We start from the raw sequence: 119,866 nt of genomic DNA on the forward strand, positions 1-119,866 counted from the left end.
TTGTTTGAAGATACCTATCATGACTTTTTGAGCTTGCAAACAAGTGTAAGTAGCATGTGCTGTCCAAGATAAACAGTTGCTGAAGAACATTCCCAAATATTTGTATGAACTGGTGCATTCTATTTCTTTACCTTTATATAACCATTTGTCGCTTTTTGTTAAACCTTTTTTTAAAAAAACCCTACTACTTTAGTTTTATTTCTGTTTACAGTTAATTTGTATTTGTCACAACAAGTCTCAAGTTCATGTATACGTCTCTGTATACCGTACTTGAGAATAGCACGATGTCGTCTGCAAAAAGCAGAAGAAAAATATGTACTGGGTCTGGGTGTAACTGTATTCAATGCTCACAATTCCTTTCCATTTGGTTTGCTATGAAAAATGAGAATACAAATGGGCTTAGTTGTACAGCCTTTCTTACGCCGAGTTGTAGTTGAGAGGAATCTGTGAATTCGTGGTTATTCTTAACACAAGCTTTAACATTTTGATACATATTATGAATCATTGGTTTTCAGTTTAGGACTTTGACCATGGGTATTAAGAATAGCTTTTGTCTGTATAAAATATAATCAACGAAAAGTGTATAGAGTTTACCCGCTTTGGTGTTGCCCCCTTGAGGTATCTCTGTATAATGATTTGTAATATAAAAATATTATCTGTAGTCGTATATCCACGTCTAAATCCTGCCTGGGATTCATTTTTTTATTCAGTGCCTCTCCCCAGTTATTAATCTTCTATTAATGATAGAAGTGAAAACCTTGCTAAAACTACTCAAAAGAGTTTGGGTTATCGATATAGTTTGGGTTATCGATATAGTTTGGGTTGTCGATATAGTTTGGGTTGTCGATATAGTTTGGGTTATCGATATAGTTTGGGTTGTCGATATAGTTTGGGTTATCGATATAGTTTGGGTTGTCGATATAGTTTGGGTTATTGATATAGTTTGGGTTATCGATATAGTTTGGGTAATAGTTTGGGTTGTCGATATAGTTTGGGTTATCGATACTGCCTTGTTTATGGAGTGGGACAGTAATACCGATTGTCCAGCCAGTTGGAAAAATACCATTTTCGAAAATTATATTGAACAATAATTCTACATACGGTGCTAAAATATCTGACGAATTCTTAATGGACTCGGGTATTATGTCATCAATACCTGGTGCTTTATTCGGTTTTAAATATTTAATGCTGTCCAAAATCTCATCTCTACTGATGTGAGAATCCAGCATATCCTCTGTTAGCGCAAAGTTCGAGTCAGGAGATGTTGGTAGGTCTGCGTCCCCAAAAGGCTATCCGTATTATTATCCGTATTATTATCCGTATCCGTGTTGAAAAGATTACTAAAGTGTCGATGCCACTAATTCATACTAATATTGTGTTTTGTTACGCTAGAACTTTAAAAAGTTTTCAACTTAAGTCAAAACCTTTTTGAGTCCGATATGCTATTTTCGATGTCTAACCGGTTTTCTTTAAAGTAATCAAGTCGCTTTGTTTACATACTGTATTATATTTACTTCTAATTTGACAACATTCTTCAAATGACCTCTTATCTCTCGATTTTCTAAACTTATTTAATAGCTTACAACGTTTAGTTTTAAGTTTCTCACATGCACTGTCATACCATTTGTTTGAAATTTTCTTTGGTGTACCATTTTTTTCTTTTCAGATTCTCCGTAGCTAAACAAAGAGCATTAGTGACATGTTTAATACTGTCATCAATATTTGTGAATGCGTTATCAACTGATTTATCAAGCAATGTTTGAACATGATCGGAAAACAGATTCTCTCTAAATTGTTCAGCTTTATCGTTTTCCCAGAAATATTTATAAGCACTATTTGTATTTGTGTAACATCCGTCAGCATATCGAACATGATCGGTCCTTACTGATAGTGTTATTGGCAAATGGTCTGATTCGATGCGAGTTTGAATACTAAAGGTCGACTAATACGAATGATGAGATAATGCAATCTATCAACCTTGTACCATCACTGCCTATATACGTCAAATCCCCAGTTTCTAGGTCGCTGCCGCATCGCCCGTTCATAATATGGATATTCAAGGTAGAACATAGATCTAGTACGGTTTTACCAAAATTGTTTAGAATTCTGTCGGTGGAAAAACGTTTTAGATTTATAAAGTCTGTTAAAAAGTCCCAGTGGGATTCTTTTCGATTTTCTGTATATTCTAATAAAATCATCCTCTACAAAGTCCGGGTTTGTGCCAGTTCGAGCATACAAATCTCCACCACATAGAATATAGACATCTGGTAGATGAGATACAACTTCTAATAATGATTCTTGAAATAAAATTATTCCATTTTTACAATGTGGATATAGTTTTTCGTACCATGTTGAGCCTTCTGGTTGAATGTATACACACGAGTAGAGGATGTCTCTGTGTAGACCAAATAATGCACGGTCAAATAATATAAAAACGGCGTTTTCTGTTGTCTTTGTCCTTTTCAGATATCTACAGAACTGATCACGTATCAAAACTTGTATCCCACCGGAAGGTCTTCCATATGTAGATATTTCATCTGCTGCTTTTTCAATCACCTCGAAACCAGGGACAATATTACGGATATCAATGCCCTCACTCCAAGTTCTACTAATTCCAATAACATCAAATGATTTAATATAATCAATAAAATCATTATCAGATAATCTGCGTGTTATCCCACCAATGTTCCAAAACACAAAGTCCGATGTATTGTTAACACATGCGGACGTCACAACTTCCTGCTCCGGTCGTTTCCGATGCGCCGTAAAATGATGACGAGAATCGTGGCCTTGGCCCCACCCCTGGTGAGGGTGTTCCCTGGGAGGGAGACGCGAACCTGACCTGAGACCACGACGGAGACGACCCTGGTTACTACTACGCTCTCGCGAGGTGTTCCCCGCATGGTGTGAGGGAGACTGAGTGGGTGCAGGTGTGTCTGTCGTCTTCCCTGGGAGCTTCCATCAGTTTCTTACCCTTAAAGTAGTAACGTTTGTTAGGGTTTACACTGCGTCGTCGTTCAAGTTCTTTGCGTTGGTACGTTGTGAGGTCGTTAGCAATCCCCAGCCTCTGGTCCTTCAGAGCAATCCTCATTTTCACCGATTGCCACTTATCCTCCCGATGACACATGCGAGCTATAATGGGCCTAGTCTTGTCACCCCTCTTAGTAGAGTCTATGTGCCCTTTCTATATCCCGGGACTAAAGGTGGGAGATTCTTCACTACCCTGGCCTTATTGAGAACTGGCAAGACTTAATCCTTACTCTTAGTGTACGTCTCTCGTTGATCGCTCTCAGGCACATTATATAGCACGACATTGTATCGTCTGCAACCTTGCTCATGATCCTCTAGTTTAGTGTCTAATTCTTCCAAGCATTTCTCAATATGCACTGTCCTGTCATTCAAGACCTCAATATCTAGTTTCATCACATCGTGCTCTTGTTCACTACTGTTTATGTCCTCTCTGAGCTCATGGATGTCAGGTTTCATGTCTCTAATGTCATTTTTGATAGATCTTATATCCCTAGATAATCTATTCTCACTCGCCTTTGTCTGTTTCACAATGTCCCTCCTCATCTCATCTAGACCATCAACAGGACCAGAATTTGAAATATTTGGAAAGGCACAGCTAACTAATCTAAGGTCGACACAAATTTGACAATAGCAGTCATAACATAAACCAACACATCCAGTTACATCACAAACACATCACATACCGAACAGGACAATATCTTCTCAGTGAAGATTTCAGGCACATACCAAGAAGTACAATGACATGCTTTATACTTAATTTACTATTCCTTGGAATAATCCTCGCCAAGAATATAAACCTTCAGTGACGATTAAAGCTGGTGTTCTGCTAATGAAACATGGGACATGTACTTCCAGTTTCTATCGTAAACTTCCTATTCCTTGGAATAATCCTCGCCAAGAAGAATGTTTTGTTTTTGGTGTCGGATGATTTGAGACCCAATATTGGTGCCTACCTTGGACCAGATTCTCCATCTCCTGTTCATCCAGCGATGCACGCACCAAACATTGATACGCTTGCTGCCAGATCTCTCCTCCTCAAGCGAGCGTACGTCTCAGTGGCAGTTTGCTGTCCCAGCAGGGCAGCCCTCCTCACCAGCAGACGCCCTGATACAAGCCACATCTATCTCATCGGATCTTACTTTCGGCAGTATGGGGGTAACTTCACGACACTGCCTCAGTATTTCAAACAAAATGGTTATAGGACAATCGGAATGGGGAAAGTATTTCATCCAGGCTTAGAAGCTGGAAATGATGACCCCATTTCGTGGACAGATCCCTACACCTATGCTGATGGTGATTCTCCTTCAGCATTTGATCGCGTGAGACCCTGTGAGATTGAGCGTGTGGAATTGGCTTCAGCGCGAGTTTGGACATCGGCAGAGGTAGCAGCTCATTAACGAGCTTAATTGGAATTTCGTATTTACTTGCAAATATGAATGCTTTTACAGTTTGGGGAGCCTACAACTAGTGTTTGGACTCAGTCACGTGTTTTCTAAAAGCGGGATCTCTTCAAACAAGTTTGTGAGTGTTGGAACTGTGTTTTTAAAACGTTGTACTCGGTCATGGCATTCAGGGAGGGTGTCGCCTTCTTGGATAAACTCCATTGTGAGTTGTTTGGACAGTCCATGTCTGACCGAAAGCGGGAGACAGGGCAATCAACAGGTCCCACTACAAGTGTTAACGAAGGAGGTTACACAGTTTCAAAGGTAACTCCTCCAATCAGTCAGTCAGTTGACACTGAGACCAACAATAGTGCTCGCAGTCCCAGTATGGCAGCGACAGAAACTGATGACCAGGGGATTCCTCGATCCACAAAGACCATATGCGGGCAAGCCTGTGGAGAACACAATGCCATCTTGTTACGTCTATGCGAGATGCAAGAAAGACAGTTTCAAAGACACTTTGAAGCCCTCAACTCAGTACAAGACAGCTAATTATGAACTAAGTTTGAGGCGCAGAGATGCTATTCGTGGCGATCTAAAAGCAGAATATGAGCCGTTTTGGTCACATGAAAATCCAGTGAGAACTTTGTTATTTGGGGACAAACTCCAAGGACAAATAAAAGAATTTTCGGAGACGAATAAGATGGGTGTTAAGATGAGCTATTTAGGTGTCTACAAGACAGGTACTCATAGTAACCGTTTCAACTCTCCTCGCGGAGGCAGAGGGATACACAGACAGTTACAAAATTGAGTTTGTTGAGCATCCGTATCAGGTTTCAAAGCGTGAAACACAGCTTAACAAGTGGGAGATTGAAGTGCTACATGGTGAAGTTTCTAAAATGCTTGCAAAAGGTGTTATTGAACTAGCCCCTCCTCATACAGATGAATTCATCAGCACAGTGTTCTTAGTGCCCAAACCAAATGGTTCATTCAGAGTAATTTTAAATCTGAAGATTTTAAATTATTCTATTGAAAAAGCCCACATCAAGATGGAACAGCCTCACGACTGATGACTCGGGGTAGTTAGATGGCATTAGTTGACCTCAAGGATGCTTCTCATGTAGTCAGTATTGCCCCACAAGATATGGTTTATCTCAGGTTTATATGGAAAGGCATCACCTACCAGATTACATGTATGCCGTTTGGGTTGTCCCCAGCGCCTCGACTATTTACAAAACGGTTGCAACCCGTGTACAGTGGACTTCGTAATAAAGGCTACTTATCAGTAGCATATATCGATGACTCCTATTTGCACGACGAGAACAAGAGACAATGTAGAAACAAGGTTTCAGCAACAAAGTATATGCTGGAGGAACTGGGGTTTGCGATAAATGAGGAAAATTGGTTCTTGAGTCCTCTCAAACTATAGTATTCCTACAGTTTGAACTGAACTCGTTCAATATGACAATATCTCTAACTGCCAATAAAGTGGAAAGGTTTCTCACCAGGTACAATGCTATTTGCAACAAGAAAACTCTTCCCATTCGTCAAGTTGCTGAACTAATAACTGATTTTGATTGCCTACTCCACTGATGTTCCTTTGGGGCTTCTGTTCACTAAACCTCTGGAAATCGAAAAATGTCTTGCCCTTAGAAGGTGTAATGGTGATTTTGATGCAAAATGGCCTTGTCTCCTTTGAGCTGGAGTGATCTAAAATGGTGGGCAGACCACATAGAAGGAAGTACAGCTGCAGTGTCACGGGACCTTCCTTCTCGGACTTCAACCACTGATGCATCTGCGCATGGATGGGGTGCAGTCCTGGATAATTTCAGTGTTAAGACAGGAGGCAGATTGTCCTTGAAAGAATCTGAACAAAAGCACAATATTAATTATCTTGAGTTGAGAGCAGTGTATTTGGGCCTCAAATGTTTTTCAAAAGAACTTTTGGGACATCATGTCAGAGTCAGAATAGACAATTCTACAGCTGTGTCATATGTGAATCATAGGAAGGGTACTAAATCTCCAGTTTGCAATGCTGTAGCAAGGGATATATGGTTGCATGCTATGGCCAATCAGCTGTGGCTAATAGCAGTTCATCTGCCTGGGTGTGAGAACAAGGAGGCTTATACGGAAAGTAGAGTGTTTCACGATGAAACAGAGTGGATGCTTAACCATAAGTTTTTGGTGCAAATAACAGATGTTTACTTTAAGCCTGTCGTGGATTTGCTTGTTTTTCGTTTGAACAAGCAGTTACCACAATACATGTCCTGGCGGCTAGATCCAGATGCTTATGCAGTAGATGCCTTTGTGTATGACTGGTGTGATACTTTATTTATGCTTTTCCTCCTTTCAGAGTGCTGGAACGAGTAGTTCAGGAAATCAGAGTGGAACATGCAGTGCTTACTGATACTTCCAAGGTGGCCATCACAGAGCTGGTTCCCGGTGGCCATGAGAATGTATGTCTCCCCCGAACTCTGATTCCGAGAGGCAGCAAGACTTTAGTCTAGTTCTACCACACAAACCAGGTTCATCGAGGTTCATCCCCTCTGTTACAAAATGCAACTCTTGGCTTGTCATCTGTCCGACAAGATTTGGAAAGCACTGGAACGCTCAATTTCAGTCATTATGAATTCTTTGCGAAAAAAATACTAGATCCCAGTATGAATCTTACTTTTTGAAGTGGCAACAACGTTGTTGTGAAAACCAGTGTAATTATCTGGACCCATGTATAAATAATGTCATAGATTTCCTAGCTTCACTGTATGATAAAGGTAGTGGGTATAGTGCAATTAACACTCCTCGTAGCGCTTTGTCAAGTTTGCTAACCTTACAGTCCGGAATGCCAATTGGACATCATCCCTTCGGTAGGAATTTCATTCATGGCGTATTTAATTGTAGGCCTACATTACTCAAATACCAATTTACTTGGAATGTTCGTATCGAGCTGAGACACCTTGAAAACAAGCGAGATAATGAAAATCTGTCACTCAAAGAACTTTAAAATTAACTGTGCTACTGGCATTGACAAGTGGCCAGAGGACTCAATCCCTACAGTGTTTGAACATTGAGAATGTGTGAAGACAAGGTAATAGAGTAGTATTTACATTTTCGGAGTTGTTGGAGCAGTCTAGACCAGGCTACCATCCTAGACCAGTAGAACTAGATAGTTTTGGGAATCCTAGATTATGTGTTGTGAACTGTCTCAATGTGTATTTAGATAGGACAGCAGAACTGCGATCTGACAGTAAACTACTTGTGGGATTTACTAAGCTCCCCAAACCAGGAAGTCGAGATACCATAGCTCGTTGGCTTAAGGTTTCAATCGAGGAAGCAGGCATTGATGTGAGTCAGTTTACTGCACACAGCACCAAATCAGCTTCAACAAGTGCAGCTTCAACTATGGGAGTGCCTATTCAGACCATTACGGACACTGCTGGGTGGTCTTCGGCAGAGACATTTCAAAGGTTTTATTGTAGACCAGTCTCTGAGCACCACTCTTTTGGAAATGCTGTTCTAGGCTCTTCTTCCTTGGATTGATCATCTGGTAATATTTGAAACTGTTCTCTGAATTTCTGCCATGAAGGGCAATGTTGCCTCTCCTCAGGACTGTTAACATGAGAAAAATGAAGGTTGTTTTCATGTATAATAATTAGGTCTTTCCTAGATGAATATGATAGAGATATAAAGAAATTGTTACAACATAAGTGTTGTGAACCTGCTTTGAATTCTCACAGGGTCTCACATGACCAGATGCTGAAGGAGAATTAGAAAATTAAACGAGAATTACCTGTAAGGTGAAGTTTGATTATATTCTCCGTGGCATCTGGGAACAAGTCAGATCACGTGCCACACCCACCCACCCAAACTTATTATCTGGAGTTGGGTGTAGTTTACAACAAAAGTTAAATACTGAAGCCGATTCTTCAGGCGCAATCTCACGTGACTTCACTTGTTCCCTGTTGCCTGGGAGAATTATAATCAAACTTCACCTTACAGTTAAGTCTCGTTTAATTTCTAATTACATACAAAATGACGATTTCTTACTGAAGCGGTCTAAGAGGAAAGAGAAAAAGCCCGGCCATTGTAGGATAGTTGTGACATTGAATCAAGAGTTTTGGTAAACAGATTCCCCTCGTCCCCTTTCAAAATTGAAAGAGGTAGTATACGGTAGCGCCTTATTTGGGTATTCTCATTAGTATTCGTAATTATTGTCTCAGTTTGCTGGTGATACATCAATGACCCTTGGTGGATCTTAACAATGTATTTATGCGGTCTTTAAAACCCTTCAAGTTTTCGCAGGTTTTCCTGGTCTGAAGGTTAATATCGATAAAATAAGATTAATATGGATAGGATCCAAGAAATGATGTATGTAGGTAGTGGAATTTTACTGGTCTCATACTGACTTCAACTGTTAGGGATAAATTTCGATACTGATATGGATAACCTAAGCCAAATGAATTTTGAAGAAAAGTTCCTACCAATAAATCACCTCATGAACACCTGGCTAGCAAGATATCTTACACCTTACGGAAGAATCACAGTTATAAAATCCCTTCTCCTGCCCATGTTAAGCCACCTGTTTTCTGCTCTACCCCGCCCACCTGAATCGGTTACAGAGAATTTCCAAAAACAATGTTTTACATTTACATGGCGAAACAAGCCAAATAAAGCTAAAATAGATACTGTTGCTCTAAATGCGGAACGTGTGTGTGTGTGTGTGTGTGTGTGTGTGTGTGAGAGAGAGAGAGAGAGAGAGAGAGAGAGAGAGAGAGTGAAAGCTCCAATGATTAAACGTGTCCTCGCAAAAACTGAGATGGGTAGAGAGATTACAAAAAAAAACCTCATCAAAATGGAAGCTAATATTAATGCTAGATTACTAAGTCAGAATTTATTTTGGATATCACTTGAAGCATATATTAAAACTAGAGTAAGTCAAACACTATTTCAAATCCTTTTTGGATAGAAGTCGTTAAAGATTGGTCTATTATTGTTAGAAGGTACTAAGGACGTAAAACCTGAGTGTGATCTACTCTCCCAAAGTATTTGGAATAATGATGACATAAAACTTAGAAATAAGCCTACTTGTTATAGCAGCTGGGAAAAACAAGGTGTAATATTCGTAAACGATTTATTGAATGAAAGCGGCAGATTCTATTCCAAGGCGGAATTTTGTGCCTTATACACCCCGGACATAGACTTTCTTAAATATGAGGGCGTTAGACGAGCAGTAATATGTTAGGCAAAATCAATAGCTATCACTTTATCCCAATGTAAACTATGTAATCCTGAGTATCCGTTTGCAATGAAATATACAAACAATCACCTGGGACATCAGAAAGTACATGACATGTTAACTGATTCAAGCTTTGTTAAAATCTCTTGCTATGATAAGTGGGAATGTGTCTGTGATTCGCACTACTCGGACCATGACTGGAAACGTTTCATCTTGATCGCAAATACATATATTCCAAAAACTGAATTAAGATGGTTGCAGTACAGAATCATTCCCAGAATATTGTCAACCAGACATTTCCTCTACAAAATAAGATATGTGGATGGCCTTAAATGTACCTTTTACAACGATGATGATGAAACAAGCTGTCATATATTCTAGGAGTGGAACAACGTGGAAAGCATATGGCGTGAAATGAAAATATGGCTCACAACTGTAGATGCAGAATTGAGTTTCACAAATTCCCAGGTAATGTTTGGTATTAAAGAAAAAACAACAACCATGCAATAAATGCGATAATTATTTTAGTCAAGTCAAGACTATTATATACAGCTGTAGTAACAAAAGCTTCATTCCAAATATTCCATACATTAAGAATCAAATCACACAATATTATAATACCACAATATATATATACATGTGAGCATTAATTAAACACCACCAAAAATACAGACAATAATTGCCGATTGTAACAACCAGTGATCAAAACAGAGAAGTCAAGCAGTTACGTCTAAATACACATGCAGTTAGCAGGAAATTCACGAGCTGACTCAAATGCATCTTTTCATGATAAAATTCTGTCATGGTACAAACGACTGAGGGGTATAAAAAGGCGAAATGAAGTATTCTCATTGCTTTCATATCGACGCATCAATAAGTGAACAGTGTTAAAATTGAACTTTTTTGGACATGCCGAAACTTTCTGAAATTACCAGACAGCAGATTATTGGTATGTATTCAGATGGTTTGCCCAGTCGCAGCATTGGGTCCAGATTGAATATTAATCACACTGTCATTAGTCGCCTTGTAAGGAAACATTCGGCCACTGGTTATGTCAAAGATCGTCCACGATCAGGAAGGCCGAGAAAGACCACTCCACCTCATGGCCGTGCCCTAGTTCGCCTAGTGAGACGCAGGCCCATGACCAGAGCCAAATTAAAGATCTCAGAGAACAATGGAGAGTGGGTGTTCGTCTCTCAACCAGCACCATGCGAAGGAGGCTGGGGTCCGCTGGACTCCCTGCATGTCGTCCAATCAGACGCCGATTACTCACTGAAAGACACAAGGCCCGTTTGGCGTGGTGTAATCAACTTCAAAACCACAATCTGAACATATGGCGCAGGATCTTATTGTCCGATGAAAGTTGTTTTCTTCTTCGTGTCACTGATGGCCAGTGGCGAGTTTGGAGGAGTAATGAGGCTTATCAACAGCGAATGATCCATGCAGCTGGACCCTTTGGCGATGCCTCTGTAATGGTGTGGGGCTGTATCTCCTATAACTGTAAGTTGAATCTTATCACCAGTCAAGGGACACTCAGTGGTCAGAGATACCAACAGGAAGTACGGGAAGCTGCTGTTGTCTCACAATTTGATAACCACCCCTCGCCAGATTACCTTGGCCTGCGAGAAGCCCTGATTTCAACCCATTTGAACATTTATGGAAACATCTGGGGTGCCAAGTTCAAGTATGGGATCCACCTGTTCAAAATCTACAGGAATTAGCCCAGGCTCATTACTGTTGGCTTAGGATTGAACAGTGAATGTTTTTTGAGAATTTTGTATACATTGGACCACAGACATCGTCTGTGTGACCATCGTTTTGGACATGAATATTGAGAAACGTTCTTAGTGTCCCCATATGATCCCAATACATTACACTCGAAAGTAGCAGCAGTGTTGGTAGTTGATGGATTGACACTTTAGATGGTTCACTTATGAAATTATAACAATGTGTTTGGTTTCCATATTATGAATGACTAATGTGTTGTGTTAAACACAATCTTATAGCATGAAAATGGGTGGTGCTTAATTTATGCTCATGTCTATATAAACATTAACCGTGACCAGGAAACATACTTCGTAAAACTATGGTCCAGCTTACACATGTTATATGGAACTGTTGAATAGGTAAATGTTGTCGAATTAAATTTAATAATGTTTACTGACTTGTACGAATGTATTATAAACCTTAAATGTATGATTTGAACTCATACCTTTGCATAATATACTAGGCACACAAAGAAGGACACAAAAATTTAAAATCTAAATTGATCAAATCTGTGTGGACACATAAGGATTTAAACTCATATATTAGTGACATCTATTCAACATGCCTGCACATGCCATGTTCCGTGACGTCAGTGGTTTCGTCCATGAGACGTGCAATACGTTGTTGCAAGTGCATTCCAGGAGAGAAACAGCAAACTGCAAATGTCGTCATTGATCGGCCACGCTCTGGACGTCCACACGTTACAACGCCAAGACAGGACAGATGTATAAATATAAAGGTGACCTATCTTCGCCACAGGTTTTTAGACTGCCCGGACCATCCTAGGACTTTGCCACATTGACCCCAACACAGTTAGTTCGACAACATTTACGTCATCACACAACGTGCCGCAATCCTGACACATCATCGACAAGCTATATTTCATATGTAACAAAGAGAAAACACCAGAAGTACAAGGAGATAGATACTTTATTCAAAGCAGGGCATCTGTCATATCACAGGTCAAGAGTGACATTAGGACCAGGTCTGCATTCAGGCTGGCGGAGGTGTGCACTGGACTGCTGCTGAGACTGTCTGCTTGAAGCTCGGAGTCCTGGGTTATAATTATATATGCTACTTGTGTCCTTGACTGGTCTGACTATGCTTGTTGTAAGAGGTGACTAACAGGATCGGGTCGTTAGGCTTGCTGACTTGGTTGACACGTCACCGGTTCCCAATTACGCAGATCGATGATGTTGATCATGGGATTGTCTGGTGCAGTCAATTTACAGACTACCGCCATATAGCGAAAACATTGCTGAGTGCGGCATTAAACTAAACTCAATCACTCATTCCTTGACCAGTCAACAAGTGGTCAGGAATATATGGCCACTGGGTGGATATGAGGGTCCTCTGCTTGTTTCCTCACTGCGTTCTATGATGATACTGAAGATCCCTTCGAGAGTGCTTTGCCGGTTATTCTCTCAAACAATAAAATGTAAAGCTAATAAGTTCAGACATTGCTGAGAAGGCATCCAGTAGAGCCAAAAGGTCACAAGAGACACTCTGATTTCTGACTCTCACGTTTCTAACATTCCTTAGAGATCTGGGATTTGAGTATTTCTACTCCTGATACTTTGGTTACAGAACAGAAACACGTTTCAAAGGTGCAGTAAACACAACCCAGTCAATCATAATTTCAAGCCAATGATGTAGTATCGTTATTTCTTGAACACAACTATCCAGTTCTTGTGTCAAGTGTGTTCGAGTTGGTGAATCGTGCTACATCATTAACAAGAAAAGGTCGTTTTAGGACCGATAGCAACAATACAGAAAAGTGTTTTCTTGCATTGTCACAGGCACGGAAGCACACACGCATTTTTGAATGCATAATTAGTTTATAATGTTGCCGTGTCTTCCACAAAACCTTAAAGATTACTACTGGTGTAAAAACAGAGTTGGCAGAATAGTGTAAATGTGTCCCCGCACAGAAAATCTAACATTATCACCAGTGCACTGTAATGAAGCAAATAATACATTTACAACCTGAAGAATTCTGAAATTTCCAGCTGGACATTACTTGGTCGACACACAACTGATAACATGTACAGCAAGTTGCATAAGAAACAAAGATAAGCACACACACTTTTAATTGGATAGAAGGCAACATATAAAATAAGGAGTGTTCTACTATAAACCTTCAGTGACGATTAAAGCTGGTGTTCTGCTAATGAAACATGGGGCATGTACTTCCAGTTTCTATCGTAAACTTCCTATTCCTTGGAATAATCCTCGCCAAGAAGAATGTTTTGTTTTTGGTGTCGGATGATTTGAGACCCAATATTGGTGCCTACCTTGGACCAGATTCTCCATCTCCTGTTCATCCAGCGATGCACACACCAAACATTGATGCGCTTGCTGCCAGATCTCTCCTCCTCAAGCGAGCGTACGTCTCAGTGGCAGTTTGCTGTCCCAGCAGGACAGCCCTCCTCACCAGCAGACGTCCTGATACAAGCCACATCTATCTCATCGGATCTTACTTTCGGCAGTATGGGGGTAACTTCACGACACTGCCTCAGTATTTCAAACAAAATGGTTATAGGACAATCGGAATGGGGAAAGTATTTCATCCAGGCTTAGAAGCTGGTGATGATGACCCCATTTCGTGGACAGATCCCTACACCCATGCTGATGATGATTACATAAAACATGACGATCTTCTCATTGAAGCGGTCTCAGAGGAAAGAGAAAAAGCCCACCCACTGCAGGATCAGATTCTGGCTGCGTCTGCCATACAGGCACTAAAGGAAGTGGCTCCTGCAGCTAAGTCAGGTGAGCGACCTTTCTTTCTGGCTGTGGGCTTCCGTAAACCACACATTACCTGGAACTTCCCTGCCCGATTCATGGATTACTACCCACTGGAAAGTCTCAGTCTACCACCAAATTACTATGCACCAGTAGGAATGCCTGCAATTGCATGGCATAATTTCAGTAATCTGGCCAAGTTTAAAGACATGCAAACTTACCACCTGACAAACGTGGGCAACATTAACTACACATTTCCAACAACTCTTACTCTTAAGATGCGACAAGCTTATTACAGCTGTATAAGCTACATGGATCACGAACTTGGAAGAGTCATTGACGAACTGGACAACTTGGGCTTGACTAATGATACAATTATAGCCTTCTGGGGGGATCATGGATGGCAGTTAGGGGAACATGCTGAATGGGCGAAGGAGACAAACTTTGAAGATGCTACACATGCTCCCATGATGATCCATGTTCCCGGAGTGACTGATCGTGGTGTTGTCACTGAGAAACTGACAGAATTTGTTGATCTCTACCCAACACTCGTTGAGGCAGCAGGACTTCCAAAACTTCAGGTGTGTCCACCAGACTCCCAAAATGTAAGTCTTTGTACGGAGGGTACAAGCATGGTGCCACTTATGACTAACCCGACACTGGATACGTGGAAAACTGCAGCATTCTCTCAGTTTCCAAGAGGAGGGACGGGACTTGATGGGGACATAGTAATGGGTTACAGCATGAGGACAGACATGTACCGATACACGGAGTGGATAAACTTCAAGGGAAGGCCTATCTATCAACCAGTGTGGGACCAGCTGAAGGGTGTGGAACTCTATGATCACACAAAAGACCCACAGGAGAACTGGAACCGAGCTTTTGATCCATCCTACAAAGACATCAGGGTCGATTTGTCAAGGAAACTGAAGATAGGCTGGAGAGGAGCTCTACCCAAACCACACTCCTGAAGTCGTCAACACCATGTGTGAGAACTTTTATTCTTCATAACTTCCTGGGATAAATATCATTATTTCATAACATGTTTGTAGTTTTTTGTTTGCAGTTACAGTTACGTGCTAATGGACATCAGTGTATTTGAAATAGATGAAATGTCACTTAAAAATTTCTCAATGAAAAGTTCCAGAAAGAAGAAAGATTCGGACACTCAGGGCACGGTGACCTAGCTCATTTTCGGTTTGTTGAAAGACCTGGAAAAGGAAATGCTGGGTACTTCATGGTAACAGCCTGCTGCATGTGTGAAAGATAATGATCCCTTGTGTGTAAAGAATACATAGCACAGTGGGTATCAAGGCACATCATCTAGACTGAATATGTTTCAAGTAATTCCCACAGTAGACGTTCATATTTTTTGCTTTTTCTAAAGAGTACAGGAAATATATGTGTGCTGATTACTATGAATCATGCTGAGGTTAGTAACTAACGAAAATAAGACTATATATCTTCTTGTTTATTGCCCTAGCGTTTCGATGTAGATCTGTACACCCACATCAAGACAAGCTCCCTACCACAAGAAGTACCTGTTCCTCATTTACCAGAATGTTACACCATTGCCACTTTACTACATCTCCAGTAGAGAAAGTGCATTAAAGGCGCCATGAAACACTTCATATACAATATTCCAGCTATAAAGCAGTGGTCTGAAAATACCTGTATCTGGCTGGACCAGTGAGTGAGTGAGTAAATGAGTTTATTTTTAGGCAGCACTCAGCCATATTCCAGCTGTATGGTGGTGGTCTGGAAATAATCAAGTCTGGACCAGACAATCCAGTGACAAACAGCATAAGTACTGATCTGCACAATTGGGAACTAATGACACGTGTCAATCATGTCAGCTAGCCTGATCACCTGATCCCTTTAGTCACCTCTTACGAGAAGTATAGTTGATTTCCACGGCAAGGCCTATTCTAACTCAGACCTTCATGGGTCGTATCTGGACCACACAATACAGGGGTCAATAGTATGAACAGCAATCTATGCATTTGGGATACGATGACATGTATGAACCTAGTCAGCAAGAGTAAGCACTTGATATCGTTAGTTTAAACAGCTCAGAAGACATATATCCTGTGTATGTGAAAGATGTGAGGTGAGAGAGTGGCAGTCAAACACGTATTATTTATTACATCTAATCACGTGCAAAACTACTTCTAATCCTTGCAAAACTACTTCTAATCCTTGCAAAACTACTTCTAATCCTTGCAAAACACATCATGCAGTGTGCTCTGTCATACAGCTCTGCTGACAAACTAAAATTTGGAAATCGTGGAAATCTCAAAACAAAATTTCAAAGAAAGTTCTGGTAGGGACTCGATATTACACATTGACACTGTACATTAGAAAAATGAACTGAATAAGTATAAAAGTCACAAGACCAGGGCAAAACAGATACCTTCATACGTTACATCTATGCAATTGGTTCCTGACACTGACGGAATTGGTGGCAACAGCACTGGGTTTCATGAATGATCCAGTACAGCAACAAAACCCTTTCAGTGTTGGTGCCGCTCTCCAGAATACACTTCCTATAAGCATCACCATCTTCCTTTGGATACTCAAGACCATCCACATAATGGTGCTCTTGAGCAAGGACATTAAGAAAATATGTTATTACAGTTACTGTAAGTGGAAGATGATTGTATATTAAGCACATCAGTTCAGTAGCAATCAACAAATCATCCAGAAAACACAACCGAACAACATTCAATAGAAAACACTATATTGTCACATATTCTGTTTATAATACAGAGTATATACAGGTGTATAAGGTGTATACATAACACATACACCAGCTATCATATGACAGGAGTATCCAGTTAATGGCCGTACAGACATCATCTGAAGACGGTTAAATAATGAGACGTAACAATCACAGCATGTGTAGCTCAACAGCAATATCTGTTGCAGGATTAGACATAAACCTGGTTGTCTTAATGGATACACACCACACAAGTGTATTCTATCTAGGAACTATTTACTGTGTTTGAAACTGTCTTGGCAGCTGTGTCAGACTGGATGGGAACAAGTTGCTGTGTTGATGTGACATCCATGAAGGTGTAAGGTTTAACTAAAGGCTCCCAGCTTGTACAGTCCATTTGAGTCAAAATCTCACCAATGAATTGCACTCTTAACTCAAAAACAAATAATCATAAATGACACAAACTAATGCCAAAGTAATATCGTGGTGTCCAGGATCCTGATACGAAAGCCCCAACTTCAAATTCTGTAACATTTGACTCAACTGGACTGTAAGAGAATAAATAACACCACCAAACGAACCATCATGGTCTTTAAAAATACTGCAAGAGATCTTCATTCAACAGTTATGAAATTCTTCAATATTTCTGTTTCCATTATCAAGAAACAATCGGCAGATCCTCGATGGAAAAGGAAACAAATCTATTGGAGGAACTGCGGTACTATGAAAAGCACACAGAAACATTGAATCATGAATTCAGTATCAATACAATATCAGTGAAAGTTCTTGAAGTTTCAAACTGTCACTGAATATATTCTGCTGAGTAAGTAGTCCCTATCTGACTATACATGCATAACATCTTCACAACCGACCTTCCTCTCATTACACACAAGCTAAATGCATCATTCTTTCAATGTGTGAGGTATTCTGACATATATAACTGACAATAATAAGCAAAAGCTATCAAAACAAGGAATAAGTTTGTTAAGGTTGTAAGCAACATTATGACAAAACACCCTATAGTAAGGTTGTGAGATACACCATGTGCCTGGTGTTCCAAGGGAAGGAATCGGAGTTGATGAAAACACCAGACTCTGACAATGGCCAGTTATGAGATAATGTTCTTCAGCCTGTACCTGAATACCTTGAGTAGTATGGCGAGGCTCAACATTATGTTATTCTGACAAACAAAGAGAATTTCATTGACTCAGTGAAACACATCTGGAGGGATATCACGGAAGACTATCTGTGTCTGTTTGACGTGTGTGATGTGTGTGACCTGCGTGAGGCTGGGAACTGGCATAGTGTCACAGGGACATTTAATACTACCATAATACTGACTGTAGCTAGTTGAGTTGGGCTTACTAGAAAACTTACTGCCTGTTATACTGCCTGTTTAATCTGAAACTGAGTCATACAGCTGGAAAACTGAGACACAGGGACATCAGTGTCCAACTTCAGACCAAAGTTCACTCAACACACAACTACTGCTGATATCAGATTTCTCCACATCCTCACATCACTGTCACTGTTGGCTGTTCATGGTCGTCTGGATGAAAAATGGATGAAGAGGCATTTCCAAGAAGTTGCAAATATCCACAATGAGCCTCTCCAGGCTGCACACTGTCTCCTCCAGGTTGCACTTATCCACAATGAGCCTCTCCAGGCTGCACACTGTCTCCTCCAGGTTGCACTTATCCACCATGAGCCTCCCCAGGTTGCACCTTATCACCATGAGCCTCCCCAGGTTGCACCTTATCACCATGAGCCTCCCCAGGTTGCACCTTATCACCATGAGCTACCACCACCAGATGCTTCCATCTGGTGACCACTAGTATGAGTATAGTTATGCTGCCTATATAGAAAGACGTTGTCATCTGTTTCCAAGAATCTCTGCCAGGATCATCAGCCCGAACGACCCGAAGAAGTAAAGTCCACCAGGGATCGCCCGATGCATGCAGGATGTCCCAGCTAAGCTTGACAGAGACACAAACCAGTGTATCTTATCATTACATGGATTAAACAAAGTTTATCTTGGGATCAAATAGTACTAACAAAGCAGTATTCAAAGGTCATCAAAAACAAGTACATTAGATCTGAGTCAGTTAAAGTGACATGAGATCTGTTGAGCTTTGCTGTTCTCGAACTTACATGTCACCGATATATGGACTTGTTCTATCAACTAAAAAGCTGTTGTTCTCAAAGCTAGCATGTCACCTATACATGTGCTTGTTCTGGGTTTTATCAACTAACATGCAGTTTTCTCAGTACACTAGTAAACAATAAGTTTGAGTGAATCGCTACAGCTGCCCCTCACCTGTCTGCTGCTCATCAGTAGCCCAGTGCATGCTTTTGTCCACGGCTATTTTCCAGCGAAAGAACCGTTTGTCACGATCTGTCATACAAAACAATCAACACACCAACTGACACTGTATGTTTTACATGCTCTGTGAAGACATAGAAATAGAAGTACAAGGATGGCAAAATGAAAATCTATTTTCAGCTCAAACTTAACATTGTGTCATCAAATGGCGGGTTCAGGGGAATTTAGACGATTCACATATTTGATTAAGATAAAATAGGTGGAAATCCATGAGTCAGTGGAATATTGCCAGAACTGCTTACCCTGTTTAGACACGGAAGGTTCAAACACATCAGTGGTGATGGTGGTCAGGTCGCTGGGGTCTAGACTCCATATCTGAATGTCCTCTGCCGCTCCTGCAGCCATAGCTGCCCCAAGAGCCGTAGTCTCCGGCATTGAAGGCCGCACTGTCACATGCACATTTAACTGGTCATTCCCAAATATGCTGGTCATGTAACCTCCAATATACATAATGTCACTCACAGTATTTGTGCACTCCTCTACAGGTTCTTGATTCTTTGAAGAATGCTCTCCTTGGGCTCTAAGTGGGCATTAAAATGTCCACTGTAAAACCATGACAGTTGAAACTATATTTTAATAGAAATACTTACATACCAAAAGACATGGTTTTGTCTTGTGAGACCACCCCTAAAGGGTCCCCGAGGGTCCCCTACAGCCAAGCGCAGGTAACTCAAGCCATCGACCTGGCACCACATTTTTCATCCTGATATCCATCCAGGAAGATGTGTGTATTGTTTATTTTAAATCATGAACTTCTGCCTACTGCTTTGATTAAGAAAGAGTCAGCATCTTTATGTATGGTTCCTTCTCTTTCACAAGGGCACTATATGGAATTAATAGGTTGATCTTTTCATTCATAAACTGTTGTTACTTTTCCTGCTGGGTTCCCATCTGCAGTATGAAGCAGGCAAGATGGCGGACCACCTTGCTTACATTCATTCTGGTGTGTGGCGCATGTTGCATTCACCAGGCTAGGATGTTTGTATATAACATCACTTTCATGTCAAACTAATCAGACAGAATGAGAGGGGAGGCCAGACCCCAATGAGTCTAGCTTCAAAGAATCAAGAACCTCTACAGCAGAGGTGCCTACACTAAATGTGCCCGCCCAATCAGTAACAAGCGACCGGTAATACAAGTTTTTTCAGTAATTTTCCTTTGCATAGCAGAAATATATGATCTTTGCCAATAGCCATATGTGTTCATATGCGTAATTGATTGAACACTCATGCGCACACATTGCATTACACAACATCCTGGAGAAAATGTATTACAGTCAGCGAGGGTACTGGAAAGGCGCTGACACCATCCCAAAGTTCGCCAAAGCTGCACAAGTCTCGGCAGAGAAAGCCAAATCATGGTTTGAAAAGCAAACTATCTGGCAAGTCTACTTCCTCAGTACATCTTGATACCAAATCATATTCACCAAGCCAACCTCTTGTTTCTCCCGCACGATGGAAAGCCTACAAGTATGCCCTGACTGTCATCGACGTCACAAGTCACTACAAAGAAGATGAACTGCCAACGACCAAAAAGATTCGAAAAAAGGTGCCAAAGCCTTGTAATGCATCCAAAAATGCAGTCGCTTGACCTGGCCCACTGTGGTGCAAGTATATTTGATCAATCCTGGGGAACAAAAACAGGGAATGGGTCGCACGCTTGCCAATAATATGGTGGATGCCAAAGTCAAAGTCTCCATACTCGTGGGCAAAAGACCATCAAAATGAAATCTGTCACATCGTCATCTGCAGCACGCTGTCATAATACAACAAAAGAAAAAACATAACCAGACCATGTCACCATTAGGTACTTATATCCGAGTGAATACGAGGGAAACAGACCACCGATCCGATATGGTCCATGAAAACGTACAATGTTGACTCAATCGACATCAAAGTTGGAAAATCCAACTAGTACTACTTGAATGACAAAGCGCCGAGAGCATTCATCAGAGAGGAGTTGATGATTGTACCTCGCAACATGTTCCCTTACACATCACCCACAGTGCGATGAGCATTCTCTTGGCCGTTCAAGTTAACACTGTCTCATGTGTGACTCTCCCTGATGTCAATTGTTTCTCTTTGAAAAATAGCAACATGGTGATTAGGAACAGCGGGTATCAGGTTGTTGTCCACCATCGTCACTGCGCCCACTGAAATCATGGCCAGAGCGACAGTGCTGATCAGATGGTGCTCAAGTACGTGTCTTGCAGGCTGCAATGCAAAGCGAAGAACTACAACGAAATCACAGTTCTGGCCGAATCAAAACTCATCACTATAGAAGATCATATTTCAGGCGCACTCATGGACAGTAAAATCTTTGAAAAGGAGTTTCGTTAGATGCTCTCGGAACTCGCGAAATACTACAGAATGAAGCAAGAGATCCTATACTATACCTTCAGACAGCTGTCACATTGCTAGTCAACAGGCCGAGCACCATCGTTATATATAGCCCAGACATATTCACTACTACTTGCAAGCTCACTCATAGGAGAAACCCCCGAGATGGTAGTGAGGCTGTGTTTGACTAACACTCAGACAACTCTCACATCGCCACACATACAAGATGGTAATACCTCGAGATATCTGTCGACACCTGCGTTTCATTCACTGTCAAGCAGCTGTCACATTTCCTTGGCATACAACTGTGTATCATCACAGCTGATGCACATGCACTGATACTCATCTTGATGCTCGCTTAGTGCAAACTGAGACAGTAGAGAGGGAACAACTGCCAAGACCTGCATTTCCATTCACCTTCTAACAGTTCTCATCTCGTTACTAGTACGTTCTAACGAGATGGTAGTAAAACACTTTGGGGAACTGCCGAGAGCTAAATTTCATTTGGCTTAAAACACTCACTGCCTTGCTAAAATATAACAAGTATGACAATATGTTGGCTTGTTAGCTTTTCGCCAGATCGACCTCTGACTCACTAAAAACCAATTATTTCTTAAACCATTACGACTGATTTTCGTGAAATTTTGGCAGATGCTTACACTATAAGGAAACAGTATTTGGGAACACTCTCGATGACTCACTTAAAAGTCAATATTTCAGAAATTGTTCAACTTATTTCACTCAAATTTTGCACCTATCACAACCTATCACAGTTTGGGGAGGACCTCTCACAGTTTGGGGAGTCCCTCTCACAGTTTGGAGAGGCCCTCTCACAGTTTGGGGAGGACCTATCACAGTTTGGGGAGGCCCTCTCACAGTTTGGTGAGGCCCTATCACAGTTTGGGGAGGACCTGTCACAGAACAGCTATCGAGCATACAGTTTGGTGAGGCCCTATCACAGTTTGGGGAGGACCTGTCACAGAACAGCTATCGAGCATACAGTTTGGTGAGGCCCTATCACAGTTTGGGGAGGACCTGTCACAGAACAGCTATCGAGCATACAGTTTGGTGAGGACCTATCACAGTTTGGGGAGGACCTATCACAGTTTGAGGAGGACCTGTCACAGTTTGGTGAGGCCCTATCACAGTTTGGGGAGGACCTGTCACAGAACAGCTATCGAGCATACAGTTTGGTGAGGCCCTATCACAGTTTGGGGAGGAACTGTCACAGAACAGCTATCGAGCATACAGTTTGGTGAGGCCCTATCACAGTTTGGGGAGGACCTGTCACAGAACAGCTATCGAGCATACAGTTTGGTGAGGCCCTATCACAGTTTGGGGAGGCCCTATCACAGTTTGGGGAGGACCTGTCACAGTTTGGGGAGGACCTGTCACAGTTTGGGGAGGACCTGTCTACTGTCTCCCTGAGTAATGTAAAACTCAGAAGTCACGACACTGGCTGGTGAATGTAGTGTTCAATGTCAAACATCAGTCAAACTTCAGTCAAATAGCAGTCACGGTTTCTCCTGTTCATTAACCTATCAGTCCCAACCACATTAGCTGGTCAAGGTAGGAGCTGGATCTAGCAACTCACCGACTTTAATGCCAAGAATATCTGCCTGCAGCTGCATACAGATGCTGCTGACAGTCATGCCGCCGTCCACCTGCAGGGAGGATAAGGGGATGCCGCTGTCCTTGTCCATCGCCTCAAGGATCTGACAACAAAACTCACATGTCTGGGTTGCTGACACCTTGCCAGTGATGCAGGCATCAATGTTGCGGTTAAAAATTTAATAAGATCTTCCACATCAATAGATGGTTACTTTCAAACTGAACATCAGATACACATGCACTGGCACTGCCATTAAAGACATAAGGGAATTAACTGTTCTTGTTTTACATACCACCAAAACAACAAATGAGAAAGTTACATACAATATCCATAAAGCGCAAAGTTTACTGTAACATCGGTGCAGGTTCTAACGTCTCTACACTGCTAAATAAAAAAAGTGAAACGCTTCTAGGGGCATTGGCACGTAACTTTTATTTGTATGCATAACAATTCTTTATTACCATAGAAAAAAAGATTTTTGACTTAGCCATGCCATAATGTCTGTAAGAACTAGTGTGCTTCCTTTTAGCAAACTCCCAGCACTGTGTACTCATCTGTACAACACAGTGCACACTACGCAGCAAACTCCCAGCACTGTGTACTCATCTGTACAACACAGTGCACACTACGCAGCAAACTCCCAGCACTGTGTACTCATCTGTACAACACAGTGCACACTACGAAGCAAACTCCCAGCACTGTGTACTCATCTGTACAACACAGTGAGCACTATGCAGCAAACTCCCAGCACTGTGTACTCATCTGTACAACACAGTGAACACTATACAGCAAACTCCCAGCACTGTGTACTCATCTGTACAACACAGTGAACACTATGCAGCAAACTCCCAGCACTGTGTACTCATCTGTACAACACAGTGCACACTACGCAGGCAACTCCCAGCACTGTGTACTCATCTGTACAACACAGTGCACACTACGCAGGCAACTCCCAGCACTGTGTACTCATCTGTACAACACAGTGAACACTATGCAGCAAACTCCCAGCACTGTGTACTCATCTGTACAACACAGTGAACACTATACAGCAAACTCCCAGCACTGTGTACTCATCTGTACAACACAGTGAACACTATGCAGCAAACTCCCAGCACTGTGCACTCATCTGTACAACACAGTGAACACTATGCAGCAAACTCCCAGCACTGTGTACTCATCTGTACAACACAGTGCACACTACGCAGGCAACTCCCAGCACTGTGTACTCATCTGTACAACACAGTGCACACTACGAAGCAAACTCCCAGCACTGTGTACTCATCTGTACAACACAGTGAGCACTATGCAGCAAACTCCCAGCACTGTGTACTCATCTGTACAACACAGTGAACACTATGCAGCAAACTCCCAGCACTGTGCACTCATCTGTACAACACAGTGAACACTATGCAGCAAACTCCCAGCACTGTGTACTCATCTGTACAACACAGTGCACACTACGCAGGCAACTCCCAGCACTGTGTACTCATCTGTACAACACAGTGCACACTACGCAGGCAACTCCCAGCACTGTGTACTCATCTGTACAACACAGTGAGCACTATGCAGCAAACTCCCAGCACTGTGTACTCATCTGTACAACACAGTGAACACTATACAGCAAACTCCCAGCACTGTGTACTCATCTGTACAACACAGTGAACACTATGCAGCAAACTCCCAGCACTGTGTACTCATCTGTACAACACAGTGAACACTATACAGCAAACTCCCAGCACTGTGTACTCATCTGTACAACACAGTGAACACTATGCAGCAAACTCCCAGCACTGTCCACTCATCTGTACAACACAGTGGACACTATGCAGCAAACTCCCAGCACTGTCCACTCATCTGTACAACACAGTGGACACTATGTAAAACTAACGAACATTGATGTATGGCATTTGTATGCAGCATGGCCTGGTATCACTGAAAATCACCAAAGGTGATAAAATCATTTGCCAGAGGATTCAGTGACAACATAACACTATGGGAGTTATATGATGCTGTGTCAAAGAATAACTGGAATGACTTCCAGGTGCGTATACCCACTGAGTACGATGATGTTTCATCTTTGAATCTGACATGTGAAGCCAGGGTGAAGCTAGATTCTGGGATGCATGTAGTTGCTCTTTTCAAAAGATTTTTCATATTCAATGTTACCTGGGCCAAATCTGAATCTAATATTTTTGCAAATTACAGTGATGGCAGTTCTTGTAGCGTTAGTGGACTTGATAGCTCAAGCTCAGCTCAAATTGTGCATTTTGCTATTTGTTGGGTTCCAGTAAATTATCCATACCATCAAAATTTCAGTTTAAAGGTTAAAAAAAATGAGGAAAACAGTCCATAATGACTTCATACTTTTCTGCATGTTTACAGCGTTGTGTGCTGTCGTCACTGTACAGACTCGTTTTCTTGATGTTTTGACTGATATTCTTAGGAAAATTTATCCTGACAGAGTTCAGATGGTTGAGATCATGTTATATACCAGAAATGTTTTCTAATTTTCCAATTTCTTCAGCTACAACAGAAAATCATGAGCACAAAGTTGAAACCCTGAAGAGTGACCAACTTCTGACAGATATCCAGAGACATACCCTATATGTGTGTGTATACACTGTTGACATGGAAACAAGAAGAGACAGAGCCTCTGGGCCAACAGCAAGGCCAAACAAGAGTTGATGATATGTTTGACTGAATATACAACTCGTGAAACACGCTAAAGTCCCTTGGATGTATTTCTGAGAGAAAAAATAAAAATGTCCCTCGTCACTTGTTTCTATAAAATAGTAAAAAAAGCCTGTCCACCAAGGTCCCTTTTGAAAAATGGTCCAGAAAAACAATTTTGTTTTATACAGCCTAAAATCAGACACACTTTACCTATCTTGTCTGTAACATGCAAACACTGGTGTTAAGTACATTCTTTTCCTTGCCAGTAATTACTGATTCCTATGCTACCAATGTTACTTATCCATTAAAACACAGTCTGCCACAGTTACTTCCCTTGTCTGTAACATGCAAACACTGGTGTTAAGTACATTCCTTTCCTTGCCAGGAATTACTGATTCCTATACTACCAATGTTATTTATCCGTTAAAACACAGTCTGCCACAGTTACTTCCCTTGTCTGTAACATGCAAACACTGGTGTTAAGTACAGTCAGGCCGCGTTAGTCCGGACCCCGACAATCCGATTCCCGCGATATCCGAACGATAGCTAACTGTAACCAATCTTGTTTACTATGTAAACTCATTACCTGTTGATTCAGTAATCCGGTGCTTCACTCTCCGTATCCGAACGTTAATCAGCGGTAACAGATTAGCTAATTACACATAGTTTTACTTCATTAATCCGGCGGTACATCAAAAAGGTTGGGATAATCCCTTCACACCATGAGCCCCATTCAGTGGTAATTGTTAAGTGACACTTGCGAGTTGAAGATGTGGTTAGTTTGTGATTTTGATCAATTAGTTGGTCTCACTTTTGGTTAGTTGGAGTAATACCTGCCATGCTTACTTCCTGTTTAAAACACTGATCGTGTCAAAATGAGATCACCTGACGCTTGTCAGTCATAATGGGAAAGTCCCGCCCCTAGGCGTAAAAGATGTGAAATTACTGCCGCACAAAGAAAAAGAGAAAACCCTAAAGCCAACTTTGATCTTATGTGTAAACATTTTGGTCAAGAATTCGGACAGTCTATTGGCAAGAGCACAATTTCGGACATCGGATATGTTTTGTGATTGGTATGATCGTTTGACAGACAGATGCAATCACGTGGTTGACACGTGATCTCACTTCGTAACAATGCTGCTAGTCACAAGTATGCCAATGTCAAACTGACCAACGTGAAAGTTGATTTCTTGCCCCCAAACACCACATCGCACATTCAGCCAACTTGTATACGTTCGTATGTTTTTGTATTACCATGTCAAAGGGAAGTAACCCTACTGTAGTTCATAAAAGTTCGTTTCAGTAGTCCGTACGTTTCACTATCCGAACGTTTTTGATGAAAAACGGACGTGTTCGGATTAACGCGGCCTGACTGTACATTCTTTTCCCTGCCAGTAATTACTGATTCCTATACTACCAATGTTACTTATCCATTAAAACACAGTCTGCCACAGTTACTTCCCTTGTCTGTAACATGCAAACACTGGTGTTAAGTACATTCTTTTCCTTGCCAGTAATTACTGATTCCTATACTACCAACGTTACTTATCCATTAAAACACAGTCTGCCACAGTTACTTCCCTTGTCTGTAACATGCAAACACTGGTGTTAAGTACATTCTTTTCCTTGCCAGTAATTACTGATTCCTATACTACCAATGTTACTTATTATTATCATATCCGTCACAGTCTGCCACAGTTACTTCAGTTGTATGTAATTAATGATTCCTGTATAACTTATGTTACCTATCAGTAACAGACAGATATCTTACACACTTACCTCCCTTGTCTGGAAGCACACTGCCTCCAGAGCAGCACGGCAGATGTGTTCCTTGCTGGTGAACTGACTCAGCCCACAAATTACCCTGTAACATAGAGATGACTGAAGACCTTATAACATAGATGTGAAAAGTGACCCTATGACACACATGACCCTGTAACATAAAGATGACACATGACCCTGTAACACAAACATGACCCTGTAACATAAACATGACATGTGACCCTGTAACACAAACATGACACATGGCCCTGTAACATAAACGTGACACATGACCCTGTAACATAAACATGATTCTGTAACATAAAGATGACTCTCCAACACAGACATGACAAATGACTCTCCAACACAGACATGACACATGATCCTGTATCACAAACATCACAGATAGTAATAATAATAATTCTTTTGTATAGTGCCTGGTATCCATCTGTCCAGTTGCTCACTCGCACATATGTAGGAGTCAGGAGAATGAGAGGGGGAATAGAGATTAAATATTGCCAGCATTACTGTAAACTGTTCCATTATTGAAGTACAACAGCTCGATAAGTAAGTAGCAGTATTTTATGTGCGATACGCTGTTGAACTGGCAACCAATGGAGAGATTTTAGAACTTGAGTAATGTGGTCAGTGTGTTGCTTGCATGTAATCAATTTTGCAGCTGAATTTTGTACTCTTTGCAGACGTGATAGACTTCCTTCTTAGGGAGGTAGACAAGAAGAGAGTTACAGTAGTCGAGCCAGCTGTTGATGAAAGTTTGCACAAGAAGTTTCATGGCATCAAAAGTGATAAGATATTTCTTTTTTCTCATTGGTGAGTTTCAGGTAGTCTGAACTCATCCATGACTGGATATCAGCAAGGCAGGCTTTAACTGTTTTCATGCCGTTTCCTACAGCAGCTGGGGCAGTTGAGAAGTACAGTTGATTGTCATCAACATAGACATGGAAGTTCAGTGAACAGGCCCTGATGATCTGACCAAGGGGCAGGATATTCACACTGAATAGCAGTGGGCCAAGAGCCGATCCCTGTGGGACACCATACTTGATGTTGTATGTCTGTGATAATGTCTTACCAATCCTGACTAACTGTCTACAATTTGACAAATAAGACTGAATCTACAAGAGATATGTTCCTGCAATACCCAAATTCTCAAGTCTTTGAAATAGAATACTATGGTCAATAATGTCAAATACTGATGAAAGATCAAGCAAGACGAACAAAGTTATTTGTTTCCTGCCCATAGCTTCTAAGATGTCATTGCAGATTTGGACAAAAGCTGTCTCAGCACTGAGGCTAGTCATGTAAGCTGACTGGACAGATTCCTAAAGACTGTGTTTCCGCAAGAGCATTTTAATCCGAGATGTAACAACCTTTTCAAGACACTTAGAGAGAAATGGGAGGTTCAAGACTGGTCGATAGTTTTTCAGGACATTAATGTCAAGACTTGACTTCCTGAGTATTGGTATGCATGAGCGTGTTTGAATGCAGATGGCACACTGCTGGTGTCCAGAGACGTATTGATGGTGTCAAGGAAACACGGTATGCAATCATCACTAGACACTTTCACAAGCCATGTAGGGATAGTGTCCAGAGAAGAAGACTTGGAAGGAGAATATATAATGATCCGATGAACCTCAGTCGAAGAAGCTGGTGTTCTGTAACACAGACATAACACATGACCCTACAACACAGACATGACAACTGACCATTTAACACAGACATGACAAATGAGCCTGTAACATCACAGATACAATTGCCATGAGACCTGGTTGACATGACATACATGACACTTGATGGTAAAGACATGTAGAATATGTACTCACCCCCTGGCGTCAGACTGCCAGTACGGACAGAAGAGCCCTGAGAATGCCGGGACAAAGTAGCAGCCATGGGTGCTGTCAACCCGTGCTGCCAGTTCATCTGGAGACAAACAACAAGTGTCAGAAGGACCTATTCCATCAGTAGTTTGTACTGTACTCATAGCTAGTAAGATGTACTCTCACCTGTAGTGCATTGTTACTGCAAAACACACAGTCTGTAGTGTTCTGCTACTGACAATCTATCCTAACCCTTGTCTACATAATATCACACAGAGATACAATCCCTGAACCCTGCTGACAGATGATGACAGGATGACCTGTGTTACACTGTGTACTTACCGACTTCTGGGGATGTTTTGACAATGCCAAGGTTGTCCCGCAGCCACCGTACACACGCCCCAGCTATAGCGATGGAGCCCTGCAACAGACATTATCACAACCCACTGACACCTGACACCATTTGGTAGAAAATGGTTCAATAATGTAATTTTCTGAATAAATGATATTTCTTACTTATCCTGACTCATGTTTAATTGCTCTCTCTCTTCTGTCAAAACTTCAGTGGAACATTTGAAGTCCCTTGAAGTTCCCTCTTCAAGTCTTTCCACTAACTCTGAATAGAAGAGAGAGACAAGCAATTAAGCATGAGTCCATAAGCATAAGGACAAAATAGGTTAGCTTGTGAGTGCTCCCTTACCTCCAGGGCATATACAACTGGCTTGGACTTGCCCAGTTTGTAGGCAACTGTAGTGAGCAGTCCAGTCTTTGATTCCACAGGGCTGGTTCCAGTGTTGTACAGCAAGAAACATCCAGTCCCGTATCTGCAACACAAGAAGCGACACATGGTCTCCACACCCTGCTCACAGAACATCCCTAATGTGTATATTTAGGAAGTCAGGCTATTGTCTACTTGACAAAGCTACATACTTGATAGCTGTTCAGTTGTCCTCTTCCAGTCATATAAACTACAAATTGGGGACTACGTTTTAAAATAATGGGAATGTTTTTCGCCAGTCAAAAAATACTGGGTGCGTAAAACTTCTATACAAATGTAACCATTATATCATTTTCAAAATGATTTTATTACCTGTCAGTTGCATATACAGAAAATGTAGAAACATGCAGAAACACCTTTTCTTGCAACTCACAAAGTATGTGAGATGTTAACCCTATCACTATATTTAGACAATGAAGTAAGCCTGCATTTGATTGGCTTAAATGGTTTACAGAAGCCTATGAGAATGGATCGTTGTATACAATAACTATGACAGTCTTTATGAACTTACAATGTTTGAAATCCACCGGAGGCCAGACAGTAGTTTTGTCAAAATAAGATAAATTTTCGGAACCTATCTAACTTATGATTCAAATGTTAAATCTATCACTTTTCACAATGCCTGAAAACACTTATTACATTTCAGTTTATCCTATGTTAATGGTTAAAAAGAACTAAAATGATAAACTATTTCATGTTTTAGAAAACAATAATTCTTGGAAATTTTAGGCAGCAGCTCCACAACTTAATTGTCAAAGATCAAAGAAATGTTTTGAGGAAATCATTAAATAAGTTGAACAAACTAAAGAACAAAATCAACAACAGCATACATAAAAGTTCTGAAAGGTACATATAAATTAATGTTTTTATTGTTTTGTGTGATCATGTAATGAAAGTAAAGTCACTAACAAATGATATCTCAGCTTTTGCCGGCTCAATGTTTACGCTGGGACCTAATGTTAAAAACACACTCACGAAGGTCATACCCCAGTACAATACATCCAACAAGTTCCAATTTATGCATTTCTTGATTAACACCTTATGAATAGCATTATTTTAAAAAAAACTTTCTATATCTAAAATGTTTTCGTTTATGAAGACAGTATCCATTTTTGTAATATGATTGGCTGCCTTGGGTCACGTACCTGATTTTGACTAATCACAATAATTACAGCAGACAGTGGAGGAAAAAAAGAGTCATTAGAAACCAGTCTTTATCCAATAAAATCGCTTCTTACAACTGTGAAAATACTATTGGCAGAGGTACATTGATTTAGTTAATGTTCAAAACTTTTGAACAATACCCTCTATCAAACAAATCTTTTCACATGTTATTCATATGAAGCTTCAGAAACAGAGATTTTCCGCTTGTGTGTCATGTCAACGATCGGAAAGCTACTGATATCAGGATATTGGTGACCATACATACCATTTATGAAATATTTTCATGATAATTTTCCGATCAGATCTATGTAAAAATCTCTATGTAAAAATGAAAATATAATTTGAAGAGAAAGACACCGGTGTATTATGACATCCTACAAATTGAGGAAATCATCATAGTTTTGCTTCCTTCCTGGTTTTTCCGGACATTAAAAATGTAAGCTTGCAATTTCATTGAAAATAAATTTGTTTAAATTGTAGTCGCTTTATTTCAATAACACTGTGTCCAAGTGGGGGAGGTTCTACCAACATATCACACAAGAGAGTATCCAGTTTATTTTGTATTCTGTGAGTTTCTGTGTAATGAAACACATGGAGCTCTCTCACAGTTAATCTCCGCACTCTCTCTCTGCACTCACACCCACACTCTCTCTGTCTCAAACTCTCATGCTCGCTCCCTCTCTCTCTGCTCTCACACCCACACTCTCTTTGTCTTAAACTCTCACGCTCGCTCCCTCTCTCTTATCAGTTGATCTTTTACTCTGGACCAATGCTGGGCCGACCCTTGTCCTGAGTGTCTTCAATGGAGAGTGGGTGTTCGTCTCTCACCAGCACCATCCGAAGGAGGCATAGGTCCACTGGACTCCATGCACGTCATTAAATCAGACGTCCCTTACTCACTGAAAGACACAAGGCTAAATGTTTAGTGTGGTGTAATCAACGGCAAAATCACAATCTGAGGACATGACGCAGGACCCATGAAAGTTGTTTTCTTCTTCGTGTTGCTGATGGTTGGAGGCAAGTTTGGAGAAGGAGTAATGAGGCTTATCAACAGCGGATGATCCATGTAGCTGAACCCTTTGATTCCTCTGTAATGGTGTATCTCCTATGACTGTAAGCTGAGTCTTATCACCATTCAAGGGACACTCAGTGGTCAGAGATACCAACAGGAAGTACGGGAAGCTGCTTTTGTCTCACAATTTGATAACCAGCCCTCGCCAGTCGGCCAGTATTTATGGTTGATAATGCTAGACCCCATCGTTCCTTAGTTGTTATCGCATTCTTGCAGAACAATGCAGTTAGAAGATTACCTTGGCCTGCGAGAAGCCTTGATCTCAACCCATTTGAGCATTTATGGGACCATCTGGGGGGCCAAGTTCAAGTATGGGAACTTGCCTCTGTAATGGTGTGGGGGTGTATCACCAGTCAAGGGACACTCAGTGGTCAGAGATACCAACAGGAAGTACGGGAAGCTGGGAAGTACGGGAAGCTGGGAAGTATGGGATCCACCTGTTCAAAATCTACAGGAATTAGCCCAGGCTCTTCATGACGAATGGCAGAGGATTCCAATGATGCACATCGGCGTTTGATGTGGTGGAGGGTTGCAGCAGTTATCCGTGTGAGGGGAGGTTAACCATGTGTTTTGTGTTGCCATATCATGAATGACCACCCACGCACGCACGCACGCACGCACGCACGCACGCACGCACGCACGCACGCACGCACGCACGCACGCACGCACGCACGCACGCACGCACGCACGCACGCACGCACGCACGCACGCACGCACGCACGCACGCACGCACACTGTCAGCAACTTGCCAGTCATGATCTTGTCACTGTACACATGGCAAAGGGGCCACTGAACCGAAGATGTCAATGTCCATTTAGGTTATCAGTTAAGTGAAGAGTTTCTATGTTCTAACTGCAATCTTGTGATTTTGTTATTTTTATTTGGGCCACCTGAAAGTGGTTTGGGCCACTAATTTTCAACAAGAGTCATCAGAAAATGGCATATCCCCCCAGCCCCCACATATTTCAAAGGACAAATCATCTGACAGTTACTTGATGTTTTCTTAGATTAAGTTTGAAACATTTCCATGGAAGTCATGAAAAACATAAATGCCAAATATCTGTAAAATGCAAAAGGCACCACCAAAGAGATCTGTCTCATATATCTGCCAAGATCTGTTGAAAGATATGAAATGGTTTTCGAGTTGTGCTCTTTAAACAAAGCCCATCCCTTCATTTTGAGACTAAGTCAGAATTTTTTCAATGGAAACTGGGAAAAATAAATGCCAAAAACATTGTAAATAGTAAAAGGCACCACTTTGTGGTCTGCCTCAAATTTTTGCCAAGTTTTGCTGTAAGATATTAAACAGTTTTCCAGTAGTGCTCAGGAAACGAAGCCCATCCCTCTATTTTCTGACTAAGTCAAAATTGTTTCCATGGAAACTGGGAAAATTATGCATCACAAAAATGTGTAAATAGCAAAATGCACCACTTTAGGGTCTCCCCTACATATCTGCCAAGTTTTGCAGAAAGATATTTAGAAGTTTTTGAGTTCTGCTCAGGAAACAAAGTTCATCCCTCTATTTTGAGACTAAGTCCGAACGTTTTCATGGAAACAGGGAAAATGATGCATCACAAAAACCTGCAAAGAGCAAAAGGCACCACTTTGGGGTTCTGCCACACATATCTACCATGTTTTGCTCACAGATATTGCAACATGTTTGTGATGTGCTCCGAAAATGAAACACACCTCTCACTTTCCTGACCAAGTCCAAAACGTTTCCATGGAAACCGAGGAAATAATAAATCACAAAAAACCTGTAAAGAGCAAAAGGCACCACGTTAGGTTCTGATTGGTGTATCTAACAAGTTTTGCGTTTTTTTAGTTCTGCTCCGGAAACGAAGCCCACCCCACCATTAGACTAACACCAAAATGTTCCATGGAAACACAAAAAAAATAAAAGTGACAAAGATAGCAAATGGCACAACCATAGGTTCAGATTATTATATCTATCAAGTTTGGTCTAAAAATACTGAACAGTTTCTGTGTTATGCTCTGGAAACAAAATTATTATGGACAGACGGATGGACGGACTGACAGACAGACAAGGCGTCGACTATATCCCCCTGCATTACATGTCTGGAGGATAAAAAGTGGTGGCCAGACTTGAAGCATTTGGGCCACTAAAGATTTTCACTAGTTTCTATCACTGCTCTCCCAACAAGGCCAAATGCTTAATAGCTGCTCAGCTGTCTTCCCTAAACATAGCTACATGTTTGACAGCTGTCTTCCCTTAACATAGCTACATGCTAAGCAGCTGTCTTCCCTAAACATAGCTACATGCTTGACAGCTGTTCATCATTGACATGACTAGATGCTTGACAGCTCTTCACCCTAAACAGTTACATCTGACAGTTGTCTTCCCTAAACATAGCTACATGCTTGACAGCTCTTCACCCTAAACATAGCTACATGATTGACAGCTCTTCACCCTAAACATACCTACATGCTTGACAGTTGTCTTCCCTAAACATAGCTACATGCTTGACAGTTGTCTTCCCTAAACATAGCTACATGCTTGACAGCTCTTCATCCTAAACATAGCTACAGGCTTCACAGCTCTTCACCCTAAACATAGCTACATGATTGACAGCTCTTCACCCTAAACATAGCTACATGCTTGACAGTTGTCTTCCCTAATCATAGCTACATGCTTGACAGTTGTCTTCCCTAAACATAGCTACATGCTTGACAGCTCTTCACCCTAAACATAGCTACATGATTGACAGCTCTTCACCCTAAACATAGCTACATGCTTGACAGTTGTCTTCCCTAAACATAGCTACATGCTTGACAGTTGTCTTCCCTAAACATAGCTACATGCTTGACAGCTCTTCATCCTAAACATAGCTACAGGCTTCACAGCTCTTCACCCTAAACATAGCTACATGCTTGGTAGCTGTCTTCCCTAAACATAGTTACATGCTTGACAGCTCTTCACCCTAAACATAGCTACATGCTTGACAGTTGACTTCCCTTAACATAGCTACATGCTTGACAGTTGTCTTCCCTAAACATAGCTACATGCTTGTCAGCTCTTCACCCTATACATAGCTACATGCCTGACAGCTCTACACCCTAAGCATAGCTACATGCTTGACAGCTGTCTTCCTTTAACATAGCTACATGCTTGACAGTTGTCTTCCCTAAACATAGCTACATGCTTGACAGTTGTCTTCCCTAAACATAGCTACAGGCTTGACAGCTCTTCACCCTAAACATAGCTACATGATTGGCAGCTGTCTTCACTAAACATAGTTACATGCTTGACAGCTCTTCACCCTAAACATCGCTACAAGCTTGACAGCTCTTCACCCTAAACATAGCTACATGCTTGACAGCTGTCTTCCCTTAACATAGCTACATGCTTGACAGCTGTTCACCCTGGACATGACTAGATGCTTGACAGCTGGTCAGTTGTCCAACCCCGACATCACTACATGCTTACTGTCTGTTCAGTTTTCAGTTTTCTAGTTTTGTTGACAGCTGTTGTGACTCACGTGTTCTTGGCTTGGCCTAGCTGGAAGCAAGTTTGTCCCACCAATGCAGCCTGCTGGTCCCCAAGGATCTGAGATACAATGTGAATGTAATTTTCTGAACAATAGTGATATTTTGTACTTATCCTCAATCATACTTACTATGCTTATCTCCTCCCTCTATGCGAAGATAGCGGAACACTTGAAATTCCTTGAAGTTCTCTTCTATTTGAAGCGGATACACAATACACTCACCCACCAGAAGCCTCCCTTTCCCACCAGTATGGTCACATGACCTGTCAGTCTCTCTGAAATCTCATATGGCCGACACCAGAATTACTGTGAATTCAGGGTGCCTTAGAGGGGCAGAAAATTACGTATTTTTCCTTATCCTGACTCATGCTTATTATGCTTACAGAATCCGACGGCAGCTGGGTCAGACTATGCTGGATTCTGTCTGTTGGCTGCCATACACGTACATCCAGGACTTTCCCCTTCGTGAACTGTAACAGTGGTAGTTCTTCCTGGTCTTCCAGTGTTAATTTGTGAGCCAGCACGATCACAACAAGTCAAACTTGTCTTCTCATGAAGCATTCATTGACTGGAACCTGATGATATATACATCATCTAGCATCCTGTTAGTGTCTAGTGCAACTGCAAGTTAAGATTTCTGTCAAGGCCAGTTGCAACCCTTCTTCATGTGCAAGGAAGTTGAATAGGCACTTGAACTTATGTCTCAATGCTCTGACTGGACATAATGATAAAGCCTGTGTATCATGTAGCCCAAGGACTGTCAGTAACGCCAGGATGTGGAATTGTCATGCTGGTTGTCCAGGCTGTTGATTTTTGGTGACAAAATCCCATCACAGTCCTTGGTGTGCAAACTCATTATGAACCGGTGTCGAATCGTGTACAATTGAAGTCCACAGCATGTATTTCAGACATCCATGCTGCCGTACCTCTGGTGAGTAGGAACAGCGTTGTCTGTGTCGACAGTTCAAAGGATGTCCGATGTAGAGGTTCGTAAGTGTCACAGGTGAGATGCTGAAGTACAATATTCAAGTCCAACCCTGGTGCCTTAAATCTCCGTTGTGGGTTGTCCAGCTTGAGTAGGACGAGTAAATTCGTCTTTTTCGTTGGCACTTGACCTCAGATCTCCTGATAACAGAGCTGAGTACAGCTAAGTAGGTCGACTGTGTACAACCTTTAAGACCTTTAAGTATGCCATTGGTGAAGTTGAAGTCAAAATTCTGCTTGGTGCACACCTCAACCTGCGTCTACTTATCGTCGTATAAGAAGTGAGTAGATCTATGTAGAGCTAAGGTGACTGTCTTCACCGCTATAACAGAATATCCTCGATGTTTCAAGCAGGCTTTGCAGTCTAAGTAAACTTAGTCTCAGTGTATTTCGTTACACTCCACCACTGAGTCTAACAAAACCATGCGTCAGGTAACCTTAGAGCGACACAGTTATTTGACCTGCAGTATAAACGCTTTGGGGTTTCTGTTGACATGGTTACCATTAGCTAATATTTCCGCAAGATAACATCTCTGAATATTGCCAAAAACACCATTTTCAGCGACTGTTTACTCACCATTGTCATGGTTGTATGTATGCCATGTGCATCATCTGGAAGCAAGTGTACGCCAAATAGCACTCGGAATCGTTCGGGTACGAACCTTATCAAGACAAAAAGTTCAAGAGGTGAGTGGCACTTTCGCGATTTGGTAAGCTGCGTTCTGATAAGCTGCATTCTGATTGGTCAGTCTCAAAAGTTACCTCCCATAAGGTTTCGTTAGACTCAGTAGTGGAGTGGAACGAAAAGTTCTGAGGATAAGTTTACTTAGACTGGCAGGCTTTGACACGATCAATATGTGTAGTTGGAACGATATCTGAGCACTTGTTTGGTGTGCAGATGGATGAGTAGGTTCTTCCATTCTGGGATTGCCCTTGCAAATGGATCTGGTACTGGAGATAGGAATGTTGGTTTTTGTTGAACCTGGTGGCAAATAGGTCTATTAGTCTGACTGGTGCCTCCTGATGTATTCACTCTATTGGAAATGGTAGTAAAGGACGTGATATCAGTTCTGTCATGATGTTGCATGCACCTGGCATGTGACATGCCTTTATGCAGAGAATCGAGTCGTCGACGATGTTGAAAGGTTAGCTGTAGCAACCTGGGAGGCCATGTTGACCCCTGCTTGTGTATGTAGAAGGCTACAGTGGAGTTGTTGGTGAGGACCATCAGTGCTCTGTTCACCAATGCTGTCGACCATTGTCGTACTGTGGTGATTACAACTTTCATCTCCAGGTGGTTGACATGCAGAGTGCTATCGTTGCTCGCCCAAATTCCTGCTGCAACCTTGTTGTCCAGGTGGGCAACCCGACCTTGTAGTGACGCTTTTAAATAATCTGCAAGGTTGTAATGGGCGTAGTTGTAGTTTTCCATGTGCTGAGGTAAGTAGACCAAGAAGACAGTGCTAGTGTCATAGTGGTAATGGAGAGAGCAGAACTTGCGGTATCACGGCTTTAATCTTGTCTCAACACTTATCTTGTTGCAAAGATTATCCTTCCCAGAATATAGAACTTGTGTCATCTTCAAAGTTGGAATCTTCTGGCTTGAACTGGTATGCAGATTCCGCATTAACCAAATGCATTTTCGCATGCATGCATACTGCTGTGAAGAATGTAGATCCGAGTTTAACAGTGATGATGACCCATATCTGAAGCCGTAACCTGATGAAGCATGCATTAAACCCTCCCTGCTGAAGTGCTGAAGGTGCTTTAGTATAATCGCCGAGTCGATTGTAGTGTAAATCTCCCAGTGTTGAAGGACAGGTTGTGTTGATGCTAATACTTCGATACAGTATGGCAAGCCGTAGATAAGTTTTCTCTAGGTCAAGATATCGAAGTTGTCGTTGATCATCTTGTAGGCGACGGTTTCATTGGTGAAGGTCTGGTATACCCCGAACTTTGATCAGGAATGCTGACAATCAGTATCTCAGGGAGTAGCAGTGGAGGTTCGGCATAGATGTGACTTTTGTCAGGTGGGACGATATCACTGAGCCATGAATGGTGGTCAGCAGTGGTCAACACACAGTTACTAGACGCAGAATCGACCCATTTATTACATATATATTATTACATGACTTGAGAAAGCCAGTGTTGTTTGTCCTTAGCACGCCTCTGAACAGTATATCAATACAAAGCAAAATCTGTATCAGATAAATTCTTGCAAAGTTCACAGCGAAAAGTGGAAGAACAAACCGATTTGCATGAAGGGCATAATATATGCAGATCAACCGCTGATAGCCGTAACATTGGAAGCACAATTTCATCAACTAAAACCAAATCTGAGTGGAATAAAATGTGCCCCAACCTCATGAATAATATATATATCTACACGTTAATTAAGCACCACCCTTTTGTCAGAAATGTTCAACATTCAAATCAAGACAAGTGCAATTTCCTGTCTGACTCCATGTAAAATAGGAATGATTTTGCTGAAGGAATGTCCTGCACTATCACTGCACAAATAATGAAGCCAATGATTATTGTTGATACCAATTTATTGGAATTATGTGAATAAGCGTCAAAAAAACCATTTCATTAAGTCTGAAAAGTATCACTGTCCAGTCCATACTGGTATCTGCAATGTCAACTTGAATATGCTTGTTGTCATCAGGGCTATCTCTGCAAACTGTCTAGTCAATATCGGAAGTATCCACCTCTCATACGAATCACATTTTCAACACGCATTCTCATGCATGAAATGAGACGTCAGATCCTTGGCGTCCAAGATAATCCCATAAATCTTCTGTGTGATTAAGATCCAGGCTTATTGCTGGTCATGGAATAGTGTCAATAGCATTGATCCTCAAATGATCAACTACTGCCCTGGCATGATGAAGCGTGGCCTTATCATCCATGAATAATGGATGACTGGCAAGTGTGTGATTGTCAAAATGGGTTATTCCAGCACCATCCAAGATGCGACATTGATAACGTTGGCTGCTTATCGTTCCTGGTATTGTGATTAGGTCCAGTTTGCAGTCGTAGGACACACAAGCCCACACCATCACTGAGCCACCACCAAAGGGGACCGTTGGTTCAATCATTTCCAGGTCATAAGCCTCATCGTGGCGGCACCAGACACGACAACTTTCATCAAACAAGTGGACACTGCACCAGTATCTGAGATTGTAGTTTTGCCTTAACCTGCACCACGTCAGGTGTTCTTGCATGTGTCTACCTTGAGAAATGGTATACGTGGACAGTGTGACGCTCACACGACATTGTCTATGGAGGTCTTCAGCATGGGTCATTGGATTGCATCTGGCTGAGCAAATTAAGGCCCTGTCGTCATGAGCACTGTTTTTTCTTGGACGTCCTGGTCTGGGTTGGTCTTTGACGTCTCTAGTCTGCACATCTCTGGTGCTTCTGTACCAGTCGCCGTGTATGCATGTGGAACACAACAACACTGTGTTTTCAGTTGAAAGAACCCGTGCATGTGTATGGAGGTCAACAACACTGTGTTTTCAGTCATACATTTCAATACAGGCATATAGCATACTGTGAAATTTCATTGTCCTTACTTGACACTAATTCAGACTATGAATATATTCTTATGAATGTTTTGGCGCTTAATTAACGTTTACCTGTATATATTTCACAGTAATTACCATATATTACCATGTGTAAGCCAATCCAATAGATAGGCCGACCCCTAACTTGACCCCCAAAATCAGTGTCAAAATGGTATGTTTCGTGCATAAGCCGACCCCCCGCATCAGACATCTGCCAGTTACAGTCTTGGATGTAAAACGTTAGTATGATCGCAGTCAATCCACACCATAAGACATCTCGCAGTTACAGTCTTGGATGTAAAACGGAAGTATGGTCGCAGTCAATCCACACCATAAGACATCTCGCAGTTACAGTCTTGGATGTAAAACGGAAGTATGGTCGCAGTCAATCCACACCATAAGACATCTCGCAGTTACAGTCTTGGATGTAAAACGGAAGTATGGTCGCAGTCAATCCACACCATAAGACATCTCGCATTTATAGTCTTGGATGTAAAACGGAAGTATGGTCGCAGTCAATCCACACCATAAGACATCTCGCAGTTACAGTCTTGGATGTAAAACGGAAGTATGGTCGCAGTCAATCCACACCATAAGACATCTCGCAGTTACAGTCTTGGATGTAAAACGGAAGTATGATCGCAGTCAATCCACACCATAAGACATCTCGCAGTTACAGTCTTGGATGTAAAACGGAAGTATGGTCGCAGTCAATCCACACCATAAGACATCTCGCATTTATAGTCTTGGATGTAAAACGGAAGTATGGTCGCAGTCAATCCACACCATAAGACATCTCGCAGTTACAGTCTTGGATGTAAAACGGAAGTATGATCGCAGTCAATCCACACCATAAGACATCTCGCAGTTACAGTCTTGGATGTAAAACGGAAGTATGGTCGCAGTCAATCCACACCATAAGACATCTCGCAGTTACAGTCTTGGATGTAAAACGGAAGTATGGTCGCAGTCAATCCACACCATAAGACATCTCGCAGTTACAGTCTTGGATGTAAAACGGAAGTATGGTCGCAGTCAATCCACACCATAAGACATCTCGCAGTTACAGTCTTGGATGTAAAACGGAAGTATGGTCGCAGTCAATCCACACCATAAGACATCTCGCATTTATAGTCTTGGATGTAAAACGGAAGTATGGTCGCAGTCAATCCACACCATAAGACATCTCGCAGTTACAGTCTTGGATGTAAAACGTAAGTATGGTCGCAGTCAATCCACACCATAAGACATCTCGCAGTTACAGTCTTGGATGTAAAACGGAAGTATGGTCGCAGTCAATCCACACCATAAGACATCTCGCAGTTACAGTCTTGGATGTAAAACGTAAGTATGGTCGCAGTCAATCCACACCATAAGACATCTCGCATTTATAGTCTTGGATGTAAAACGGAAGTATGGTCGCAGTCAATCCACACCATAAGACATCTCGCAGTTACAGTCTTGGATGTAAAACGGAAGTATGGTCGCAGTCAATCCACACCATAAGACATCTCGCAGTTACAGTCTTGGATGTAAAACGGAAGTATGGTCGCAGTCAATCCACACCATAAGACATCTCGCAGTTACAGTCTTGGATGTAAAACGGAAGTATGGTCGCAGTCAATCCACACCATAAGACATCTCGCAGTTACAGTCTTGGATGTAAAACGGAAGTATGGTCGCAGTCAATCCACACCATAAGACATCTCGCATTTATAGTCTTGGATGTAAAACGGAAGTATGGTCGCAGTCAATCCACACCATAAGACATCTCGCAGTTACAGTCTTGGATGTAAAACGGAAGTATGGTCGCAGTCAATCCACACCATAAGACATCTCGCAGTTACAGTCTTGGATGTAAAACGGAAGTATGGTCGCAGTCAATCCACACCATAAGACATCTCGCAGTTACAGTCTTGGATGTAAAACGGAAGTATGGTCGCAGTCAATCCACACCATAAGACATCTCGCAGTTACAGTCTTGGATGTAAAACGGAAGTATGGTCGCAGTCAATCCACACCATAAGACATCTCGCATTTATAGTCTTGGATGTAAAACGGAAGTATGATCGCAGTCAATCCACACCATAAGACATCTCGCAGTTACAGTCTTGGATGTAAAACGGAAGTATGGTCGCAGTCAATCCACACCATAAGACATCTCGCATTTACAGTCTTGGATGTAAAACGTAAGTATGGTCGCAGTCAATCCACACCATAAGACATCTCGCAGTTACAGTCTTGGATGTAAAACGGAAGTATGGTCGCAGTCAATCCACACCATAAGACATCTCGCAGTTACAGTCTTGGATGTAAAACGGAAGTATGGTCGCAGTCAATCCACACCATAAGACATCTCGCAGTTACAGTCTTGGATGTAAAACGGAAGTATGGTCGCAGTCAATCCACACCATAAGACATCTCGCAGTTACAGTCTTGGATGTAAAACGGAAGTATGGTCGCAGTCAATCCACACCATAAGACATCTCGCAGTTACAGTCTTGGATGTAAAACGGAAGTATGGTCGCAGTCAATCCACACCATAAGACATCTCGCAGTTACAGTCTTGGATGTAAAACGGAAGTATGATCGCAGTCAATCCACACCATAAGACATCTCGCAGTTACAGTCTTGGATGTAAAACGGAAGTATGGTCGCAGTCAATCCACACCATAAGACATCTCGCAGTTACAGTCTTGGATGTAAAACGGAAGTATGGTCGCAGTCAATCCACACCATAAGACATCTCGCAGTTACAGTCTTGGATGTAAAACGGAAGTATGGTCGCAGTCAATCCACACCATAAGACATCTCGCAGTTACAGTCTTGGATGTAAAACGGAAGTATGGTCGCAGTCAATCCACACCATAAGACATCTCGCAGTTACAGTCTTGGATGTAAAACGGAAGTATGATCGCAGTCAATCCACACCATAAGACATCTCGCAGTTACAGTCTTGGATGTAAAACGGAAGTATGGTCGCAGTCAATCCACACCATAAGACATCTCGCAGTTACAGTCTTGGATGTAAAACGGAAGTATGGTCGCAGTCAATCCACACCATAAGACATCTCGCAGTTACAGTCTTGGATGTAAAACGGAAGTATGGTCGCAGTCAATCCACACCATAAGACATCTCGCAGTTACAGTCTTGGATGTAAAACGGAAGTATGGTCGCAGTCAATCCACACCATAAGACACCTCGCAGTTACAGTCTTGGATGTAAAACGGAAGTATGGTCGCAGTCAATCCACACCATAAGACATCACGCAGTTACAGTCTTGGATGTAAAACGGAAGTATGGTCGCAGTCAATCCACACCATAAGACATCTCGCAGTTACAGTCTTGGATGTAAAACGGAAGTATGGTCGCAGTCAATCCACACCATAAGACATCTCGCAGTTACAGTCTTGGATGTAAAACGGAAGTATGGTCGCAGTCAATCCACACCATAAGACATCTCGCAGTTACAGTCTTGGATGTAAAACGGAAGTATGGTCGCAGTCAATCCACACCATAAGACATCTCGCAGTTACAGTCTTGGATGTAAAACGGAAGTATGGTCGCAGTCAATCCACACCATAAGACATCTCGCAGTTACAGTCTTGGATGTAAAACGGAAATATGGTCGCAGTCAATCCACACCATAAGACATCTCGCAGTTACAGTCTTGGATGTAAAACGTAAGTAAGTGAGAATAATATCTAATAAAGATTATACTGACCATTATTCTAAAAATCCATGTTTGTTTTCCGTTCTATATTCACAATATAGAACCGACAGAATTAACATTATAAACAATTTTTCCCTATTTTATTGGAAAAAATTCTCGTACACGTACATCATCAACGGGTCCATGTCATCAAGTTTTGAAAGAGCAAAGTAACGATGTTTCCGAGAGATAATTAAGTGAATAAGCTGAAGACTACAATCAACAACAGAACTCGTAAAAGTTGTCAAATGAACATTACAACTTACAACCTCCATCATTTTTGAGCGATAGTGTGCCATACTTCAAGTGACATCTTGGTTTTCGTCACCTCCAACTTGATGCTCGGACACGATGTTTAATGATAAAAAATGTGCATAAAGCATTTTTGTCATGATACATGTACTAAGGTCAGCAATGTATGTATAGGTGGTGGTATGTTGTCTAACAAGTTCAGAATAGCAAGATTTTACTCAAAACTTCAGTCTGAATCTATAAGTTTACAAAGGACATTATCCATTGCTGTTATCTGACTGCCTGCCATAGGTCACATGTTTGATTTTGACCATTCACGATCCTTATAGCAGACTAAGGCAAATAAACGTCATTAGAAACTAGTTTTTATCCAATAAGATTCCTTCTTACAAATCAGAAAATACTCTTGGCAAGGTTGATGTTCAGAATTTCGAAAACGGAGGTATTTGCCCCAGTTGTATCCCGTTACCAAGCAGAAAGCCATTGATATTGGTGAAAAGATGACCATAGACAATGAAAATAAAAAGCGGTGAAGGGAAACTTAGCGTTATTGCATCGTGGCTCTCCACTGGGGGATATAACAACATGTTACAAATGAATGCCTCTAGTCAAATAACTGCTTACTTCTGGAAAGTGCTTGTGCAAACAACAAAACAATAGCATCGGGCCCCCTATCGCTTGCATGGCATCTACGAAACAACATTAAGCAATCGCCTTATGTGAAGTGACAGGAAACAGCTGATCCAATTGGCGCGTCAAATGCCGACCGGACAGGATTATAACTTTTAAAAATTAATAACTGTGTGTAAATAGGTAGGAACTTAATAAAGACTAAGGAAAAATAATTTGAAATAATGAAAACTGTATACTTCGTTTTGTATTTAATTGATCATGTGTAACAAAGTGGCTGTAATCATCGTAAACTTCCTAGCAGGAGTACCGCTAACCTGTAAGATCGTCCTCACAGGACACTAATGACCAGAAAAATACTTTTGTGAAATTGTGCCGATAAGCCAACCCCCTTCTAAAGACAACATTCTTTGGTCCTGAACATTCGGTTTATACCTGGTACTATATGGTACATGTCAGGAGAATGATAAATACAGTTTCAAGGCTTGAAAAACAAGGAAAACTTATCTGTACATCTGCTTCAAATAGAAGAGAGCTTCAAGGAATTTCAAGTGTTCCGCTATCTTCGCATAGAGGGAGGAGATAAGCATAATAAGCATGAGTCAGGATAAGGAAAATTTCAGATTTTAATAGTGCTGAACTGAACTGTTGTTATACAGGCATGCCAAGCTGCACACATGGCAGCTGCAGGACACTGCATAAAATCTTGTGTTAAGGTAGTGAGAAACAAACAACATGAATGAAGACAAAAGGAAATAGTATACATTGCCAACTTCATGATGTTCTCTTTCCTCTCTTGAAAAGCAGTTGCAACTTCCTCAACTGTGTTCTTCAAGAACAGAAAAATATCTCACCTAATATCATCTTTGCAAGGTAACACTTACATTTCTGCTTATAAGCAAATATATATTTCCAGTTCAGACACAAAATATTTTCTCCCCTGCCACATTAAACAGACAGAGTGCCGATGACACATACCCCTGATATTGGCAGGCCCTTGAGTGGTCCATCAACAGCATGACCATAGATCTCTGACGAGCTGTGGATTTCGGGTAGGATCTCTTTTGGAATGTCAAAGAATCTGGGGAACAGAAGAAAGGGATTTCAATGGTAAATGTACACAAGGACTAAAGCCTCCATACACTGACACCTTCCTCCAAGGACACCGAAATACACAAACAACTAACTACACGCACATCTATTTTCATTGTTAGCAGACACCTACCTACACAGGTCGTCATCCCACTCAAGTGTGTGTAGACTCATCAGCATGGTGCGACTGGCATTGGTTACGTCGGTGTAGTGCTTGCCTCCATTAGTCCCACCTGTCATTTTCTGTCAGGATACAAACATGGACTAACTTCAGTGAAACATCTCACAAGGTGCCTCTCGAGACCCTAAACTCACAGAATATGACCCTTATTACAGTCAATAATCACACCAGTCTAAGTAAACTTATCCTCAGTACTTTTCGTTCCACTCCACTACTGAGTCTAACAAAACCTTATGGGAGGTCATGTCAGGTAATCTTTGAGATTGACCAATCACAACACAGCTTACCAAATCGTGGAGGTGCACATTCACACGCACCTTTTGAACTTTTTATCTCGAAAATGTTCATATCCGAACGATTTCGAATGCTATTTAGCATACACTCGCTTTCGGGTGATGCACACGGTGTACGTACAGCCATGACAACGGTGAGTAAACAGTCGCTAAAAATAGTGTTTTTGGCAATGTTCAAGAATGTCATCTTGCGGAAATATTAGCTACTGGTAACCATGTCAACAGAAATCCCAAAGCTTACATACTGCAAGTCAAATAACTGTGTTATTTGCGGATTTTTGTTTGTGTCAGATCTGTGACATGAATATTTTGAAAGTTCCTCCGATCCCTAAATAGTAGCCGTTGTCTGAATGGTTAAATCTATTTAACTGTCTCACGTTTGATTGGATGGTCACTGGTTGCTCATAGGTTACCTGACGCGACCTTCTACTAGGTTTTGTTAGACTCAGTGGAGTGTAACAAAATACACTGAGACTAAGTTTACTTAGACTGTAATCACACAAGGTGCTACTTAAGATTCTGAACTGACATAATGGGACCTTGGAGTATCAGCATAAAATGTGTGACATATTGTCTCCCTGTGGGAATACTAGATCAAACTAGGTCAGAACAACCTACACTTGCCTCCCTCTCGAGATTCCACTAATCTACACTTGTCTCTCTCTGGAGACTCTGGATCAGACTGGGTCCACACTTGCATGTACTTGTCTTTCTCTGGAGATTCTGAATGTACGTGCATGTACTTGTCTTTCTCTGGAGATTCTGAATCAGACTGGGTCCACACTTGCATGTACTTGTCTCTCTCTGGAGATTCTGGATCAGACTGGGTCCACACTTGCATGTACTTGTCTCTCTATGTAGATTCTGGATCAGACTTGGTCCCAAGTACTTGTCTCTGTAGAGTATGGACCTTTGTGTGTCTCTCTTTGGAGATTTGGGAACAGACTAGGCCCAACTAACCTATGCTTGTGTCTCTGGAGATTCCGGAACAGACTGGGCCCCCACTAATGTATACTTATCTCTCTCTGGAGATTCCGGGACAGACTGGGCCTCCACTAACCTATACTTGTCTCATATGTCATATTTGGGATTTCAATTTCTTAGGAAAGTACAAATTCTAGAACTTTTATGGTTGAGTCCCATCCGGGATTCAAACCCTCACCCTCAGAGTTGGGCACCTAATCGCCAGCACACAAAGTCAGCCGCCTAGCCCGCTCAACCACCGCGACTTCCACAAAAATGAAAGTCGGACAACTGGTAGTCTAGACTGCCTATTCTGATGAGGTGTACACAAAGGATGTAGTCTAGACTACCATTTTTGTGGAAGTCGCGGTGGCTGAGCAGGCTAGGCGGCTGACTTTGTGTGCTGGCGATTAGGTGCCTGACTCTGAGGGTGAGGGTTTGAATCCCGGATGGGACTTAACCAAAAAAGTACTAGAATTTGTACTTTACTAAGAAAGTGAAATCCCAAATATGACATATGTTGCATTTGACCACTTTCTAAATGGCATCGTGTAATCATATACTTGTCTCTCCCTGGAGATTCTGGATCAGACTGGGCCTCAACTAACTTATACTTGTTTCTCTGGAGATTCCATTATTGGCAATAGTGAGAGTCGACATTATGCTCCTTCACTTTTAAAAAACTGTTGAGGAGAACCACATACCCATAACAGCCAGGCGTCAACTGTGCCGAACAGACATCGACCTTCCTTGACAGCGACCTTCACCTTCTCACTGTGGTCCAGCAGCCAGCGGAGTTTGACCGCACTGAAGTAGGTAGTGATCGGAAGTCCGCACTTGGGCTACAACACATGGGAGGATCACTCACTGTATTATTATAACAGTTCGCTGTGGGATTACACTTCCTCAGTAAAGTGAGAGTTCTCTTTTAGTTGAGTCCTCACTCGAATTCAAACCCATACTATCAGAGTCTGGCACCTAATCAAACCATTCAGTTATCTAACATCCTCAGCCACTGCAGGATAACAACCGGTAGACAGTACTAGCTCACTACCTTAGGGATTCAATGGATGTCCAACTTTGTTGGTCAATTAAAAACCCTAAAACTCAAGGAGGAGACTGCAGTAAAATGTCTCTAACACAAGGAGACTGCAGTAAGGCATCTCTAACACAAGGAGGAGACTGCAGTAAGGCATCTCTAACACAAGGAGGAGACTGCAGTAAGGCATCTCTAACACAAGGAGGAGACTGCAGTAAGGCATCTCTAACACAAGGAGGAGACTGCAGTAAGGCATCTCTAACACAAGGAGGAGACTGCAGTGAAATGTCTCTAACACAAGGAGACTGCAGTAAGGCATCTCTAACACAAGGAGGAGACTGCAGTAAGGCATCTCTAACACAAGGAGGAGACTGCAGTAAGGCATCTCTAACACGAGGAGGAGACTGCAGTAAGGCATCTCTAACACAAGGAGGAGACTGCAGTGAAATGTCTCTAACACAAGGAGACTGCAGTAAGGCATCTCTAACACAAGGAGGAGACTGCAGTAAGGCATCTCTAACACAAGGAGGAGACTGCAGTAAGGCATCTCTAACACAAGGAGGAGACTGCAGTAAGGCATCTCTAACACAAGGAGACTGCAGTAAGGCATCTCTAACACAAGGAGGAGACTGCAGTAAGGCATCTCTAACACAAGGAGACTACAGTAAGGCATCTCTAACACAATGAGGAGACCGCAGTAAAAGGTCTCTAACACAAGGAGGAGACTGTCAGAGCCTAAGAAGAAAGTTCAATTTGAGAATATCTTGGGCTTGATGCTGGAGAAAATATTGAAAAGCTGTATGCTCAAGGGACCCAAATCTGCAATGCAACTTCAGCATTCTCAAAAGACTTGTGTGAAGTTGTGATGAGCTGTGTCTTGCTACTTTTCAGGCAGAAGGTAGGGGTTTCTAATATGAAAATCTGGAGTATTTGGAGTGTCTCTACTCACCCTGAGATAGTCCTTGTTTCTCTGTGGTGTTTTCCCCACCAAGCTGTCCACTGTTGAGGCAGTCCGAAGGTCCAGCCACACTATAGCATGGACAGAGAGAGTGAGTGAGTTTAGTTTTATGCTGCACTCAGCAATATTCCAGCTATATGGCGGTTTTTAGTTTGCAAATATATTAACTACAAAACAGGAAAACCATTGAACATAAATTGTGTCCTGTACAAGGTGTGGGTTTTCTTCCCTCCAGTGCCAAAGAAAAGGAAGCTGACATCATTGGATCCATTCTTGATTTACATTTGGCAGAGTACATTCAGTCGAGGTTTGTCTGCTTGAATTATTTTGATGACCTCAGACCCCTACACAGTATCATGGAGGAAGATCTCCATACAACATGTGTAACATCAGTGTCACATGTCATATGTTATTGTTAATGTGTCTTTGCCTGTTATTAGCTCACCTTATGAGATTCAGCTTCCAGGTAACTGTTACCATGGTTGTGGTATAATGGAAACATTCATTCTTACACAAAACCTGGACAGCCAACACATCAGTCCTGACTCACCAATAGCATTGTACAGGGGTTCTCCAGTTGTCTTGTCCCATACAATGGTTGTCTCCCGTTGATTGGTGATTCCAATGCCTGAGATATAGATGTGTATCTGTATTTAATAGCATGACTCAACTGTAACACAGTATCACAACTTGACTTGACTTATGTAGACATGTGATGAACTGACAAAGTATTTCACCAAATATCACACCTTCAATCTTAGACCCTGACAGCTAAAACCTATTTCCAGCTGTAGAGATTGGGACAACCAATCAAGGACACACGTTGGATGTCGGAGAGGCACACTCACAGCTCATTACACAAGCACACACAAGAGATGATGAAGCGGCACACACATAAGACGATGCAGAGACAAACACATGAGATGATTAAGACACACATTATGATGAAGACTCACACACATTTGATGATGAAGAGGCACACACATAAGATGATGAAGAGGCACATACACATGATGATGAAGGCACACATATAAGATGATGAAGAGGCGCACATATGATGATGAAGATGCACACATGTGATGATGAAGACATATGATGATGAAGAGGCACACACAATGATGAGGCTCACACATATGATGATGAAGACACACACATATGATGATGAAGAGGCACACACAATGATGAAGAAGCACATACATGAAGATGAAGACACACATAAGATGAAGAGGCACACATGTAAGATGATGAAGAGGCATACACATAGGATGATGAAGAGGCAAACACGTGGGATGATTAAGAGGCACACACATACGAGGAAGAGGTGCACACATATGATGATGAAGAGGCACACAAGTACAATGATAAAGAGGCACACACATAGCCACCTGCATGAGTTACCAAGAGGTTTGAGATCTGTTCCCGGCATCCTCTCAGATGTGAGAGTGATGAGATACTACTAAGAATATTTGTCAGTGTTTACCTTGGTTGGGTCAGCTAGTGACAGGTGTGCATTGTTAAAAAAAAACAACAAAAAACATATAAAATCACTTTGGACAGAAGCTGCTAAAAATGGTCTGATTTCAAACCAGCAGATGTCCAAAATGCATCTCAAATTTAAAGGCCCAGTCTAGTGCATAATTCAGTGGACTTTGTGAGAGACTGGCATTTCATACAAAAATCACATTTCATGCAGATGACCAGGATGGTATACGAATGACTTTGACTTTGATGTCAGAGACTGGGATGTCGTGACTTACATTCTATGTCAGAGACTGGGACGTCGTGACTTACATTCCATGTCAGAGATAGACATCGTTGATACGTGACTTACATTTGATGTCAGAGACTGGGATGGTCGATACGAGACTTACATTTGATGTCAGAGACTGGGATGGTCGATACGAGACTTACATTTGATGTCAGAGACAGGGATCGTTGATACCTGACTTACATTTGATGTCAGAGACAGGGATGATCGATATGTGACTTACATTTGATGTCAGTGACTGGGATCATTGATACCTGACTTACATTTGATGTCAGAGACTGGGATCGTTGATACCTGACTTACATTTGATGTCAGAGACAGGGTTCGTTGATACCTCACTTACATTTGATGTCAGAGACAGGGATCATTGATACCTGACTTACATTCCATGTCAAGAGACTGGGATGGTCGATATGTGACTTACATTTGATGTCAGAGACTGGGATCATTGATACCTGACTTACATTTGATGTCAGAGACTGGGATCGTTGATACCTGACTTAAATTCCATGTCAGAGACTGGGATCGTCGATATGTGACATACATTCCATGTCAGAGACTGGGATGGTCGATACCTGACTTACATTTGATGTCAGAGACAGGGATGGTCGATATGTGACTTACATTTGATGTCAGAGACTGGGATGTCGAGACGTTTCAGGTTGTCGACAGCTGTAGTCATACAAGTCTGTACGGACTCCAGAATCTCCAGAGGATCTTCCTCGACCCATCTGGAATGAAATTTCCTGATTACCATGGAAACAAAAAAACCCACAACAACATTTGGTAGCAATGGCATCCAAACATTTGCTTACCCTTCGCGAGGCAGGTACTGCTGGATCTCAGTCTGGTGGTAGGTGACGAGTTCCGCTGTCTTACTGGAGAAAATCTGCAAGTGGAAAATTGTGAATGAATTTATCAATCTTCACACTCACAAATGTCAACTCCCACTTTCTGGGGTGAACATGCTTACAATGAAAGAAGTGCACTGAGAAAAAATTCAAGCAAAGGTCAAAACACTGGCCTCCCTACATACAGAAGAAACAGCTATACCAGCAAAAAATTACTCTTACTAGTCCACATAATACACCGTACAATCATTAAGAGACAATCTGTAATTAACCTGTTGTTGACATTTGTGTAAGAATGACAAGCAGGACAGTGAGCAGCCAGATGGCACCACCACTTATCATTCCAAGACTGAACAACAAATTAATGCTTTCAATACAGACATGCCATGAAAACCAGGTTCAAATTTAGAACACAATCCTGACCAGTTGCTTTGAGTATGCTGTGATGATATTCAGCTTCATAAACCCTGAAGATATGCCAAAGGTCTGGAGGAGTTGCCCAAGTTGCAGACAGACACCAAATGTACAGACTGAGACAGCTACAATCTAAGCGACTTTCAAGAGTTTCCTGACCTACTGGAAAACACATATAAGATGATCCACGACCTGACAAATGACCCCAATTTGCATACTTGGGAACACCCCACAGAACAATCCACTTGAAACAAGAGGGAGACAGGTTGTCTGATAAATATTGAGAAGTTCATTTTCCCCATGCGTTTCACGCATGAATTGTTATAGCACACTCAATTTGGGAACAGGTACAATCCCAACGAATTGAATGGCACTTTGCCATGTCATACATCGTATCCAGAGTGGGTAGTTGTTTTTTTATGCCATATAACTTTGTACAAATTGATGGACTGCACACCAGTCGAAATCATCAAGTTTGTAACTGCAAGTTTTGGGTTTGCGCAACTTGGTGGGACTGATAAATGTAGGTCCACTCTCACTCCTACCACCTTCTGCCTTAATGCGCTTTAAAGTTGCCGTTGAGAGTCCAGTAGCAAGGCTACTTTGTAAAAGAGAATCTCCTTTGGTTGCACAATTTTTGTCCATATACATGATAACTTTGTATGTCTCCCTTGCCTGAGAATGAACTATTTGCCCATGTTTTCCTAACTTGGACATTTTTTACTACAACTGAAATCTGTTTAACAGTATTGAGACAGACGTAAAACAGTAGCGAGACTGGTGTTAATCAGTAGCGGTGTTGATTTCATGTCACAGTTAGCATGTATTGCACATGCATAATCGTCAAGCATGTCAAGCTGTAGCAGCCAAGTGTACTTGCCCAATTCGTTGTACCGCCTCTCTTGTCACAAATGTGTTTAGTGTGCAGGATCATCTAATATGTGTCTAGCAGTAACCACCCACGACAAGCTCACTTAGCTTCAAACAAATTGTCTTGGGACTTTTTAGTAATTTCAGCTTTTCTGGATCATATCCTTTAAAGCCTTACATGAATCTAATAGGTGTGTGATGACTCATACATGACACCAAGATCATCACTGTCTCTTGTGATATGACAATCCATTAATGTATCAGGGTTGGGGTCTGATATGACAATACATTGATGCATCAGGGTTAGAGCCTGGTATGACAATACATTGATGCATCAGGGTTAGAGTCTGGTATGACAATACATTGATGCAGCAGGGTTAGAGTCTGGTATGACAATACATTGATGCAGCAGGGTTAGAGTCTGGTATCACAATACACTGATGCATCAGGGTTAGAGTCTGGTATTACAATACATTGATGCATCAGGGTTAGAGTCTGGTATCACAATACATTGATGTATCATCCCACACTTTAAGGGATGACCGACTGAAGCTTGTGACAAGTATTAGATGATACTGCCAATGATTGAACATCTGTTGGACACCAAGACGCTCATTTACACAGTGCCGGTTGCATTATTGTACGGTTGGTGACTAACACTGAAAAGCAAAATCCAGCACTTCACTGCGTAAGGAGGTTGGATACGAAATATCAAAATGTGAAGAAATTGCTAAATTTAGCATCATTTTGTAGAAAAATATGTTCCAAATCTAAGTTTGTCACCAACAGCATTTGTTTGAGAAACAGCTCCCCTTGTGGCAACACCTATAAAAAGTAATATGTCAATTAAATTCTCTTAAAAGTAAATTTACTTTTATTACTCAATTTTAGGGGGTTTTCTTTATAAACATATTTCAATACTAATATGAAATACAGCAGTAAAATAAATTTTCAAGGTAGTACCTTGGATTTGACACCTTACTTAACTTTTAAAAAAAAAAACCAAGAATGTAAAAATGTAATTTTTATCCTACAATTTGTATTGTATACTTATTCTGACTCACGCTCTATTGCTTATCTCCCCTTCCCTTCCGAACGGTTAGTGGAAAGTTGAATCCCTTCAAATTTCCTAGAAGTGACCGTACAATAACTCAACCTGAGCCATCTCCCCTCTCTCACCAAACCAACCATGTGTCCAACCAAATGACAATCCTCACTCTCTCTGACAATATGCCTCCACACAGACTGACAAAGAGTTTTGTGAGGAGATGGCTGGAAGGGCTTCATCTCATGAGTCAGGCTAAGTATGAAATATCAATTATATCATTATAATTACATATTTTTCCTCATCGTGACTCATGCATTATTGCTTGCTGAATCTGACAGAAAAGGTGACGGGTCATTCAGCTCTACGATTCCCTGTTAGATTGTTCTCCCTCTCTGTTTGCATGTATTCACCCTCTGGGAATTATTCTTGCGGCTGATGGTGGATCACCTTCTTACACTAGGTGTGAGATGTAATTTTATAGATTATGTGGAGTTAAGACATACTAGACAGCTTGTTGTCTAAATATCTGGAACGACCCATATGTTCAGGTAAGGACTTTACCAAAACTGAGTATAGGTTCACTCATGCGCTGACTTATCCTGCTGCTCAAGGATCACTTCCTTGATCCAAAAGGAGACCATCGTGTGTGAGACTTCTACAGTCGATGTGGGAGACAAAGGGATAAACAAATGCAGAACTGTCTTCTTCTTGCAGCACTTCTTCCTAAGTAGATCTTCAGTGCTCTTACTGGACACATGGTGTCCTGTGTGTCATCTGGACCCAGGATATTCAATAGAGCTGGAACATAAAACTGTCGATCTGGTTCTTGGATCAGATCTGGGATCTGTCGATCCCAGCAGTTGATTCTTGACGATGATGTCCAACCTAAAGTCTACGTGGACAGCAGCGTGGTTACCAGCTTCAAATCTTGTACGACCAAATCTAAGGCATGGTTTTCAGATATCTTGGCTGCGGTTGCTAAGGCAAGAATAAATATCGTCTTCTGAGTGAGCAACTTAAAAGATGTCTGTGTCAGAGGCTCAAAATCTTCACTGATGAGGTGCTGCAGTACCACATTAGGTTCCATGCAGGAGTTCGGAACTTCTGCTGTTGATCTTCTAATTCAAAGCATCTCAATAATGCAACTAATTCTGGAACCTTCGTTAGCCTCACCCCTTACTTCATGGTGATGACTGAGCTAATTGCTGCCAAATAAGCTGACAGTGTGGATCCCTTCAAGCATCTAGTAGACCTCAGATGACATAAGTAGTACTTATGGATGAGTAGAGTAGCAGTAAACCCCTTGTGAGTAGCACATTAGTAGTATAGGGAATGACAGTTCTGGACCACTTTCAAGAAATGTCTCTACAAAGCCTTATTTAGTAAATAAGGCTTTGGTTGGGTCATTAGCTCTTGCTACTATTACCCCTACTACTTAACGTGTGTTGGAGGTAACACTGTGCCGTACGGTACGATCAATAATTCTTCTCTTACAAACCCCCTACCCGGCCCACCCCTCAAGTAGTACAAGTTAGGTTCGTCGGCTTTCATATCCACTTTATCTATGTTGTAAGTTTTGACTGACCATATAGGATCGGTGGCCCGCTTACGGCTATCGCCCTCGTGTTCCCCCGGCTGGTATAGATACCTCACTTTGGCGGCCTATGTCATGTTTATATCGATGAAACAGTTTAACGTGAACCGCCTACGATCTCTTTGGTGTTCATAATAAAGGCTTGCTGGGCTTTTTGTATCCCCTGTTCTATGTACTTTTTTTTCTCGTCCTCGCTGATAGCAGACTTACGAGACTTGGATCGAATATCTTGTTTCATTCCGTTATATTTTTTGAGTTCAGAGAGGATTGAACGAAACTCCTCTTCTGAGATCTTACTATCAGAGAGTGCCGTGGAAATACGCTCACTCACTGTGTTCAGCTTTGCTTCGGCCAGAACCCTGATCTCGTCGTGTTTCAATGCCTTACGATTAAGTCTGCGTGATACTAACTTAAGCGCCAATCCTGCTAACCCTGCCACCCCTGCCGTTATTTCAATACCTAGCACTATAGGTGCGGCCACGATGGTAGCCAACAACCCAACACCTGCCGCCCCTAGTCCCATGCTGGTTGCCATAAGGGTATTGTCAGCCCCGTCCACGATATTGAAAGCTCTATTGTACTTTTTACATAGTGCTTTCCGCGTGTCACGGTCTTGTTCTAGTTGACGTTTCACATCACATAACTGCCTCAAGCGGAACCCATCTACGGCATCCAACGTCTTCGCTACTTCCTCTACGACTGGGTACAGACCCATCCTATAATATATATTTTGAAAGATATTTTAATTGGGTTTCATTTAATAGTCCTTCAATGTATTTGAAGTCTACAAGTTGTATACTAGTATTCAGGGTAATAGGTGAGAGTCTAATAGAATTTTCTGTTGTAATAAAAACCCCACTGAGATTTATTAAGCGGTTTATAGGACCCCCGTAGGTATCCCGTTGTATAACAATACGACAATATTTTCTTGTGTGTTCGTACCAGTGTATTGACACCCCGGGTAAAATTTGGTGTACTTTTGAGGTGTTTTCATTACCTAAAAATACAAAGAAGACTTCTATGATGAGTGTGAAAGGGGAGGATGTATTAAGACTTACGTTAGGATTATAATTGATAAATGCTAATTTATTGTCTTCTCCAGGCATTAACCTATTTTTTTCGGTCTCAGAAGTTGCTATGAATACCCTATCCGGAATGAAATCCCCGGTCCAGATACCGTTGTTCCTAATCTTAGTGACATATTTTGTATATGTATCCATTGTGATATAAGGTGAGGTGAGTGTTAAGTTGATCAGCCATTTGGGCTCTTTAAAATCTGATAACGGCACCCGTCTGTACACGTTGTCTTTGAAGTGCAGGATATATAATTCATCTTCCTCACCAGGCTGATCGAATCCCTCCGTGTCTCCTAGGTCGTTAAGCGTAGTGTTGGGATGATGACTGGTCATTATTATACTATTACGATATAATTTCCAACTGGTTTTCTGATAATAATTCAGGGGTTAACTTCATACCCATGAAGTGTATGTTGTCAGGCAGGAAGATATTGATTAGTGATATCTTGTTTTCCACGATCACGTTGACCCCCTGCAGACTGGTCTTGGAGTCGACACCCACCCGCACGTAAACATTGCAAACTTGATACTGATGTTGTTTGCCCCACCCGAGTTTGATCCCCTTCACGATCTCGACATCATTCCCCGATGGTTCCCCTAGGTAGACTTTGATGATCAGTGTTGAGTTTGCCGGTAGATCCTCTAGTATAGTGACCACACCTTCGAATTCAGACACCAACTGCAATTTCACGTTTTGTATGGCTGGTTTACTCGATAGCATGTGGGCTGCTATAGTGTTGACTGGGCTGACGACTATGCTACGTCTCTGAGTTGGGACGTAAGCCACGAGCAGGGTTCCATTGTTCACGACTTTGTTTAGGTGGTTGTCTTTGTTATCAGTGAACACGTAGGGGGAGACGAGTCTAATATTGAGAAACCAGTCGTTATCGGGTAACAACACCCACTTGTTATCTTCGGTGAAGACGAGCATATATGGTTTGTTTTGGACGACGGTAGTGCTCTCAACATCGTCTAAGTCGAACAGTTTACCCCCGAACGATGGGTATATTATCCAATTATTATCACCGGTGTTGACAAGGGCGTACTTAGTGTTGACTGTTGCTCTTGTGGTATCTATCATATCACTTAGGGTTCCACCGGAGGGGATTTCAACGCGTTTGTAAATGTTGTTTTTCAGTTGCAAGGCGTACGATTTACCATCTACTCCGGGAGCGTCGAAACCGCGCGTGTCTCCGAGGTCGGAGATCCCGATATTAACGCATTTTTTCACTCCGGGCCCTTGTGCGCTGGTCATTTTACATGAAGCTTTAAGCTGAGGTATCCTATATTTACAGGATTATGATTTATATCTAACACCGATATTGTCAGCTCAGGTATGTTGCCCTGGATTAATCTCTTATACTGCCGTGGTGAAAACGACTCGGTTCTACCGTCGTTGTATTTCTCAGTTTTCACCGGCACTGCTCTCAGTATAGTGGAAGGGTGACCTCCTTGAATGTTGTACGTTGTGCTCACCTGATCGAGATGAATGTACAGCTCTCGGTACGGTACTAGGTCGGGTAACTTCGTGCCTGTGACGGTTGTTGTTGGTTTTATCTCGTCAGGAGACATACCGAGTATCCTCGCTAATGGTCGGCCTAGCCTTAAGGGGTTTCTTCCGTTGTTGATTAACACCACTGTGCCATTTGAGTCGTTGATCTTGAGTTCGGCTCCCAGGGGTTTGAAGACCTCGTCGTTTAGAGAGCACACGCTGTAGTAGCCGTCAGTTATCTGACTGCGAGTTCCACTGACGAACAGCTTATTGTTGCTGGCGTTGATGTTAGTCCATTGCGGTAGGTAGGTGATATCGCAGAGTGCGACTTCGAGTTGACCTGACGTGTTATCGATCGCGTGCGTCAGCTGAACGGCCTCACCGCTCGTTATTCCTGGAAGTGTTATGTACATATTATAATATATGAATTATATATTGTAATATGGATTTAGCACACTTGAAAATCGTGGTGAATGCAGATGGTACGGGGTTTAAAACAACCTTTATTAATATCTTTGAAAAATATGTCGTGTCCGTTAATAACGCGCAGGCGGTGGTAAACTGGAATCAAAACCCAATGCAGTTTTGGCAGAACCAACTCAACTTTGCTGTGTGGTGTGCGACGACAGGGTCGGGTGTGACACCAGACTACGGTATAGACGAACTGAGTAAGGCGGTTATTTTGTTTCATATTTATTATCAAACGAGACGAATATTGAAGGAAATAAGTGCTCCTCTTCCCCAAGATAAAGCGTGGAGTATGACGAATAACCCCTATGATAGACGCGCTTATGAACGTATTTGTGGGGAGTTTGAGATTCCAACGAATAAAGACTTTCGCCTTCCTGGTGTGAACCATGGTCTCGGTATAGTTCTCGTGTACTTCTACAGGTCCGGAACATATCAGGCCGGTTCTAAAGATGGTTCATACAACCCAAACCGGCATACATTTACAGGCCCCACAACGAATGAAAAGATCCATGTCAGCTGTATAAAGCAAACCAGTCCTGATGCAGCCACAGCCTGGACTAAAATGATCTCAAAAACATCGAAAGAATTCACTCGTGCTGGTACAATACGCTTGAACGACTCGATTCGAATGTACGTGTGGGCGCTGTTGGGTGCGCAGTCGATGACGCGTTCCAACATCCTCGGTAAGGGAACTGCTTACGACGCTCAGACACAATTCGTTTCCAACGTTGAGGATGCTATCAATTCTCCAGTTGATCTCCCGAGGGCCATCGACCGTTACCAAAACGTGTTAGAATATGCCAGATCGAAAGTCAATTACGTGTTCGGCGTGGGGTTGTACATGGCTCCGAGTGATATGCAACTGAGAATAAAAAAAGTGGTGGGTTATAACAACAAAATAGTCATAGCCACGGCGGACCAAAAGTTGGGTATCAACCCCGATATTAACACCCCCTATATCCCACACATCCCACCACGTGAAAAGGGTATAGTGGCGCCACCCCCGGAGTCTAAAGTTCATGTGCCCCCCCATATTCATGTGGGGGAACCCCCCTATCAGCAGCATATTGATAATAAAACGGCCCTGGTGGTTGGTGGGGTAACTTTGGGACTTATTTGGTTAAAGATTTCTTAGCCGCTACGTACACCAGACCCGCCACGGCGACGATGGCTGCCCACAGGTTTTGACTGAGCCACATGGCAGTTTTAGACAGAGCGCCCAACAACCACGAGACGATGCTACCCAGGATGCCGGGAAGGGCTTCGGCGGCTTTACCAGCCAGTTTAGCTAGGCCTTCCCCGAGTTTTTTTATCCAGTCTTTAACACCACCGCCTGTGGGAGTGGGAGTTCCCCCGCCGGCAGGTGTGGGGGTTCCCCCCACCAGTGACACCACCAGGGTTGATATGATGAAACCCAATGCAGTCAGAATGCTGGCGATGGTGATCCCTTGCTCCCGGAACAATATCCGAATCCTGTTGGCTAAAGTTGTATCCTCATTCAGTATTCTATCGATTGTTTCCCGAATGCGACTGATCTGGGATCGAAGCTGTTCACGATTCGAGGAAGCGGCTTCCAATCGTGTACGTCTCTCGTCTTCTAAATCACGTATTCATTCATTGATACGACGCTTCATATCATCGTTTTCAGTTTCGTTGAGTTTGGTTTTTTCCTTAGCGATGTGCTCGTCGATTTCGTTCAGTTTCCCCATGTTGTTCACGAGTTCTCCACGCACGCGTTTCACGGCTTCGTCTAAGCCGTGCAGTTCCCTTACCGGAAAGTCAAACCCCGGTAACGGTTTGTCCCAGTAGGTGCTCAACAGTTTTTCTATGCTATCCGAGGCTTCTGTAGCACGCTGTGGTGTCATTTCATCTCTAGTGGTGAGGTGGGATCTGGTAGCTTGCAGATCTTCAACAACGGCCTTAGGTATTGCACCACCGTAATCATTCATGTTTAGATTTTTACGGATAAATTCTACACCATGGTGGCTGGCTAGAGTTGACAAGGCCAGTGGTTTTTTATTGCTCTTGTTAAAGAGGTCAACCCCTGGGTCAGACTTAAGGCGTAGAACTCCCTTTGTATCAATAAAAAAATTCTTATGGTATCGACCCTGTGGTTCAACGTAGTTTTTATCTCTTCTTAAACTTTCGTAATAATCATTTACCGTTGTTTCCAATAGTTCTTGGTTCAATGGTGAACTAGTAAATGAGGTCTCCTGCTCATCATCGAATGCCTGGGCACTAGCGCCCGGCATCTCCGTCATATCTATGTCTTCATCCATTAGTATTAAAAATATATTTCTTTTATATAACAATGTACGGCAGAAAATTAGATCCTTTCAGAAGATTGAGAGAGCCATTAGGAGCCAGAGCCGTGCGACAGTCGGTGACCATCACCAACAATCCCAGCAAGATAGACCAGAATCAAACTCTGCTGGTTAGATTTCCAAACCTTGGTGAGAATGACCTCATTGTACCAGGCACTGTTCGACAGGCGTTCAATATCACGTTGACCTCCGACAACGACAAACGCGAGCTAGTGCGGAACGTGGGTCGAGCTATCATCAAGAAAACGACCATCAAGATCGTTGGGTGATAGGCTCGAATACGAGCTCACGTTTAACGACTATAGCAAAGTAGTGCGTACGCCGAACGGTGATGAGGCCAGTTATGCCATAGACAACATCTCTCTGGAGTTCGACATGGTAACTAGCCCGGAGCTGGCCAGGCAGGTTCGAAGCCAGTACTCTGGGAAGATGGCTATCCTGTACGATCGCGTACTGAGGCATAGATCAGTCGTGCGAGATAAGAGCGACACTGTGTGGAATATCAACCTGAACGTGCCGGCGCGATCGATGAAAGGTATCCTGGTCGTCCCCGTGGAGTATTACGATCCATTCCGGAGGGACAGCGAGAAGTTTTTCAACCCCGAGATTGAAAAGGTGGAAGTGACCATCGAGGGCGTGCCCAACCAGCTGTTCAGTCATGGTATGAGACCACACCAGCAGTGGGATGAGATAAAAAAACTACCAGTGGGGGATTACATAACAAAGGACCTGGACCTCGGCTCCGTGCAGATCGGTGAATACCTGACCACCAAGTACGCCCTATGGTTGGACATGCGATCCACGGATGATGATAAACTGCACGGTAGCGGGCGCCGTATAGATAACGGCAGCGAAGGGATAACCATCCAGATTACTAAGAAGGCTCAAACCGCTGGTAAGTTGAAATTATATCTGTACGTTATTATGGAGACATGCTATCGTACCTGGCCTTCTCCGGCCGGCATGCAAATCACAGCGTCTGGGTGCTAACGCAGAAGTTCAACTCGGTGTTGAAAGACCTCAGGGAGCAGACGCGATGGGTAGCCTTATTTCACTGCAAGGACAGGGATTCGTTTGAGGAGTGTTTGAGAGAGAACGATGTGATGAGCAAATTAGAACGGGAACGTGTGAAGAAACAGCTCGCTGAAACTAAACACGCTAAGCTCGTGCTCAAGACCGACCAACCAGTAGCATATATAGTATGCTAAAGCTAAGCAAAGCTAAGCAAAGCTAAGCAAAGCTAAGTATATAGCTATGATATTTGAAGTATTTGTCGTGTGCAACTTAACCTTCATTTCTCTGTGTTTTGTCTGTATCGGGTATTATATAGTTAAAACTAAATCTTACTTGTTATATTATAAGATGGAGTGTGAGGAATTGCTCGAACAATTATCTGTGGAGGGTTCCCCCACGCCGCCGGCAGGCCCCCTGATAACAAGCGAGAGAAACTGGTGGCGTTGGCTGTTGGCGGCAAAGCCAAACATTACTTTGGAGACTACACTCCGGATAAAATTCACAAAATGTCAGCCGAAGAAATCGATAAGCTGTACGCTAGATACGAGTCCCGGCTCGGAGCAGAAATGACAAAGACAATAGGATCGGCTATGACCCAGATATACACCGGTATTGTGTCATACTTCTTTCCCATTCCACCAGAGCGCCGACTTTACCTGTGGGAAGACCTCGAGAAAGACCCTTTTATCGAACACGCCGTGAGCTCTATCAGCTGCGGGCTGTACCACAAATATGGTATGTTGTTGGCTCCAGTGACGGCGGCGATTATCACGGCAAAACATTGTCAATTTGAGAGAAAAAATAATAATAATAGTATAGATGGATGCTGCTCCCGAGGTGATACCCCCCACAGTGAGGGAAACCCCTCCCGAGGTGACGGTGGAGACCCCTTCACAAACAGTAACCAGACAGAAGAATCCTAAGAGAGTAGCTGCCGGTAAAAAACGGTGGTGTAACCAACATAAAGTGACCAACCCCCGACTGTTGTTGGCTGTAGGTGTAACTGCTGCCGTGGTTATAACATGGTTATACGTGGGGGTACCCTCCCACAGTGAGCCCCCACCCAATAGTGAGCCCCCCACCCCCACGGTAGACCCGCATATCATGTTATAATTTTAATATTTTATATCATATACATAATGTCTGAGGGGAAAACGTTCGTCAACGACGCATACCACGCCACAGTGGTAGCCAGTCTAGCAGTAGGGTACGCTCGGTTGACTAAAATGGTGCTTAAACAACCAACTATCAAGCTAGATTTCAACCTGCAGGATATGGGTATGCTCATAATGAACCTTGGTATGGCGATGGCCACAAAAGACATCCTAGTAAAACAAGGAATAATACCTGATAATATAATGAAATAAATATAGGGATGGCCACGATAGCTATGATGGTCGGTGGGGCGGTAGTGAATGCCCTGGCATTTTCCGGGAGTAATTTCCTCTTCTCGAAACTACGAGATGATCACGCGGCTGAAATACAGGAAGAAAGTAAGCGACACGATCTCGCTACTGAGAAATTACAAAGAGCACAGGCTGAGTACGTTAAAAAACGCCTCCAGAGGATCGATTTTATTAACGAACAACTCAAGCGTGAAAACCATGCCATTAAAACATTCAACGATGTCGATGAAGCAATGAAAGAATACTATCTACTAACTGGTAAACAATTGGAACCGCTCAATAAACCCACACTCGCTCAGTACTACACACCATCCAAGGGACAAATGAATCGTGAACTGGGCTTCATAGTGTTGGGTATAGCAGCTACTGCGTTGGTTGCGAAGCAATTAAATTAAAATACCTATATAAGTAAACATGAGACCCGCTCCATACCGATGCGAATACATACTTATGGGGAAGACCGAGGCCTGTGGTAGGAAATGCAGGAATCAGGGGTTCTGTTGTTTCCATATGGGAAGTCCTAACTACACGTGTTCTGTGTGTGGTATCGGGGTTAAAGGACACTACTGTCTATGTAAAGCTCACGGAGCGAACGTAGTCAGACATCAACTCATCTACGAGAATAAAAAAGGCTACATAAAAGAACGTAGGCGACTGCTCAAGATAGACTCCAGTGTGTGAAAGGGTTACCTCCCCTTACTGTGAACCAATTAGACATTGGTTCTCTTAGGTGTAAACACGATGTCTACTGTAAGCGAGCTCAAGCGGGTCGCAAAACAGAGAGGTGTGATCGGGTATTCTAGAATGCGGAAGTCAGCATTGTTGAGATTACTAGGTTTAGAAGCCCCTCCTACAGTAAAACAATTAAAAGCTCAAGCAAAACAGCTTGGATACACGGGTTATTCAAACCTGGGGAGAGCCGGGTTAACCGCATTGTTATCACATGCCCCCGTAGCAAAACCTCCCACTGTAAAACAACTGAAAGTCGAGGCACACGATTTGGGTTTAGGCGGGTATTCCCGTATGAGAAAACCACAGCTTGTAGAATTATTACGACAGAATAGAGCTATTGACCTACAGTTCGTGCGCACTGAGCGCGCTGTAGGCAACTATTTGAGAGGTTGGCGCATGCACGTTGATAGAAACATAGACATTACAGATATCAAGCCTCTGATAGCTGATAAGGTCAACCAGGAACTAAATAACCTAGGAAGTATCAAGTTTCAGATCACAGTGAAAATGTCACTCGATAAGCAGGTTGGGAGTACCACTGAGTATGTTCAGCCTTACTTCCGAGGTCAACAAGAGGTCGCCACACATACAGAGACCATTGACGCATCAATCGATACCAGTTTTCAGCAGATACGAGAATACCTAGAACGCTACACACACTTGGGGTCCGGGTGGGCTGTAGATAAAATCGATAATGTCTATCTAGACATAGCTAACTACGTGCCGTTCAGAGGCGGGTCATACCTAGCCTTGCCTCCCTACTATAGGAACAAACATGCCATAGTAAACGTTAAGAATAGAGGAAACGATTGCCTGAGGTTAGCTATCAGGTCAGCCTTATTTCCAGCTGGCACTCATTCAGATAGGCTTTCTAGCTATCCCCAAGACGATGGGCTCAACTGGGATGGTATAGATGAACCCACCCCCATATCCCAGATCACTAAAGTAGAAAAACAGAATAATCTGGCTATAAATGTCTTTGGGCACGAAGGTAACACAACAATAGTACACAGGGTCAGCCCGGTGAAGGATCGCCAAGTTATCAATATATTCATGATCCAACGAGGTGAAAAGTATCACTACACGTGGATAAAACATCTCAGCCGGTTGTTGCACGACCAGTCGAAACACGATGGGGAAAAACACTTTTGTGTACGATGCCTACATGGCTTCACCCGAGCTGATTTATTAGAATCCCACTGGGATGATTGTCAAGGTGTGGGGCAGACGGCCATACGAGTCGACATGCCTAAGGAAGGTGACAATATCCTAAAATTCAGTAACCACAAGAATCAAATGTCTGTGCCTTATATTATATACGCCGACTTCGAAGCCTTAGTTGTGGGGGATACCCCCAGTGGTGCCGCCGGCGAGGCTCCCTTCACCCACAAAACACAAGAGCATAAAGCCTGTTCGTTTGGATACATTGTCGTCCGTTGTGACGGGGAAACGAAAGCTCCGGTAGTGTATAGGGGGCCTGACGCGGCTGAAAGGTTTCTAAAGTGTTTGCAGGAGGAAGAAAAAATTATTAGGAATGCATTGTATAAAATCGCTCCCATGCGTCTGACCCGAGTCGACAGGCTAGCCCACGCTAGTAGCACTAACTGTCACGTGTGTGAATCACCACTTAACGGTGATTCGGTGAGAGATCACTGTCACATAACTGGTAAGTATAGAGGCGCCGCTCACAACGCGTGCAACCTCAAGCTTAAAATCAACCCTAAGACAATAAACATCCCCGTTGTCTTTCACAACTTGAGAGGGTACGACTCACACTTGATCATGCAGGCCATCGCGAAAATCGATGGTAATATAACGTGCATCCCCAACAACATGGAGAGATACATCTCCTTCAGCTTAAACGGACTTAGGTTCATTGACTCGTTTCAGTTCCTCCTGTCGTCACTCGACAGTCTGGTCAAGGCCAACAATACCTTCCCTATCACCGATCGATACACAGACGCCGAGACTAGACCCCTGCTTATGAGGAAGGGTGTGTACCCCTATGAGTACATGGATAGTTGGGCTAAGTTCACCGAGACCAGACTACCCCCTATTGACTGCTTTTATAGCAAGCTGAATGAGGCGTCCGTCTCACGAGATGATTACTCGCACGCGACTAACGTATGGAATAAACTGGGTTGTAAGAACCTGGGTGATTATCACGACCTGTACTTGAGGACAGATGTACTGCTGTTAGCCGACGTGTTTGAAACGTTTAGGCGGACATGTTTCAAGCAGTATAAACTCGACCCCGCATGGTATTACACCAGCCCAGGTCTGTCGTGGGACGCCTTGCTTAAAAAGACCGGAGTTAATTTGGAATTGCTCACAGATTACGACATGCACCTATTCATTGAGAAAGGTTTGCGAGGTGGGATTTCCATGGCATCCAAACGATACGCGAAAGCAAATAATCAATACGTGAAAGGTTACGATCCTAACAAACCAACCAATCACATTCTCTACCTCGACGCAAACAACCTGTACGGCTGGGCCATGAGTCAGTATCTACCTACAGGGGGATTCGAATGGGTACCCCACATTGATGTTATGGGGGTTGCACCAGATTCGAACAAAGGTTATATCCTCGAGGTTGACTTAGAGTATCCCAAGGAATTACACACATCACACAACAGCTACCCCCTGGCCCCCGAACGTATGAGGGTTAACCCAGACTGGATGTCTGAGTACCAACATAACTTGTCAGGTGGGCGTGTGACAGACGTTGAAAAACTCGTGCCTAACTTAATGAATAAGACCAAGTACATCGTTCACTATCGCAACCTACAGCTGTACCTGTCGTTGGGTATGAGGCTGACCAAAATACACAGGGTGCTCATGTTCGACCAGAGTCCATGGATGGAGCCCTACATCAGAATGAACACAGACCTACGGAAAAAAGCCACCAGTGATTTTGAGAAAAATCTCTACAAGCTCATGAACAACTCGGTGTTTGGTAAGACTATGGAGAACCTGAGGAAACGCGTGACCGTGAAGCTGGTTCGGTCGAGTGAGGAAGACAAGCTCAGGAGATTGATAGCCAGTCCGGCATTCAACCGTAGTAAGATATTCACAGACAACCTGGTTGCCCTACACATGAAGAAAAGTCACATAAAATTCAACCGGCCTGTTTACGTGGGGATGAGCATCCTCGATTTATCCAAACACCTGATGTACGACTTTTACTACAACGAGCTCAAGAAACAGTACGGCGACAGGTGTGAAGTGCTGTACACTGACACGGATTCCCTGCTGATGGAGATTCGAACCGAGGACGTGTACGAGGACATGAAAAAACACCTTGATTTATACGACACCAGCGATTACCCTAAGACCCATGCCATACACAGTACTGTAAATAAAAAGGTCCTAGGTAAGATGAAGGACGAGTGTGCTGGCACGCCCATAGCCGAGTACATAGGGTTGAGACCGAAGATGTACTCCATACTGAAAGCCGACAATAGTGAGATCCGGAAGGCTAAGGGGGTTAAGAAGTATGTGGTGAAACAACACATCAAACACGCCAGATTCAAGGAAGCCCTGTTCAAGACCCGTACCTTTAGGCATAAAATGAACACACTTAGAAGTGATGGACATAAGATATACGGACTGACTATAAACAAGACGTCCCTGTCGCCTATGGACACGAAACGTTGGATAGCTATTGATGGGATAAACACATACGCGTATGGACATGAAAAAATTTGAGGCTATTTACTACAGCCCGCGCGGGTACTGGAAAGGATCTAGCGCAGTAGATAAGCTAGCTAAAATAGCGCGAGTACCCCCGGAGGAAGCCAAAGCGTGGCTTGAAAAACAAGCCCTGTGGCAGATCTATTTGCCGGCACCACGCTACGTGCCTAGAAGGAGGTTCGGTATTAACATACCTAATAGCGTTCACCAGGCAGACCTACTGTTCCTACCCCACGACAAGAGGTACAAGTATGCCTTAACCATAGTGGACGTAGCCAGTCGTTACAAGGAAGCCGAACCCTTGACCACGAAAGATTCGGCCCAGGTAGCCAGAGGATTCGAACGCATATACAAACGCAGCCCGCTGACGTGGCCAACAGAGCTGCAAGTTGACCCCGGACGGGAGTTCATGGGTGCCGTGTCACAACTGCTAGCCAAACACGATACAAAGGTCAGGCGTGGCACGGCCGGAGCCCATCGCAGCCAAGCCATAGTTGAAAGATTTAATAGGACTTTAGCTGAGCGCTTGTTCGGCTATCAGTATGCTAGGGAGATGGCCACCCCTGGAAAACGATCGACTGAATGGGTCACGAGGTTACCCAAGGTGGTGTCGGCAATCAACCATGAAGTCACCCGTCTCACCGGTAAGAAACCGGCAGACGCTATCAAACTAAAATCAATAGTTGCAGAGTCGGCCGCTCCATTGCATGGGAAGGAGAAAAAGATACCAGATAGGGCCTTAGTGAGGTATCTATACCAGCCGGGGGAACACGAGGGCGATAGCCGTAAGCGGGCCACCGATCCTATATGGTCGGTCAAAACTTACAACATAGATAAAGTGGATATGAAAGCCGACGAACCTAACTTGTACTACTTGAGGGATGGGCTGGGTAGGGGGTTTGTAAGAGAAGAATTATTGATCGTACCGTACGGCACAGTGTTACCTCCTACCAACACAAAGTAGGCATAGTAATTACCGCCAACTTTTTTGTAGTAGGGGTAATAGTAGCAAGAGCTAAGGGACCAACCAAAGCCTTATTTAGTAAATAAGGCTTTGTAGAGACATTTCTTGAAAGTGGTCCAGAACTGTCATTCCCTATACTACTACATTAGTCAAAACTTCTCCACTTGTTGTCATACAGGTTACATGTAGACTGACGTAAGGCCAACGTTACAGCTTTTGCTGCCCTGGCGGAGTATCCCCATCTCTGTAAACAGCACATAATATGCTTCATATGTGTAAGCAGAACGCTTCTGTATTCCCTTGATTTTGTCTGGTGTCAGGATGTATGAGGAGCTTTGGCCAATCTGAGAGGTGAAAGATGGGTTCGCCATGCTTCTCTATGAGATCTGGAAACCAGGATATCGCCAGCCAGTAAGGTGTGATAAAATCAGTTGTAAGATCTTCTTCTGGTTGATCTTGTGTAATATTTCTGGTAGCATTGGAGGGGGGGAAACCCTCCCAAGATAAGGCTAGGGAGTCGACAGCCCATGCTAGTGGATCAGGTGGTCATCTGATGGTGGTCATCTGATGGTTGAATTAGGATGCCAACAGGTCGATGAGAGGATGGCTGATTGTTTGTGTTGTCAACTGGATGAAGCATCCACTGTGTGGGTGACCAATGTTTCAGTCTGGACACTGCCCCTGGTATGTGGCAAGCTCTCAAGCTAAGGTTGACATCTTCAATGACATCGAACAACTGCAATGTTAGCTGTAGTAGGGGCATTGATGTGGTGGACCCTTGTAGGTTGATGTAAAAGGCCACTGTCAAGTTCTCTGTGTGTATCATCAAGGCTTGATTCCTTAGTTGCACCCTCCAGTGTAGAACTGCTTCTATTACTGCTTTCAGTTCTAACTGGTTGATGTGGAGGCTCCTCTCTTTTGTCGACCATCTGCCTGCTGTGACTTTGTCGTTGTAATGAGCCCGGCCATCCTTGGGTTGCAACCCTCAAACAAGTTCCACCACATACAGCTGATCTCACCGTCCACCACAACAGATATTGTTTTAGATGTTGTGGCAGACTGAACTACTGCATGTTGACGAGATGTGTTATCAGAAAGTCATCCTCTGCATGTAAGATCCTGCACTGACGTCAGTAGCCCCAGAAGACTTGCCATGATCTGACGTCCACAGGACTGCAGAGGTCTTCTGGTACTGATGATTGTATGGTCTTCCATCTGTCATCTGGAACCTGAAATCAATTTTCAGTAGTTAAGAACCTGATTCCCAGGAACTTCAGGTCTTCAGATGGTTCCAACTCTGACTTCATCAGACTCACCAATCAGCCAGACTATGTCAACAGGTTGATCATAAATTTCAGCTGATGTCTCAGCAGATCTGCTTTTTGATGTGCCTGTATACCATTGTCCACATAAAGGCCGCTGCGTAGACCTTTCTGATATAGGTAGGTGACGATCAGTTTAGTAATTCGCATAAATAACCACAGGGTCTACAAAATCACAAATGGCAGCACCTTCCATTGATAGTGTTTCTCGTCAATCAGGAATCGAAGATATTTCCTGGACTCTGGATACATCTGGACGTGGAGGTATGCATCCTGCAGAAGCAGATGAATCACCTTGAACTCCTTTGGCCTCAAAAGGTATTCTCTGTTGAAGTGCTTCATGTTGCAAATGAGCCTGAACTTTTCTTTCGAGTTCAACTTAACTTACAACCAACATAAAGGGATATCATGAGTCCTGTATTTGGGGTCCCTGGGACTCATGCTCTTAATTTTCAGGGGTCTGTAATATTGTTGTAATCCAGTTATAGTTTTTGTATTGTGTGTCATGATCATCACAGTAATTTAATTGCAAATGATATCATAACCCGGCTAGTAGCAGACTCAGTGATAACTTATTGTTACTAGATCAACATTTTAAATAACAAAAGTATTTGGAATTTTTCTATGTCCCTGTTGATGCACTAATCTATTTTGCTGCATCCGTTGTCAATGTTTTTTTGTACAGGACACAGGAATTTGTGTCCTATAAACCACTGCAACATATATAGTACATCCAATGTTACAACCAACATATGTAGTGCATCCAGTGTTACAACCAACATATGTAGTGCATCCAATGTTACAACCAACATATGTAGTGCATCCAGTGTTACAACCAACACATGTAGTGCATCCACTGTTACAACCAACACATGTAGTGCATCCACTGTTACAACCAACACATGTAGTGCATCCAGTGTTACAACCAACACATGTAGTGCATCCAGTGTTACAACCAACACATGTAGTGCATCCAGTGTTACAACCAACACATGTAGTGCATCCAGTGTTACAACCAACACATGTAGTGCATCCAGTGTTACAACCAACACATGTAGTGCATCCAGTGTTACAACCAACACATGTAGTGCATCCAGTGTTACAACCAACACATGTAGTGCATCCAGTGTTACAACCAACATATGTAGTGCATCCAGTGTTACAACCAACATATGTAGTGCATCCAGTGTTACAACCAACATATGTAGTGCATCCAATCTTAAAACCAACATAAGTAGTAGTTACGAGACCGCTTCTGTATGACAACTGTCAGTCTCGTCATCGGATTCTGACGATGACATAGCGTTTTCAAATGTTAAAGGGCTCTCCGCCAACACCTACTTCTCCTGGATCAACAATGTCCCTGAGATAATGTCCCTCATCAGAATCAGAGAACCCGAAGAAGACTGTACTGAGGACATCTGCGATGATACCTCTCTCAATGTTAGGGATGCATCAGATGATCTCTGCAACAACTTTCTGAAGATCTTCAGTTCCAATACTGGAGGATAGCCATAGCTGTAGGCATAAGTTGCACCCTCAGGCGTCAGCACACTAGTCAGAGACACCTGTGAACAGACGTGACTCACTGAAGTTGAAGCTTTCACAGACTCTGATGACCTCGATGAATGCCTGGAAGACGACGACTTTTTGGATGATGAAGTTGACCTGGTCTTGAATACTTCGCTGGAGTTTGGTGGTATGGACTGTTACCTCTGCCACCACTTGAGATGACGATAACTTTGATTGAAACAACATGACAATTCTAGAGATGCTGATGGAACAACTCACAAGGCTGACGATAATCTCACCATGACACCCACACTTGTTGAACCTAACAACAGGTTGTGTACATTTAGTTTAAATTTACAAACTCACATGTGAACATTTACAGGACAAACATCACATGATATGAATGAATAACCCCTGTGTCCACCACGTCAAAGTGCAAACGTGCAGATAAAATGATGATAGTAAGGTTACAACAACATCAATGCATAATCAAACCAAACTACAGCAGAAGAACCCCTGGGTGTACGTCAATCGCTGTATGTAATGTTAGCACAGTTTACAAAACACAATCACATGAAACACAGTGAAAAACGTATATTAATTGAACATTTTTTTATAATATTTGTTTCAATTATGATGATAAATAAAGGCCTTCAAGGTAGAATTTGGGCTAAATGACCAATAAAAAACCAAAGATTCGCCGCAAAGGGACCCAAGAAACACTGCCCAACTGTCAACTCATGCGATTAAGGAGAGGGTGAGGATTGCCATGTGGTTGGTCATGTGGTCATTTAGGCGGGAGAGGGGAGATGGCTCAGGGTGAGTGAGTATACTAGAGAATTTGAAGGGTTTCAAGTTTCCACTACTCTTCTGAAGGAAAGGGGAGATAAGCAATAAAGCATCAGTCACGATAAGGCAAATAGAATTCTATATTGTTAATTCACAGTAGCTTAGTATTCACAAATTAAAAAAAACATACACTAACAGAGGGTATCAAAGTTATCTCCAATTAAAACAGCATACCCAAATAAAATTTGATAAGGGGACATAACTCTTGCCCAGGTTTACCTCAGGATAAATGCTTGTGTGGCCAAAATATCATGAAGTATGATAAGATAAAGGGAAATAACAGCGTAATATGATACTCTCTCCTACTATCACATCCCCTCACATATGGTATGCACACAAACCATGGCACCCAACCTCTTTAATGCTTCCATGATGCATCATACTGTGAAGATCATTGATTATCTGGATTTATCGTCTTGTCACATTAGCCATGATCCATCTCTAGAGCCTATACCTCCCAATTATGAGGACGATATGAGCCTATACCTCCCAGTAATGGGGGCAACATGAGCCTTTACCTACTGATGAATGATGCGGACAACATAAGCCTTTACCTCCCAATAATAGACGATATAAGCCTATACCACCCAATAATGGGTACACTATGCACCTATATCTCCCAATAAGGTGGACGACGTGAGACTATATCTCAATAATGTGGACGACATGAGACTATATCTCAATAATGTGGACGACATGAGACTATATCTCCCAATAATGTGCATAACATAAGACTATATCTCTCAATAATGTGGATAACACAAGACTATATCTCTCAATAATGTGGATAACATGAGACTATTTCACCCCAATATTGTGGATGTCCTCAGCCTATACCTCCCACCTATGGAGACAGACAGCAAGGGTTTATGACACAAACAGCCTTGGTGGAACAATGCCCTCCCTCAGTCAGGAGTCTCAAGTTCCACCCACTGATAGATGTACAGTTCCCTCACAATGCCAGCCCACAATGGTGACCTCACAGTGCCCTCAGTCATGAGTGGAGCCAGACAGGGGTCAACAACAACACTTTTCCCAAGTAATGTGCTATCCCCAATGCAGGATGACAGGATGGAATGAATATATATAGAGAGCACACTTGTGAAACATGTGACTACATGGTCTGGTGTCCCTTGTCATCACATGAAGCTGCTGTAATTTGTGTGTGTTGTCGTGTAGTCAGTATTTGTTTGTGATTATTGCTGTACAAGGATAAGATTTCCAGCTTAATGACACAGAAACAAAACCACCTGTTTCCAGAACAGTAATTCACTGTCTTATGGAAAAGGGAGAAGACGAGAACCAAACATGTCAAAGGCCTTGTGTGCAACTCTTATTACCAAGACATCTTGTGCATCTCAACTTAAAACCAACATAAAGGGATATCAAGAGTCCTGTATTTGGGGGTCCCTGGGACTCATGCTCTTAATTTTCAGGGGTCTGGTACTACAAAACTGGGGTCCCAGAAACTTAATTATTATTATTAATACCAAGTTGTAATATTGTTGTAATCCAGTTATAGTTTTTGTATTGTGTGTCATGATCATCACAGTAATTTAATTGCAAATGATATCATAACCCGGCTAGTAGCAGACTCAGTGATAACTTATTGTTACTAGATCAACATTTTAAATAACAAAAGTATTTGGAATTTTTCTATGTCCCTGTTGATGCACTAATCTATTTTGCTGCATCCGTTGTCAATGTTTTTTTGTACAGGACACAGGAATTTGTGTCCTATAAACCACTGCAACATATATAGTGCATCCAGTGTTACAACCAACATATGTAGTGCATCCACTGTTACAACCAACATATGTAGTGTATCCAGTGTTACAACCAACATATGTAGTGCATCCAATGCTACAACCAACATTTGTAGTGCATCCAATGCTACAACCAACATATGTAGTGCATCCACTGTTACAACCAACACATGTAGTGCATCCAGTGTTACAACCAATATATGTAGTGCATCCAGTGTTACAACCAACATATGTAGTGCATCCAATGTTACAACCAACATATGTAGTGCATCCTAACTTACAACCAACATATGTAGTGCATCCAGTGTTACAACCAACATATGTAGTGCATCCAATGTTACAACCAACATATGTAGTGCATCCAATGTTACAACCAACATATGTAGTGCATCCAATGTTACAACCAACATATGTAGTGCATCCAATGCTACAACCAACATATGTAGTGCATCCAATGTTACAACCAACATATGTAGTGCATCCAATCTTACATCCAACATTATATGTAATGCATCCTTACAACCAACATGCGTAGTGTGTCCCCTTTTACAAACCAACATTTATAGTGCATCCCCTTTCACAACCAACATGTGTAATGAATCCTAACTAACAACCAACATATGTAGTGCATCCAATCTTACAATCAACATATGCTGTGCATCCCCTTTTATAACAAACATAGGCATTCCATCCCAACTTGCAACCAACATATGTAGTGCATCTTAACTTACAACCAGCATATGTAACTTTAATTGCATCCTATCCTACAAACAACATATATAGTGCATCCCCTTTTACAACCAGCATATGTAGTGCATCCTAACTTACAACCAACATATGTAGTGCATTCCCTTTTACAACCAACACACATAGTGCATCCCCTTTCACAGCCAACATATGCAATGAATCCTAACTTAAAACCAACATATATAGTGCATCCCCTTTTACAACCAACGTATGTAGAGCATCCTAACTTACAACCAACATATGTGGTGCATCTAATCTTACAACTTGCTTATCCAATGTTGTCCTAACATACAGAACACATCTCAGCTTACCCGCAATATACACTGCATCATGACTGTAAGAGAGTTAAGCCAAGGTCATGTCACATCAGTTGGTTCAAATCAGCACTGACATTACTGAAGGCAATGAGATCGAAATGTTGAATTATGCTAAAACTTCCTACAACACAAAGTTTCCCAATACCAACACAGCTCATTGATACTTTTCGCTCAAGCAACCAAGAGTCATCAGAAGATGACATATTCCCCCGGCCCCCTCATATTTGAAAGGACAAATGGAGGTTACTTGATGGGTTTTTTTTATACTAAGTTTGAATTGTTTGAACAGAAATCATGAAAAACATAACTGCCATACATCTGTAAACAGCAAAAGGCACCACTTCAAGATCTGTCTCATATATCTACCAAGATGTGTTAAAAGATATGAAATGGTTTTCAAGTTGTGCTCCAGAAACGAATCCCATCCCTCCATTTTGAGACTAAGTTCAAATTGTTTCCATGGAAACCCAGAAAATGATAAATCACAAAACCTGTAAATAGCACTTTGGGATCTGCCACACATATCTACCAGGCTTTGCTAACAGATATTAGGTATTTTTTTAGTTGTGCTCTGGAAACAAAACACACCTCTCACTTTTGAACTGTGAACTGTTACGGTTAAAAATTTACTGTGACAAACAATGTAAGTAACCCCCTGTGAACCAGCAAAACAGAACAAAGACAAGTTTGAAATATTCAGATATTATTATTTAGCAACCAGAGCAAGTTATACAAAGTCACAGGCCATTTCACAATGCTGATTACAACAGTCATGCAGAATGAACACAGTGAGCAGTCTGACAGCAGTAGATCAGGAGTTGACGGATAAAACATTGGCATTGTAACTCCAATGAATGTCCGAATGTGTGTCCATCTGTGTGTCTTTGTTGCTCACAACACGGCAACTAGTCTTTATATCTACATGTTCAGTCTTTTCTCGAAAATATGAGCACCTACTGCCATCACCAACACTGTAGAATGCCCTCGAAAATAATGTTTCTCGCAAGTAAACAAACAGGAAGTCAAGGGCAGATAATTCCCAGACAAGCCTGCTGCCAAAATCCTAAAAGTGCTGACCACCTATTATACGAAATGTGACCCATCATATCTGTTATTCAAAACACTAAACATTGTGATCCAATAATAATTATTACTCAATTAATAACAAAATATACTGAAAATACACGCTCGTAACAAAACTAAGTCAGAAACGTTTCCATCAAAACCAAGAAAATAAGAAATCATAAAAACCTGTAAATAGCAAAAGGCACCACTTTAGGTTCTCAATGATATATCTACCAAGTTTCTCAGGAAAATATTTAAACGTTTTTGAGTTCTGCTCCGGAAATGAAGCCCATCCCTCCATCTTCAGACTAAGTCAAAAATGTTTCCATGGAAACCAAGAAAATAATAAATCACAAAAACCTGTACATGGCAAAAGGCACCACTTTAGGTTCTAACTGATATATCTACCAAGTTTTGCAGAAAACTATTGAACGGTTTTTGAGTTCTGCTCCGGAACAACCTGAGAAACTGAGAAAATAATACATCACAAGAACCTGTAAACATGGTAAATAGCAAAAGGCACCACTTTGGGGTGTGCCACACATATCTACCAAGTTTTGCAGAAAAATATTGAACTGCTTTTGAGTTCTGCTCCAGAAATGAAGCCCATCCCTCCATTTTGAGACTATGTTGGAAACGTTTACATGCTGGGGGGGATAATGATTCAAAGTTTTGATTGCACAGCAGCATGTATATCTGATATTAAGGCTTGGATGACTGGCAGGAAATTTCAAACTTAATGACAACCAGTCTAAGTAACCTTAGTTTAAGTGTATTTCGTTACACTACACCACTGAGTCTAACAAAACCTAGTAGAAGGTCGCGTCATGTAACCTTTGAGCGACCAATGACAGTCCAATCAAATGCGAGACAGTTAAATAGATTTAACCATTCAGACAACGGCTACTATTTAGGGATCGGAGGGACTTTCAAAATATTCAGGTCACCGAAACAGATCTCTCCACAAACAAAAATCAGCATATAACACAGTTATTTGACCTGCAGTATATACACTTTGGGGTTTCTGTTGACATGGTTACCATTAGCTAATATTTCCGCAAGATAACATCATTGAACATTGTCAAAAACACTATTTTCAGCGACTATTTACTTACCGTTGTCATGGTTGTACGTACGCTTTGTGCATCACCTGGAAGCGAGCGTGCGCTAAGCAGTATTCAGAATCGTTCGGGTACGAACCCTTTAACCTTTTCGAGGTAAAAAGTTCATAAGGGATGTGCGAATGTGCACTTTCGCGATTTGGTAAGCTGTGTTCTGATTGATCAGTCTCAAAGGTTACCTGACGCGAACTCCCATAAGGTTTTGTTAGACTCAGTGGTGGAGTGTATCGAAAAGTACTGAGGATAAGTTTACTTAGACTGAAAGACAACAAGACCAAGGCTATACTGATAGGATCTAAGCATCAAATTCAGTCAGTGGATGAGGCTTATGATAGCATTGAACAATCTGAAAAGTGAAATCCATCTCTCGGATGAAGTTTAGAGTCTTGGTGTGTATTTCGACTCACAGCTCACCACACGGAAGCAGGGAGACAATCTCAGCAGGACAGGCTACTTTCACTTAAGTTGCATCAGTCAGATGTGGCATCTTCTAACCACTGAAGCCACTAAAACCTTGGTCCAATCTTTTGTCCGTTCATGACCAGATGATGTCAATAGCCTCCTCTTTTGGAATCAAGACATCACTATTACAAGACAACAATCATCAATATCCCTGACATGGTTTTCATGAATATGTCTAATCGTATGATAATGTCAAAAGTTTCCGCAAAGTGGAAGGAGAGTATTGAAAATATTCTAAGAAATATTGAAAGGTTTCACCGTTCTGCTGTGCAAAAGAACATTACCAGCAAATTCAGTCAAAGTTGAACTTGTTGCCGTGGAAACACAAAAAAATATTTTATTCAGAATTTCAAAACTACCAAAAGGCCTTAGTACACCATCAGATCTATCTATGTGACAAGTCTGGTGAAGAAATAGTGAATGGTTTTGAAGTTCTGCTCTGGAAAAGACAAATATGCACGGATAGGTGCATTTTGATACTACCTTCAAAACATGTAGCAGGGGATAACAAAGGCTACAGAACACTGCAGCAAATATGGTGCCAAGAGTGTCCAGATTCTTGTCAAGTACTCCAGTTCTTCAATCACTACACTTGCTTCCTGTAGAAGCCAGACTGAAATTCAAAGTTCTGTGTTTTATGGACAAAAGCCACCATGGATTGGCACCATCATACCTATCCTGTCTACTCAATCACCACCAGTCAAAACGTTCACAGCGCTCAGATAATCTCCACCTTCTGTCTATTCCCCAGTACAACTTCACAAGCTTTGGTGATAAATCATTCTGTGTTCATCACACAAGACTCTGGAACACGCTGAATTTAAACATTAAACTCTCTCCTTCATTTGACTTTCAGATTCCAACTAAAGAACTTCCTATTCCGTGAACACTATGACCTTTGAACTGTGCCACTTTGAGCATACACAAGAGTATGGAATCTAGCGGGATTCAAAACTACATTATTAATAAATATTTATCATTAACTCAAGCGTTTATGTCAGAGCTGTCATCAGTCAAATGGCCAGCCAGGACATGCTCATTCGGTTGAGAAGAAAACTTCTCTTTTTGCTCTATTTTCATACACGTTTTAGTATTCATGGCAAACGTGGACAACATGTATACCAACAGCCCAACATTTCTGAACAGACCAGTAGATTTCTGAACACCCCAAAATTCAAAGCTCAAGTGGGCCAGGACCTGAATTTGTTTCCCACACTAAGACAAGGGCACACATGAGCAGATGCAAGTTAGCTTAGCAGGCATGTGTATTTTTGCTCCCATAAATCACAAGAAGGGAGCCAGCAGTCACTTTCATGAGTGGAGACAGATCTAATACAGAACATGATATATATCACAAAACCAAACAACATTGTTCACCATGCCTTGCATTCACACACCCCTTCCAGCAGCAACCCCTAGACTTGCACAAGTCTATCAGGTAGTATTAGTAATTCATAGTTTAAATGAAAATTTCTATAAAAATAGTCTGGGCTTAGCATTTGGTACAGAAGTGGAGCAAGGATAAGTAACCCCAAGCAAGTCTGTGTAGAGATGTGTGCTCTCATTGTGTAACTTGACAATGGTGAGATATGTATGTCGCAGCTGATGTGTTCTGGGCTAGAAGGCCAGGGAGTTTGTACTGAGATGTAGCCATGGACATATGTAATTCATTATTAATTCATCAGCATTATTACAGCAGAGCTGTCTGTTTGATGTTAAGAACAACTAGCTCATTGTCACTTTACATCCAGCCCCACATCTGATAGGCATATTATGTTTCAATGAAACTAAAACCCAATTGTCAGCATAACTCAGGTGACATTTTATGATGATCAGTCACCAATCCTGAATACACTGAAGAGCAGGATGACTGAACAAACCAGCCAGTCATGATGCGTAGCTTGTCAGCCAGGACACAGTTGGAGGTTATTTCCAAGTCATACAGCCTGCATGGGTTACTTTACTTCATGCTCGTAAAAGGTCACATGCAACATAAAACACAACATTGCAGATTCTGATACCTTTCGGTATGCACTTACTGAAACAAATCATCAAACATACCAAATCAGGTGATGAAGTTGAAAAAAATAGCAATGAAAAAAAGCCCAAGAAATCAATGCTAACAATTCACTAATTTTTCCCCGGCGCTGGGGACAGAGGTTTCAACACCTATGCTGCGCTCATAACGCATGTGCAGTGAATGTGTTTGCAAAGCTTGAAACAGTTGCCTGTCTGGAGTATGAGGTCATGATTGTGAAAAGCAGATGCTGTCACAGAGAAAACTCAATGTCTGGTTTATTGCCACTTATATGTCCGCCTGTCTGTCTGCTAATGACAACAAGCAATGCATAACATCAATCACTGACCACAACTCATGGCACAAGCAATTAACACCTATTGGACTTATAAGCCATAAACAAACAGTGCACACCCACTGACTCTGACTGGATTCAGTACTTTGTTTTAAGGGAGGTAAACCCAAGTACAAAACATTGTACATTTGATTTGCGATTATAGGCTTATAATTTTGTTTATTTGCTTTTTCTTAATCAGCAATGCATTTTATATATCATGAACAAGTGATAAGGAGGTCGAAATGCTAACTGTGAAACATGGCATATTGGCGATAGCCAACTAGAGGTTGTACCATGCTATAAGTATTTAGGAACTGTGTTTTCATGTAGAAATATTTTCACCAGAGCTTGTGAGACTCTTGCAATGCAAGCAGAAAGAGCACTACACGCTGTAAAGCGTTTTATCTGTAAATATAAGAATCTCTCCATTGAGTCTTCACTCAAATTGTTCGACGAAATAATCCTGCCAATTCTGTTATATGGAGCAGAAGTTTGGCAGATTAAAAGTAACATGAACATAGAAAACGTTCGTACTAAATTTTGTAAATTCATTTTGAAAAGTGGATATAAATCTGCCAATAAAATTATACTAGCAGAAAGTGGACGCTTCTCTCTAGTTATCAACGCTCATTACCGAATATTACCGTTCTGGGAAAGATTGACTAGACAACCTCTTAATAGAATATCCAGGAACAGTTATGAACTTCTCAAGACATTAGATGGTACAGGAAATATAAACGGGCTTCATCTGTACGGGAATGATTGTTTCAATGTGGATTTGGCCATGTATGGTTTGCACAAGATGTTGGAGACAGTGATTCCTTTCTAAAACTGTTCAAACAACGATGTAAAGATATATACCAACAAGAATGGTTCCATGATGTCTGTTCTTCAAGTAGTATTAGCTATTATGCAGAATTTAATCCATCATCAAACCTGAATTATACTTATCTCCTCTAAAATCTATTCATCTACGAAGAGTTCTAACTATGTTTCGATGTAATGGCCATGATTTTAAGATAAACGCTGCAAGGTTTTCTAAACGCCTGTTTGATCAAATTACCACCTGTTACCTCACAGAGGATGAATACCATGTACTCCTAGAATGCCCTCAATATTCATATTTAAGACATAAATACCTACCCTCTATCTATGTAGACAACCATCAAAAGAAATGTTTACTGCTGTTTTAGCAACGAATGACGTGTACAAGATAGCATTACTATTATACCACATAAAATGCAACAGATCACATCGCCAATAGCTCTGTATTTACGCTTAACATTGCCTGTTTGTGGTAAGCTATTTACGTCATATTGCATGGTGGCGCTGTCACTGTGTACATTCCATTATATTTACATTCTACTGTTGGCCTCCGGGGCCATATATAGCAATAAATCTGTCTGTCTGTCTGAAGTGATAACTGTGTTCTAATTATGTTTGATTTTTTTTGTTGCATTTGACCTTTAACAGCTTTGCCAACATGCTTTCAGAATGGTTCACAAGTTCCTAATCTGTGTCAGGTCAATGAGGTCATCATTCAAAATTATTCTGAAGGAAATCATAAACCTAATTTTTCTTCCAAATGAATCCTGAATCAGTGTATTGTATATGAGTGATGTGATACGTGTGATGTGATACGTGTGATGTGAGTTAAGTTCCCTGCATAACATAACATAACATAACATAACATAACATAACATAACATAACATAACATAACATAACATAACATAACATCACAGCTGGATAATGTTGATATACTCCAAACTACTTCTTCACATACACCTTCCATGATCCATGTTCTAACGCTTTATGCATATGACCGAATGCTCAATGTTCTAACATTTCACGTTCTAACACTCCATGTGCTGATACTCCATGTCCTACCACTCCATCATGCTCTTATAGTCCACGTCCTAACATCCCATGTTCTTACATCCTAAGTCTAAACACTCCATGTTGTAACACTATATGAGTGAAATATTAGCCATCAAACGTGTCCACACCTTTCCAGTTAATACAATCAAGTATTCCTGTTTACTCACAGCCCATCTGCTTTGTAACCCTACCTCCTGTTGTTTGATTCATGAGCTACACATATCCATAGTGCAACAACAGACATTTAGGATCAACACCAATACATATTCAACACCATGTCTTCATGTGATCTGTTGGTGAGAGTACAGACACTCACACCCTTGAATGGTAAGTTGAATGTTTCAAAGTAACTGGACACTGGGTCCTGTAACAGTGTAAGTTTCTGATCTCTGTCTGACCCACTTGAAATTCACAGGACCCACAGAATAAACTTAAACAAACATTTCAGATTTGACATTTCTTATATCAGTTATAATTGGCATTGAAATTATTAACATTATATGATAACAAACATAAGATTTCTAAACAGCAAACAAGTGTCACATGTTTGTGCAAATAACAACTTCACACAAAGACATTGTGAAATATTCACTAGACACTGGGGTTGGCGGTTGGCGGTTGGTGATTTCTATCTGACCACTGGCGAACCTGCCAGATTTGTCAAAAGGTCAGATGCTATTCGTGAACGCTGTGGTCACAACGCCAGGATTCCTGTCTGCCAATGTGTTACTAGTAATTCTACTGATGAACAGAAAAACGAACCCAGTCGGGGCAATATCTCAGCCTGTCACAACATATTAATTTTCACCAAGCTGATAGGCAACCCCTGTTTGTTTGTTGAATGTATTAGACGTGTTATACTTGCTTGGATCGACCCTCACAAGCTTGTCACTTCATAACGACATGGTTCAAGGTACACCTAGATAACACAACGCTCACCCCTCGATCCCGACCCAGCCAGGCCTAACTGATCCATGTACTCAAAGTGTTGACTTCATAATATCAAACAATATAATCATTATAATCAATATAAGTCGTCAGTATAATTTAATGAATAACGAAAATGACTTCTCTTAGACGAAGTTAAAGCATGCGCGCAAGGTTAACACGTCCGGTGGTGGGTGCTCACATTGCTTTTTTAAGTTGACGAAACCTGTGTGCACTCTTACCTTAGACGCAGTTACAGGTCTCGAGTGGTTATAGAGAGAAGAGGGAAGCAAGACTGGGTTTTACTCACGAGAAATCTTGTGCTGCTCGTGCCCTGATCGATAGCACCCACAAGAGGCCCCCGACTCTTCGACATGGTGACAGTCAGCTTCGAATGCTGTCATATAGGGTGCAGGCTCAGAGTTATCTCCCATCCAAGCGGGTTCCGTCAAAAATTTACTCGGCTTTTAGGCGGATTAGGATTGAGGTGGATTACTTTTCAAATGCGTACATGTTTTGTGTGACTTCACATTTCTGAAAATGTATCAATTTGTAAATGGACGGCTTGTTTGGCTGTCTAGCTGTTCTCTGTGAGAGTGATGCTTTTGACCTTATCAGACAACTACTTACTCATGCCATGGATACTCTACAACAGTGATAGGTCACTCGTTTGCCTTCTTTACCATTTGTACTAATTGACGTCATGCTGCAACGCACACAGTGACTTCTCTCGTTCCCAGCACAACCTCATCTGTGCTTAGTCAGTTTATTGTGTCAGTTGGAATTTTACAATGAATGAATGAATGAATTATAGTAAGAAATAAGAGCAAGAATTATATGCGAATGAATGGAAGAAAGAAAGAAAATAATAAAACAAAGTACATGTGTGAATGAATGAAAGAATAAATGATACACCACAGTCTTCCCTTCCAAAACATGTTAAAGAACGCAAAAGTATCGCGAGGACACCTGTTAACATCAGCTGTCCTTTTTAAAATAGGTGTATGTGAAAGACGTTTTTGATGAAATAACTAGAAACAATTAAAAACATCGGTGTGTAGCATTTCAATGGCGGATCAGAACAGATCGGCGATATGTCATATTTTTCACACACCTCAAATACACCCTACCAATTTTTAAAAGTCATAAAACTATCACTATTACTTGCAAATACCTTTCAATTAAAGGCATGTTTCCCTTCTAAAATTAAACGAATGTATAAAAGAAGTTTTTATCGGCACAATTTAATCGAGAATGGAAGCCAGTGAGTTATAACATACCTACTTGAAACTTTCCTACAAATCTACTGTCCTAATACTGACACTAATACCAATTATTTGACCAAAACTGAAGTGACAAAATAGTTAACTTATCTTCTACATGTAAGATTTCAGTTGTCACAACACTCAGAGAATTTAATCAGCTGTTGAAAATAAACCGGGTTCAATTTTAAATACTAGGCTGCCGCCATACTGACTACACTGGTTACGTAACGCTCTGCGGCATACGTTCAGAGGCTTTTCGAGGAGTTTCTTCTCCCTCTCTATATAGTCACCCTGCTCAAACAGACAATTAACAGTAGATGCAAATTGCGTCATAAACTTATGGCAGTCTTAGTGAGCGAGTTTAGTTTATGATACTTTTAACAACAGTCGAGCACTATCACGTCGGGTACACCATCATACCCCGGTATATTGGACACCATAATATTCCTGCATGTGCGACACCATCACACCCCGGTATATTGGACACCATAACATTCCTGTCTGTGGGACACCATCACACCCCGGTATGTTGGACACCGTAACATTCCTGTATGTGCGACACCACCACACCCCGGTATGTTGGACACCATAACATTCCTGTATGTGGGACACCATCACACCCCGGTATGTTGGACACCATCACACCCCGGTATGTTGGACACCGTAACATTCCTGTATGTGCGACACCATCATACCCCGGTATATTGGACACCATAACATTCCTGTATGTGGGACACCATCACACCCCGGTATGTTGGACACCGTGACATTCCTGTATGTGGGACACCATCACACCCCGGTATGTTGGACACCGTAACATTCCTGTATGTGGGACACCATCACACCCCGGTATGTTGGACACCATAACATTCCTGTATGTGCGACACCATCACACCCCGGTATGTTGGACACCATAACATTCCTGTATGTGCGACACCATCACACCCCGGTATGTTGGACACCGTGACATTCCTGTATGTGCGACACCATCACACCCCGGTATGTTGGACACCATAACATTCCTGTATGTGCGACACCATCACACCCCGGTATATTGGACACCATAACATTCCTGTATGTGGGACACCATCACACCCCGGTATGTTGGACACCGTGACATTCCTGTATGTGCGACACCATCACACCCCGGTATGTTGGACACCGTAACATTCCTGTATGTGCGACACCATTATACCGCGGTATGTTGGACACCGTAACATTCCTGTATGTGCGACACTATTATACCCCGGTATGTTGGACACCGTAACAATCCTGTATGTGGGACACCATCACACCCCGGTATGTTGGACACCGTGACATTCCTGTATGTGGGACACCATCACACCCCGGTATGTTGGACACCGTAACATTACTGTATGTGCGACACCATCACACCCCGGTATCTTGGACACCATAACATTCCTTTATGTGGGACACCATCATACCCCGGTATGTTGGACACCATAACATTCCTGTATGTGGGACACCATCACACCCCGGTATGTTGGACACCGTGACATTCCTGTTTGTGTGACACCATCATACCCCGGTATGTTGGAGACTATAACATTCCTGTATGTGCGACACCATCATACCCCGGTATATTGGACACCATTATACCCCGGTATGTTGGACACCGTGACATTCCTGTATGTACGACACCATCATACCCCGGTATATTGGACACCGTAACATTCCTGTATGTGGGACACCATCACACCCCGGTATGTTGGACACCGTGACATTCCTGTATGTGCGACACCATCACACCCCGGTATGTTGGACACCATAACATTCCTGTATGTGGGACACCATCACACCCCGGTATGTTGGACACCGTAACATTCCTGTATGTGCGACACCATCACACCCCGGTATGTTGGACACCGTGACATTCCTGTATGTGCGACACCATCACACCCCGGTATCTTGGACACCATAACATTCCTGTATGTGGGACACCATCATACCCCGGTATGTTGGACACCATAACATTTCTGTATGTGGGACACCATCATACCCCGGTATGTTGGACACCGTGACATTCCTGTTTGTGTGACACCATCATACCCCGGTATGTTGGACACTATAACATTCCTGTATGTGCGACACCATCATACCCCGGTATATTGGACACCATTATACCCCGGTATGTTGGACACCGTGACATTCCTGTATGTACGACACCATCACACCCCGGTATGTTGGACACCATAACATTCCTGTATGTGCGACACCATCATACCCCGGTATGTTGGACACCGTAACATTCCTGTTTGTGCGACACCATCACACCCCGGTATGTTGGACACCATAACATTCCTGTATGTGGGACACCATCATACCCCGGTATGTTGGACACCATAACATTCCTGTATGTGCGACACCATCATACCCCGGTATGTTGGACACCATAACATTCCTGTATGTGCGACACCATCATACCCCGGTATATTGGACACCGTAACATTCCTGTATGTGCGACACCATCATACCCCGGTATGTTGGACACCGTAACATTCCTGTATGTGCGACACCATCATACCCCGGTATGTTGGACACCGTAACATTCCTGTATGTGGGACACCATTATACCCCGGTATGTTGGACACCGTAACATTCCTGTTTGTGTGACACCATCATACCCCGGTATGTTGGACACTATAACATTCCTGTATGTGCGACACCATCATACCCCGGTATATTGGACACCATTATACCCCGGTATGTTGGACACCGTGACATTCCTGTATGTACAACACCATCACACCCCGGTATGTTGGACACCATAACATTCCTGTATGTGCGACACCATCATACCCCGGTATGTTGGACACCGTAACATTCCTGTTTGTGCGACACCATCACACCCCGGTATGTTGGACACTATAACAGTCCTGTATGTGGGACACCATCATACCCCGGTATGTTGGACACCATAACATTCCTGTATGTGCGACACCATCATACCCCGGTATGTTGGACACCGTAACATTCCTGTATGTGCGACACCATTATAACGCTGTATATGGGACATCCTTATACCATGGGACACCATTATACCCGTGTATACAGGACATCCTTATGCCCTGTATAAGGGACACCATTATACCCGTGTATACAGGACATCCTTATGCCCTGTATAAGGGACACCATTATACCCGTGTATACAGGACATCCTTATGCCCTGTATAAGGGACACCATTATACCCGTGTATACAGGACATCCTTATGCCCTGTATAAGGGACACCATTATACCTCTATATATGGGACACCATTTACAGCCGTGAGCCAGTTCAACCCACAACTGGTGCCTGTCAGGAACCCTTGCAAGAGCAGAAAGCTCAAGTGGCAGCTGACCCCAAACTTCTGATGGACGTCCACGTCAACTTCTTTCCTCTTCCTGATGGAAACTCTTCTGGTGTGCAGCCAACTGGACCCTCACTCCTCTTCTTCCCCAGTTGCAGATCTTTCTGAAAACCCTGTGTTTGTTCTGTTTCACTCTATTTATGATGTAGTATCTGTCATACCTTTAGAATGAAGTTAATCGTTGTGTCTATCCTGCTGCTCGAACCATGGATGAACTTCACACGGTTTCCAAAGGAAAGTCTTTTAACTACTAAGAACACCCGACTACTTGATTTCCTGAAGTCTTTAATTAGTTGCTGATCGATTCAACTTGACATGTACTCACAAGGCAGGTGCAGACTTTGAAATCTATTCAAATCAGAAGGGGAATATTTCAGGGGGGACTCCTTTCCTTTGCTTTTTTTTGTCGGTGTTTAAATCCTTTGAGTTTTCTGCTCAATAGGGGGGAGGGTTGTCACCCTGGACCTCCTCAGCACAGATCCCGAACACCTCTTACTTATCTCCTGTACATGGATGACATCGAGCTCCTTGTCAAAGGAGATATCAATTTGACAGAACAGGTTGTCCTTGTCGAGTCCTTTTCTAATGTTATTGGCATGACACTTGGACTCGACAAATGTAACACTCTTCATTTGAAACACGGCAAGGTAACTAACAATGGATCGGTCAAGTTCACATCAAGTCCCCAGAACACTGTTGTTCTAACTTTTTAGTGACAGGTGACCCTTGAGGTAAGTAACCCAATTCAGCCTGCAGGTTAACCAAAGCTGACAGTCTAAGGCAGGCGCAGTGTAGGAGTAGGTTAGATTGGTGACTTTGTGTGTGTGTCATGGTAGGGTCATGGTAGAATTTGTACTAATGGTGTAGCTAATCTACTGATTGTGAGGACGTTTGCAGGAACATGGTTAGTAATGGCTATTCTGGACTTACCTATTCTGTTATTTTCAGTGTTTCGATCTTCCACCTGACGTATTTTTTCAAGAATAAGAAAAAGATAAAGATCAATTTTCCACGCTCAAAAAATAAAATCCTAATGTTTTCATTGGCTAAAAATGTAACCTCAAAAGAACATACTTTTTAGGTTGTTTTTGACCCATATTCACTTCATAAATTGCCGAAAGTAAAATACTTTTGAGTATTTACAAGGAATATTACATTGATTGTAAATTTTATTTTTATTTATTTTCCCACCTGCCTTCAGGTTTTCAGAGGACAAATATCTGTAAAACAAGACATGAACTTGGTTTGGCCAAACTTTAACATACAAAATTGTAAAGTAAGCTACACAATTACTGAAAAATTTTTCAGCATTTTCATGTTTTGTTGGTGAAAATAAACAGGAAGATCTCCCCCCCACCCCCCAACAAAACAAGACAAAAAGCATGAGGTGGACATGTCACAGTTTGGCAATGATGACTCATCCCAGATATCTTTCAATAATCTATGCGATGCAATGTTTTCAAGTAGACGGACAATGAAAAAGCTGTAGAAGGGAAGCTACCCCAGACTGACATCTTCTGGAGTTCGCTGAACTTGTTTAACAGATGTGAGGTTACCCAAACTGTTTCCTTCGAGCAGACATTTGGGTGGAGATGTCCCACAGATTTTTGATAATTATGATGAGTCTGAATATGATGAAGTGGATGTGGGTGTGGGTGTGGGTGTGGGTGTGGGTGTGGGTGTGGGTGTGGGTGTGGGTGTGGGTGTGGTTGTGGGTGTGGGTGTGGGTGTGGAGAGAGAGAGAGACCTTGTTGGACTTCATGATTTCTGTGCACAATTGCCTAATTGTCAGTATTGTTCATGTTGTGGCAACATCTGGTTGTCATATATAAAATCTGACCATGATACCTTGAACCTTCACTCAGAAATGATGTGTACTGTAACTGTCTATGCACGCCTTGTAGTACATAATGCCAGACAACGAAGACAGGAAATATACTTTTATGTTTCATAAATAATGAAATGATTGACAATGCTGGTGACATTAAAAAATTAAGCAGTGAGCGCCACCAGTACATTCACCCACTACAGACTGTAGGATCACTAAGTACTTAAACCTCTTTTAGATATAATCCTGCTCTCTGAAACACAATAAATATAGGTATTTCATTTCACTTTTGACTGCACCTCCTCTGGCTGATGCGGAAATGCAGGATATAGAGACTTGGCTATGGAAATCTGCCGAAGTCCTGACAACAAATTACTAAAACAAATCAAGAAAAGAAAGACAATGAATGATTTGAGTGAGGCTTACGGCATGTTCCAATCCAAATGTAGCCTTCCATGGTAATGTATGTGACATGTCATGAGATCAACACAAAAGGACACACCCTAGTGTTGGAGGGTCTTGACTTGAATGACCTCTCACGAGATTCGCTCTCTCCTAGAAGTTCTACATCAACGTTTCTGCAACATTTCATATACAAGCTAATTCAAAGTAAATAACACAAAAATATGGCACAGTCATAAGCAAAACAGCTACTAGTTTGACTCTTTAGAGTGAGTATGAATACATAAAGACAAAAAAATCTATAAATGTCAACTTCAGTTATGTCCGGAACACAATATTTCCGAGTACATTCTCACTCATTCACCAGGTGATGAAGGTGTGAGAATACACTACAAACCATGAAGATCACGTTTAGAATTGGTCTTCAGTAATAACAAATAAATAGAATTTATAATGCTATTTTTGGGGCCTAGAATCCAACATGATGCTTCTCTCTGGCGTTACATTATTACCAGAACGGAATTGTACTTTCAATACTTTCGAATGGGTCAGTATATCCGCTTCTCATGTGTCCATTTAAACAGTAACCCATGCTTCTTGTAAAAGGCCAGAAGGGATCGAGTGGTCAGGCTCATTGACTTGGTTTACACATGACATAGCACCCAAACTGTGTAGATTGATGCTCATGCTTTTGATCACAGGTGTGTCTGGTCCAGACTCATTTATTTACAGACTGCCGTCATATAGCTGGAATATTACTGAGTGTGGCGATAAAAAATAACAAAACAAAACTCTCCATTTACAGAAGTTGACACCCATACATGCTGATCCTTCATGTGTACAACAGCCACACCAGGAGTGCTGGCACAATGCCAGGGGACAGGGTCTCCAAGCAACCACACCTAACAACACCGTGATGTCTCTCACTCCACATATGATCTTCAGGCTACCGACAAGACCACTTTCCAGACACTTCTCTGACATATGTCTCACATCTATATTCGAAATCAGCTTCTGTGCTTGATCCCAAATACTTTGAGATAATTCAGGATAGATTCACAATTTTCAGAGATACTGTAAAAAGAATTTACAACTTGCACAATAAACCGCATGTGAACAGAAAACGATACTGGTTCCATCAAAATGTATCGGAAGATAAACTGGAGCAGTTCCTAGCTGATAAGTACTCTACACGTTATGTGCATACATCCATCCATGTCAGCAGAACCTATATTCAATAAAACAAAGAGCATCAAACAGAGATACTGTAGGTCATAACATACTGCTAGACACATATTAGATGATCCTGCGCACTAAACGCATTTGTGACAAGAGAGGCGGTACAACGAATTGGGTGAGTACACAGGCTACTACAGGTAGCTTGACGATTATGCACGTGCAATACATGCTAACCGTGACATGAAATCAACACCAGTACTGATTAACACCTGTCTCGCTACTGTTTTACACCTGTCTCAATACTGTTAAACAGATTTCAGTTGTAGTAAAAAATGTCAAGGTTAGGAAAACATGGGCAAATAGTTCATTCTCAGGCAAGGGAGATAGCATACAATGTTATCATGTATTTGGACAAAAATTGTGCAACCAAAGCAAATTCTCTTCAACAAAGTAGCCTTGCTACTGGACTCTCAACAGCAACTTTAAAGCGCATTAAGGCAGAAGGTGGTAGGAGTGAGAGTGGACCTACATTTATCAGTCCCACCAAGTTGCGCAAACCCAAAACTTGCAGTTACAAACTTGATGATTTCGACTGGTGTGCAGTCCATCAATTTGTACAAAGTTATATGGCATAAAAAAACAACTACCCACTCTGGATACGATGTATGACATGGCAAAGTGCCATTCAATTCGTTGGGATTGTACCTGTTCCCAAATTGAGTGTGCTATAACAATTCATGCGTGAAATTTATATGGCGTACAAAAAAACTACCCACTCTGGATGTGATGTATGATATGGCAAAGTGCCAGTTTAACTACAAGGGTTCTAAGGAAAGTTTTTGAAAAAATCTCAAAGACATGGGGTTTAGGTGGCAAAAAACGTAGTCAAACTGTAAACTTTAAATGGAACATAAAGACATTGTTTCCAAGCGTTTGCAATACTTGCGTGCAATATAGAAATACAGAGAAGAAAATCGAACACTCATCTTTATCGATGAAACATGGTTGCATGTACACCACATTGTCCCAAAGTGTTGGCAACTTGAGGGTGAAGTTGTAATAAATGGGGTTCAACCTCCATCTGGCACCGGACCTCGGCTTATTGTGGTTAATGCAGGGGGTGAAAACGGTTTTGTTCCAAATGCTTTGCTTGGTTTTGATTCCTAACTCAAATCAGCAGACTATCATGACGAGATGAACTTTGATACTTTTTCCAAATGGCTCCAGGAAAAAGCTGATCCCAAACCTTCCATTGCACTCTGTCATCGTTATGGATAATGCACCATATCATAGCAAGCAAGTGGACAAATGTCCGACAACTGACAACAGAAAAGATGACATAAAAGCGTGGATACAAAGGCACAATATCTCATTTGATGAGAAAATGCTTAAAGCTGAACTATAGTTTCTTGCAAAATCCAACAAATTGGACCCTGTCTACAAAGTAGACACGATGTTGAAGCAACATGGTCATGATGTACTACGTCTCCCTCCAAACCACGCAGAACTAAACCCGATTGAGTTAATTTGGGCAAATGTGAAAAATTATGTTGCTTCACAAAACTTGCAGTTCGCAAAAAGTTCCTTAAGAGTTGCCATAAATGATAGGATGTCTGCAATCGGTGCAAAAGAATGGTCGGAATGTTGTAAACATGTTAAAACAATTAAAGATAGTTACTGGCCACGCGAAATTGCAGAAGGGGAAATTGACAGACTAGTGATTGACTTAGGACTTGCAAGTGATTCAGACACTGAGACTGATTCAGAGAGTGATAATTAAAGCATAAGTCCGCCTAATTTTCCTGCATTGTTGTGTCTTGTATAATAATTGACACATACTATATCAGGTTTTTACTGTTCCCATACTTTGTCATAAAGTGTAATCTTTGGTGAGTTGTCAGTATTTTATATTTTTTTAAGTCACTGATAAATCTACTGAGTCTGGTACTGAGTAATCCCCAAACTGAAAAATTTGTGTACAAAGATATTTCTCACTGACTTATCAATGTCAAAAGGTATTTTCAGTTTTCTGTACACAATTTTGGTGACCATAATAAAAATATGACAGAAATTTGGAAATATGGTTTGAATACTAACCATTTCTCTGGAACCGGTTGTATAAATTTCCAAGACATGTATTCCCTGTCGATCACCAGGGAAATTATGGACGTAAATCAGCCCGTACAGAGAAATAGGAACAAAATAATGGGATAAAAATATTTCCCCCTTGCTTCTCTGATTTAGCCACCACCATTCAGTAACAGATAACTTTTAACATATTAAAAAGTCAAATGAAACACAATTAACTATATGTAGTTATAATCTATTTAATATTTAGCAGATGAAAAGTCAACTTTACCCATTAAAACATCATCGCATATTCCTTCGAATGATAAGACTGTAATTTCAGGCATAAGATACTGATATTCCACGCTAACCTTTACTTAAGAAGAAGACAAATAGATGATTGGGGCATTGGCAAGCATTTTATATACTCAACAATTTTGTTCAAAAAAAACCCCAGGAAAATGTCATTTGCTACGTGAAATGGATCAGTGGTCCTAAACATATTTGCTCAGTATATTGTGTTGATTCAATTCATTGGGATTGTACCTGTTCCCAAATTGAGTGTGCTATAACAATTCATGCGTGAAATGCACGGGGATATTTGCTCAGTATATTGTGTTGATTCAATTCATTGGGATTGTACCTGTTCCCAAATTGAGTGTGCTATAACAATTCATGCGTGAAATGCACGGGGAAAATGAACTTCTCGATATTTATCAGACAACCTGTCTCCCTCTTGTTTCAAGTGGATTGTTCTGTGGGGCGTTCCCAAGTATGCAAATTGGGGTCATTTGTCAGGTCGTGGATCATCTTATATGTGTTTACCAGTAAGCCTGTACAAAACATACATGGAATATCAAGCACATAGCTGATGTCTTACAATGTATCAGAAATACACAACAAACAGATATAGTATAATGATCACAATGATATGACACCTTCACATTTAGTACAACACAATCATACGACACACTCACCCATGGTACAACACAATCATATGACACCCTCACACATAGTACAATACAATCATATGACACCCTCACACATTGTAGATAACAATCATGTATAATGACACCCTCAGACATGGTATAACACAATCATATGACCTAGTCACACCTGGTACAACATGATCATATGACCTAGTCACACATGGTACATGATCATATGACCCAGTCACACATGGTACAACATGATCATATGACCTAGTCACGCATGGTACAACATGATCATATGACCTAGTCACGCATGGTACAACATGATCATATGAACTAGTCACGCATGGTACAACATGATCATATGACCTAGTCACACATGGTACAACATGATCATATGACCCAGTCACACATGGAATAACTGAAACAATAACCCAGCTACACTGCACCTCAGTTATAATACCCCTAGCTATAGTGCCCCTAGTTATAATACCCCTAGCTATAGTGCCCCTAGTTATAATACCCCTAGCTATAGTGCCCCTAGTTATAGTGCCCCTAGTCATAATGCCACCCTGGCTATAAGGCCATGTTTTTGTCAAAGCAGATTTCCTGCCCCTATAATAACATGGTTATCCAGTCACACTGCATGTATTGCCCTTTGCCAATGTGTGTATTGTTTAACACAGTTGTGTTACCCACTCACAATAAAACAACAGCATATGACTAAGTCAACAAATAGTACAGAATCTGGGCCAACCACTAAAACAAGCATATAACACATTAACACATGGTACAACACAAGCACAAAACCCTGTCATAGATGGTATAACACAGGCATATAAGCCATCAACACATGGTACAACACAAGCACAAAACCCTGTCATAGATGGTATAACACAGGCATATAAGCCATCAACACATGGTACAACACAAGCAAAACACCCAGTCAGATGATAAAAGATAAGCATTAAAGTATTGTCACTATGGTGACATAATCCCCTGCTGTGAATTATCAAATCAAACTTAAAAGTAATGTTAAATGCCAACAAAAACATGACCAGTCAACCACTCTTGACATCTTGCTCTGTAGTTCAAACAAACAAATATTTTCAAGACTCACTTTGGCCTTGACATGAATGTCATGGTGTATGAAATATGTCAAAATATTAATAAAGAGAAGTCTTGAAAGTCAATGAAGAAAATTCAGTGAACTATTTTTTAGATATCACGCTGTCAAACTTAACATGCAGGGTAACATGCTGAAATTTTCAAAGTTTCACGGTGACCTTGAAAATTATGTGAAGGTCACCAAAACGGTCTGGGTGCTGAATCTTCCCAAGATATGGCTGGTTCATTCTTCATACTGTGGAATCAGATATGAAAAGAATCTTGTCAATGGTTTTTATGATATTCCAATTCGTACGTATGGACAAACGGACCGAAAGAGACTAATGTCATATCCGGTGCTTTGTACTTAACATGCAGAGCGGTATTATCACCCACCAGTCACACATGGTATCAGATGAGCATACAACCCCGTCATACATGGTATCAGATGAGCATACAACCCCGTCATACATGATACAAGATAAGCATATAACCCATTCAAACATCGTATAGGATCAGTATACAACCCTGTCAGTCAGTTTGTAAAACAGAAGCATATATTTGAGTCCGATGGAACACAGTAGACACATATTCCAGTCACCCATAATATAAGTCACCAGTAAAACCAGGAAGCTATAAGTCATTAACTTCTGCCCTCCTAACACAGTTACTCTGCTCCATCTGAGATGGTAAGACTTGTTCTGCACTTTGATCCATCAAAGCTATACTCTGTTCTGTGGATCTCTGTGTTGGCACGCTGGACGTTCGTGAACTAAATGCTTTCAGTACATCCAGCTTCCTGGGTATAATATCCAAACAGAACAAACTCCGAAACACTTCTGACACAATGAAAATAGTCAAAGCAGAACAGATCATGGCAAAGGTCCTGAACGGAAACAGCTGTCCATGGGCTGGTGTGTAATATGGGTAGGGAATAAATGGTACCAGATGAAGATCTCTGTCGCCAGCACCCAGACGGAGGAACAGTCCTACTATGTAGCCGATAAGGGCACCGTAGGCATTGGTGCGAGGGAGGAAGAGTGCACATGACAGCTGCGGCAACACAATTACGAACACAATGTCAGCTGCCAGGATAAACAGCCCATAGATGATCTGTACATAAAGGGAGATAACTGTGGCCAACACGCCTACTGTAACCACTGCAACACGCTGCACCACCATCAGCTCCCAAGTCTTGGCCTGAAATTGAAGCACTATTGTTATTTGGAATACATTAAGAGTTACATCAGTTGAGAGGAAAGCTTTAAGTAAAGCAGGAAACAGTGGGGTTTGTGTAGCTACCTACTCGTGGTCTGAAGATGTTCTTGTAGATGTTGTGGGTGAACATGCTGCTGGAACCAAGGATGGAGCTGTCCATCGATGACATCACTGCAGCCGATATCGCACCAAGACCTGTTACAGAAACAAGACATTTGTTTGCAACAAATAACTGAGAGTTGCACTTCAGAGCCAGATACTCCCTCAAACCCTGAACATCTCGAGATGAAGAGGTTAACAACAGATGCGACTTTCCAGTTCACAACAATGATGTTTCTCTCACTAGAAAATGACGACAGAACCTACCACTCACCTAACAAAGCTACTGGCGTCGGCGTGAACTCCTTTAGCACCAGTGGCAGCACCATCCTTGACTCTCCTGTTTCCAATGGTGATGCATCCAGGGAAGTAGCGTTCCAGTCTAAAACATCAACCAACAGGCTGAGGCATGGAACAACACCATAAGATGAGGGGAATATGGGAAGAGGACAGAACCTGCAGAGACGGACAGACTTACGTACCTGCAGACAGACTGCTCTATAGAGGTAAGACTGTGGAACAGAGATAGACAGACAACAGACTTACGTACCCGCAGACAGACAGCTCTATAGAGGAAGGACTGTGGAACAGTCAACAGTCAATAGAGAGACAACAGACTCACGTACCTGCAGACAGACAGCTCTATTTAGGAAGGACTGTGGAACAGAGACAGACAGACAAAAGATTTATGTACCTGCAGAGACTGATGCAGCTCCAATCAGGATGGAGGGAATGACAAGGACAAGGGCTCCACAGCCTCCAACGATGGACAATACACGTGCCTGGGCCCCGCTCCGCACTGCCAGGACACGCTGGAAATAGGCCTGCCAGGGGATTGTGCCAAAAGTCTAAAACACAAGATCATGACAACTTGGCAACAATTCTATGTAAATATATCAACATCCTATAAGATGGTTCAAATGAATCCACCATCGTAAGGACACACAAAACATATACAGACCTTTATGTCATTACTTTGGGCTGAATGAATTTTTTCAAAATAACATAGTTTGCCATCACTCATTAAATGGTGGTTCTAGTGTTGCCAGTGCACATCTTACCATTGCAATGAACAGGTCAACCCATGTGAGACTGCTGGTCTTGTCTAAGCTTCCCATCCATTGGCTAGAATTGGCTGTGATGTCTCCAACATTTTCATTGGTCAAAACAAAAGGCACAGACAGCACCTGAAATGACAAACAAGGATATATTCAGGCTTTACCCTCCCCAAAATCTAGTATCACATTCCCAAACATCCACCTCCCTACTGATCAGGCCACATCTCCCTACTGATCAGACCATACCTCGATAATGATGAGACCATACCCCAATAATGATCAGACCATTCGTCCTTACTGATCAGGCCACACCTCCATATTGATCGAACCATACCTCAATCATGATCACACCTTACTCGATAATGATCAGACCATTCCTGCCTACTGATCAGGCCACACCTTCCTACTGATCAAGCCACACCTCCCTGCTGATCAGGCCATACCTACCTACTGATCAGACCACACCTCCCTGCTGATCAGGCCATACCTACCTACTGATCAGACCACACCTCCCTGCTGATCAGGCCATACCTACCTACTGATCAGGCCACACCTCCCTATTGATCGAACCATACCTCAATCATGATCACACCTTACTCGATAATGATCAGACCATTCCTGCCTACTGATAAGGCCACACCTTCCTACTGATCAGACCACACCTCCCTGCTGATCAGGCCATACCTACCTACTGATCAGACCACACCTCTCTACTGATCAGGTGACACACCCCTACTGATCAGACCATCCCTCCCTACTGATCAGGCCATCCCTCCCTACTGATCAGGCCACACCTCTCTAATGATCAGACCACACCTCCCTACTGATCAGGCCACATCTTCCTACTGATCAGGCTACACCTTGCTAATATCAGGCCATCCCTTCCTATTGATCAGACCACACCTCCCTATTGATCAGGCCACACCAAACCACAGCAATTATTCACCAGGCCAAATGTGATGAGTGCTAGTTGTGCTATGTCTGTGTAGGCAACAGCGATGAGCTGACCAATCATAGTGTAGCAGACTGCGACAGATGATGACACACAGATGGTTGCTGTCAGCGGCAGGCCAATGATGACACTCAGGCTTGTTCCTGAAGTACAGAGCAGCCATGACTTGAGATCTAAGACATGGTCACTGAAATCTCAATACACACAGCAACAGGGGCACCTACTTGTACAACACACACCTAACAGAGATAAGGGCACCTACTTGTACAACACACACCTAACAGAGATAAGGGCACCTACTTGTACAACACACACCTAACAGAGATAAGGGCACCTACTTGTACAACACACACCTAACAGAGATAAGGGCACCTACTTGTACAACACACACCTAACAGAGATAAGGGCACCTACTTGTACAACACACACCTAACAGAGATATGGGCACCTACTTGTACAACACACACCTAACAGAGATAAGGGCACCTACTTGTACAACACACACCTAACAGAGATATGGGCACCTACTTGTACAACACACACCTAACAGAGATATGGGCACCTACTTGTACAACACACGCCTAACAGAGATATGGGCACCTACTTGTACAACACACGCCTAACAGAGATAAGGGCACCTACTTGTACAACACACGCCTAACAGAGATAAGGGCACCTACTTGTACAACACACGCCTAACAGAGATAAGGGCACCTACTTGTACAACACACGCCTAACAGAGATAAGGGCACCTACTTGTACAACACACGCCTAACAGAGATAAGGGCACCTACTTGTACAACACACGCCTAACAGAGATAAGGGCACCTACTTGTACAACACACGCCTAACAGAGATAAGGGCACCTACTTGTACAACACACGCCTAACAGAGATAAGGGCACCTACTTGTACAACACACACCTAACAGAGATAAGGGCACCTACTTGTACAACACACACCTAACAGAGATAAGGGCACCTACTTGTACAACACACACCTAACAGAGATAAGGGCACCCAAATATGCAACATACACAGTGAGTGAGTGAGTGAGTGAGTGAGTGAGTGAGTGAGTGAGTGAGTTTAGTTCCACGCCGCACTCAGCAATATTCCAGCCATATGGCGGCGGTCTGTAAATAATCGAGTCTGGACCAGACAATCCAGTGATCAACAACATGAGCATCGATCTGCGCAATTGGGAACTGATGACATGCGTCAACCAAGTCAGCGAGCGAGCCTGATCACCCGATCCCGTTAGTCGCCTCTTACGACAAGCTGAGTCGCCTTCTATGGCAAGCATGGGGTGCTGAAGGCCTATTCTACCCCGGGACCTTCACGGGTCACAACATACACAGAGACTGGGGACCTGCTTATACAACATAAGCCTAATGGAGATAGGGGACCTGTTTCTACAACATACAGGGGACCTGCTTAGACAAAATACACCCAATGGAGTATTGACATACAAGACAAGGTCACTGAGACTGGGGACCTGCTTATACAACATAAACTGGACACCTGTTACTCACCCAAGGCAGACAGTATGGATGCTGTCCAGAAGAGATCTCCACACAGTGTGGCGAGGTAAACAAGCAGCACCTGCAGGTGCCCGTATTGCACCTGGAAGGGATCCAGCATCGTCACGTACTTCTGGTCTCTCATCACACGGGCAAAGATCATGCCCCCTGGAACAGCATAACCATAAATATGGAATACCCCGCTTGCTCTCTGGGACAGAATAATGGCCAACATAGAGTCATTATTACTAATATCACATGTGATTTGTCGTTTTGAGATTAAGGTCAAGTGAATATGTCAGTGAATATCAGGATAGATTCATGAGGAAGTTTGTAGGGGCATGATAAAGGTAGCAGTATCTTGAAGGGAGGTAACTCCATACAGCTTGCAATCCCAGTTTTCTTTCAAAAAGAAAGCTGCTTAATGACTCATGGCAACATTAAGTGGGATGATCGGAGACCAAGTAACTGAAGAGAAGTTACTTTGCAAACATTAGCCATCACACATTCCATGGTACATACTTCAGTGGGACTCAGTCAAAGTGAGGCCACTCTGGAAGGATTATTTGTTAAAAAAACTCAACATGAAAAAGAATAAGTAATACAGCCTCATCAAAGTACTCAGAGAAATAGAATTTTTCAAAACTAGGCCATTCAAATTGGTCCTGGATTTATCCTCCAAAATACCATTTTATACGTAAAAGTTACAAAAAAGTATATGAAGGGTAAGAATCACATTGATGTCAACTTCTTTATTAAGTATATTCTTACGGCTTCATCCAGAAACAATTAGGAACAGACAGCAACGTAAGGACATGTGAAAACGAAAACAGTTAGGAGATAACAAGGGAAATCTGTACTTAACTACATGGTGGCAGGATAATTCAACACCAGGTATTGTTTATCCAGCAATGGTTGATGAGGCAACAAGTGTGGTATTTAAGGAGGGATAAGAAGACAAATGGAAGCCAGACCTAACAGTGATAATTACAAGGACAAAAAGTTTAACCATAAATTGTCTATACTTATCCTATCTCATGTTATACAGCTCTCCTCTTCCTCTTCGACATGTCATGAGTTGAATCAAATCTTGCTTGCCTTTGACCTCCCGACCTCTGCCCCCACCTCTACATCGGCACCTGTCTATCATTGCTATAACTGTCTGTGCCTCTCATTCTCGTCCTGGACCTTCCAGTAATGTGACGCAGGGCAGGTAGGGTGGGCAGCAGCAGCGTGAGATAGCATAAGTATATAAATATACAATTTATGATTACAATTTCCAAATTGTTAAAAAAAACTTACCCTATCTCACGTCATGCATTATCCCCCAGGAGGGCCGCACAACTCTACACTTATGATGGGTCACCCTTTGGCTTACACATCACAAATTTTAGGTTGTGGGTGCTCCCAAATTATTGTGGTTTTCAGCCGCAACCTTAGACAAGCAAAAGGACGCAGTAAGCGCCACCTCCCCACTATGTATCAGGTGACCCCAATGATCTGGCTTATCCTTGCTTCGAAACTAATCCCCCCATTCACGCTGGTAGGCGGTGAAGGAGGGAATAGCCCAGTAGCAAAGCTAGTTTAAAGCTCAGTACCAATCTCGCAAACTTACCAAAGGTGAGAAAGGACTTAGGAGCAGAACCCTTCAATAACCATTAAGGTAATCGCAAATCAACACTTCACTGATGTAACTGCTCGGAGAGTAGAGGTCAGTAAGCGGAGTGTCAATCATCTCTGCATGAAACACAAGACTGGCCTCACAGTCTATCACACTACAAGTATGACAGTGCAAATATGCCTAGTTCCCTCAGTGAGAATGTTCAACCCCATATGAAAAATGTACTAGGGTATGGGTAACATCGATATCTTTCATGTACAGAGCACCTGACACAAAAGGGCAACTACTGTGCTAGGACCAAAGGACCGAACTGATGGAGACCTTCCACATTCATTACCGAGATCCTGGAGGTAGTGTGAGGTGAATACAGTATCAGACTTCCCAAAACATCCCTCCAAAATGGTTTGGAGCTAACAAATCCTGTGAAGCGCCATAGTGGAAGCAAGCGCAAAAGTCTCATGAAGCTTTGTCGTCGATGGTGGAGGTAGATCCGCAAAGGCATATGCACGCAGGATCGTACATCTAATCCAAAATGTGAAGGTAGTACGAGAGACTTCCAAGGTGGAGGCAATGGAACGTGGGATGAACTGTTTCTTGTGTAGTCTGCGACAGTCCTTAGAGGCAGCTAGGTAAATCCTTAATGCTTGAACCAGGCACAAGGACAAATCTTCTGTGTCGTCTGGACCCAAGTAGGGAGCAGTGGAATTGTAAAAGTATGGTCTGGCTGTCCTGGCTATTGATTTTTGCAAAGAAAATTCCACCACAAACCAAGCAACACTACAGCATGTGTAGACCTCTCAAACCATCGAGAATGTCTAACTTAGAAATATGAGTAGCTGTAGCCAGAGCTGAGAGAAAAAAGCTCTTAAATGCTCAAAATCTTTTGCCCTTCGTCCTGCAATATGTTTCAAAATTCTTCCACTTAATCACATGAAGTGACTTAGTGGAGCTGTAATGTGCTGTAGTAATACCAGTAGCAGCACACTTAGAATATCCTCCAGCTGTCAATAACGGATGTAAACGTCACCAGACGTGAAGATGGAACAAGAGCTGGGACCACTGTAGCTGATCTGAGTGTGGATGAACCAGTAGATCTAGCTGATCGGCGTGTGGATGAACCAGTAGATCTAGCTGATCGGAGTGTGGGTGAACCAGTAGATCTAGCTGATCGGAGTGTGGATGAACCAGTAGATCTAGCTTATCGGAGCGTGGGTGAACCAGTAGATCTAGCCGATCGGAATGTGGATGAACCAGTAGGTCTAGCTGATCAGGAAGTGGAACCGGAACAGGGTCGACTAGTTCCTTAAGTCTACAAGCCAACTCCTGGCCAGCCAGTAGGGCACAATCAGTCATCTACTGAGTCATGGGCAGTTTGAGCAGTATGCATGGAAGAAGGGCCACTGGTGGAAACACATGTGATGATACCATCCCATGGAATGGCTACAGCATCTTGACCCCAAGCCATAAGGTCTGGAATCTGAGACACAAAGAAAGGTAGCTGATGGTTGAATCGGCTCTGACTGGACCATGAGGTAAGTCGTTTATAGGTTTTGTTGCCAAAGAATGATGGAAAAAATCCCTGCCCTGAGCTTGAGAACATAAATTTGCAAGCGACCACTACCCTGCCACTCAATGCTCCCCACCCGTGTAGAGATGCGTTCACACATAGGTGGTGAATCAGGATAAACGACTCTTGGTGAACTCCGGCGCAAATGTTAAATTCTTCCATCCAGTACATGAGATAAGGATGGAGGTGCAATGGTAGCGTGATCAGTGCAAGCGGGTTGTTCACTCTCACGCGAGGAGCTAGAAACAATTGCCGTGGACGCAGTTGAAGTTGACCCCTGACGATCACTGCCTGAGCTAACAACAGAAGACCAAGGAGCTCCTGCCACTGATGAAGCGCACTGATCTGGGCCAATGCAAGAGGAATTAGACACTGAATCTTACAGAAATGATTCCTTGGGACTCTGTGTCGAACACCGTTCTAATGAACTAAAGATGGCGAGCAGGGATCAGTTCCGATTCTGTCAACTGACTAACCAGCCTAACTGGTGAAGTGGCTGCATCATGAACTCCATGTGACGAAGGAGAAGGCCATGATCGGTCTAAGCCTGAATGCATCATTGATGTAAGCTTCGGATACCATACCTTTGCAATGGAGGAAACTGGTGATCAGCTTCGTAAACAGCCACCAGTTGGAACAATTTCCAAAAGGGAGTAGACGCCCCACTCGATAATAGTTTTGTGATGGGCACCCAACACCATTCAAAAATGAGTCGGAGTGTGAAAAATAATCTCAACTTGTCAGAGTCCTTTTTGGGGACCAGAAAACTGGAGTATAGAATCCCAGGTCAACCAGAGTTGGGCTCAGGGATTTGACTGCAAGTTTCTGGAGTAAGGTATTTATTGTTGATTGTAGAGGAGTCGATTACTGAGAGGGATACATTCTGTGGCGAGAACATAAGGGTCGTCCAGAATGGTCCAGTTTGGGCCAACTGGGGAAGTCTGAATAGGAAAAACTGGGGGCGGAAGAACCAAACCGCTTTCAAATATCTTGAGTCACACACCAAATCACTCTCTAATATCTTGAAGTCACTGCATGTCGGGTTTCTGAGGGGAGAACAGGTCGGAAGCGGAAGCTGGTCTTGAAGCAGCGAACGACAGATTCTGGCAGCCGGGAAGGAAGTTGCCAGTCCCCAACGCAGGTTGGATGGAACATAACAAGCAGGTCACCACTGGCACATAGAATCTTCAACTTGTAAACGTTGGTATTTCAACAACTCCACCGAAACCTGTAAATGAGCATCTTGTCCAACTCTGCTGAATAGCTCCATTAAAGAGTGACCTGCCCGGCCAAGGCTGAAGAACAACAAAAGCATTAAAGTCCATAGACTGAGATGTCAAACCCTTAATTGCCGGAGTCCAAGAAACCAGCAAAATAGATCTTGTTACAGGCACCATTGTATCAGGTAAGGTAACACTAGCTATGCCAGACTCACAAGATGAAACAGTAGAGCTCATCAAGAGTGTTGCGCTCAGCCCTGATGCCATCAACTGTGGAGTAGTAAGCCTCACATTGGAAGTTACCAAGAGACCAGGAACAACTTGTGTGTACCATGAACAAGCGTCGCATCAGGCACACTGTGAGTAATCTCCAAAGTGGTCAATGAGAGAGTGCTGAAGCAGGCGTGAAGCAGGAAGCGTGGAACCAGCAACATAAACCTGTCCCAGTGTAAGCGACCCTCCTCAAGTGGTTGTCCATGAGCCATCACAATAAGTGGCGCAAAAGAACCTACCACTGATGCAATATGTGGATGCAGAACAGCCACCACTGAAGTCGGACAGAATTGAACATTGGAAGTAGATAGCACTACAACCCGAGGTGGTGAAGAATTGTCCACAGGAAGAGAGCTAGACGCATGTGGACAAAACAAACAGCAAAGGTTCTCACAGAAGTAGGAATCAGATGCCTCATTAAGAAAATCTTCATTGGGAGACTGGGATGGGGATGGTCACACTGTTGATTTCTTATGATGTTCTGTCTTAGGGTGTTGGTGTACAATGTCTACAAGCGACTCTGTGATATACAGAGAAATTATTGTCATCAAGATCAGCACAAAAAGTGAAACAATGAGATCAGTCACAATGACCTACACAATCAAGACGAAAGGCATCCAGATCTGCCACTGAGAAATTACTACTGCAATTATCGCAATGTTTATGCTTCCTGGTAACACTTTGCTTAGATCTACCACTTTCTTTGCTTTGAAAACACACTCAAACTCATCAAAGAGAAGCACATGGTCACACGACACAGCGAAAAGAAAGAGAATGACTGGGACATCTGAGTGTCTTGCACGGTTATAGAGATGATTGACAGGTGTCAATGTAGGGGAGGGGGCAGAGGTCGGGTGGTCAGAGGCCACCAAGATTTGATTCAACATACCTCAGCACATTTCCACACACGGTTATAGAGATGATTGACAGGTGTCAATGTAGGGGAGGGGGCAGAGGTCGGGTGGTCAGAGGCCACCAAGATTTGATTCAACATACCTCAGCACATTTCCACACACAGTTATAGAGATGATTGACAGGTGTCAATGTAGGGGAGGGGGCAGAGGTCGGGTGGTCAGAGGCCACCAAGATTTGATTCAACATACCTCAGCACATTTCCACACACGGTTATAGAGATGATTGACAGGTGTCAATGTAGGGGAGGGGGCAGAGGTCGGGTGGTCAGAGGCCACCAAGATTTGATTCAACATACCTCAGCACATTTCCACACACGGTTATAGAGATGATTGACAGGTGTCGATGTAGGGGAGGGGGCAGAGGTCGGGTGGTCAGAGGCCACCAAAATTTGATTCAACATAGCTCAGCACATTTCCACACACGGTTATAGAGATGATTGACAGGTGTCGATGTACGGGAGGGGGCAGAGGTCGGGTGGCCACCAAGATTTGATTCAACATAGCTCAGCATGTTTCAACAAATGGTCATAGAGGAAGAGGAGAGTGGCATAACGTGAAATAAGACAAGTTTAAAAATATATTAAATTAGTCAGTCTCCAAAACTTTATTATGTTCTTGAACCTATGGAGAGTATATGCACTATAGCTTGCATCAGAAACATACATTTTCATTTTGATGAAATATCAAGGGGAAAAAATTACACAACTTGCTCTCCTGTAAATTCATCTATTTTGGATAATTTTACCAGATGTGCTGAAAACAAAAATTGGAAAAACCATAGTCATAGAATATTTAACACTCGAACTTTACTTGTGTTCAAATCTATGAAACAAACACCAAAAGACGTTATATTTCTGTGAGTACTTTAGTGAGTTCACATTCATGGACTACGTATGTGTGGTAGAATAGGGAATGGTGGTACAATGACTAGATATTGGCTATGTGCAGCCAAGGTCCACCTGTAGTCAACTACAACTATCTACAGTTGAGTATACCCAGAGAAAGGCCACAGAAGATGCCAAGGGGAGCAACTGTCCAGATCAGCCCATAACTTGCCACCGACTCTGCCGTGCCGTTGATGTAACCGCCTCCAACTGTTGTTGCTGTAAGAGATGAAATCATCACTGACTGTGCGGAACACTGATCTCCTTTTATCATAATGATGACTCACAGGCTGTTAAGTAGCCCACTGAGGGGTGAAAGATGGGGAGAAAACCACATACAGTCCATCAGAGGCAAATCTCCTCAATGAATTGTACTCTAACTCAAGACAAATAATCGTAAACGACTGAAACTATCGCCAAAGTAAATAGGTAAAACACACCAACCCTGCAGAATTTTGTCACAATTTTTGTCAACAAAATATATAAGTTGTTTAACAAACCATCATTATTTTCATTTGACACTGCAAGATTTGTGACATGAGTGTAGCAACAACTTAGGTAACAGCTAGGTAAGCTATACATGTTCGAGCAATATCACAGCTTGGGACATCACAAATGTGCTTCACACATTGGTTCTTCGTTGTACCCATGTGAGTGTTCAGCATGATGAGTGAATGTTGTAAACACTAGGCTACCCCACTGTCCTACAATACATAGTGCAAAGATCCAGGTTAGAATTTGTTGTGTGTCATCAGTAACCCATGCTTGTCAGGTGGTCAGGCTTGCTGACTTAGTTGACACATGGCATGCTCATGCTGTTGATCACTGTATTTTCTAGTCCAGTTGCAATCACTCACAGACCGCCAACATTAGGCTGGAATATTGCCGAGTGCGGTGTCAAACAACCAAACAACATTTAGAAGAGGACAACTTCGAACCAGACTTGCACTGGCGAGCCAACGTACCAATCATTGTAAACACACCCACAAATGTAGGCAAGTCTCTCCCTGCCACAAGAGTTGTCTCCAGTGATCGCCTTTCCTGCTGACCCTTAACCTTGACCTTCCATGTGGCGACCACACCCACCACCAATATCAGGAAGTAGAACAAGATGATGACGATGAGGCCGACGACGTTCACTGCCATCCCTGTAGCTGAGCCAATCATACAAGAGTCCTGGCACTAGGTTCATAAAAGCCAAGTCTGCAACAAACGTGTAAATACATTCACTACAACATCATCCTGTTAGACATATCTGACAAAGTCATTACAATCTCTTTCAATTACTTGAGAAATTATTCTGTTAGGTTATAAGTTTTATGTTTCAGTATAATGAACATTAATCAAAATCTTAAACATTCAACAGGCAACATACCCCACCTGTGATTCGTTCATTCCTGTCTACTGCCACAACTGGTATTTAGGAAGATGTGACCCTCTGTTGGGAAGCCACACTTGCCAGATATGTTGCATGTAAAGTGCATGTTCACTGGGGCAGCTGCTAATGCGTATAGTCTGCTTCGATACAGAACCGGAAGCAGTCCTTCTCTGGTTCAATGTCAGCATAATTGGGACTCACACGAAAAGGTTCGTACAGGTTGCTTTACACACGACCCAATCTGTAAGATTGAGTCTGTGTATAGCAGCCAAATATAAACAACTCTAAGAATAGATTATTTACACAATAAAAGGGAACTGCGCCAATCTGCGTCACATACTGGTGTCAATAACATCGCTGTCATGCTCAACATATAGTTGTGACATCACGAACTTAGGATACCCACCGTAATTCTATACCACATATCTCAGCCAGGGACACGGCAGAGTCGTCGTAATCTAGAACGTGACAACACCGTAGACGCCAAGTAAATGTTCACCATACATCTCTCTGTCAGTTCTAATTCATTACTTGCAAGGATCTCAAAACGGCACTTCTAATTTCTCCAATTGCCATTGCATACCGGCTTGTACTGATACACGTGCGTAAACAAAGTCATTATAAATTACGGATTGGCAAATCTTCTGAAACGAAACAGGATTCGTTTGACACCGTGTTATCATCCTGTTTCTGTTGGTGTACAGAAACAAATTGATGAATAAGATAATTTATTCTGATAACTGGAAACTAAGTACCAACATAAAACAAAAGAAAGTTATAGTTTTTTTAAAAGCTGGCAAAATATGGGGTAAAAAATGCTTTCTAGAAATAACATCGTTCTGCATATATTTAGGTATTTACTTCTAGAATAGCCTGTCATGGAACAGAAACACATAACAGGCAGCCATACAAGCTAAGGCATTTTTGTGTGTGTATTTATAAGCAGTTAATGAGGACGTGTTTCATTTAAGTCGCTTTTTAAAGTATTTGATGTTAAAATGCTATGCGTACTGTAAGGATCGAAAGTCTGGAGCTTACTGGATTTCGATATCATAGAAAAGATTAATTTATGGCTGTAAAAGATTTCTTGGCGCTACACCACTAGATTCCCAATGCATTTAGTCTCTCAAGTTACTGGTTAAGATTGTTGGATATAAATGCACATGGACTTCCCAAAATGAGCTACAATATGATGCTAGTTTATGACAATATAATAATAATGATCATCGGGGAATCCCATGTTTAAACGACAAAAACGCAATTTGAAGAAAATCAAATTACACTACAAGACAACAAAAGAAAGGGTACTTCCCCAAATTATCGATTCCCTGAAGCCAAAAATAAAAGTTTGGACTGAAAGGAAGAAAAAATGGGAGAAGAAAAACAAATTTATCAAACAAAATAAACTTTTTAGAAGCTATGAAAAACAATTCTATAGGCAACTCAAAATGATTGGTGATGGTAAGCATGATTAACGGCCTCCCATGGCTGCCAATGAAAGGTTTTTGAAACAGTTGTGGTCTCTACCCGGCGAAGGTAACCTGGAGGCACCTTATGTCAGTGATTATGACCATGCAATGCATGGGAAAGTAACCAGGTCGTTTGTCTGTTACATCTCACCAGATTGCCTGAAAAGTGTCGTTACAAAAATCTAATACAATACAGCTCCATGGCCTAATGGCATTCGAAACCGGTATTGAAAACTGTTTCCTTGTGTACAAACACCATTACTTCACTTTTTTAATTCTCTTGTGGACACAGGTGATGTTCCTCCATGGTTCTGCAAACGTCGCACAATACTCCTTCCCAAAGACTTGACTGATTCCAAAAAACTTCAGCCCTATCACATGTCTAAATACTCAATACAAATTATTCACAGGGTGTTTGACAAACCTCGTGTCATCTTACTGCTCTTCCAATGAGATAATTTACAGAGAGCAGAAGGGGGCGAGAAAGAGATGTTGGGGGTGCAAGGATCAACTTCTTGTACAGAAAATGATTTTAGAAGAGGCTAAAACGTATCACCGCAACCTCTCCATGTGCTGGATAGACTACAAAAAGGCATATGACTCTGTCCCTCACGAATGGATTTTGAAGTCCCTTCAGTGTATTGACCTCCCTGAGCGACTACTTGATTTATTCAAGTCTTTAATGAGTTGCTGGTCGACTCAACTTGACATGTACTCGCAAGGGCAGGCGCAGACTTCGGAATCTATTCCAATCAGAAGGGGAATATTTCAGGGGGACTCCTTCAGTCCATTGCTTTTTTTGTCTCTAGTCTCTAAATCCTTTGAGTTTTCTACTCAATAGGGAGGAGGGTTACCATTCCGGACCTCCTCAACACAGATCCCCAACACCTCTTACTCATCTCCTCTACATGGATGACGTCGAGCTCCTTGTCAAAGGAGAGGCCAATGTGAAAGAACAGGTTCTCCTTGTCGAGTCCTTCTCTAAAGATATTGGCATGACATTAGGACTCGACAAATGTAATACTCTTCATCTGAAACGTGGCAAGGTAACTAATGATGGATCGGTCAAGTTACAAGGGGGAGGAGGTATTGAGCATCTTGTGGAAGATCAGGCTTACACCAATCTTGGAATGCAAGTTCTAGACAAGCTCCAGAATGCCCAGATTCAAGATAAACTTCGGGCCAAGTATACATGCTCGAAACAAAGTCAAAGCCACCAATACCTTTGCTGTGCCAGTCGTCTCCTATTCCTTTGGAGTAGTTGATTGGACAAAACAAGACATCCAGAGTCCTGACCAGAAGGATCATGTCTGATAACAGAGCACACCACCCTCATACCTCTCTTAATCGTTTATTTATGTCAATCAATTCTGGAGGTCGGGGTTTGATTAATGTGGAAGCTCTTCATGACAGAATTTTATTGTGCACTTTTGCACATATTTGTTTATCGGATGATCCTCTGGTGATGCATGTCAAGACTCACGATGAAAGCAAGGAATAGCACAGCTGTTTTAAGCGTGCTAAGATTGTTGGACACAATCTGAAATTTGAAATTTGAAGATTTTGTTGATGGCAATGTACTGCTGGACGGTACATCGATGGGAATAAACCAGGTGAAGTCTTTCACCACGTTTGCCCAGAGTCGGTCTTTTGTGGAGAAGCTGTCTGAGAAGCCTTTGCATCGTGTGTAAATGAAGTGTGTGGAACAGAACAGCAATCCAACCAACTCCTTCGCCTGGATAAAATCGGCTGGTCTCAAATGTGAAACTGAGAGCTTCCCTTTTGCTGCTCAGGACCAGTCACTTCCCACTCGAAATCGCCAGAATGTGATTCTTAAAGAAAATATCAATATGGAATGTCGTCTTTGCAATGAATTTACAGAGACTGTCCAACACCTTGTCAGTGGATGCCCTTCCTTGGCACAAACAGCATATCTTAAAAGACATGATGGCATGCTTTTACTATTGTCTCCGCCATGCCTGTGGCTTTGACCCCGAGGTCCATCCATGGTACGACCCTGAAAATGTGCAGGGCGTCCTGGAAAATGATACTTTTAAACTTCTCTGGACTAGGCCAATATACAGCCTGAGACGAATTCCAACCAACAAACCTGATCTTGTCCTTTTCGAAAATGCCAATGAAATTATTTATATTATTGAATTTTCTGTCCCTTTTGACAGCAATGTGATTGGCAAGATTCAGGAAAAGCATGAGAAATATGCGGACCTCGACTTTGAAATGTCTCACTTGCATCCAAAGTTCATCACTGTCATCAGGCTCCCCATTGTTCTCGGTGTCCTTGGTTTGGTACCCCCTGATCTCTTGGCGCAGATCAGGAGAGTGCCCGGGTTCACCACCGGGAGCACAACCCTTCAGACAATCTTTTTTGTTGTAAGAGAATGTGACACTGAAATAAACTATTTCTTCTTCGTCTTCTTCTGGTAATGCAGAAGACTGCAGTGTTGGGGAGCCTTCACATCCTCCGGAAAGTTCTTGGTGGGTTCGACTAGGCAGTGTTTCCTGTGAGAAATCCCATTCGCTCTCTGGGCTGCGTGTAGAGAGGGCGAGGGCCCTGAGCTGATGATGTGTTTTACCAGTCTGACTGTTAGTTGATATCCATAAAAAAATCTTCATTCTTTTGTACAAACCTGAAATCGCAAAAGCTGCTGAGCAAAATGAAAGCTATATGTTCTCACAATCTACTATCATTTAGTTTTGTCTCCTGGTTTGCCTAGTTTTCGAGTTACAACCCTTGTTTTCATAGACGATTCTGTTAAAATCACTTGGTGTCGCTAGGTGGTATAAACCTACACGTTATTTCTCATCATTCACTTGATACTCAGTTAATGAATTTACAACAGGTATAATTAGTGGTAACACCACTTAGATTACCCGAGAAAGGCCCCCATTTGGCATATTTCTTGCGTCTGGATCGATCAAAGGATTAACCGATAACACGCTGATTGATTAATTAGTTTTCTGGGGATTTAAATGGGGGATTTGTCAAAAGGTAGTGTTTATGTATGTACATTTACTAATCTATACTGAATACACTCTGTCGTGTCTGTGTCTATGCAAAACAACACCATTCTTTCAAAGGATTAACCGCCAATACATTGATTGATTGCTCATTATTGGCTAAGTAAATAACATTTTAAAAAGAATGACGCACATTATGCAATTAGTTGCCAGGTGTGTTATCTTGGGTAACCAATGAAACTATACAGCAAAGTGAAAAACCAGAAACGATACATCACGTTTTCGTATATTAGGCTGTTAAAAGACACATCACTTGGGAAATCTGCAGATGAATTATATATCACTTGTTTTTTGGATACATTCCTCGAAGAAGGTAATAGCCTGACATTTCTCCTATAACTTTAATTTTAATATTTGCATTTTTGTTTTGAATAAGTTGTCGTAGCTTTCAAAAGAATCATTGTTTTCGTCATGAAGTGTAATGATGCAGACGACACACACTATGGCGTGGGTGCGAATTATGATTCACATAGGCAAACTATAAAATGTCTACATATTACATTCCTGTTATACGTTCGCAGATCGCTTCTTTTTATTAACTTTCAAAATGCATACAAGTATGATTATAAAGTAATTAGGATTATGAGACCAAGTATAAAGACGTATATTGACAAGTGTCTACATACTGGTGAGTGAACGTTACAAACCAAATAAATTTAGCAAGTGAAGAAATTTATCGCGCAGTATTTTCACTTCGACCCCGACGTCGCTTGCGTTATCTTACAGGTTGTGTCATGCAAAATCCTTTTGGTAATGATTCAAATACATATTTATGTAGTTTTGATTTTCTAACTTGATGAGAACAAACCATAATGTCATTTATTCAAATTGATTTGACTTCACGATTTTCAAAAATGGTTGCGCCCTGTCTGAGGATGAATGCTATTTAAGTTTGTTTTCACCGACTTACAAAACCAAAATTACTTTCTACTAGTAGTAAAATATGTATTTTATTGATGGACATTAGGATTTTACATGACATTGCTTATAACATAGCAATTTCACTCTTGGAAGCGGTCAATATAAGGGGTCAATATAATATTACTTACGATAATATTGTCACTTCGACCACAACCTCGTTTCCGAAGAAGAAAGCGTTATATCCATGCAAAATCCTTTTGGTCAGCAATGTGTAGTAAGCAGTCTTGATTTTATAAATTCGATGAAACTTGAACCCCATTTTCTATCCTGGAAGCGTAGTAGGGGGCGAACCATCCGATTTAGTATATACCGCAGGCTTCCAAAACGCTCACTTCGCACACACTAACAACCAATTTAAACACAAACTACGGAGTCTGGTGGAAATCTGTGCATAGTGACACCAAGGAACAATTGACGGCAACACAACAATTCGGTATGTCTTTGGTGACGTCGAGAAATCAGCAAAATGACGAGCGTCCTACACATTTTCTATACATTTAACTGGAAATCGTTCCTTCTATGACGTCACTGTAGGGCTCTGGCGACAGAGTTACGTAACCTGTCTGCGGTTTCGTTTGCGGGCGAGAGAGAAGCAGACGGTCTTTTAGCAACTTTTAAGCGCTTGGTATTAATCAACCACAAATTTCGGGTTTTTTTTGTGAAAAAAATGATGTTTCGTTTATGACTAACCAGAAGTCTCTCATATGCATTGATAAAAGAGTACCAAACAATTAAGGATATTTATGTGTAGAATGGGTTTGAATCACTGACTCAATCAAAGAAATGTTTTTCAATGACAAAGTGCAAATACGTTTGGAGTCGTGCATGTCCTAGATAACAGTAAAGGAGTTCCCGCAGTATAAGTGTGTACATTGTGCATGGAAAGAAGCGCATGATAAATGGATTGTTGTAATTACATATTAATAGAAACTGGAGGTTGTACTAATAGTAATTGACAAGAGAGACTGTGGAATTATCTCTGTCATTTCATCATTTCATTTCAGGGGACGGTGTTTGGTATATATACATATATACCCACATCCTTACGAAACATTTACGTCATTTGAGAACCGTTCGATACATTCTCAGATTCTGAATTCTGCATTATAGTGTAGAGGTCGGGCGGTCATGTCCTCAATACTGTCTAAATACAAAGGTTTGCAACCTCTCGCACTTTCACCGAACACCTGGCTTGCTAGGCGCCTACTGGAACCTATTAGTGCCCAGAATGACGTAGGTTCCATTAAGACATGAACCTTGGCATTGAAACATATGTTAGTTTCTTGCCGAGCACTTGTTTGTCAAGCAGTTAGTTACATGCACACACATGCTGATCATGGCCTGTCCAAACATAAGGTAACTGACACCTGGGAGCTATTCATATAAGTATGCTCTGTACACAAACTGTACAAACACCCACACCCGTCTGTACACGCCCACACATACCACACCTAGACACATCCACCCACGCACACCCATTCACAACCACACCCACACCCACACACACACCCACACCCACACCCATCCGCACACACCCACACCTACACCCACCCATTCATACACCCACACCACATCACACCACACCCACTTGCACACAAACACACCTACACCCACCCCCACCCCCCCTCCCCACACACGAAAACACCCACACCCATCCACCCACACAAACCCACACCTACACATATACCACACCCACCCGCGCACACCTACACCTTCACCCATCCACCCATACACACCCACGCCACACCCACCTGCCCACACCTACACCCACACCCACTCCACACCCACCCGCCCACTCACGTACCAGGTGGACCCATTTCATAGTCGATCCAAATAGTTCATGTTGGACTGACCGCGGTAAAGTGGCTGTGGCGTGAATATCTGTTCATCATTTCAACCACACGTTTGCCTGCTACTGAATCGGTGTTTGTACAGACCTCTTTATGCAGGCGAATATTGTTGACAACAGTGTTAAACTACATGGCCACACCCACTAAACAACACGACATGTCGACGTGAATGTATCCCAGTAAACTGATTATTGTAGTTACGTACGTGATGGTAGAAACAAACAACACCGCGCACAGAGTGTCACAATGTACTTTTATAACGCTCAGCTGTTGCTGAGGTCGCAATGGGAAGGGTTGGATAACTACACATACTGAACGCTGACGCTGCGTTACAACGAGGCGATTGGCGCTACAACGGAGACGTATATGAGGAAGAAGTTTTTGACACTGTGGTTGACAGAGGACCCTCAACACGGAAGTGAAATACGTGACAGCGAACCAGCAGGCCAGACAGTCACACGACCGACTGACAAGCAGGGACGCAACATGCCGTTTAGAGGATTCCTGCAACTATTCGGCTTCAAGAAGAAGAAGGAAACGGGTAGGTGGTTCATGTAATCTGCAATTTAACCCCATCCCCCAGGGATAGTAGTAGGGATAGTACATGATAACAATGTTATATATTGTCCTGGTGTGTCAGTGTGTATGTTTGAACATTACTTTCACAGCTATACACTCTGAGTCATTCATATTCGCACGAGCAAACTCGTATAACGAAAAGGTGTAGTTGCGTTGCGTAACGCCCCACCATTCTTTCTGTGTGTGGGCTGACTGTTGTGGGCGCGTCTGGATAATCCAGGGTGCAATATAGTGAGTGACGATAACCAGCGAACTTGGACTGAGCGGCCACCAAATCCATCGAGTCGTCTATGAAGACCAGCGTAGGCTTCGAGGAACCTGTAGTATGAATTACACATACAGACAGACAGACATGGCACCAAGACATGCGGCTCATGCCCCAGTGGTATGCACGGCAGCGGATTCTGGATTTATCGTCAGCCTTTGACACGATTGTCCTCCAGAAGTTGCTACCCAGTGAACTCACAAAGAGTCCATCTCTCCTGTTGCGTATCCCAGGGATCTGCGCTGGGGCCAGTCTTGTTCACCCCCTACACGAAGCAGTTGGGTCAGCATCTTGACGAACAGAAAATGAACAATGACTTTTACGCTGACGACACGAAGATGTATGATGCAACAGAGCAATGGGAACATCACATGGCATGGGCAATGATGGAACATTCCATATCTGATGTTAAAGAATGGATGACTGTGAAAATTCTTCAGCTAAAAGAGGTGAAGACGGAAGCTGCTGTTATTGGGCCTAAGACCAAACTATTTTTAGATGTTTCAAGACACACTGACCAGACAAGCACTGACATGCCCCCTGTTGTGAACAATCTTGGCGTCCTAATTGATACTTGGTTGTCAATGGAACAACAAGTGAACAACGTATGAGAAGTTGTCAGTTTCAAGTGAGAAACTGGGGAAAAGTCGTCATGTCATAACTGAGGTCTCAGCTTTAATGCTCGCTCGATGCTTGATTCTGACACGCACATTCTACTGCAATAGTCTGCTTGTGAACATATCAACAACACACCTCATTCCTCATCAAACATCAAAAAGTGCAAAATCAAGCGGCGAGGATAGTCACCAGTTCTTTACTGTTGCAGCTGCCACTACATGGAACCCATCTGCTAAAGGGATCGACCTTGTCCTGCCACCAACGTTTCCGTGTCTCTTGTATGCGCTGTGAGGACGCCCCTGTGGAGCTCAGCGCCACTCAAATACGCATCATTATCGTTGTGACAGCTATATTTACTCGTGTTGCCATGAGATATGACGGTTATATATACAAGTGTTGATATGAGATATGACAGTTATATCTACACTTGTTGGGATGAGATACGACGTTTATCTCTACACGTGTTGAGATGAGATACAACGGTTATCTCTATACATGTTGATGTGCGATATGACGGTTATATATACACGTATTGAGATGAGATATGACGGTTGTCTCTATACATGTTGATATGGGATATGACGGTTATATATACAAGTGTTGATGTGAGATATGACGGTTATGTATACATGTGTTGATATGAGACATGACCGTTATATATATACGAATGTTGATATGACACATGCCGGTTATATATACACGTGCTGATATGCGATATGACAGTTATATCCACATGTGTTGACGTGAGATGTATGACACTTCTTGATATCAGGTATGACCGTTTTATATACGCGTATTGATATGAGATATGACGGTTTGAACTCCCTGAACCCCTCCCCTCAAACTTCATAGATGTCGGATAATATTCATGAAGGTTCCCCAACACTGCAGCCTTTTGCGTTACCCACAGTGACAGACGGATTAGTACAGCGTGAGGCCTAAAACAAGATGGATGTCGATGTATCCGGCATGTTTCCTTTCGACCCTGAATGAAGGACGTATCCTAGTACGTGTTTCGAACATGGCATGGCCAGACATACCTTCCTGTTTCAAGCCCTATGGTCAAGTATTATATTTCTTCTTTCACCAATAACCATCAACGTTCAGACTTGCAACTACACTTTTGTCCCTTTCTGCTGATAAAAATTACATTCTGTTAAATTCTAAAACCTAAAAAAGTTCCCGCTCGTAAATTCCAGTTAGCTATTCCTATCCGTAGATTCGAAGATTGTGATCTGTTCATAATATATGTAGATCCCTATACGCAGACTGCTGTCTGTTGATAATATACGTGGGTATTCCTAAACATAGATCTCCTTTACGCCATTTGAGTCTTGGTACAGTTTGAGACACATGATCCTGATGTCTAGAGGTGTTAGACGTTGTCTGTAGGTGTTGGACGGTGTCTGAAGGTTTTGAAGGCGTTGGACGATGTCCAGGGATGTTCTCACATTACCACCCGATAGCACGCGCTGAACTCTACACGAGGTTGCTGCTCCTCAAACCGGGGATGCATCATCGAAGTGGGGTATGTGGGAGAGAAAAAGAAAAACGACTAGTTCGTCTCGCAGACAGATGGTAGTGTGTGGCTTGACGTTGTATATGCCCCTGGTATCTCTCTCCAACCGGGAACTTGCCATGCCCCTACTTGATCAATGTAGGCAATTGCGTACATATCTATTGTTACTCACTTGTAACTACAGTAGATGGGTCTTCCGTCTGTCTCTCCCTCTCCACTACCCCCCCACCACCACCACACACACACGTATGTATGTATGTATGTATGTATGTATGTATGTATGTATGTATGTATGTATGTATGTAGGTAGGTAGGTAGGTAGGTAGGTAGGTAGGTAGGTAGGTAGGTAGGTAGGGAGGGAGGGAGGGAGGTAGGTAGAGGTAGGTAGGTAGGTAGGTAGGTAGGTAGGAAGGTACCTAGCTATATAGGTAGCTAGGTAGCTAGGTGGGTCGGAATTACCGTACCTGGTCACCAACCTCACCAGTCTGCCCCTTCGACAAGCACCGGTTGCTGGAGTTACCACAGCAGTTACTACTACAGAGTTACTACTACTACTACTGCTGCTGCTGCTACTGCTACTGTTGTTGCTAACACTACTGCTATTGCTGCTGCTGCTGCTACTGCTGCTACTGCTACTACTACTGCTGCTGCTGCTGGACACTACTACTACTGCTGCTGCTGCTACTGATACTACTACTGCTGCTGTTACTACTACTACTACTACTACTACTACTGCTGCTGCTGCTGCTACTGATACTACTACTACTGCTGCTGTTACTACTACTACTGCTACAACTACTACTGCTGCTGCTACTACTACTGCTACAACTACTACTACTACCACTACTACTGCTACAACTAATACTGCTGCTACTACTACTGCTGCTACTGATACTGCTGCTGCTGCTACTACTGCTGCTGCTACTGCTACTACTGCTGCTGCTACTGCTACTACTACTACTGCTGCTGCTACTACTGCTGCTGCTACTGCTACTACTGCTGCTGCTGCTACTACTACTGCTGCTGCTACTACTGCT

At 42.3% G+C, this 119,866-nt stretch overlaps 4 protein-coding genes across 6 annotated transcripts in view; 2 read left to right on the forward strand and 2 right to left on the reverse strand.

Moving 5' to 3' along the window:
* The first annotated feature begins 13,496 nt into the window (after positions 1-13,496).
* LOC137276661 (iduronate 2-sulfatase-like) lies at positions 13,497-15,195 on the forward strand. Its single transcript, XM_067808312.1, has one exon. It carries the CDS (start codon positions 13,590-13,592, stop codon positions 15,126-15,128), a length of 1,539 nt encoding a protein of 512 aa, XP_067664413.1. The 5' UTR covers positions 13,497-13,589; the 3' UTR covers positions 15,129-15,195.
* A 1,685-nt stretch (positions 15,196-16,880) lies between these two features.
* On the reverse strand, positions 16,881-84,176 carry LOC137286196 (glycerol kinase 3-like). 2 transcript variants are annotated; one of them, XM_067817922.1, is made up of 17 exons: positions 84,028-84,176; positions 52,260-52,333; positions 52,069-52,175; positions 50,227-50,304; positions 49,668-49,747; positions 48,384-48,521; positions 46,376-46,485; positions 46,129-46,231; positions 35,994-36,061; positions 30,180-30,303; positions 29,822-29,900; positions 29,486-29,582; positions 27,663-27,747; positions 23,193-23,313; positions 19,502-19,645; positions 19,194-19,271; positions 16,881-18,852 (listed from the first exon to the last, which is right to left on the reverse strand). In XM_067817922.1, exons 1-17 carry the CDS (start codon positions 84,091-84,093, stop codon positions 18,848-18,850), a joined length of 1,557 nt encoding a protein of 518 aa, XP_067674023.1. In that variant the 5' UTR covers positions 84,094-84,176; the 3' UTR covers positions 16,881-18,847. The 2 variants fall into 2 exon arrangements, with proteins under 2 accessions (XP_067674023.1, XP_067674015.1); XM_067817914.1 differs by having other exon boundaries at positions 16,881-18,847; positions 84,028-84,158.
* Positions 84,177-96,500: 12,324 nt separating this feature from the next.
* Positions 96,501-109,060, reverse strand: LOC137276751 (high affinity choline transporter 1-like). Its single transcript, XM_067808428.1, has 10 exons — positions 108,976-109,060; positions 108,157-108,394; positions 107,303-107,410; positions 100,725-100,880; positions 99,189-99,337; positions 98,246-98,371; positions 97,879-98,032; positions 97,459-97,566; positions 97,174-97,280; positions 96,501-97,067 (listed from the first exon to the last, which is right to left on the reverse strand). Exons 2-10 carry the CDS (start codon positions 108,356-108,358, stop codon positions 96,501-96,503), a joined length of 1,677 nt encoding a protein of 558 aa, XP_067664529.1. The 5' UTR covers positions 108,359-108,394; positions 108,976-109,060.
* A 7,138-nt stretch (positions 109,061-116,198) lies between these two features.
* The window catches only part of LOC137286211 (uncharacterized), a 22,390-nt gene continuing 18,722 nt past the window's right edge, over positions 116,199-119,866 (forward strand). Inside the window, exon 1 of one of the 2 annotated variants that reach the window (XM_067817934.1) lies at positions 116,199-116,389. In XM_067817934.1, the coding sequence (XP_067674035.1) occupies positions 116,215-116,389 (175 nt within the window). In that variant the 5' untranslated portion in view covers positions 116,199-116,214. The remainder of the gene's footprint in view (positions 116,390-119,866) is intronic. The other variant, XM_067817942.1, reaches the window with a different exon arrangement.

The sequence above is a fragment of the Haliotis asinina genome, chromosome 1, assembly GCF_037392515.1.
Source record: "Haliotis asinina isolate JCU_RB_2024 chromosome 1, JCU_Hal_asi_v2, whole genome shotgun sequence".
NCBI lineage: Eukaryota > Metazoa > Mollusca > Gastropoda > Lepetellida > Haliotidae > Haliotis > Haliotis asinina.

Bases quoted from the DNA above. Each gene is read 5' to 3' on its own strand.
- LOC137276661 (XM_067808312.1), top strand. From the start codon at position 13,590: ATGGGGCATGTACTTCCAGTTTCTATCGTAAACTTCCTATTCCTTGGA.
- LOC137286196 (XM_067817914.1), bottom strand. From the start codon at position 84,093: ATGTCGAAGAGTCGGGGGCCTCTTGTGGGTGCTATCGATCAGGGCACG. The intron at 52,176-52,259 runs GTAAGCAAATGT...ATTTCATTCCAG, and splicing joins CAGTACCTGCCTCGCGAAGG to ATGGGTCGAGGAAGATCCTC. The intron at 29,901-30,179 runs GTAAGGGAGCAC...TGTCTGTTGCAG, and splicing joins CAGTTGTATATGCCCTGGAG to GGCTCCATCGCTATAGCTGG.
- LOC137276751 (XM_067808428.1), bottom strand. From the start codon at position 108,358: ATGATTGGCTCAGCTACAGGGATGGCAGTGAACGTCGTCGGCCTCATC. The intron at 100,881-107,302 runs GTATACTCAACT...ATGCTGTTCCAG, and splicing joins CTTCTGTGGCCTTTCTCTGG to GGGGCATGATCTTTGCCCGT. The intron at 98,033-98,245 runs GTAAGATGTGCA...CTTGTGTTTTAG, and splicing joins TTGACCTGTTCATTGCAATG to ACTTTTGGCACAATCCCCTG.